The sequence below is a fragment of the Melozone crissalis genome, unplaced genomic scaffold (assembly GCF_028551555.1).
Source record: "Melozone crissalis strain CALT ecotype California unplaced genomic scaffold, PUWL_Pcris_2 ptg000027l_1, whole genome shotgun sequence".
Lineage (NCBI taxonomy): Eukaryota > Metazoa > Chordata > Aves > Passeriformes > Passerellidae > Melozone > Melozone crissalis.
In genome coordinates, this window is record NW_026535805.1 from 82,462,929 (window position 1) to 82,587,074 (window position 124,146).

A 124,146-nucleotide genomic window follows, 5' to 3' on the forward strand; every position below is an offset into this window, starting at 1 on the left:
GCTGCATGTAAAAAGATAAATTAACAGAAAAAAAAAAGTTCTCTTATTCCTTAGTCAACCAAATCTGTCAAGCAAAAGATAGTTTCATTTATTTTTTTGGCTGGGTAGTATTTTTGTATATTATAAATTGTTAACAGTTAGTTATGATTATAAAATAATTACTAAAATATGAGATCTATTTTATGGCATCAGTCCAAAATAATTTGCTACAGCACATAAGCTAGTATATGAAATTTGCTGAAGCCAGGGTTTCACTCCAGCTACAAAATCACAAGACTAGAATACAAAACAGACCATTCAAATCCAAAGACATTTAAGAACATTACCTACCTGTATTTAGAGAATGAGACCAGCAACACTCAGAACAGGAGGAAGTGTTTACAAAGTACACACAATCCTATTCTTTGGTCAATCTGTAATAACAAAAATAGTTTATTTTTGGGGCATTTCATCCAATCTTCAAGATCTCTCAGAGAGGAGTACAATGATAAAACATGGGGCTGACTTTGGCTTTCACAACACTGAAATCAATCAAGTACCTGTATGCAGTCCAGAGGGATGATAAATTGTGTTTGTCACACCTAAAACCAATTTTCTGGGAAGAAAAAAAAATCTAACAATTTAGAGGAGCCTAGATGCCCTATATTTATTCTTTCCCTGAAAGCCAGAAGTGAAGACAGAACACATCTGTCCTATATATATATATATATATATATGTGTGTGTGTGTGTGTGTATATATATACACATATATAAACATCTTTTTAAATAGAGCCTTTCTTTTTAGAGCTAGACTTCTTACTACAGCTGAAGCTTGTGCTTAAGGCAGAAGCTATTTGAAATGTTTGAAACAGCACTCTGGGCTCCATGTAGTGGCCTGGGCTATACTTCATAAAATGAAGTTATATTAATCTCAGCACTCATCAGGAACCATGAAAGAGGTTAAAATGCCTTGTATTTTTTATTAAAAATAATATAACGAAAAATCCTTTCTATTATATCTGTTTAATTTACTACCTCCTTCTACATATATATTCTAGTTACAAGACATGTTTGTTTTCTTTATTGGTAAATATTAGGACAATATGAGATTTTAGATTAGAAAATATGTGCTGTTGTGAGCTCTTAGTTACAGAATTACTTGTTTCCACTAGATCTCCTGGATACATCACTGATCTATATAACCCTAATAAATATTCGAGCAGGTCAATCTCTAACACAGTTGCTGACCAGGCAGATGATGTTTCAGGAGCTAAGAAAACACAGGAGAGTAATTTTCTCTGCAGCCTGTCCAGCCTCCTTTGGCTATCCCCAGGCAGAATTACCAGGTACACAGGAGTGTTTCTGCAGGTTGGATATGAGAGGTGATCTTGGCTCTGAGCCCAAGGTGTGCAGTGAGGCTCATTAGCTGCACTGCAACAGTGACCAGACACATCCCTGGAGCACTGGGACTGGAAACACAGCCTGCAGTCCAGGATGGAAATAAGCCACATACAAAAAAGGCAAAAGAAGAAGAAATATGAGAGACAGAAGAACATCCGTGTTCAGAAATACCAAACACAGTAAGACTCTTCTGTTTACAAAAACCAGGACAGCTAGAACCTGCTATTTTGAGAAGGCGAAAATTACATTTAATATAATACAAAATCATGCATCATGGTAATACAAGAATGCCAAGACTATTAGTGTAAGTAACTTCAAAAAACTGCTTTAAAATTAATGGACTACCCAGAAAAGGATCACTGCCCACTTGTTTCCTTCCTCTCCTAAGCATCCAATGAGTTGCAGCTGCCAGGAATGAGATATGGGCTAGAAAGTTCTAGGACTCACTCAGCTTCATCAGGTAGCAAAAATTCATTTCAATTCAAATGCTGAGGGAGTACAAAGCAGCAGCAATAGCAAGGAAAATTTAAGATTTGCCCATCAGAATAAACAATATACAGAATAGGCAATAAAATATATCAAGCCTGTTATTGCCATTCTATGCTATGAGAATTAGAGCTGGGAATGAGACATGGCAAGTAGCTCCAGTAATCATCACCTGAGTTACAGAGCTACTTTCTAACCAAAGGTCTTTAAAAACAGAAGGTATCATGACTAGTTTGTGTGCACAATATTTACTTATTTTTATTTTGACTGAAACAAGCAAAGAAACCCAGCTTTTAGATGCCCTTGTAAACACTCATAGATGCAACTGAGTGCACCAAACCCCAATATATTAAAATAATCTTTACAAATAATTATGAGCTGACACCTAAGAGCTAACATGGCTGAAATGACAAATTGTCATCTCATGATGTGGATTAGCCTAGTGTCACTCAAAGCCAATGTATTTTAACCCATATCAAATTAGAATTGCCAGCTACTGTGGACTTTTCTTTCCTTGAACAAGGTACAGGTGAAAGGCCTGCCAAGAGAAACCCACATTTCTTTTGGAGCAATCTACAAACCACCTGCATGTGCCACTAATGCTGGACATGGGAGCAGAGCTGCTGCATGTCAAAATGCTTCTGTGGAGGAAGCACTGCTTTGGAAAACAAACCAGGCTAACAAAAATGTGTTTTATAAGCTGAAAAAAATATTACAAAGCTGAAGGAAAGAGACTTGGACATCAGAAACAAGATATGGACCGCTCTGTCTCCAGAAGTCCCAGGCAAAGAAACAAATAAAGCTTTCAGAACACTGAGAACAGCATGATTAAAGACCTTGTCAGACACAAAAGCATCATCTCATAGACATACATGAGAAACAGGCACATTGCTGTGCCCTTTGTTGTCATTGCAATGCCACATCAATAATCCAGAATCAGGAGTCAGAAAGTGAAAGCTCGTGTTGATACAAGAACTTCTGCATTTTCAAAGATCCTGCAAAAGTTTGTGGACAGCAAGAGAACACAGAGTAAGAGAGGAACAAACTTCATCTCAGAGTTATTTTGTATATTCTTTGTATTCATTGATTTAAAATGCTTCCTCAGTACCCAATTGCTCTTACTGGATAGGCAAATGGTCAGCAAAGACTATGGATGTAATTAACATCTATTTTAACAACCCAACTCAAACCTTCAACAATACATAAATGTAAAAATATCACTGGTCACAGTCCTTGCCACTTTATATTTTAATCATCTGCCTCTCATATTTGTTACATTCACTCATTACCTCATCTCATAATTTAAACTGTAAACTGGGGACAAAAAATATTCTGTCTTCAATATTCTTGTGCAATGATACCACAATGAGACCCCGCCACAATAGCACCTTTGGAAATTAATACATGTAACAATATTGTTATATCCCTCCAACCTTTTCTTTATCATTTTGAAGTTTTTTGCTTTATTTTTTTATGGTTTTTTTGCTTTATTTCTTTAGGAGCAGCAATGGAAGCTGCTGTCTGGTTTGCACCTCTTTGCATTTTGCACAATGTGCCCCTTACAGCACACATCTCCCATGGGAAAAGTGTGATGTAGGAGTAGCAGGGTAAATGAATTTAACAGGGTTTGTCCTTCAGGGGAGGATGCCTTGGTCTTGTCACACTCCATGTTTTTGTGGTGCTCTAAGGTCACAAGACAGCAAGAAAAGCCTTCTTTACACCGGGAAGTTAAGATTTTTACCAGTCACTTACAAACATCCCACTGAGACTAGTTCAGGAGTATATCTTTAATTATTAGAGTTCAGTCTTCCACCTGGCAGAACAAACATGCAAAGTAACCCATGGCTTTAATAATTTACCCTCTGCAACCACAACTTGGTCATACAGCTAACTCATGCTGTAGATTCTGCTCAGTGAAGCACCACAAATTATCCACACAGGCAAAAAAAAAAAAAAAAAACAAAAAAACAGACTTTCAGGGAGTAGATTTAGGTTAAGCAACATTCAAGGATTTGCATGCAAGACTCACCACAGTGAAACATGAAGACATTAACACCATGATACATTAGATACACCAAATGTATTTATTTATTTAGGGCACAGAAAGAGCCAACTCTTTGTTCCCAAAACAGTCATTCAGCAACTGTTAAAAATTAAGACTCTTCTAAAGTAACCAGGAATAGAATGTGTTGGTGTTGTTTGTTTGGTTTTAATTGAAATATTTAGACATTTGGATTTTAAAGGAATGCCAGCAACCTTCAACTTACTGGTTGAAATAAGTCCAAACCAAATTGCTTATCTCCTTATGCAGCTACAAACTGAGCATTCAACTCGTGAACGAATTCTCACATGAATTCAGCATGTGAGATCTGAGTTTTCTAAGCAGTTGGTCAATGCACACAGTACAGCCCACCTGCCTGTCAGACCCAAATTCCTGTCCTCACATGAAAACAGTCATGAAGAACAGTTCAGTCTGATAGTAGCAATCTCAGCCCCGTTGAGACATAAGTTAATACCAATTGCAGAATAAACCTTGCTCAGGAAAGGGGTCTATAATGCCAATTTGACAGCTGTTAAAAGTGGTTCTTATTAAAGCTTGAAGTGCCCTTATTTAGACAATTCTTCCAGATTTATGGACAGCATCAGCTCCTAGGAATTAAATGTTCACTATAGTTTTGATGATTAAGAAGAGGAAGAATAACACTGTAATTCAATGTTATTCAGAAAGTAGAATAGCACTACTTTCTGTTCTAAGATTTTGTTGTTTTAAGCTACAGAAAGCTCCTCAGGGGATTATTTTTTTTTTTTAGAGAAAATTATTGTAGTCACTCTCATTGAAGAAGACTCAGGCAGGTTTAGGTCTACCAACATGAGTAAAAAAACTAACTTATTAGGAACAAACATCTGGCAATAAGCTCCACTGAATTAAAAAAACTTCTGTAACAGACTGTAATTAAGAAATGTAGCAAATTTTTTCAGTTTAAATGTATTAAAAACTTTTTTTAACAATTATTTCTTGTTAAGATTACCACAAAATACTGAATCACTACAGCTGAAGTGTGCAAGTGAAATTTTTGAAACAGCATTAAATTCTATTTAGGAAAAAAACATTTCTAGAGTTTGCTACTTGGTGAAAAATAAGATCAACATCCCAAGAGAAACTGAATCTAAACTGTGAACTGAGAATGCTGGTGGCTGACATTACTGCAGAGAACTGGGTTTAGTGCTCTAAATCTGCACAGTAGACAATTTAATAAATACTGAACTTATAAAGTTGTGAAATAATCATGTGCTAAGAACACTTCTTGCAAAAATATGACAAGTCTGTTACAGTACAGCTGTTGTTATTCAGACATAAAACCCATTTAGAGAAAGCACTTTAGCAGAACCAGTTCTACAGCTGGGTGGCATACACAGAGATGGGATTTTTCCCTCCCAGATAAGCATTTAAGCACCTTAAGTAAGTGTCACACAGGCAAACTGGCTTAAATAAGTTCCAGCTACCTACAGGAGACAAGTGGCTCTCCTCTGCCATCTAATATGATACATGCTGGGAGCACACACTGCAGTTAAAAAGAGTGAATATCCCATCAAACTTGCTTGACAGCCAATTTAGATATTCCAGCTTGATGGCAGTGCTTCAGATAATTTTGGCCTTCAGGTTGGAAGCAGTTCAGCAGGCTGAATATTCTACTATTTTCATTTCTGATAAGGATAGCGAGGTTGGTTTGGTTTTCTCTCACAACTTAAGTCCCATTTACATATGCTACAAAACAATTCAGAAACCAAAAGAAAAGCTTTGCCTTTAGAACAGGTATAAATATGTCATAAGGCTTCCTCAGTGTGATTACACCCCCCTGTTTAGAAGAAAATTTACTTAATTTACTTATCATTTCTTTTGATGGAAACTTTAGAAGGTCAAAGGGAGTAGTTTATTTCATTTGGCCTATGAAGGTCTTCAAAATTTCCAATGTGTAGGGACTTTTTTCCTAGGTGATGCATTAAAAAATTAAATGAAGTCAGATTCTTTAATCCAAAACTACAAAATCCAGAGAACTCAAGGTAAGGCCTCACATAGCTCATAAGAGGGAACTTAAGGCAAAACATAGAGGCAAGAGACAGGAAATCTATAAATATCAGTGATGAATTCAAAAAGGACATTCCAATGTAGTTTTTCCACTGCATAACAAATTTGAAATTTTTACAAAACAAAATTATAATGATCTTTAAATGAATGGTAAAAAGGGAGAAATATACTTTTTAAGGCTCATTTCTAAACACACCAAGTAGAAATAACCTGGGAAAGCACTTCTTTCACATATGCTTGCACTCACCAGATTACTGTGACTGCACTACCAACATATTTGACTATTGTAACTCTGATTACACATCCTACAACTGACAAGTATATTTAAATAATTGCTTTTATTTTTCTTATTTGTATGTTGATTCAGATATTTGTACTTGTTATTCTTGATGTACTAAAGTATTGATGAAACTGAGAAGAAGACCATAGGTAAATACCTAAATTCAAGTGAAAAAAATTGTATTTCTATTAATGCCAGGTCCTGGAAAAGGAAGTTTTCCAACCACTCCTTAGGATATCATAATAGAGAGAAAAATTGGATCACTGTAGATAAAACCACTCTTTAACAGCACCTTCAGATTTAACCAAGAGACAATGTAAGAAAACTTTCACCTCCTTCCTGAGCCACAGTTGACAAGGATTCTCCTTTTCTCCCATTCAAAGTCATACTGTAACTGCAATTATTCCTGGTTTTCACCTACAGCATGTTAAGAACTTCACATATTTTTAATTATGCTCCAATACCAAAGATCAGCTCAGAATCAAAGTCATTCAGCAGGTTCCCTGATATTTTTCTACAGCCAACAATTTCTCTGAAAACTGTAGCTGGCCAAACCACCAACAATTCCAAGACCCGAACATTGAGTGGGTGAATGTCACATCTCTGACTCTTCCATCTCTCTTAGATTGCCTCTATATCCCACCCAAAAGCACTACAGAAGCTGCCTGAGGCAGGGACACTTTCAGCTTATAAGATTAAATTTGTATTAAGCATAAAAATAAATCCACATGTCACAGACTTTAATGCCAAAAGGGCCAGCCAGGCCATCCACTTTGAACAGAGCAACAGAGACCATGACATTTCATCCAGGGCATCCACTTGACTGGTTCACTTTGAGCAAAGACACTTCTGATCTAAATTATTTTTACTGAAGTTCACTTTATGAGGCTGGCCATTGATCATGGCAGAGATTTTCTGTTTGCATAACATCTCCCATGATACAGCTCTGATCCTGAGTAGAATGCAATATTCTTCTGAAAAAATAAACATTGCGCCATATCATCTTCCACTATACTGATTTCTTTTTCATTACCCCATTTTCACAAACCATTTTAATTAAAGCTTATGATTATATGACAAAACATCCTCAACTTGGCTGAAAACTTTCAGCTAGAAACATAGCTTCTCATGATGCTTCCACTGTGGTTGTAATTTTTATTCTAAGAGAAATTGAGAGTTCATACATCTTCCTTGTTTTTGCAGCCTAAACACCAAGTCCTGCTCTCCCCCAGCTGATACACACTGATACCACCTTCAAGTCTCCAGCCATTGATCTACTTTTCATCCACCCTAACCCTCTTCTAAAGTCTTGCAGTGCTTCCTCTGTTAACAAGTTAGTATTTAGGTATCTATTTCACAGCTGTAATTCATTCTTGACATTATCCCAACCATTTTTATACTTGTTTTTCAATTTACCTATATAAACATTTCAGGTTCCTTGTGGGATTGAATTATACCCATTGATCATAACCTTTGTCCAATTCAAACACCATAAATCCTTCAGCATTTGAGGGATTTAGACAAGTCTCAGCAAATAAGTGTGTTAAGGGGTGAAAGTCTTTATTTTTCTTTCTGTCAACTACATACCACAGGTAGAAGTGTCAATGTTGAGATAATACCATTACCAAGAGTAGCTCATGAGTACAAGCAGAAAAAAAGTGATTCTTCTGTGGGTTTTTAAAGGACTCCAAATAGATATATATTTTAGAATATGCTATATATGCTTTGAAAAAATAAATAACAACTGAAGTATCATGATGTGAAATACACCCAAAATAACCACTTAAATATGGAGACCGTGAATACACACTTCCATCTATAATTCATTGGATTTTCCCGATATGTACTTGGGGAAAACAAGGAAAGCATCTCTAATTGCTTGCCATCAGTAAGCTTACCTGAAAGCTCACACAGACCACAGACTCCTGGAAAGGGATGAGGGGAAGGGGTGAGAATGAAAGTAAAAAAAAAAAAAGAAAAAATGAAAAAAAAATGAAAAAAAAAAAAACCACAACACACCTCACAGGTTGAGATAAGAACTGTTTAATAACTGAAACAAAAACTTAAAATATTATTATAATAATAGTAATGGACATAGAGGAATAAAACCCAAGAGGAAGAAGTGATATATAACACAACTGCTCACCACACACCGACTGGGAATTTGTGACTCCCCTCAGTTTACACACTGACCATGACATCCTGCAGTATGGAATATCCCTTTGGCCAGTTTGGGTCAGCTGTCCTAACTGCGCTTCCTCCCAGCTCCTTGTGCAGCTGCTCCCTGGCAGAGCACAGAACACTGAAAAGTCCTTGATACAGAGTACACCCTGCTCAGCAACATCTAAAACATCGGTGTGTCATCAACCTTATTCTGAGTCCAAAACACAGCACAGTAACAGCTACAGGAAGAAAACTGACTCTATTCCAGCCAAAACCAGGATAAATTACATGGATTTAGGACTGTCTGAAATGTTCACCATTTTCAAGGCAATCTCTCAAGTCACCTCAGTTTGCTGTGCGTTGGCTCACGCTGCCAATCAGGCTGCATGCATGCAAACTGGGTCCCTTCTGGAAGTTCACACAAAAGGCACATTCTGCACATTCCTGCACCTGCTACTGACCACTCCAGCCACAGTGTAAGACAAAAACTAGCACAAAGTAAACCTCCCAAAACATGCAGAGAAGGAACACAGCGTGCTCAGCATCCGGTGCGCGGCCGTATGGATCAGCTCCGGCGCTGGGTGCTGTGACAGCGGTGGCAGCTCCTGTCATTGCCCTTGCCAGGGCAGCACTCCTCACCTCAGCACAGCACTTAAAGCCTCGCTCAGTCTGGGAGCTCCTCAGCCTTCCTTCTGCTGAACACCCAACAGTGACATCCTCTTCATCATTAGATCCTGAACGGCTTTGAGATGTTTCATTGTCTTGGATGCTTGCACTTCACAAGCTGGGGGCCAGCATTCCTTCTGAAATACTCAACTCCAAACTGAACTGGGGTACATTTGAGATCAGAGGTTGGATGGAAAGAAAACTACTTCCTACATCAGCATGACTGCTGCACAGAAACATATGCTAATAAGCTCTTAGCTTCTCCATAATGAGTAAGTTGCTAGAGTATCTTTTTTTTATTACTTTCTTACATACAGGTGTCTAAAGTCTGATTATGTTCTCTTCCAACTATCAAAACCAGCTCTCTAAATTTAGTGCCAAGGTACAAATTAGGAAGCTGATTTCCCTCAGCTTCTCATATAGAAGAGCCAGACAGACTCCTCCAGAGAGTAATTTTGATCATAAGAACACCTACTTAATTACCATCCCAGTATAGCTAAAAAGAAACACAAAAAACTTTTGGTTTGCAATTCTTTTTATTACGATGATACACAGAAAAGAAATCACAAAAGGGGATGAAAATAGTTGAAATTTTTGAAGAATATAAAAAAAAGGTAAATCAGACAAAAATTACCTAATAATTGTGAAGAAAGTCTCATTTCCCATCCTTAAACACACCCTATGAAACAGCTTCCTAAAGCAGTAAGAATAAATACTGGATGCAATTACAGCTTCAATATATATCTTCCATTTTTTCAGCCTTCTCAAAGCACTAAATGCTTCTGTCTTCCAGGTGGTGAAGTGCATATTCCTCAGTACAGGGACAAATCCAGCTAGAGAAGGGAAATAATAAAAGAAAGCAAAAATAACCCAAATAACACAGCTGCTTAGTCTTCAGTGAAGTATGCTTCCAGTCCTTCCAGTTCAGTATCAGCTTTTTCATTTGAAGAGGCAGGAGTGGAATTTGAATTTATGCTTTCCTGACTATTATTTTTTTGTTGAAAGTTTCCCGAGTTATTGAATTCCTTCTTTGGTTCTCTACCACCATTTAACAGCTTCTGACTCTCTGTGAAGTACTGATTAGGATGATTCAAAGAAAACCCAATGTCATCAATCTGCACATAAAAGAAAAGGAACACCAAGTTATTACACTTACTTCTAAAAATCCTCATCTTCATATTAAAGAACAGATTAATTAACAATTTAATAAGTTCCAATTTTGTTGAAGAAAAAGGCATTGGTTTGTAAATAATGCTTCAGTAAATGTTAGCATAACACAAATATATTTTCATCAGAAATTTTCTTCCTTCATTGCAGAAATAAAATAACTTTGGCATATTCAAACATTATTTCACACTGTCTTTACTATAGTAAAAAATAACACCACAAAGCATCTAAAAACACACAAGTAAAATGGCATCTCTTTAGAGATGTAGGACCATTGAAGCTACACCTTAAAATGGACTTTCATCATCCAAAAGAGGGAGTGGGAGAGGCTCAAAGTGCCAATGAAAGTGAAAAACATTGCTAGAAGTTGCAGCAATTGCATAGTATAAATCCAGATCTTAAGTATAAGAGTGAAACTGCAAATGGAAAAGAGGACCTTCATGTCTTTCCCTGGTTTCCCAAGAAGGCACAAATGCAATATTTACAAGGGAGTGAGCTAACACAGAAGCCCCAGAGATCAAACTTGTCCTTGCTCCATCATTTCCACCATGAGCACCTGACTCTAGATGCACAACCAGTACCACAGAACACAGAATTTAGTCTTCAGTGCTAAAAATACAGAAAACTAGCAGCAGATATGTATTACTACTTTTTACTTCAGGCAGATGCATTCTTTCAACTCTGGAATTATTTGAAAAATGAACATTCCATTAATGCTCTTCAAATATTTCAAATCAAGAAAGCTTTCAGCTTTAATAGGAAGCTATTTTATGTAATGACCAAGAAGCAGAGCTATAACTTTTGTATTTCTTTTGGGAAGCTCAGAAGTTGGAAATGCTTACTTTAAAAGGTGCTTTCACCTCCTATTCAAGGCAACCTGCACCTTTCATCTGCCTGTCAGTTCATGTGAATTGTAGGAACATTTTTAAAAAAACACTGCTCTTAAAATACCTTGGAAGACTTACCAAACATGGGGTACAACACACCATGGAACACTCAGAGTCATATACCTGTTAATTTCTGCTCCCACTGCATTCCTTTTTTCCCAGAAGGGAGTGGCCAATTCAGGCATAATAAGCAACTCTGCACACACACTGAGTCTCCTGAGGACATACTGTGGCTAATTTAATATGCCAAACCCCACCAATTTAAATTTCAGCTGCTTGTGAATAATCATAAAGCAGAGGATCAGTGTGTGCTCTAAATGGAACCCTGATTAAATGCATTACCACTGCCTAGCTTAGCTCCATTAGAAAATGGTGACATGGATAACAAAATCTTATTCAGACATGAATTAGAACTGTAGTCAGTGACCTTGCTTGAAAAATCTTAAAAGTAACAGTCCTAGCACTCTAATTTGGTATTCAAAGGCATAATGAAAAAAAAAAAAAACCCAAAAAACCTAACCCAAAGTCATCACTGAATTTGATTTTAGTTTTATCTAATGGATGAGTTTCATCCAGCCAGCTTTCATCCATGCTCCAATTTTCATTAGATGGGAACTAAATTACTTCTTTACATGAAAAAAGCTTAAAAAGAAGTGATATAGTGAAAAACTGGCTTTCCCTTTAGAAGTTCTTAATGAGCTCTGGTTGTTTTAACCTTAAAATCTCAGTTCTCATCAGACCAATTTAAGAGTTATTTTGTAACTCTTAATTTTATTCTAAACTCTTCTCTCCCCCACAGTCTGGAATAAGCTGTAGAAGCAGCTCATTGTATGAATGGAGCCTACAACCATGTCTTCAGAGGTGATTGATGGTATTTGTGAGTTTTAATTTGTGTGTTTTTAAAAGTTATCTATGGGTTGTTAGTTAAAATTGTTGATTTGATGATTCCATGTACCATTTTTCCATTTTCAAACTTGAATGCTACTTAAATAAAACTCTATCAGATGAAGTGTAGACAACTCTTAATTATAAGAGTTTCAAACCATCAAGTTTTTCTGAGAGCTTTAAAAGAGAAGGGGGAAGATTTTTTCATTATCTTCATTTGTGATATAGTGATATAGAAAGAAGTCTGTTCTCTGTAATTTTCAATAGGGTTCAGTAAGCATTTCTTTGAATAAAAATATTCTACTCTGCCTGGAAATTCACAAGAAATTTGAATACAGAAATGGAAGTATTTTTTTACATTAGACTGCCCATACAACTTCATGCAAGTTTTACAATGTTTTTAAGTAATATAGATCAAAGCATATTAATTTTAAAAGCCTCATCATTAACTTAGTTTGTAAGTTAGCTGAGACTTACTACAAGAAATAGAGAAAGCAGATTTCTCTAACAGCTTTGCCAATTCACACTGGTAAATCTATCTGGAATCCACCATAGCCAAAGTAAAATGTATGTTCTGTGCAGCCAAAACTTTAAGCTTTTAACATGCAAAAGTTTTAAAACTTTAAGCTTTTAACCAAGCAAAAAGACCTGGCACTTCAGACACAACTGTGTAATCCATCTAAGTAGGTGATACTAACACAAGACTTTGGATTCAGCACATTTTACACATACTGGCTTCTCATACAAACTCCAGTTTAATATTCCTGCTATAGCAAATACTGTTTTGAAAATCCTGAAAGAATCATTTTGAAACTGTAACATCTTTGGGTTTGAACCAAGAACTTTTAAAATTACAGCTGATATTAGAGAAAAACCACGTGGAGCAACGATGGTGCTACAGCTTTCCTTTTGCACCCTTACTGAAGAGTTAACAAATTGCCTTTGTGTGTTAAGATACATGGAGGCTCCTGCTAGGTCCATGCACTGGGCCATACAAATGATGTTTGCTTTTGTCCTGTGGTTGTGAAAAAGTGCAACCAAAGCTCAGGAGAGGTGTAGCACTGAAGTTAACAAGCCCAGGTTACACAGAATATCCAGAGCAGCAGCTTTTTGTTAGCCCATGCTGCTCGAACACAGCACTGAAGTGCAAGGACACAACCCCCATCACCACCCCCCAAAAATCTATCTCAGCATTCTCACTCTAGTCCAGCTGCCTGTGTTAGCACAGCCTTGGTGCCAAGCACTAGACTATTGAAGCTGACCCTGTGAACTTAGAGAAATAAAATCTTTAACAAGTCTCCATTACAAAGTCATTCGTAGTTAATCTTACCCACATACACCTTAACTTTTAAGAATTGCAGACAACACCAAAAGCTCTTCCCAACACATATCCAACACTTTCTTGGTAAAATTTTTACATAATTTAAATTAAAATTCTCCATGTGAGAAAGTGCATTACTTCCATGAAAATTTTACTTAAGATTGTTCCCCTGCTCAAAGAAACAATCAAAGTTATGCCACTTGATTCTTGTGAACTTTCCTTCAATGAAAAACTCTGCTAGTGATATACAGAAAAGGAAAGGCTTGATTGCAAGTAAAGGTCACCAGCTTCAGAGACATATCTTTTACCTCCCCATTGGAAAAAAAAAATAATAAAGCATAGAGTTGCAGAATAGAAAAATCAGTCCAAGCAGGCCGGTAACAAGTGAAGCAGCTAAATTCTGTAAAAAAATGCCATCATAAGCATGTGCCATTCAAACTACAGTGTGTGTGTGTGTGTGTGTGTGTGTGTGTATTTTGCTTTCTCTTACTGAAATGATATCAAGGGCAAAGCAGAAAGATGATTGTGAGTGCAAGCAGCAAAGACAGATATTTATATTACCACAAAATTGATAAAAATAATGCTTTTCTGGAATTTCCTACAGAAGAATGGAAAGACAGCTTTCCTAAAATGCATAGTACTGATTTATCTTTTGATGAATGCTGACCTTGGGGTCCACAGTCATCTTGAGAAATTATTATTTATACTGACATGAGCTTACACAGAGCAAGTGTTACCTAAATTTAAAACTGTACATTATTTTGAATTTCCTTCCAGATTAGTAGACTTTTTCTCACATTTTCCAAGACCATAAGACAAAGTGTTCCTCTCAAAATACAGCTGCCAAATCAACAGTGGACACAGGCTCAGGCTACACCTTTGCTATACATTCATACATATGACATCTGGAGATATGTGAAGACAAACAGTTCCACTTAAATCAATTGTGAAAATCAGTTAAGAACAAAAAAATCAGTGGTAAAAGCCTCTGGGTGGGTCATCCAATCCTCATCCATATCCTTAGTAAGGCTGTCCCATAGTCTGCTGTTTGAAAGGGATGCTTCCATTTTTGGTTTGAGAACAGAACAAAGCTGTAAGAAGAGCTGTGCTTCACTGTGGTTTTTTGATGACAAGGAATCTTGAACCAGTGAAAACACTGGTTCTTTGAATCAAGAAATCACACAGGAGATGGAGTGTGACCATTATTATCTTAAAATTTTTGGAGAAAATTTTAAGATAACTTTGCTTGCAATTAAGCAAATGGGAAAGCTCTGAGAATGCCCATCTTGATTTAAAAAGATAATCACACATGACTACAAATGTGAAAAAACACCAAATAAAAATTAACAAAAGGTACCATGAAAATGCTGGGAGATTTAATTAAGAGGTTTTAGATACTTTCCCTTTATTTTTTTTAAGGTTTTTACGTGTTTTATCTAAACACATCAAGCTTGCTCAATGTATGAAAACCTACAAATTTGATTAAAAGCAGGATCTTGAAAAAGCTAAATGGCTCAAAATAGATAAGATTCAATCATACTGACTTTTTCAGAAAGACAGCATAGTATTTTACAACATCTTGTAATATTGAGGGTATTAATAACATCAATATGTAAATGCAGAAAATTACAAAGGAATATTTGAAATTACTGAAAGGATAACTAACAAGGCAAAACAGCTAATGATGCATGGGCAAACTTAAAACAGCCTCTGGGCTTCATTCATGATTTCCAAGGCCTTCCTCAAGACTAGGTGGGTGAACAAAGAGGAGTAGCTACTCACATCATGGGTCAGCTCGAAGTACTTCTGGCAGGCCAGCTGGTAATGCATGCCCTTCACCAGCTCCAGCACCTGCACGGGAGAGACACGAGACACTCACAAGCAGCACACGTAAAACTTACTGGTACCTGCAACAACAGGGAGCTCCAGGACAGCCCTGTACAACAACCCATGGACATCTGCAGCACACCACACCTGAGAATCCTACAAATAACTGACAGCATTTTAAAAATGCCCTGGCTACGTTAAAAACAAGATAAAACCACAGGAAGGTATGCCCGACCCTTAAAATGCAATTTCAACACTCTTAACTTCAAGAATAAGTTGAATCTATATTTTGGTAATATCATTGTGACAGTTATTGTCAAACTATCATATTGCAACATCTCTTCTATAATTGCAGACATAAATCTAGCAATTCAAGTGGTTGAAGCATGAAGCAATCAAGGACATGATTTGTATTTTTATTTTTCCCATTACCAGTTCATGCAGATGCACAGCAAAACACTACTGTGCTCCCATCAAGAAAATTTAATGCAAATCCTTTAGACAAGTATCTCTGAGAGGGGAATGCTTTTACCTTCAATCAGATTTGTCCTTTTAGAAATGAAGCTATTTCTAGTCAAGCTCAGCAGAATATGTGAGTGAATAGGCTGTTTTGAACACGCATTAGGAAAATCATGCCATCTTTTGTAAATACAATTTGCTTTCCAATTCTACTTCAGGTAATCTCTTCTGTGCTGCATGAAGTCCCATTCTTATCACCAGAATGCAATGCTGGTTGAAATATTTTAAAGTTTCATTACCTCCTCCCTCCTTTATATAATCAAAATGTATGCTCTCTCTGCTTATCAAACAGAGAAAATTGCTGGAATTAAGAGATAGCCTCAGTGGAAGGAAAAAGAGTTTTCAAGAAATGTTAATTTCAAGCCATTTCCCAAGGTTGACCTTTGTGTCAAACACAGCAATATACAGCTTAAATCCCTGCTGTACTCATTATTGGATGGTGCCTTGTATTTATTGACAGATATATAAATAAATTACATTTGCTGAATGGATAAAAACAGCAACACACTGCCAGGAAAGTACTTAGCCCCATTATTTCTCTGTAATAGCCCAACTGATTACATTTCTAGCCCTCTTGCCACCTCCTGCTAAACCTTCTGTAAAACACAAAGGCCAAGGCCAGCTAGGCAATGAAGTCTGAAATCTGCCACTATCTGTGTACATAAATATATTTCCATTTTTCTCCTCTCTCCTTGAAATTGACAGAAAAAATTAGTAGTTAAGGATTGAAAAAACTCATCTATTCTTAACATCTCAATTTCCTATTGTCCTACATTTGCTTGTTTGCTCTTTACAATATAATCCATGCCATACAAAAGAGCCATCTCTATTTTAAAGAAAATGTTAACCATGTTATATGTATATACTTTCTTAAAAAGTGTTTTTCACATAACATGAAATGATTATCAGAAGACCTATTTGTCTGTTGGTTAGATAAAAGAAACATTCATTATATTCTGTAGCATTCAGACCTGTCTAACCTGAATTTCCCAGTTGAAATAAGTCAACTAATTCAATCTAGTTCATAAATATTCACAATTTCCCCCAAATTCCTCTTATTTAATCAAGATTACATGTAATAAAATGATATCAATAAAAATTTTTCTAAATTTAGGTGAAAACATTTTAAATCTCAGAACCCTAATTGAGCAAACAAACTCAGGTACGCACTAATTCTTAGTGTAAACCCTAAAAGAGATAAAAAAGTTAGTATATATATCTAAGTTTCAACTGTATACATCATGGAGGACCAGGTTCCACTTTGCACATATGAAAGGGAGGGGGAATAAGGGGCACATTTAACATATTTGAAGAAGAATAGCTTTAGTAGATTAACTTGCTTTATCAGGGAAGAAGTTGCTAAGAGGAAACAAAAAAGGTTAAACCCTGCAACAGAATGAAGCCCAGCTAGAAAGGAGTCTTCTGTATGAGAAAAACTATTAAAATAAAAAAGATTTACCATCCCTAATAAATATTATCTTTTCTGCTACATTTCTGTCCATAATGAAAGCAAGCTTGCAGCTGTTTTTGCCTAGTATTTCCCAGAAACAGACCTGCTCTCAAAGCTTCATTCACAGCAGCAATCTTTTGCCTCCACATACATTAAGCCATTTACACTGCATTGCTTTATTTTGTAAGCAAAGGTACACACTCAAGGACTTTTCCTGTTAGTCCTTATGTGCCTTTTTCTTCACTGCCATCTGCAACTTGCTTTTCTGATGTTGCACTTCTGACTGCTAATGAGGCTGAGATGATGTTTGGCAGATGTATGCAGCCACCTGCTTTTACAGATCCTCAGCACTCAAAGCGAAGATGTTGCAGAGCAGGACAGTTGGGGCTCTGTAATTATCCACTGTTATTTTCAACTTACTCAAAGTGAGTTTGGGTTGGGGTTTTTTTTACATTGCAGAATTAACTTATCATGAAAATCTATCTACCATAGACTCAGTTGTGTGTGATTAATTTCTAACTTGTCCTGGAAACTTTCTTTAGCTGCAAGGAAAAATATTTTTACAGACAGCAATATCCTAAAACTTCTACAATATTAGATCAACAAGGAAAGTGTTATGTTTTCTTCCACCGTGGTGGTCTTGTGGTGGGTTTTTTTGCAGGTTTGGCAGTTCTTCTCTTTGATGTTTTGATGGGATTTTTTCATTCATAGAAACATACAGCTGTATCAGAGGCCTAGGCACAGACAGGTTTATTTAATTCCATCTCTGTGAAGAATCTCCAACCCACCAAAACCCTAAATCTGTTGAAAAATATTACACAAAATTCAGTGAGTGACTTTATCAAAACCTTTAATTTAACCCTGTTATGGGGGGAGGAAAAAGATTTTTAAATTAAGAGAAAAATTCTACTAGAAAGAACAAGCCTTCTTCTGAAGTTATCTGCTGTTCACCGACGTAAGTATTTTTCCCTAAAATGCTTTTACTCCTAGTAGAAAAGCAAAAAGAACTAGTCTAGACTCTCTGTTTCTCCTGTTTGTAGAACCAGAAATTTTTACTACTTTTTGCTTTTGCTATTGTTATTGACATGATTTGGGAAGAAGGTCATTTCTGCAAGAAAACTTTCTGAAACAAATAATAGATATTTCGAAATAACTAATTCAAAGCCTATCATTTCTATCTCTCTATATGTAAGATGTGCAGGCAACAAATTACAGTGCATTTAGTACAGCATCAGAACAGATGCATTAATCACAGAATTATAAAATGGTTTGAGTTGGAAGGAACATTAAAGATCATCTAGTTCAGACCCACCTGCCATGGATGGAGACACCTTTCCCTAGACCAGATTGCTCAATGTCCCATCCAACCTGGCCTTGAACACTTCCTGGGATGGGACATCCACAAATTCTCTGGACAACCTGTCCCAGTGACTCATCATCCTCACAGCAAAGAATTTCTTCCTTTTATCTAATCTAAACCTCCCTTTCTTTCAGTCTGAAGTCCTTCCTCCTTGTCCTGTCACTACATGCACTTGTTCAATGTCTCATATGTAAAAACATATCTGAACATATTTTTAATCTTTATATTCTTCAAATTGATTAGCTGTTATCAAACCTGATTTCATTAGGATTTTACCTAATTAGCAGTATAGCAGAGACAGAAATGAAAAATTATACACTATAAATTCAAATGCCATGAACTTACACATCCACATATCAGATGCTCAGCCAATGCTTCTTCTCCAAGAAGCATTAAAAAAAAAAGCTACTATCACAAATATAGACTAACCTAAGGAAAATGTGAAAATACAAGTTAAATAATTCAGTTCTTGGAATAAACATCAGGATTAGTTCTCTGCTTCAAGCACTTAGATAACTAGACAAGACCTGTAAGTCATCTGCTGCATTACTTTGAGATGATTTCTTCAGCAGATACAATCCTAGACAAAATACAGCCTCAGAAAATCTAGACTGGAACAACAGGTCAGATCCAAATACTTCATAGTGAGGAGGCTCACATATTCAAATGCTTTGATCCCTTTTTTCATTACTGACAGCACTACAAAATGAATGCAATGAAAGCAGTCTAATGCTCAGACTGACTACTGAAGTCATGTGAGGTCTGGCAGTATTTGCTCTTTACCATCACCACATCATCTTTCCCTTTTCACACCCAGTCTTGTCAAAAAGCCCTTTAGGATGGGGTTTGTTCCTACCATGCAGCAATCAAATGCTTTATCTGAATTGGAAAAACTCAGACACTCTTATGAACCTTAAAGGAAAGGGTGCATGGCAAGAGTATGGACAGCCCCAGAAACAGAAGGCTGAGAACACCCTAGAAAACTGAGCACCCTGGGTAAAACCATAACCATTAGGGCTAGACACTAACCCCCACTGTGGCTCACATCATAACAGCCATGAGGAACAAGCTTCAAAGACAAGGAAGGGCCTTGTTTGTGGGTTTGGAGGGCAGACATGAAGCACTCTAACCAAAAGATGAAAATCACATCGGGAGACCAATTCCCCAGTGCATAGCTAAATTCAAAATAGATGTTTGAAAAATTATGCTCATTCCTTGTTCTGTTCCAGAGTTCTGGGAATGACGCATAAGAGGTCCTGAGCCCCAAAAACCCATACTTTTTATTGAAATACACAGCTGAAAGGTCAAGCTCCAAACCATTAATTAAAAATAGGTATCTACCAGTTTGTAAGGGAGCTCTCATTGGACCTGGAGTTAACAGGCAGCCTGAGAGTCAGAGGGTATGGTTTGAGTGAATGCCAGTCTAGCTACATGAGACCATTGAAAGATTGGTAAACCATCCACTCCTAATGTCTATTCACAGAGCTAAAGGAAAAAAGCATTTCTGATACTCAGTAACCATCATCAACATCAGAGAAGACTCCTAAAAGCTCCATCTGGACTGAAGGATCCTGACCTGTTCTTAGTCACACAAACATTACTGGACCATGAAAACAGAGCAAAAAGGAGAGGCAGCAATAATGACAACTTGGAGACTGATGGTAACTATTTTTCTTCCTCTTCTCCTACTGGATATCCCAAAGACTGTCTGATGTAAAAGATTAATTTCTCAGAAGCCAGGCACAGCCAACATTTTTTATTTTACATTATTTTTTCTTATTTTCATTAGGTTTTGCATGGAAGGTGTATAATTTTTGGGTTTTTTTTTTATTTAACACTAGGAGTGGACACTGAAGAGCCCTTTACCCTAATTGCACTTAAACACCACAAAAGTCATGAACAGGACAATATCCTTTCTGGGCAGAGAAGATGTTGATGGAGACAGTTTTTCTTAGTCACCTTTGATAAAAAAATATAAGACTGCTAGTGAATTCAAATTCTACTTTACAAGAAAAAACCAAACAAAAAACCCTAAACACATACACACACAAAAATAAAATCACAATTCACATTAAATAAGGAACTACATTAAATATGAAGATACTGTCTTACTGTGCAAATTCACTGAAGAAATAACCTCTACTAAATCTGACCCATAAATACAGCAAGGCATCTAAGCCAGTAAATCCTCACCAATCTTTCCAATGATTAGCAGGATAAAAAATCCTAGACCAGCATCAATTCTTTATTTTTATATATATATATATATGGAAAAAAGCCAAAGGAAATTATCTCTAGGCCCAGTCAGATATATAGATGCTTATTGATATGAACCAGAAGAAAACATGGAAAAAAGAGAAAAAGGTAAAAATGCTCCTACAAAAAATACGAGTATTTCAGGAATTTGTCAAGAATTACTATAGTGAACAATAAACTCTTTAAAACTATTCTCTTTTAATTTGTATCTTAATTAGTCCTTCCAAGGGAGACTGCTTCACATTCTTTTCCATCTGGTACAACAGTCTGTTGATGTCTGACAAACAATGGTGACATTCCACATGAACTAAACACAACAACTTTAAGCAAGTTTTTCCTAAGGATCTAAAGCAGGTTCCAGCCAGTAAATACACAGAACTGTTTGGTCTCAGCTTAAATCTCACCAGTACCTCTTCTTTCAATGAAAATGATGACACCCTCTTACTGCCTTAAGATCTTGCTAGAGAATGCAGTGGGAGACACAGTTCTTCAGGACACATCTCAAAGTTCCAATTCCTACATTTTATTCTATCTACAAGATAGATTTTTCAATTGAAGTTTACATTTTTTAAAAGCTGATAAAAACTTCTGCTTAATTTCATTAGGGGTTTTATATGCTTTTGTTGTTCAGAGGAAGTCAGCACAACTGATAATGAGGAATGTATGGATTTTAGAAGTTTATTATAGAAAAGAATTACATTTGTGTACTGGCTACATAGTAGTCATCCACAAGTCACTGCAAGAATAAAAATAAATTCTCTAAAACACTGCCATAATTATTTAAACTTCTCTTCTAATCACAGTGCAGTAAAACAAAGTATAAAAAATTCTGGATTGTATCCACTATTGGAATAAACCTCCTCATAATATTAAACAATATAAGGTAGTGACAATAATCATCACATCAGTGGGAGCATTGCAGCCAGAAAGTTAAAATTCGGGTATAAAACCTTTATAAGAAGAAATATTTCACAATACACAGTGACAAATTGCATATGGCATTCCTACACAAATAGAAAGTAAAATTGAATAGCAGAGCCTTATTAATGAAAGTGTCACATGCCTTACCTGAGCTATTCCACTGGGAGGGATCTTGTATGACTGCAGCTTTTGCTTCAGCAGCTCGGGATCGCTGTGGCGGAATGGGCACCCTGACAGTAAAAAATAAGCAAGCTCACAAACAAGGCTGTTTACTCAGGAGTTAGTGCAGTAAGGCACTCAAGAGACCAGCTAAGCTGTTCCTAATTGTCTAACAGCTTATTAATAGGAAAGTTAATTACCCGTGTGTACAATTGCCTTTTTTTTTCTTTAAATAATTACTTTACTGCAGAGTTATCAGGGCACCACAGGCTCAAGAGTCACATAAAATATCCCACCATAAAGAGGCCACAATTCTTAATTCACTGACAGGAAAAGAGTTTAAATTAGTTCCTTACTAACAGTGGCAGTGTTGGTACATTTAATAGCTGTGGAAAAAAACCAAGAAAATAAAAGTAATGAGGGTCAACTGGTCTTTAAAAGCATAGTCCATTGTAAAAATATCACCTTATAAGTAACTTAGAAAGTTCCACCACCTGAGTGGAGGAAAAAACTCTGAGAGTGAGTTTTGAAACACAACTGAATGACACACTCAGTTTTAGCATAACAGCAGTGAAGCAAGTGTAGGTTTCCCATGTCTAGTCATACAGTTGTATGAGTTCTTAAAATACCCTAGCACACTTCAGACTTCCTGTATGATTGAACTCATGTCTCAGAACACCTCCAATTGGTAATTTCTTAAAGTATCTGCACATTTAAAGTCTCCTTGAGCTGCATGACACAATGTAGGTAAAAACAGCAGTTATCAAGTCTGATCTGAAGAGAATAGTTCAAGACCACTATGGTCTGGAAATTCAATACACAATTTAAAAGACTACAGGGGGGAGTAACTTCTCTAGCCAAGAGATTCTGTTGTTTGTAAATGCTTGGGGTTTTTCCCCTTAAGGAACTCACCATGATAATCCCCTTGACTTGGTGGATTGGACATGATAATCTTCATGCAGCTGTATGGGGTATAATCAGTTCTCTTTCCTTCCTTCCCATAGTTGTGGCGAATGCTGTAAGCATATCCTTTGTCAAACTGAATAAAAACAGAAGAATAAATTCTTATATATTGGGTCAGGAATTCTACCTTCTCTGCAAATAGAAATATTGAATAACAAAATAATTTTTCCAAACATACTCAAACTGAGGAAAATAAAAACCTAGTTGCTTGCTGCTAGCTTTGAGTTTCACATTACACGAACACACATTTGTACATAAATGTGCTTTACAGACACAACTCAAGAGAAGTATGTAACTTCATTGATTTAAGGTCTTTTCAGCTGATTCTGTAATGGCTTTAAAGACAAGATGATATAAGGATCAAAGTTTTGGACCCCACAGTATTAGTAAATGGAGACAACATGGTAATTTGAAATATTTCACAAATGTCCATCAATTGACTGCCTGATCAGGAAAAAAAAACAAAGAGAAATTCAGATTTCTTTACTCAGGTTTATGTTCTTGTTCTCCCAAAGTATAATGCTGCACCTAGACTTTGCTTCAGCATTGAAGTTCAATTTTTCAGATTCTAAAATGAAGTATACTTTGCTTGTATAAAAAAGATTTTCTCTTAAGTCTACCAATAGACTACCAACTCCTCCAAAAAAAATGAAATCTTCTAAAGTATACAGATGTAATCAAACATTTATCTTTACAGCTGAGCACAAAGTTATCAGTGTATCATTTTAGATAAGTCCTTTGGAAGCCATTCAATTACATGAGCTCATGTCATTTTTTACGTGGTAAGAGGTGACATAAAATCTGTAGAGGAATTAGATTACTTAATATACAGATTCCATTAAATTGCATTAGCTACTGTAAGGCATCAAGGAACATTTGTTCAAATAACATACTTCAAGTTCTAAAAACCACAAATATGATAAAATAATGAAGCATCATATTTAGAATTACACCTTTTCAGTATCTCTTTGCCTTAAAAAAGAACCATGACAATACATAAAAGGAACAACTCTGCTTTTGCTCAAGTCAAAATTATAGCATTAAACTCAAATTCCCCATCTAAATATAGACAATACCTATAAGAATTTAAGTTTTCTTCTCAAAAAACATTTTAAATTAATTTTTTTACTCTAACTCTGGTATTTTATTGATAGAAGACAATGTAATATACTGAGAAAAATCATTCAAACATACCACTGCTAACACTACTACTGCAAGGATATTCTCATTTCTACTGATAAAAGTAGTACCCTATTTGGCATGTGGATGTCCAAAGAGTATACTTCAGAATATTCATATACCTATGAAATCTCTTGACTGGTCTAAAGATGACAAAAACAAAATAGAAACATAAATGTATTTTTTTCATATAAAACACTTCAATGATTTTGAAAATATAGCTACTTAAAACTCTATAACATAATATGCAAATATACATGATAAATGTGTATAAAATATACACAAACTTTGAGAATAAAATCCTAAATTGCACCTGACTCAAAGAGTAAAAAAGAAATTTCTCCATCAAGATGCTGCTCATAATCAAGTCAATACAAGAAGACTAAAATTCAGCACTCATCCCTAGTAAGGCTTAAGACATCCAAAGCTCTGAACAAATATTGACTAATTAATCTATACTGTGCATTTGACAAAGTGACTTTACTTCAAAAGACTTTTTAAAAAGCAGGAAGGGGAAGAAAAGAGAGAAAATAGCATTTTGTTTTCCAGCATAGCCACAGGCAGGATCAAGCAGGTGGGAATACTCCTTCCTATCTAGTGAACCTTTTTGCTCAGGAGATAAAAGAACTGGATGGTTTAACAGCAAATGAACATCACTTTTTCTAGCAACAGAGTCGGGCTCACCAACTCATCACTACAAAGATTCCCTGGGTGTGGGCTCTCACTTGGAAGGGTCAGGGAACAATTCCCCATCCTTCACAGGACACCAGCAGCTGCTGGCCAAGTCCTGCTGCTGCTCCTCTTGGAGCTGCAAATGCGCTGGTTACTACTGAAAAGCAGCAAAGATCAGACACAAAGATGTCTGCATTTTAATTTCCAATCTCTGCATGAACCTGTTAAACTGAAGATGGAATCTGTGATCCTGCAGCCACCTGTTCTTCTACCCAGAAGCTCTGGAATATTTCCTCCTTTACAAAAGATGAATTAATGCACATTTCATCTTCTTAACAAAGGATATTTGAGCAAGCAATTAAGTTAGACTAATTTTTTTTCCCCAAGGGTAGAGCAAATCATGAATGCTTCAGGATGTACTGCTTAGTTTCCTAGAAAATTAACACCCCTCTTTAACAGCTCTGTACACTAAAATCTCGAGCTGTACTTTTCACATCACTTGCCTTAATGCCCATTGAAATTACTTTTACTACCTAACTTATTACTTTATGCTGAGAAGCAGCTCTAGCAGTAAATAGAAACAACAGCTACATAACAACACAACACAGCCTTGGGACAGGTTGGATATTTTCTTGCTGCTTTCTTGTAATCCTGTTTGTTTCTCTCTTTTTGCAGTGGCAGATGGCAGAGAACAACACAGCTCCGTGGTGCAAGTTGGCACATGTGCAGTAACACACATCACTGAGAGCTCTCTCATCCCTGTGACTCAGCTCTTCTTATCTTTGATCAAGGAAGAAGGATTTTAGCAGGGCCAGTATCTGACAGGCTGTGTAGTCATTCTCAGAGGGAAGAAGCCATGAACTGGGACATTTCATTACAGAAAACCATCCTGCAGAACAGCCTTCTTGTACACTGGGGAATGAACTCCATGGTCAGCCTCATTCTTTCCTAATACCATTACTCTAGGATGTGCATAAAGGAAAAAAAAAAAAAACAAAAAAACAAAACAAAACATAACGAGCAACCTGTTTTGCTAGAAAAAGTACCAAGGTAAAATTAGACATGTTTGAAATCTGCAGAAACAAGAAGGCAGAGGGATCTGTTCCTTCCTGTTTATTCTAATGCTCCAAATTGAAGTGGTTCAATTAAAGTTCTTTGAACAAAATAAATTATAGACAGCACATATCACGCAGGTAGATGCTTGCAGGATCATTCTAATTGCTTAGATTTAAACTATTTTAGAGATATAGCTTAAAAATCCACAAAACTACTATTACCATCCATTCTAACTGCAATCTATTAAAAGGGCATTATGGCAACAACCTGTAAAAGGTCAGACTCAAATTAAGTGATTTGAAAAATCACCAAAAATTTTTGGTGATTTTTGTAAGAACTTTTGAGGGTATTATGAATCCTGATATGAACTTGCTCAAGAGTAATGATGCTGCAGGAGCAAGTACATTTTCCTTGTACTGTGCTTGACAGTTTCCACAAAACAAAAAAATTATTCACAGAAAAGCTGGGTATCATCTATACATTCCACCAAAGTTGTTCTAAATATCAATAGAAATTGCCAAAGTTACTATGAAACAGTAATACTGAAGCAGCATCATGACACTATTGAGATGACCTACCACTGGTCACACTTGACAGCAACGATTCTCTCCAATTTTTTAACTGTATGGCACACATCAGGACTATCTCACTTACTTTGCCTCTATTCAGCTCCCTGAGCTTTCTAAAATCTGCAGCATTTATAATTTATGTGTGAGGTGAACGAGCCCATTCACCATGGCTTTGGCAAGGGAGAAAGAGATCAAGAAATGTATCTTGTTTAAGCAATGAACTGATTCACACTGAGGCCAAAAAGTTGAGACAAAGGCAGCCCTACCAAAAATTGTGACTTGGATCTTGGAATGTGCAAGTCTAGGCATTAGCAGCAGTGTGAATTTTTGTTTTAAAAAAAACCTGCAAGTCAACTCTCCAAGCTTTAACTTGATCACTAAAGACAGTTTTTTAGGGACCTCTCTTTCCTTTAGGCATGTCTGTAGGATGCAGGTGATGTCACTTCAGACCAGACAAGTGGGAATTTCTGAGGTTTCATGCACCAGTGTCTGCTGTAATGAACTGACATGTCCATTGTATGATACTGAATGTGCTGATGGTGATACTGGGTACCCTGGTGACACTGAGGCTTCCTTAGACAACTCCTCCCTATGAGAAACAAAACTCTGGGTAATGATAAGTGGGACAAAAACAATGGTCCAAAGCCAGAACCAAAGAGGCTTAGGAGACAGATCACTTGGTATAGGTAAGTGTACTGTAGCAAGGAACTTATCTTCTGCTTTTATGTGGTGCATTCACATGAGTATCTGGGTAATACAGATTAATTTGTCTAATAAATGTTAGTTAAGACACACGTACTGTACTAGATAGCCTTCACTAGAAGATATAAAAAGTTATAAATTATAGTAGAAATAAAAAGGGACAGATATAAATACAGACATCTAAAAGCTATAAATCTGCAACTGGTATAGCCTAATACAAGATTCCCATGTTCCAGATAGGAAGTTCCAGATAGGAAAAGATCCAGATAGGAAAAGCTTTTTTCAACAAGTTCTGATCACATAAACACATACAAGATCTTTAGCTATGGAATGAGGATGGACCATTTGGCAGGTGTATGCTCGCCCTTGAAGGAAAGTTTTCAAGAGACAGAGCAGGAAAGCATGGATCATGTGTGCCCCATAATTATCAGTTTAATATAACAGAACATACACTTTCAAAGCTACAAGAAATGACATTCCCCAGCCACTCCAGACACTGAACAATGGGCATCATGTCAGCACTGACAGCGACCTTCCTTATACCACTTGCCATATTTGCAGATTAGTATCTGTACATATAACTAGGAGCCCCATTAAATTTGTTATCAAATCTGATATTCAGCATTCATATTAGGATGGAAAATAATTTGCTAAAAGGTCTTGCAAGCCCTGTATGCTCAGGTTCACACTTCCACAAAACTTTCATATTTCAGTTAAAACTATTTTTATATATTTTTGTAAGAATTTATGCATCTATTCCTTTCAGGGAAAGGAATAGATGCATAATTTATTTATTTAAAGTCTATTACCTAAGCAAAATGGTGCACTAACTTTGTCTAGCTTCTTGACTGACCACCTGATTAGTTCCAAGTCTGCAAAATTCAAAGAAGTAATGGCTTAACATCTTTTTTTTTTTTTTTTTCAAAAAGTCATTGGGTAATTTCCTGTCTAAAATTGTTGAGCCTGTGCAGATAACAGCTTCTGATTCATAAATTTATCACACACAGTCATGTATCTGCTGAAATAATTGGTTCTCTTTTTCATTCATTTCCTAGGCAGTCACTCAAATCATTACTGTTGACACTGCTTAGTTGGCATATCTTTATCCAAGCAACTTTTTTTAAGCTCATTCTTAAAATAACCTCAACTTGAGATTATCTTTTTGCAAGCACAGTTGTATTTAGGAGCACAAATAAATACTTTTCTATCTGCCAACAACAAAAATTTGTCCTTAATTACCACCCTGTAGCCCAATTTCTACCTCAAAGGTACAAATCAGAGGCATCACCTAAAACCGAGCTGGAAAACGATTACATTGTGTAGCAGTCAGCACAGACCAATTCACAGCAGTATAAAAAACCTTTTCCCCTCCAGTTCCAGGGTTACCAAACTACATGAGGAAACAACCACTTAGTGCTGGAGAAGGTTTCATCTACTGTAAGAAAATCAGAAATTTTTTATATTAGTCAAACACCTTGTATACTAACTACCCAGATGAGCGTAACGTGTGGGGCTGATGAACTAAAATCTGACACTGTAGAATTTTAATTTCAGCAGTCTAAGCTTGCCTTCATATAATTTTGCTAAATACACAATTTATTTACACAATTTTTTCACACATTTACATGCACCAAGACTTGGAAAAGGAAAAGTAAAACATAAACCACAGCAGGCTGTCTTCTGCCTCCAGACACTGCATCAAATTACCAGCACAGCACATTTTAAAGCCTCCTCTATAACAATTTAATTTTTCTTAGGCACATACTTGGTCACCTACAAAAGATTTTATTAGCTACTACAAAACATTGCAATATTTCTTTCTGTATCTAAATTATTCTGATGGTTTCAGTTGGGATAAAGTTAATTTTCTTTCCAGTAGCTGGTACAGTGCTATGTTTTGGATTTAGTATGAGAATGATGATGTTAACAGATTGATTAGGGCTTACTGTGGGTCAAGGACTTCTCAGTTTCCCATGCTGTGCCAGTGAGGAGGTGCACCAGAACTAAAGTTAGCAAAGGGATATTCCAGACCACAGAAATCATGCTCAGTACATAAACTGCTCTAAGCTGTGTTGGTGCTGTTGGTCACTGCTTAGGGACTGGGGGGGCATTGCTCAGCGCATTTACTATGGATCACTTGTGGCTTGTTGGGGGGGTGGGGACAGAGGGAGGGGGTCCTCTCTATATTTTTATTAACTAAGCAAGTTCAACAGAAGTAGAATAGTAACTAACTGCACCTGAAGAAATAAGATTCCACTCCGAGCATCTAAATCCAGACATCTCTCATTATCATCAACGGTGACCAATGTAATCAGAGGAGTCTGGGGAGCAATTCCATTTGCTCTGGAGGCTCATTAAATAAATCATTCTCTAGACACTATTGACTGTATAGGCTAGATTTCTATTGGTCATAATGACAGTTTATAACCCAAGTGTAAAGAGAATGTATACCAAGGAGAAGAGAAATTTAGTTTGTCTGTATCAAAACTGAGAGAAATCCATACTTACATGTATACCGCAGCACTGTGTGTTACAGATTTACAGAGAACAGGGATGAAGACTGGCCAGGGACCCAAAGTCCAAAACTAATTTCCTGCTGCTAATGCAAGCCCTATCAATTCCCTAAACAAGAATGCTCTCATATGATGTTCTACAATTTTATTTGAATTTTACTCTAAGCCTCAGACTTTCAAACATGGCAGCATCACTCAAAGAGACTCAGTGACTGAAAAATGAAAAACATCCTTTCAACCAAAGTGACACAGTTATCAAAATTTGATACAACTGTGACAAAAACCCCTGGCTTTTACCGAGACATGGTTTAACCTTTTGGATCAGGGACAGAACAAAAGGATATTAAGCCCCAATCACATGTTTCAAGATGTCAGCAAATTCTCAGTATAAGTGCAAATTAAAAAAAAAAAAAATTTACTTATTTTCTAGATTAATTGATCATTGGGGAAAAAAATCAAATAATTCTTAAAATAAAATTACAAAGAGACTGAGTAATGAATAAATTTCCTCAGGCTGATAAGTATGTTCCTTATGTCTACTCTAGAAACACATACACTTAGCTTTTCTGAGGCAGTCATAAAAGAATGACAAAAGCAAGGCAATGAAACACAAAACAGCACATGGATAGCTGATGTTTATTAACCCTCTTTAACACAGAGTAAACCAGATATTGGTGCTCTCCCAGCAGCATAGTTTGGCTCAAGATCACTAGCATTCTCTCTCTAAAAACTCTGCTGTAAAACCAGATTTTTTTATTCATTAACAGGGCAATAAAAGACAAAAATCACATGTTAAGATAATGATCAAACAGAAGTGCAGAAAACCAGGTATCAGCACTTGCTGTCATAATAAAGAGAACTGCTTACATACAAAGAGCATTTTATATTTTATCTATGCAAAGTGCACTATAATCAAGACATATTTCAACTGTAGACTGCAATTACAACAAGAGCCTTTCTGCTCCCAACAAAAGAACGCTTGTTTCAAAAAACCACAAGACTATTTTCCTATCCTTTTAGGTTTTTTCTGACTAAAAGATTACTTGACTGCAGAGAAAATGGGAACAGAAGAATAAAGAAGCTCCACTACAGACTGCTCTGAACTGTTTCAGAAGTAACACACATCTCTCTTTCAGTGCCTGCTGTAAACTTCTAAAAACAGGGAAATAACTGTGGTAACAAAGTACAAAAAGAAGCCCAACTATTGCAATTGATTTTTTTAAAGTTTGTTAGAATTCACTAGTATTGCCCCAGTTCTCATGATCCAAATTGAAATCCATTAAGTACGTGAAAAAAAACCAAAATAAATTGGAATTTAAACAGCAAAACTTGCCATAAAGACCACGTTTCCATTCCTACATGTATAGCAGGTGACCAAAAGAAAAACAGGGAAACAGAAAACAAATGAACAAACAAAAAAAACCAAAACCACAAAAACTCCACAAAAAACCCCATATTTAAGGACATTTTGTTTTTCTTCTTTGTAAGTGGACTTAAGAGGGAATGCAAGGAGATGTAAAAGCCTAGCCTATATAATTCAGTTTCACAACTAAATAGCATTATACATTTCATACAAAATTAGAATCCAACCCTTTTTCAAGAAGTAGTAACACCTCTAACATTGAAATACTTGAGCCCTATCATCATTTCCCTTTCCTAAATCTTAATATATTAAATTTCCAAAACATAAATTGCACACAGAACAAATAATGTATGAAGAGCTGTTCTGTCTTTATTCATGAGATCCAACAGATTTCAAAAGACATGAGGCAGAATTTTAAATCAATTCTGAAAGCAAAAGTACATTTTTATTTACATCGTGCCTATTGTGATATATCAGCAGAGTGCACATTTGATACAATATGCTGCTTTTCTGGATGACTGAATATGAAACACAGCCATGATTTATTGGCTGCGTATAGACTGAATATGACAGCTTTATGATGTTACAGCAATTACATGGACATGATCAAAAAAAGTATTCAGAATCCTGGGTTTTGTTTTTGTAAACAGTTTATATAATTCCAGGATATCTGAATTTTTGATAGAATTATTTTAAAGCATTGCTTCAAATAAGAGTATCAAGACTAAAAAAATTTCTATCAAAACTTTTCTGTTCAAAAAGCACAGGAACAAAACTGGAAGACATCTGCTGTGTCATTCAGTTTGTCCTGGAAGGTAGCAAAAAGATGTGGATGAAAAGATTTGCATCTCAAAAACCACTAACCCCTGTGTCAGAACTTGGGGTAAATAGCTAAAGAGCTCAAATACATTACCAGCGGTGTGCGCAGCAATGTGCAGCAGGCATTTTTCAGCAGCTGGTTAGAGCTGTACGGTTAAGAAGATATTCAAAAGAGGCTGTTGAAAGCTCTACATTTAGTGACACTCAGATACTTCTAAACTTAGAAATTTATCAGTCACATAGCCAAATCCATCCATTACTTTTCTTAAAATGTCATGGAATGACTTTCTTGCTGCTGCTGCAAGGGCCAATAAAACTGAAAGCTCTTCTGACAAGTACAGTCCATCTACACTGATGATGAAGTGCAAGGACTGACAAGTGATTCAAAACTAAAAAAGGAATCTTAGAAAATTAAAGGTCTGGCTTCACCATTCATTTTTCTACATGCAGTTCTAACAAGACACTACATCAAGCAATATCTACAGCAATGTGTGTTGCTGAGAATAAAACAAGTCATAAGAGAGCAGATTCTGATCTAAATTAGGTTTAGTACAGGAAAGATAATTATTGCTTTCACTCTCTTCACTGCAAGAACCTTATCACCAACTAGCTCATACAGTAGATGATTATATGCAGATTTCAGCGTCTAATATGTAACAACAAAAAGTGATCCTCTTTCTTTTTATGGTAGCTAGCACATCACTAAAACTATGCCAGTACTGTTAATGTCCTGGAAGGCAGATTATAGTCAGAGCTCTCCTCTACCCCTAAGACATGCCACAAGCTGAAAGATTGCCCAAAATCTTCCCTTTTAACATAATTCAGAAGATGAAACCTGAAAATCATACATTTTTAACAGGTTAAAAAAATACTGAACAAATTAAAGCACATTAAAGTGCATCATCATTGCCAAATGTCAGCACAACTTCAACATTACAACAAAGACTGCAGAGTTCCAGTTTCAACTAGAATAATTGGGAAAACTGAAAAGGGGATTGAGTTTGAAGTGAAAGAGTACACATTTTTAGTATCATTTACTACTGTGTTTACTCAAATATTTATGTGCACACTATAGCCTTCATGTATATTACAGTCTAACACTCTTCAATGAGGCACTTTTCTAGTGTCTCATCTTCAGTTGGGATTCATTGGAATACCACCAATGAAACAAAAATATGGTGAAAAATAATGGGTCTATACCAGATCCATTTCATTTAAGAAATACTGCTTTAAGACTTTTAATCTATTATGCAAAATCTAGTGGTTTTTTAATTAGAAGTTTCTGTAACAAAAATACTTTCTTATGAAAAACAGTTACAAAATATTCCTAAACCTCGATAGCTGTAAGACACTGATATGCTGGTTTTTGGCTTAAAAAAGGGAAGTTTCAGAGGAAAATACACAGAGATATGATTGAGTCTAATCTGCATCTACATTAGCTACAGGGCATAATTAAAACATAATTATGTCCCAAAGACATTTCCTCCTTAGCATCCTTAACTTCACTGATAAACCTGAAAGCACCCTGGGTTTAAGAGGTCAGGCAATGCCGTTTAAAATAAATTCTTACAAGGAAAAGGTAAAAAAGGTTTTGCTTTGTTTTTATTCCTTCTAGTGCTCAGAACTTCCAGTGTGTCAGTCAAAACACAAATTATATGCAAACTGAAAGAAAACAGTATCAAGTGAAGTTACAGATTATTCCCCTGCCAAAAGGAACTGGTGCAGCATCTACCCTTGGAAGGGGTATGCATGTGTATTTATGTATTTATGTTTACATAAAGTTGTAAGTTAACAGTACCTTTACAGTGTTGATTACATATATCCTATGTACATATATATTACCTTTCTGCATATGGGCAGAAATGGTGAAAAAAATTACTTCCATCTTAATTTCCTGAAAAAATTGGAATATGTACTCTTACATTCACATCTAATTTTTCATCATCTGACTTCTTATGTGTCAACTGAAATACTGATGTGCTCTCATTTGTTTAATTTGGAATCAAAAGTAAAACAAACTATAAGAGAAAGCCACATAAGTCTGTATTTTTTCGCTTAGTAAAGAAGTTAGAGCAGCAATACCTACAAACATATTTGTGAGAACTGTGAACAATATAGATGATACTGGTAAATCTCTTTGCACAAAGTCAGATTTTTTTATCCACCAGGAAAGCAGAAATGGTTATCAATTGCTTTGCAGAACTTGTATATTAATCACATCAGGCAGCAACATCCACAAATGCAACATGGCATGTTATTTTAATGACAGCAATTCCATACCATTATTTATATCTAAGTCCTAATAAAAGTCATTATCTGATGCAAACAACTTTAAACAATTTTGATTTCATCTCACGATGCTTAATTAAACAGGAAAAAAGCAGCTATCTCTAGCTCTGATTAGATGAGCTAATTTTCTGCAGTCTTTCCAGAATCACTGTGCGCACAAGACTAAACACAAGTAACACTGACAACCCTATCAGGGACTTCCTCTAGGCACAGTTATATCTTTACAGGCATTGCTAATCATCTCTGCTTCTGATACTGCAAGGCAGGAATCTTGTCCCAGTTCCTTCCTATGATCCGGCAGAATTTAACAGGACTCTGCAAGAAATTATTGAAGTATGCTCACAAAAACATGGAATCATTTATGTTAGAAAAGATCATCAAGATTGAGTCCAACCATAAATTTAACACTGTCAAATCCAACACTAAGCCATGTCCCTAGGCACTCTCCTCCTTGGAATGCAATCAAAAGCAACCCCTGTGAGCCTGCTTTCTCAGTCCTCTCACTTCCAGAACCCATTACAGATCTCCTTCCTGCTGCTGTAGTCAATAGGCACACACAACAAATTGACAAAATCAAACCATGCAGACCACTGTGGCAGTAATCCACCAACAGGACTGCAACGAGCTTTCAAAATTCTGAAGCACTCCACAAGAAAGGGAAACAGAATGCCAGCAAGCATAAGCAAATGTGCCCAGGACACACAGGACATGAAGGAAACACAGGACAAACTCCCACCTATAAAACACTTTAGATAATAACACATGACAGCAAGAATCTTGCACAGACTTAACATACATACTGTGACAGCTATAAAGCCAAAACCAACCCAATTTTAATGGCAATTGAAGCTTATTTTCATTCAGCTAAGGAAGGATATTATGATTTTATGATTCTATGATTGTAAACTCAGTGGCCAGATGACAGAGGATTTTCAAGAAAATCCTACTTGTCAGGCTCAGCCCCAACTATTCATGTGGAGCCAAATGGTGAAGAACAATAGCTGCCCACAAAATAAGTCCTCAGGATTTTCAGTTATTTTAGTCTTACTCCTCACTGCTAATTAGCAAATTACCATAGCCAGAGGAAAATAAAACAAAATCTTTTTCCAAATACAACCAACAAGAATACTACTAATTCAGTTTGACTTAAATGTAACACCAGTAATCCATGCATTTATAGCTTGAAGTCATGCTTTTAATTCTCATGCCTGGTTGTATGAATTTTTACTATAAAACAAATTCACTCAAAACACCTCTTCTGCACATTGCTTATTAAAATACAAAAGGGACTCCAGCCTATTCTCTTCAGCCAGGATCAAGGCAGCTCATCAAACTCAGCAGCCATCTGTCTTCATGTGAATATCACCTACAAAAACAGTTATGTCCCATTTGAACAACACACCTCTTCTCCTCCAGGTTGCAATTTGTATGCAAAAAAACCCACTCAGGAATTATATGAAAGGAGTAGATCTCCTGGTGTTTGACTCACTGATATTAAGCTGATTTCTGGAAATCAACATGAATAATTTTTTAACATATTAAGCTGATTTCTGGAAACCAACATGAATCATTTTTTAACTTGGTGTTCAGTGTGTCACTGTCTCAGAGGCTGTTCAATTCCTAACAAACATCTCAAAATATAACTCAATATCTTGGTCGAATCACTTTGCAGTTATGCATAAATATTCTGATTTCATAGACTTGGCTTTCTTTTCTTTATCTAGCTCTTTTCTTTAGCCTTTGGGGTTAAAATTCAAACTAAATATTAATTTTTAGTTCAAGCCTACATGCCTAGTATGCAAGCTTTGGATGATCTACTTATTGTCTTGAGACCCCTAACAACTGCACATTACTGTATTTTTCTTTGAACTTGCATTGAAAGAAAAGATTTATTGTAAACTAAACAGTATGTTTGGGAAAAAAAATGAGTCATGCAAATGAAAAATGCATTTTCATGTTTCTTCTGACAATTAAATCACTTAAAGCCTGTTATTAAAGAAATTTCAAGAGCTAACTTTGTAGAATACAAAATGCATTTTGAAATATACTGTTTGAAACATACAGTGATACTACATAAGCATTGCCATTCAATATATAATAATGTTATGAATGGAATGCAATTTTGCGAAAACATAATAAAAATTATTCACTCAAAATCTTTAAAATTCATTTGTTCTATTTCACTACAACTAGAGTAGGAAATCGTAAATTCCAAATTTACAAAGACAAATACAGAAGTGGTTCTACTGAAGCCAATTTTTACAGTTACTGGTGGAAGGAAAAATACTTTGTGATTTTATGGTAAGTTCAACACAAAACCACAATTTAGTAAATAATGTGAATATCTAGGTCCCTGATAACCAATGAAAGCAACAACACCACTTTTTACTATACTAATACTTGTTACCATGACATAGTCCTTCACTGCAGAATTCAGGAAATAAGATCTTACTGCCAATACATGCTGCACTTTTATTACAGTTTTGTTTTAGATGTCCTAGAAGAGAAAACAAAACCTTCTTCAAGTTCTATTTCAGTCTTTATACATCTCAGAAGTATTCAAGCCTAGCCACCTATTTACACTACAGTACTACTGATGCACATTTTTTTAATATGAGATTTTAATCCATATAGAGGCATTTCAATTTTACCTTTATCTCTTAAATATTAAATATTGTGGTTTGCTGTCCAAAATGTCATTCTAGCCTGCAGATTTCTACAGTTCAAACAATTAAAGAATAAAAATAGCAGATAACATTCAATTAGAGAATTATAATTAAAAATATGAGATAATAAAGATCCTTTTCTGATTTACGAATCTAAACTTTCCAAAAATAGTAGCCAGCAATACCCAATATAAAGGGGGTGAGTAAGAAAAAGAAAATCTAAGAGCAAAACAACGCAGAAATCTCTAAGAATTGAGAGATGAAAATATCAAACCCAAATGTAACCAACTGACTCATAGAGAAAACATTCCTGAGGATTTGAGCAGGTGAAGGTTGTTTTAAAGAACCATCCAAGCATTATAAATTGCACTGGGGATAGTTGCACGTGCTTAAAAGCACTGACCTGAAGATTGCCAAGTGCCTACTTCTACTTCCATTTAAATACAAAGGGCTTTTTAAATAATTGTATAGACTTACACACATTAGAGCAAGAACACTTCTAATTTACATCTATACATTATATTTGTTTATTCCATACTATCTTGTCTCCCTCTAGTGGCTGACTCCCACAAACACGGGCTTCTACCCGGATTCAGCCCTGCTGCAGAATCTCAGGGTAATTCAGGCTGGACAGGACCTCACGAGGTCCAGGCTCCCTCTCAAGGAATTTCTGGTTGGCCTTCATCACCAGCCCTCTGCACTCAAGGTAAAAACTCACTCTTGAATTTAGACTCAAGAACCTCCTAAGAGCATTTGGAAAAGAAATCATAGAGCCAGGAAAATAAAGTCACTGGAACTATCACTTGGGACATATCATCATCCCAAAGTTTCACTGTTTTTTAACAGAGTAGGAGACATATGTCTTTGTGTATTGATGCAGTATATGGCTGTCACATTATCTGTCCTCAGCTTCATACATGACCACCAAGTGTGGAAGAAACATGTAAAATATATCAATGATCAACTCAAGTTCAAAAGCTTCACTGCGAAGGGCTTGCTTTTTTACCAAAAACAGACCCTGAGCAAGGCTGAATTTGAGTGAACTCTCCTCTTTCTTCTTCCAGCAAAACATCTGTCATGAGGACCTTCACTGGCAAGAAGGGATGAGGAGGCTTACCTCAGACAACTAGAAAACAACCTGCTCCTTGCCATTTGCAATCAACTGCAATAGAAAACAACATAATAGAAACAACATAATAACTTACTGTAATAGAAACTACAGTAAGTTAATCTGGAAGAATGAGTCAGGATGAATAAGAGGCTTTGCCAGCCTGAGTGCCACCACATCTCTAAAGGGTCCTACAACACAGGGGCTAAAGAGCCATAAGAAGTCACAAAAGACAAGGAAAGTGTTCTATCACAAGGATAATTTTGTAAATATAGTAATACTTCAGTTTTGCAGATTTATTGAATAAATAAACCCCCCCACTCTTGCACAATTTTAAGTTGTGCTTCAGTAGCTTATGCAACAATAATTAAAACTAGTGCAATGTCAAACTGCAGCACCAAAGGAATTACTTTTCAACACAGGAGTGTATAACCAGCAACTGTTACTTCTGCACAAAGAGGTAAAAAATCAGAGTACTAGAAAAGGGCATTTTGTACCACCATACACCAATAACTGCTGAGAAAAAAAGAACATGTATCACAAGTATAAGTAGCAGTGGGAAGCAAAAAGTGAGAAGCTGCCTTAAAGCCTTCCATCTGTATAAAAATCTCAGATCCAGGCTGTTAACTAAAGAAGTAACTGAATAACACCTTAAAGAAACTGATTCTGCATTCCTTCTTTCCTTTGTTTGAAATACTGCATTATCTTTCAACTCCTCCTTTTCACATTCACAGGTTAATAATACAAAAATATCTGAAAACAGAAACAAACTCCACTACAATGATATCTGTTAGAGGACTTATTTTCAACTATGAAAGCATTTTTACATCTGCACTCTAATTATTTAATTTGTCTTGTCATCTTACTACCTTTGTGCATTTTTATATCACACTGGAGTTACATCCCCCCACCATTTTTGGTGGTCTTTTTTTGGACAAGGTTGGGAGTTACTTTTTAAGCAAGAATAGTGAAAGAATCTATGAGAATCAATATTTTTAGAGTAAGATTTCAATTTATAGAAAAAAACCCCAGTCTTAAAATAACATTGAAGTTATGAAGCCAACTGGCACAACCATTCATTCAGAAGTAACGCATCTACTCCTATCTGGCAGTTAATCCTTTCATCTGAAAAACAACAATTTACCATTTAGGCACTCTTAACCTAGCAATTTGCAGAGTAATTTTAATTACAGTGCCTAAATTAGAAAATGTTTTATTTTGCATTCTGCTTTTATCCCTGTTGTGAACATGCCAATACATGACCATTCCCTCCCCCACTCCACCAACAGAGCATCTCCACCTTCCTTCTTTGCAGGTGTTACTTGATTTTTCCCTAATGACTACATGATTTCACACTTCATTCATACTTCATGTATTCCTCTCTAAAGGTAAAATATAATTTCTTACAGGCTTTTCTACAGTGTTTTTATCAATGAGGCCTGAAGTATACCTGCACCAGTTATTCAGAGCACAGGAGGAGTTCTTTTTGGTGCAAATTGTCCATATGCCTATGCTCAGCCTGGAGACCATGCTTAGCCAGTTCACTGCTAATGTGCTCATGGTAACTTCCTTCCTGCTGAAGACTGAAGGTGTGTGCCAAGAATTCATAGGACTGAAAATTGCCATAGATGTTGCAGCTATTAAAGACAAAAATGAACAAACAATTTTGAAATCATAACCATTTCCAGCAAATTGAACACTCCCTCTCTACAATATGAGAGTCAATAGGTAATACAACATTAACCTTAATCTTTACAAAGTATCATGCATATGTCTTCACAATGCTCCAGTAAAATGAAACAGTGTAATTAATTATCTCCACTCTACAAGAAAGGAACAATGGCACGAATGCCAGAAAATAAAAATGTCAAAAGAAGAAAATAGCAATAAGAATTGCATTAATCTTCCTTTTTTCAGGACATTAAACACTGTATGACACTACTGTGAAAAATCACAGGCCACCAACCTCCGTTAGAGACATGAAAAATTAGTTTTCTCTTTTATTCAAGATTGAAGCTGGTTATCTAGAACTTGAAAAGGACCAAAATTATATGGATGTAGCAGCTTGCTTGTGAAAAATGTAGTAAGCAAACTCCTTGTTTGATTCACAATGTGCTTTCTAACTCTTGAAGCTAAACACAGGATCATAAAACTTCATTTATTTCTAGGGCCTATCAACAGAGATGCTATAATAGAAAGTCATAACTCTGTGATTGAAAACAGGATCCAAGGTACATACAGGTCTTCATACATGTGCATGTACATATTTGACCAAAGCACAAGTAGGTGGAATCAGATGTGTTCTCCCAATATTTTTTGAAAATAGAAATAACTAATGTGATAATGTTTTATCATTTCTAATAATTTGTTTTAATTCTTTCAGTTCTTTTAGACACAGGATATGTCAATTGAAAATTCTGCATTTTCCTGAATTCAGGAAGTGTGGGTTGATCCTGGCTGGATGTCAGGTGCCCACTCCCCTCCTCATGTGGACAGGGGAGACAAAATACAACGAAGGACTCAAGCACACATTGGGATCATTCATTGGTTACTGTTATAGGCAAAACAGACTTCACTTGGGAAAAGTAATTTATTACCAATCAAATCAGAAGAGGGAAATGAGAAATAAAAACAAATCTTGCAACACCTTCCCCTCATCCAGCTTTGACTTCACTCCTGATTTTTCTCCCTCTTCCCACAGGTGGTGCAGGCTGACAGGAAATGGGAGGTCACCACACATTTCTGCCACTCCTTCCTTCTCAGGGGAGGATCTTTACACTCTTCCTCTGCTCCAGAGTGGGGTCCCTCCCACAGGAAACAATGAACTTCTCCAACGTTGAATCTTCCCACATGCTGCAGTTTTTACAAACTGCTCCAGCACATCCTTTCCATGGTGTGCAGTCCTTCAGGAGCAGCCTGCTCCAGTGTGAGTCCCTGTGGGGTCCCAAATCCTGCCAGCAAACCTGCTCCACAGTGGGCTCCTCTCTCCAAGGGGCCACAGGTCCTGCCAGGAGCCTGCTCCAGCATGGGCTTCCTACTGGGCTACAGCCTGCTCCAGGCATCCCTCTGCTCTGGCATGGGGTCCTCCATGGGCTGCAGGTGGATCTCTTTTCCACCTTGGCCCTCCATGGGCTGCAGGGGCACAGCTGCCTCACCAGGGGCTGCACCAGGGGCTGCAGGGGAATCTCAGCTCTGGCACCTGGAGCACCTCCTCCTCCTCCTTCTGTTGCACTGCCCTTGGTGTCTGCAGAGCTGTTCCTCTCTCATATTCCCACTCTCCTCTCACTGGGTGAAGCTGTTATTGTGAGGGGATTTTTACCCCCTTTTCTCAAATAAGTTATCCCAGAGGTACTACCCACCACTGCTGATGGGCTCAGCCCTGGCCACAGGGCTCCCCTCCCTCTTGGAGCCAGTTGGCTTTAGCCCTGTTGGACAATAGGGGAAGCTTCTGGCAACTTCTCACATAACCTAACCCTGCAGCCCCATACACTACCAAAACCTGCACATAAACCCAACACAACTAGTAATTAATTAGCATTCCACTGCAAGATTTACTGCCAGTCTTCTGAGATGTTCTTGAGACTTTTGTAAAAAAATGCTTTCTGAAGTCTTTTTTAACAAACTACCTATCTCCTTTTGAATCAAGTTATATTTGAGGAACTGGATAAACAGAGGTTTAAATACTCATTCAAATCATACCTTTAAATCCCTTTCTCCTTTCCACAAAATTTACAGAAAAGTTGATATATCATCTGTATCTTGAAAGAGGCATATGTACCACAATTCATTTTAGCCCATCTTATTTTTTCCCCCTGTATCTTCTATAAATAGCAATGGCCCAGACAACCTAAGGTAAGGAAAGATTGTCTGCAAAGCCCTCCAAAAATACTTCACGGTACTCTGGAAAGCTGAGATCTCACAATATTAAATACTAAGTACACTCCACACAATACAGATGAAGTCTGAAACTCTGCTCTTACACATACCACAGGGCAGGCAGAGAAGGATGAGGGAGGAAGCCTGCTTCATAGTACCTAGTATGTTCAAGATAAGGAGCAGTCCACAATCCTCCAAAAATTAGACACTACAGCTTCCTCACCCACAATACTCCCAAAAATGTTGGCAAGAGTGAGGCCAATGACTAGTATGTCAGTAATACCTCCCATTGCACTGAATAGTATTTTCTCACTATTTCCTTGAACACATTCTTCTGTCTTCTGTCCCCAGTTTCTTCTTTCATTCTTCAACTGTAAATTTCCTAAGGCAAGACTACTTCACACAGAGCTGTCCAACTAATATATTTTTTTAATAAACAACAAAAAAGTTTAACCTTGTCTTTCAGACAGTACTGGGTTTGGTCTCTGATCTGCTTGGTGAATTTATTTACTCACATAGTACCTGTATTTCATAAAGGACACTGGTTTCCTAGTAATTTACTGGAAAGGTTTTTCTAGTCCACACTTATAAAAGCCTCTTTATGGTTTGCCTTTTTTCCCCATAGTTCAGGTCAATACCCAACAAAATGACTAAAACTATAAGCAGAGACCAAAAAAACCCTCCCACCTTTAAAAAGGTGTACCTTTTGCCCAATTTTCCACTTCAAAAAGCATCTATTCAACCTACACATGAACTACATCCCCATATTTACATTTTGTTTAACTACCTTATCAGCATCCACTTTTCCTCTGATAAATTCTTTCTTCCAGAACTCCAGGGCCTGCTCCAGCGTGAGGCCGATGCCCTTGAGGAAGAGCCCGTACTGCATGCGGCCGCCGTGGCGCAGGTGGTGGCTCTCACGGAGGGCTCTGTGCAGCTGCCGCATGCACAGGGGGAACGACTTCACAGAGAGCTGACGGGAAAAGAATTTCTGTTTAAGGCACACTGATCATTTAATCCACAGCTTATGTGTGTACTGCGATTAATTAGCTCCATTTGAAAATGCCAATGGCTGGAAGAAAAGATAGGCCTGTACAGAGAGCCTTGGGACTGAATTCTTAACACAAGTGAGTCCATAGACTATCCAATTTAACAACCATCTCAAGAACAAAATCCAGAGGACAGAGTAATACAGCTGGTACTATCAGACTGTCTCCAGCTACAAAGTTACACAGGTCTAATTGCTGTCAGGAAAAATATACCCACATTTGCATTACAGTATTTCTTGACTCTGGTTTTTTTTTTTTTTGCATCTGGAATGGCCAAATGACCTTTTACAGAGTTTTGGGGGTGGGGAAGGGGAGGGGATTTTAATTCACTGCCAGAGAAACACTATCATGGTTTAAGATGGATGCTAAAAACACACAGTTCCTAAAATTCAGATGAAGGAGCTGTAATATGTTTTGAATGGACTCTGTACAATTTATCCATGGTGTTTTACATCCCATGTTTTACTTCCATTTTATTTACTTCCTTGTTTTCAAAACCCTGCCTGTAAGTCAAAAATCAAAAACCAGCATTGGAAAGACTAATACTGCAACACAGTAATCATAAACTTCATGGTTTGCAAGATTGTTAAATAAGAAAATTTTGTTGTATTCTGCTTATAATTATGTTAAGTATTTGTAAAAGTACACAAAATTGAACAGCAAATTAAGCATTTCACTGCAACTGCACCCTGAGTCTGAATCCTGATTAGATGCATTTTCAGCTAATTCTGCTCCATCTTGAACTTCAACACAATTTCCTTCAACAGTTACAAAGCAAACACGAATAAAAATAAGATAAAGGCTTTATATTTAGTTTGTACATAGAGTACTTGAACTTAAAAAGTTACACATCAACATCGTATATGACTCCAGAAACACAACTTACAGCATCAATTTGCTCTAGAGAAATTTTTCCAGTGTTCTTTTGGATGCTGTAATCTGGGCCAACATAGGAATGGCTGAAAAAGAAAGCAAACGGTATGGCATCACTTAAAGCAGTTCCAAAATATTTTTAAGTTTAAAAATTCTGAAAGAAAAAATTCATCAATTATAGGCTGCAAATATTTCGTATCAGGCAAAAACTAGAAACCCGGTAATTAGGACTCATAAAGCATGAGTCATAAAATGATGTCATAAAGCATTAGAGCAAACATAGCAAAGAAACCCTCTTGGCCTTCATCTGAAAGGAGAGGTGAGGGATCATATAGGGTTTAGAGCAGAGAGACCCCTGAAGATCATCTAGTCCGACCCCTGCTCAAAATGATGTTTGCTCAGGACCTCATAAAGCTTGCAGGTTGCTTAGGATCTCATAAAGCTGGGTTTTGAGCATATCCAAGGACAGAGAGTCATAACTTTCTGAGCAACCTGTTCCAATGTTCAACCACTCTGTCAAAAAAAAAGTGCTTTCTTATGTGTAGGCAGAATTTCCTGTGTATCAGTCTCTGCCCATTGCTTCCTGGCCTATCACTGGATACCACTGAGAAAACTCTCTCTTTTTTTTTACTCCTCCTTATCAGACACCTATTTACATGCACTGATGAAATGCACACACACACTTGCTGAAATTTATCTCCTCCAGGCTGAACCACCTCAGTTTTCTCAGTCTCTTCTTGTACGTACTGGGGAGCCCAGGATTGGTCACAGCCCTGCAGATGTGGTCTCACCAGGGCTGAGTAGTGGAAGGATCATCTCCCCTGAGCTGCTGCAAGTGCCCTTGCTAGTGCCATGCAAGAGGGCTGCCAGCTGCCTTTGCTTCACAGGTGCTCTGGTGGCTCACAGCTTGCTGCCCAGCAGGACCCAAGGGCCTCCTCTGCACCCACAGCCATTCAGCCCTCAGCGTACACTGGCACATGGAGTAATCGTCCCCAGCTGCCAGCCTTGCTCTTTCCCTTTGCTGAACTTCACAGGGCTCCTGGCAGCCCATTTCTCCCTTCTGCCCAAGTCCATCTCAAAGGCAGAGCACCCATCTGGTGCAAACCATTCTCCACAGTTTTATATCATGTGAGTCTTGCTGAGTGCACACTCAATTCCATCACCCAAGGCAACAAAGCAGAGGCTAAGAAGACAGGACCCTAGGTACTCCACTATTACGGTACTTAATAGATTTTTTTTTTAATCACACAAAAGGGATAAATAATTTAAACTATTTAAACCATGTGTGTCTATTATTACTAATTTTACTATAGAAGCATCTAAATTCTCTGTGGTCACCTGTCTGTTCACTGCCAGAGGTCGCTTTTCAAGTTGCAACATCTGATATATTTTGTTAATTTTAAAGGAACTTTCAAAGGGGCAACTTGGAAGCATTTGTATCATTTTTTTGGCTGGTGACAAAATAAACTGGAAACAGTCACTCCTTTTTCAAAAAAGGAAAATGGAAGTGATTTACCAGCTGTACAACATACATACCCAAGGTACCATAACAATGTACAAAAATACCAGTTGGCATAAATGTGGGGTATAGCATCCCTGTTGAAGTACCTTCTTTTGGAACCTTTCCTTTTTCCATATTAAAAAAAAAAAAAAAAAAAAATAAGCACAGACAGAACTGAGGGTGATACTGAAGGACTGTTCCACTTACACAGAACAGAGCATACATCAAAAGAAATTTTCAATTTCTCAGTAATTACTCCTAGAGAGCACAGTTTATAAAAACCTAACTTAATTGTTCTTGATCTTCAAATTAAGAAAGGAATACCACTGAGGCATATTTTTACAACCCCAGTAACATGTAGGGTACTAAAATCATGGAAGGTTATTGGCATTCAGAAGTACCCCCAGCTATGTAACAGTAACAATAACACTGCAATCTTTGTTTTCATTCATTGCTCTTGAACAAAGTTCAATCATATGTAAATAAGCAGAGATATGAAAGCTATTTTTCCTGCTCTGATTTACACTAAAAACAACAAAACATAAAACTCTTCCTATATAATAAAAATTATGAGACTTTAAAAAATCAAAATAAAATGTCAGGGTTTGGGAACAGATAGCTCAAGCAGCAGAGCACTGTAGAAAATAAGGAGCAGGATCCAGCAAACCAGATCTGCATCCCAATTCCCCATGAAATGATGCCATGATGGAGCCTCAACACTTCCATTTCTAATTCATCCAACATAATTTCAATGATCTTAATGCCAAGATGTGTGTGTTCAGAAACTGCTTTCATTGTTGACATCCCATATTTAAGTAAATTTCTATTCTTAGAGACATTAAAAATTATACAAAAAGAAACACCTCATCTAACCAGATTTTCATTGAACACGAGCTAGATTAAATCATCTCCAGAGGTTCACTTCAAGCTAAATCATTCCATGATTCTAAACCAGCTCCCTCTAATTGTATGGACCTTGTCCTCCTGCATATGACCACAGCAAGAAAAGTCTCCCATATAAAGTGGTGAAAATAAATCATATATATATATATAGACAGATATAAGAAAGAGATCAGAGTCTTCTACTTACCTTCTTCTCCAAATAAAGTAGAAAGCTTATGTACATATATATACACACAGATATAAATATATATACACACACACACACAACTAAGAGGGAGGAGAACGATTTACTCTAATGGTTCAACTTTCAGCAATCTACATAAGTCCATTAAAATAACAAATTAGTACTCCATTCATCAGTGACAGCAAAATCTTCCCAAAAGAGCAGGGAGCATAGAATATTAGCAACAAGGAAGGCCCATGCTCTGAGCACTGTAATTTGGAATCTGTTTTTGTTTATAAAGGAGCTTAACAACTTTTCACTTGCCATAAAAAAAAAAAAAAATCAACCTTTATAAAAGCTACAACTATTTTTTGTTACTTAAAAGCAACATTACTTCTATAAACTATTTTCCATGTAATTTATAAAGCTTTTGTTAAGTTGAAGAATTACTTTGGGGTTTTTTTTCAAAGGCAATCACACAGATGAGGTCTGTAAAAAACCTGTACCTAAGGCATTCTACCAAAACAATTACTTTAATCTGTATGAAGGAATGTAGTCATGCTTTCTCTTCACACTACCTGAGATGATTAAGCAGAGGTTGAAGTCTTTCATCGGACTGTATGGAAGGTAGTGATCGTGCTGTCAGCTGGAAGAAAAAATTAGTACAATTAATAAAATATTAGCTTAAAAAATCTGATAGCACGATGCAGGAATTATGTTGGAAGTCACACTGCATTGTTACAACTTTATACAATATTGGGTAAGTCGTAATTTTTCCTATTAAAAATAACTAAGCATAGCCTTCCAGAATCTGAAGCTAGCAGAACAAGTTAACAAACAGTGAAAAATCATTTGTCTAAAATTAAAATGCTATTAGAATTAAATAGCAAGACATTACTGGAAGCGGTATATGTTTTTCCAAACATATTTGAACTAAAATTGATGTTGTGCCTAGACAGACTTTTACCAATGTAAATATAAATCATGAAGTGATATTATATATCATTTACATTTGTATAAAAGCAATTTTACATAGAATTTAGCACTATGTGACTTTATATAAACATGCCTCTGTGTACACTGTTTTCTTTTAAACGGGCATAACACGTTATACAATTTGATTGTTCTAAAACATTTCTTTTTCTTCTAACTCATATGACTAATTTAAAAAATTCAACTTTTTATGCAAAAATAAACCCAGCAATCTGTATGTCACACTAGTATAGAATATTAGTTGACTGGTGCATTAACTAAAATAACTGGAAAAATGCATGTATTAGATTTGCTTAGTATCTGTACATAAGGTGGCTACCTTCACCTATAAAAGTTACAAACATAGCTCTTTGGATAATTCTGACATACATCTCATTCAAAATACTGAACATAAACAAGCATTTCAGGATTCTGTGGCTGCCATGATTCTTAGGCTGTATTTTGAAAACTACCTTTGAACAAAGTAGAAATTTCAAGATATTTCACACTGTGTAAATAAACATGAAGGTCTTAAGTATTTTACAGGTAACTCAAAAATAGCATGCAGTATTAATTAACTAAATTATTATGCATACTAATTAGAAATATCTAACTCCTGAAAAACCAACCATTTGTAACACCCATTTCACAACTTTTGCTGCTGGCAGAAGTCAGACTGGGATCAAATTTGAAACATGCACCCCAAGCTCACAGCACCATCCACTAATAAATGAGAGGGGGTTGGAAGCAGCCAAGGGGAGGCTGAAGCCACTGAACTCAGGGACAGCAGGGAAGGAGGAAGGGGCCATTCCTGCTGCTGGGGGAGCCCTGGACTGCAGCAGTCACTGTCACATCACGGCTCTTCTCAGCCCCAGCTGTGCCAGATGTACTCATCCGACCTGGCTGCTGTAGGAAACATTAACCTGGCACTCTCAGCAACCCATTCACCCTCCTCTTAAAGGAGGCAGATGTCTTGGCAATTACAGCATGATCCACATTCCTTTGTTTTATGGAGCTAGATTGAGATGCATATGATACACTAAAACTTCAGTAAACTCTGAATTTATTCAGAAGTGTCTTTTAATTAAGAAAAAAAACAACAACTCATTTTCCTACTATGCAGTATTAAAGGTCAATATAAGTATTCTTTATTCACATCTCTTGTAAAGTAACTCTCTAACTTTGTTTTAAACACAATCAGAAATTATTTCTGAAAAGAAATTGGAAGCTTTCTAAACACCAACCAAAGTTATCAGAACAAAGGCAGAACTGACTGAAATACAATGTTTCTTTCTCCATTATTAACTTAAGAGATACAGAAAACAGTATTTGTGTGCACACTCACAGAACCACAAGGCTGGAAGAGACCTTCAAGAACACAGAGTCCAACCCATGCCCTAACACCTCAACTAAACCATGGCACCAAGGGCCACATCCAGTCTTTTTTTAAACACATCCAGGGATGGTGACTCCATCACCTTGCTGGGAGGACAGTTCCAGTACTTTATCACTCTTTGCATGAAAAACTTTTTCCTAATATCCAACCTATATTTCTCTTGAAAATTTTCCACACAAACACATAGGTATAATTTTAAATAGGACAAGCATACTGTATTTTCTTCTATGCAGTACTTGAAATATTGCATTTCATCAGAAAAAAAGCACGCATTTATGACAGGATGTTTATGAAAGTCTGACTGGACAATGATGTAAGCAGCAAAAAAAAGTAAGATTCAAAACCTGAAAAAGTACCAACATTATTATACAAATTGTATATACAATAAACTACATTTCTGTGTAAGCACTATCAATTAACAAAAACACTGGTTTAAAACTAATTTAGGAGACTTGCAGTAATTGAAGCAGAACCAAGACCTAGTGATCTTTAACCAAGATTTTTCTTGAGATTTCAATGAAAGAATATGGAAGAGGTCGCCTATGCTTGGCAGTTACAGAATCTGCCTTTAAAGGGCAAAAACAATCCCTTGAAGTCAAAGGAGAATCCACATGGTCAATATTTTTCTGAATCTGCAAATCTTAGGAGCAAAATGACTCCTTATTTTCCTCTATTATGGTGCCTGGACAAGGTAATGTTTTCTACAGACCATCCTATTTTCACATTATCAGTGAAAATAAGATCTAACACTTTGCAAATCTTAGAACAAACACTTAGTCCAGTTATTTCAAATGTTTAATTTCAGGCAGATGTGGGATCCTCATGATGCTGCTTTTTTTCTATCTACCACTAAGGACAGCTTTCCTTAAACATAGCTGAGGAGACCTCATCAAAATATTTGAACAACTTTAATTGAAAGAGAACATTTTCCTTCAACTTGCCTGGATTATAAAAAAAAAAAATATATATATTTTCAAGTATAAAGTTTCTTCTTATAACCATATCTTTTTATTAACAGAGCCACACTGTAAATAAAAGCAGCTTTGACAAAAGTCATGGAAAATAATTGCTGGTGTTTTAAACCGCTAAGAATTTTATGAGCTTTTTCAATAGCAGTTTTCTAGAAGATGATCCCTATTACACATTCCAAACTGAGATTTTGAAGACTTTTTCCAATGACTCTGAAATGAAATTTAGACAAATTCCTGCAAGCACGGCCTTGCTTCTACCTCTATATGATACTCAACATAAAGATAGTCATACCAGAGGAAGAAAAGCAAAAACATGACATTTGACATTTTAGATACATGAAAGACATGAAAATCATGTCAAGTAAAGAGCATAGCTCCATACTGTGATCATGTTGAAGCAGTTTAATTTATAGAGACTATAAAACACTGCTGCCTTAACACAATTCAAGTCCCAAAGCCTGGATGATCAGAGAAGGGGGCAGAGTGAGCTGCAGACAGACACCTCAGAGCTAAGCTGAGCTGGTGACCTCCTAACCTCACATTCAGCAATAAGACTGAGGGGTAGTTTTTCCAAAGTTGCCATTGCTCAAGACCTGGCTGGGCATCAGTCTGTGGCTGGCAAGCATTGCTTGTGGGGTGTTTTGGTTTCCTTTTTCATTTAATGAACTGTTTTTACCTCGATCCAGTCATGTCACTGGTCACAAGACTGAAGAGATCAGCGTCTGCCCCTCCACTTGTCCTTATGAGGATGCTGAAGACTGCAGTGAGGTCTTGCTCAGTCTCCTCCAGGCTGAACAGATCAAGAGACCTCAGCTGCTCCTCACACAGCTTCCCCTCAAGGCCCTTTGCCATCCTTGTGGCCTCCTTTGGACTCTAACAGCTTGATGTGTTTCTAGAGGTGTTTCTTGTATTGTGGCACCCAAAACTGCCCCCAGCACTGGAGGTGAGGCCGCCCCAGCCCAGAGCAGAGAGGGACAATCCCCTCCCTTGCCCGGCTGCCAATGCTGGGTCTGATGTCCCCAGGACAGGGTTGGCTGTTCTGGCTGCCAGGGCACTGCTGGCTCAGATCTGACCTTCCATCACCCAGGACCTCCAAGTCCCATTCCACAGAGCTGCTCTCCAGCCTCTCATCCCCAGCCTATGCAACAACCAGGGTTGCCCCATCCCAGGTGCAGAACCTGGCCCTTTCCCTTGTTAAATTTCATGGTTGGTGATCACCCAACCCTCTAATTTGTCAAGGTCTGTCTGCAGGGCCTGTGCCCAACTTACTGCCTGACCTATGTGTGCCCAACAAAGGCACTATGGGCTATTTGTTCCCATTAAATGCATCACCCAGCTGAGTATGGGCCTGCACAGTAGCAAAGTGAAACAGGAAAAGAAAGTAGAAGCTTCTTTCCATAAAAATGGAAACTAAGACATGAGTAAAATATGACATCACAGTACTACCTGGCAGCAGTAACTCATCTAAAGGAATGGTACACAATTAGAAGTTCTCTTTAGTGGAATGAAATAAAATTACTTTTGCTCTAATAATCCAGCACTACATTACCTATTCAGGTCCTCCTCTTGAACTTTTTGAAACAGAGACTGCCTTTAGCGATAGCTATTTAACATTAACAGGCACTAACTACACTTGTTCCAACTAACTCATCAGTACTAGACAAACTTTATTCAAAGATCTGTTTGGCCAGCATTTTAAGATGTTTTCTAAATATAACCAATCTAACAGAATATCAAATTTTATGTAACCAAACAATTTATAGGATTTTCTTACTGAGTATACTGTAGCCATGCCATATCTGAAAGTCAGAATTACAGATCCCAGTTCTCCCCCTTCACTGGGAGTAACTGAGAAACAAAAGAAGACAGTAAGATGCTTTCTGTGAAAGTTTTTCCTTAATTACAAATTTTGTCCTTAACCCTAGTTTATCTAGATTAGCTATCCTTCTGAAGTATACATTTGATCAAAAGAAAAAACAATCTTCAGGAGATGCTACAAATGCCTAGGGAAGCTTTCCTCTCCTCATTCCCATTTTAAGATATGGAACAGGTTAAAAATAATGCTGTAGAAGCACTTTAGTTCTACTCACTTAAAGACTGTGTCATAACATTCACTATATTGTTATAAATATACTACACACATCTCAGAGTACTCTTTACATATTTATGGGATCAACAAAGAATCACAAGAATTTTGGGCTGGAAGGGGCCTTAAAGCTCATCTAGCTCCAAACTCCCTGTCATGGGCAGTGACAGCTTTCACCAGATAGAGCCCCATCCAACCTGGTCTTGAACATGAATTCTGCAAATATCCAGCAAGATTATAATAAATAACTGGCCTTAAAGTATCAGTTCCACTTACACAGAGTCCATCAGTCCATATATAAGGCCATGCCTTTCACAAAAATGGAAACTCTAATATACAATGACATTTGATACATAAATCATTCATGTAAAATCTCTTTCCCACTGCAATCTGCCTTCAGCAGCAATGTAGTTTTCATGTACATTTTATTCTAGAATTCAGCCTAAATAGTCCGGAAGTAATAGTCGCAAAAGACTTAATCATTTCTCTCTGATTAGAAGCATTGTTGATGAACAGAAACTCTAAAATTTTAAAACAAAATCTGAATTTTAGTTGTCTATTCTCTAAAATGCAGTATTAAAGGATATGAATTCTCCAGTAAGGTATTTTAATGCACCAGGCACCAAAATACTTGCTTTTGATTAAATTTCAGACTGAATGTCTAGAAAGGTTTTGTACTTCTGAGAAAACCTTAATATTACTTTGGTTTGCCTTTATTTATTTTTTTAAAAGACATTTCAGAATTATATTACCTGGTTTGTATGATTTTGCAGTAAAAGTCATGAGATGCAGATATTGCCAGAACCCAAGAATTCAAGTTAATTATGCTCCAGAGAAACACCTTCAACATCCAACTAAGGGGCAGGCTGTCTCATACCAACAGAAACTGATTGATTTTGAAACATCAACTATGGTGCTAATGTTGTTAGAAAATGTCACAATGCAAATGCTATGCAGCTGGGGAACCTGGAATGAGAGAGCAGTGCTTGCATGCCAGTAAGCTGCTGTACCTAGACAGTTGACATTTTAACACTGATCAATTTTCTTTTGAAAAAAGTTGGGGTTTAACCTTTCACAGCATCTTACAAATCTCAAGCACTGTACAAAATTAATAAGTAATTTTTGGCAAGGCTTCTTCAGCTATTAAAAGTTATTTCAGCAGCACTTACACTGAAATATGCTCAATAAAAACTACACCAAACAATTCATGTTATATCTATTCCACAACACACAACCTATATAACAGCAAAAAACATTCTTCAAAACTAACAAAACTATGCAAAAATGCTTTCAACATTATGAAACTTTTCTTTTTAATTGGCCAATATAATTTAATACATAAAGCATTTAAATTATTTTCATCTAGTACCACCAACTTTATGAAAGGAAGGAAATAAAATGGACTAGCATTACTTGGCTTCTAGTACAAATGTAACAATTCTGACGTTTCTAAAGAACAGGAAAAAATTTCCCTCTTGAATCCCTAGTGGATGATATGAGTCTCAATATAAGGCTGAAATTGGTTTGGTGGGTTTGCTTTTGTTTTGTTATTTGATTACATAAAACTCCCCACCAACTCCTCACACACACACCCCCCTGTTCACAGTAACACAAGCTAGCCAAAAGAAAATAACACACAACACTAAGTAGCCTTCTATGCTTGAGGAAAGCAAAACAAAGACAGTAACTAACTTTTTTAAAAAACAAACAAACAAAAGAATTGAAATTATATTATTAGCACTCTCATTTTCTTTTTGGACTCTAAAAGGCAGGGCACAGTTGTTATCAATGTTGCTTAGATGCTGTATCTAAACATTTAAAACCTATATACAAGTATATAAAATATAAATTATGTTGTAAAATATACATTCTAAATTATAAATATTATATATGTCTTCTTTTCATTTTGCCAGTTAATTCAAGCTGTCAAATGAAAAATTTTCCATAAGAGAAGAAACAAATTAAGAGTTGTGAATAATGTCCTTGCTAGCATGTCCTGGATATTCACCTAATGCTTTAAGAACTCTGAAGAAACTGAAGTCCACTAATTTCAGCTCAGCATTTGTCAAATGCACTCAGAATAATAATTAATGTTTTCCTGAGGCACTTGCTTCTGAAAGTAATTGATTTCTTTTTCCCATTTGCAAATGTCTAGGCTTTCATATTTACACTGAGGTATAAATAACACCTGGATTAGAGTCTCATATTTAGTCTTTAAAGCAAAATTTTTCAATCATTAAACCTTGTTTAATTGCCAAATTAGCTGTTGCTGGGTTTTGCAGCATTATTACTTCTGCATATAACCATTTCACTTGCATTTGAGGGTGACAGCATGCAAATGAACTCATCTCTTGTACTTTTTTGCATACTAAAATAAAGCTGAAGTTGACAGTTATGAAGATGCTCATTAGATATTTTCCCCCCAAAATAAGTTATTGATTCCACCTTTCTTACAATAGTGCATAGTGTGTTTCAGGCTTTAATTATATGTAGATTGAAGAAGACATTTAAGAAGCTACCTTGTCAGCAAACTCCAAATCTTCTGTTAAATAATGCTGCTTCCCATTGTTGTGAACATTCTTCAGTGATTTTATCAACTGTTTCACCACTGACTCGGCCTTTACAGAGAGCTTTCTCAACTTTTAATTTAGTCCTGAGTCCTTTTTTAGCATCAACTTCCAGATACCTAGTTATTTTCAAACCAAATAAACAGTGTCCTGGAACACTCGCCTTCACAGCAAGCATGGAAAATGAGATTGTTTCTTTTATTATTTCATTTTATTTCACCATGAACTTCTGATTCATGCAAACAGTTCTTCATCTCTTCATTACTGTTTACTATTCTTTGGCTGCCTGCAGATTTTTTTGTTTCTTCTTCTGGCATAATTTATGAACAGTTTGTTGCTTTCCCAGTCCTTCTCCCAGATTCACAGACTAAATGGTGATACCAATACTCTAAAGTAACCTGGAATGTATTCCTCAGCTCAACTATACAATGATGCTTTAATTAACTTGCATCCATGGAGCATTACTGATATGGGAGAAGGTAACTCAGCCAGCAGTGATTTCCCCAGGGTCTTAATGTTATGATTTTCAAGTTTCACACATACACCCTGCCCCTTGCACTTCATTCGTGAGAAGGAAATTAAGAAAGCCAAAATCATCATAAAATCTCTTCTTGGTAGAAGCTACTAGCCAATATCACATAAGAAGCAATTGGTTAGAACATATGAAAGATTGTTATTTAAAGACCCTCAAAGTCACTGTCACAAACCATGGCAGGTGTTTCCCATCACCTGATGTTTCTCATCAGTCCAGCACTGTGCTCCAAAACTGCCTTAAGAACAACCATGCTAGAAAAAGCTCTCTGGTGCTGAAGACTGTACTGTCAAAAAGAGAAGAAACAACTCTCTACATACCCATCCAAAATACTTGATTAAAAGCTCATTTTCCATAGTCATCATTACTACTACAGGGCTTTATCAATGTAGGCCTTGATAAAAACATTCAGTTAAAAATTCTTATGTGTTTTATCTTTACAAACCCCATCACTAAAGCCCCGTGCACTACAGGAAATAAATGTCTGCTACTACATAAAAATCAGATACTATAAATCAGTTTTATTACAGAGCTTCAGAAGAGATATTTAGATTTTATTAGCAATAGGATTTTACTACTGGGAATCAATTATGTGTCCAAGTTCTTGGCTCCCCTCTAACAGAGAGATGGACATAGCAGAGAAAGACCAGCACAGGGCCACACAGATGGAGGGACTGGAGCACCTGCTGTGAGGAAAGGCTGGGAGAGCTGGAACTGTTCAGCATGGAGGAAAGAAGGCTCTGGAGGAATCCACCAATGCATAAAAATACCTGAATGGAGGGTGCAAAAGAGCCAGGCTTTTCCCATGGGTTACCAGTGACAGGACCAGATGAAATGTGGACAACAAACTGAAACACAGGAGATCCCATCTGAACACCACAAAAGGCTGTCTGTATTATGTATTGTGCATTTGGTTTTCACCAGCTGGGATTCACAATGTGGCTGAGGTTTGAATGCACCTCTGAAGAGCATCTGGTCCCAGCCCTCAGACTGAGCAGGGCATCTACAGCTGTTTGACCTGGACTGCCCAGGCAGGGATTGATTATCTCCAAGGATGGGGACTCTGCAATCTCCCCGGGTAACCTGCTGAAAATCAAATACATAATACAGCCATAATACAGTACCAAGTATTTCCGAACTCCTAAGCCTTCCTGTTTTGCACATAAGAGCTTCCATTCTCTAAGCAGCCTCCAAAGTCCACATTTTCATCTGCATGGTAGAGAAATTTTAAAAATTACTCATGATTTTCCTAAAAAATTCTAACAAGATTGTCAAGTCTTTTTTCAGGAGGATGAAATGAAGGGATTTTTTTTTGAAACAAGACCATTTTACTCTTAGATTTCCTTAAAGGAAAAATTATTAACAAAAGATCTTAAAAATCACTTGTTCTTTAAGACCAGGAGTACTTCCTGAAGTTGACTCTTATCAAGGCTGTGCTCTTAATTCAGTCCTTAAACAATAAGATAGAGACACTAAAATCTAGGGAAAAAGGATACTATTGTAAAACATTTTTCTGTGTTTAATGAGCTTCTCAAATCTCCAAAATATTTACTTTTTTCCCTTGAAAAATTTACAAATACAATTTCAAATAAGTTTAAATAATCGTTAGGAATTCCATACCTGATCTTTAGAAACAAACAACATAGAGAAGATTTTATTACAACAGCCTGCATGACACCAATCTCTTACTTTCAAAACTCAGAGGGCAGCATTTGAATTTCAACTGCTTCATTCTCTCAATATGTAGTACTGCTTGAAAATTAATTGTTGCTTAAACTTGGGAAACTATCCATCCTTTAAAAGTAAAAAGGTATTTGGAACACTTTTGCTCATTTGTGCATATTTTAAAATATTGATTATCTGTTATTAAGAAGCAAAATCAAATCTTGCCAGCCTTTAACAGTTTTAAGCCCCAGTTTCCCATATGTTCAAGTACCAGTGATTACATTCTTATCTTCAGTGAGTAGAGCTAAAAACATGACAGGCACTCAAATTTCAAATGGCTAAAACCCAGCATTAATCTGAGCCTACTTATCATCATTTTCCAACATTTTACTTCATCTCAACTCTCAATTGCCAGTAACAACTCCTCAGACATGAGTAAGAGTTAATGTTTAAGTCTTTTCTTTCAAAAACAGAAAAAGACACTTCTATCAAGGAAAACTACTAGCAACTCCAATGATATGCAATGCTCTAATTTTTTTAAATGGTTATTTGCATTTACAATTATTACAAATGTTCTGAATAAACAAATACACTCTGACACAAGAACACTTCCCCCAGAAGTAAATTCCACGAAGCAGAAAACCAAGCCTTCAAAACAGCTACTTATTTATAAAAAGAAATATTGCTGCCTTAGAACTTTACTATGGAAGTGGGACCTGCGTTTGACCCTCATGAAGGCCTGTGGCTCAGTGCCTTTCAGAGCAGAAGGGCACACAGAAAGCTGCTGAAGTGAAGCTGAAGCTGATGGCTTCAAGCCCCAGGGATGTTCTCCTTCCCAGCCGCTGACCCCAGCCAGGCTGACCATGTACTCCTCATACACACACACTGTGCAGGCACTGCTGGCCACCTCAACAACTCCACACACACAAAAACAGGCACCAAAGACTGTGGAGTCCAGCAACCAAAAGGATTGAAAGACATAAGTTGTTTGAAGCCAGATGAACGTGCAAAGGAAAACCAACCCAAACATACTGCAAGTGCATGTCAGAAGGTAAGGTAAGCTACTTTACAGTAATGCCTTCAAATACAGGAAGTAACAAAAAAGAGTTTTCATGAAGAATGTACTCTCCAAACATTACTCTTTGAACATAGCCGGTATCCATTTTCTGAAGCAAGAACATATTGTTAAGCAAAACCTGTTACCAAATATCCTTTGTATTCTTGTATCACTCTAACATTCTTCAGACCACAGTCTGTGATCCGTTGGGAGCCATGAAAATATACAATGGTGTTGGCCAAGTGTCTGGCAACAGACTGCAGAAGTTTGGTTTCTCCTGAGTCACACCAGTTCAGCACCCCCAGGGCGGAGAAATAGAGGATGTAATTACTACTGGCAGAGGATCAGAGGCTGTAATCAGTAGTTCAAGTATTTATATTAGCCAAGGAACCCTTGCTGCTAGCATCAAATCTGTTTCACCATGGCTGCTGAGTAATTATAAAGCCCTAAAGGATCTCTAAGCTGCTCACAATTATTTGCAACACGCTCCTGTAACAGAAAATAACCCATGTAGAGACAGCATACATAAAATAGATAAAAAGCTACTTTCTACATAGTTCAGCAAAGCCATTGTTAAATATAGCATAAAACAAGTAAGGTCTATACACAATTAAAAGTTAGAAGTTACGAGATCCAATTACATATCATACCAGTCATGTTCTGGGTAGTTACCAACATAGCTACAGCAAATAAAAATTAAAACATCACTTACCAATGAGAGTCAGCTTACTGTTTTTTTCCAGATTGGTTTGGCATAACCCTTGGACACCAAAATGGCTCCAAAGCTCTCACTAAACTGGGATCAGGCGAAGTGAGTGACACTTTTTTATATAGACCCATTAGCTATTTTCTTATTTCTAGAAACAGTGCTCACAAGTCCTGAGCATACTTCCTACAGCACTCACCATATTGCATCATGACCATAAAAACACAGATTCCAAACCTGTGCACTTCTTTAATTTTGCTTTTTACAACACTTTCTCTAATGGCTACTGAAAATTATGTGAAAGCCCACTGTCCATTTTGCATAAGAAAATTAGCTTCTTTTCATACAACTTGTGACTTTACCATGACTAAGCCTGTACAGAATACTCAAGCAAGAGGAAAATTATCTGGGACAATAAGGTTATGAAGGTTGGGAAAGTCATATTGTTTTCATCTATGTGCAAGAGATAATGGAAGAGGTTAGGAAAAAGCAGAAAACAACTCTCACAAAATGCCAGAGCAATCACACTCACTCCTCAGCCTATACAGAATATTGTTTTAGAAAGCAAAGTTAAATGAGAAATTATCTAAAATATTATCTCTTTTCTTTAAGGTCAATTCACTAAGTGAAAATAGAAGAACACATGCAACAAAACACTCCTAATTTCCTTTATTCAAACCTTCTGTTCCTAATGCCTTCAAGAAGTGACAGAAACAACTGTGTATTGTCCAAGTGTGCTTGGAAGTGTCACTCAGAAGACAGGAATTTGATTACCTTTGTCCAGCTCTACTTCTTTGGATGATACCAGTCAGATGACTGGTGTAAGCTTGCCCAAAGAACAACATCTACCTCATTCTAATGGTTTAGGTCAGGGTGGGACAAGAAGAAGAAGAATGGATGAACTCGTAAGAGCTTTGCATTCTTACACTTGGACCAAAATGCAAACCAGTGACAGCACTACAGGTAACATCAGCAGATGGGCTTTAGACATAGACAAGATCAAAAAGACATCATCACCAGGGAGGCCACTGACAGCTTATGCCAAGTGCCTAAATTAGAATGCAACAAATAAATAAAAAATAATAACCCTGAACAGCAAGCAGGAGGTGACTCACCCATGAACACTGAGCACTGCAAAAGGCTGAGCCCAAGAAGGAATCACTATGCACAGAAGCCAAGGCACCAGCCAAGACCTGACCTTGCTGGGAGTGCCCTGCTCAGAGTCCATGGGACCAGTCACAGTTTGACAAGAGGAGATTTCTTTGATGTAACTCTCTTTTCTTCAGAGAATGTGAGAGCTGCTCATAGAACCATTTGGTGGGTAGACCTTGGCTAAGCACCAAACTCCCACCCAGCCATTCACACACTTCCCCTGCTCAACAGAAAGGTGGAAGAAAATACATCTACAAGTCCATGGATTACTTATCAATTTCCATTATGGGCAAAACAGACTCAACCTGGGGAAATACTCATGCATTGAGATCTATAAAAATAGATTTGGGTGGTGGGAAACAATGACCAAAATCCAAAACGCAACCTTGCTGTCAACCTCCTCTTCTTACCAAGCTCAGTTTCACTCCTGCATTCCCAATTTCATTACCCAGCCCTACCAAGTGGTATAGGGTGAAAAGAAAATGAAGAGAGTAAATCAAAACCAGAGTGCAGTGTTTTAAGAGACTGCAATGTTCTTACCTGTATGCTCTAAAAGACATACTAAGTTGTCATGCAGATTTTCCAATTCTATTTTTTTTTGTTTTAATTAGCCAATAATTTATCTTTTACTCTATTTTTCAATGATATAATCTATACATGAACAAAAAGTACAGAAAATTTACTACCAGTGAAGCAGTATTAAAGATGACTGGCCCTTCTGTAATACCTGGCAAGAAGCTGTTTTCTGCCAAGAAAGGCCAAATACCTCTTATGTTCAGAAAGAGCCACTTCAGCTCCGTCTCTGACATCTCCTGCCACTTCAGTTGTTCTTCACTGAATGTTACATCTATAAAGTACTCCAGATGAAGAAGGCAATGAGTATATGAACTATATCATTTTGTATGCCTGAGACAGTCTGAAACTTAGACAAAGATCACAATTTTCACCAAACTAGGCCCCTTTATCTACAGCAAAGTGATGTTGTGTGGGAGCATTTGCCTTGCTCTTGAGCTGACCATTGCTAAAGCACTTTTCAACAGTGTGAAGCTACCATGGCCAGATCAGTATTTTTCAAGAATATTACCACTATGGAAATACAACTGGATAGCAAGATGTGCCAACCTTGCACCAAACAAGCATCAAAGAGACCAAAAGAGATCAGACATCAAAAGCAACATGCAAGGGAAGTCACAGAATTCCATCAGGGCTTCTGGGTAGAAACGGGTGATAGAACACAAGTTATACAAGGCTGAACAGTCAAGTCTAGATGCCACAAAATTTAAAATAAAAACCAAGAAAATCTCCATAAAACATTGTTGCTTAATTCAAATACTACATTTCAAATTCTATAAACATCAAGTATTTTTTGAATCAAAACACAGCAAAGATGTTTAAAATAGCATGCTTAATTTTCGCATATCACCAAATAATCAGAAACAAGATTCTGTCAAGATTATGTGTCTTTCATAAAAATGCAACTATATTTTTCATACAGTCCTAATGGTTAACCAAGTACACTTAAACACACCCACCAGAAAACCAACCAAACAAAAACCCCTCCACTCAAAAAAAGAAAAAAAGAGCTTTACATAACAGTCTATTATGCACAAAAAAACCCCAGGAATCCCTATCAAAACCCCATAAACTTTAGGTTCACAGAATGAACTAGGTTGGAATGGTTGTTTGAAATAGTCTGTTTGGATTTAATCTTCCTTATGTGTTCCTAAGAATTTTTAATGACTTAGTTGATATAACAAAGACTGAGTAAATCCTCACCTTTTCTGAGAAAAATACTCAGGACCAATGGGTAACATGAAAAGGTAAAACAAGCCAACAAAAACATAAACCCTTCTCACAATTCACTTTGGTTCATTAATGAGGCAAATCTTGCTTAAGGAATGACACTTCCAGAACTTCAATATTGAAACACTAAGTGAATATGTCTTCTCCATAATGACTGTCTGACCACAGCAGTTACACATATCTTCTATTTTAATTAACAGTGTACTAAATTCAGTGACAAAACTTATAGGTCTGTTTTATTTTCCTAAAATTACATTATTACATATTGTTTTGATTCAAGTTTAAAATAATAAAACACAAGAATAAAAATATTATATTTGTGTATATGTATATATATATGCATATATATTAAAAACTCTGTTTGTTAGTCATTACAAGCATTTAAGTTCACTGCAAGATACATCAACAAATAGCAATTAAATTTTTTTGTAAGAAAAATATAATTTACTAGGACTAGGTTGAGAAACTTAGAATACCTGTTTTAACTCATAATGTAGCTTTAAGGTTGGTTTAGAATCACTTCATATGCCAAAGATCTTTTACTTCATCTTGCAGATAAACAAAATCTTTTTGAAAAGAAAAGCAAGTAAGTAAGTAAGTATACCTGGCACTGCTCTTTATTACCGATCTGCAGTTTCATGGGTCCATGGTCAGCAAGAGGCATGAAATAAATCTTTACAAGTGCTCAAAGTATATTCAGCTGTGTTTTTTTAAACAGATGCCCGTTTCTAAATACTTGTGGGGTCTACTAATTTAATGCTGCATAACCAGATCATAAGAGTTGATTAAACTATATTTTAAATTCAACACAATACACAAGTGTACACAGCACTGCTACTCTGACTGAAACTTCACAAACAAGGCTTCAAATGGCAAGTCCAGGAAAACACAGAAAACAATTTTTATTGTGAAGGCATCACTAACAGGGTTAGGATTTATAAAGTCAGATCTCTACTACTCTGGAAGTACTATGCCTCTTATTAGTTTTATCTTTCTCTATTTTGAGAAAGACACTGCAAACTGCAGGAGGAAATGTTGTTACAGGAGGAAAACAGCAAAACTGAGCTATATAGGAATCACTGCTTACAGACAAATTATGTCAGAAAATGTGTCAAATATTTCTCAAAGCTACTTTATTGCTTTATCTTGCTGCAAGAGCAGACAACTGCAGAAGCATTCCAAACTGATATATTTTTTTACTCAAGCCTCTATTTCTTCATTGGTTTACCAGCTAGAACATAGACAGTAACAGGGTTTCAGCTTGTTCCTGATGTGTGAGACAACCTAAATTTATTCTGCCATATAAATCAAGTAGACATGAGCTGAAGTAGAAGCAAATTCAAACCATGTTTGTGCTATATTAAAGTTCACATGCAGAAAAGCTGTATTATGTAGAATGATTTTCAGAATGTACATGCCTCCACATGTGCTGAACACAAAGAGCTTTTACCAGAAATACCACCACAAGTGCTAAGGATACAATCATCATGTTAGCATGGTACTATGTTGTTACTTTCATCTACTTCTCAGTCATAGCTTGGCATAACACAGATATGCTGTGCAAGGTAATAGAGCCACATGTCACTAATTCTGTTACCTCTGCAGTAAGCTTCACAGTTACCACCTAGCATTACCATTTTGTAAGGCTGTGGCTCTACAAAGAATAAGTAACATGGTTTATTTACTTTTATTGCAGCCTATAGTAGAATTGTGGGTTGTTTTTTTTAAGCTTGCTGAAGAATTGGATTTGTTGCCAGGCAGGGAACACAAACTCAACATAAGCTAGATTTGACATTGAAGAGAATTCAACGAGAATACAAGTCTGGGAGAAATAAGATTGTAAGATGCTACATCCTCTCCTTGAAAAGTTTTAGACATAAGCTTAAGATATTAGCTAAAACCTGGAATATTTCTTTTCTACAAGGAATCAGACACACAATTTCATAGCTGACAAGAACAAAAATCTGTGACTGAACCCCTGTGCCACTGTGGCTCCAGAGTACCAGGAACAGGCTGTGCTCTTCTTACAATATTGAATGCAGGACAATGCTCTAAATATCCAGCTGGTAAAATGCCATCTATGGAGATCCAATACACAATATTTGCAAGAAAAGATCAAACACAGAGATCTTAAACTAGAATACTAGTCATATTAAGGTTAGATGTGATGAATATAACCATCACATTGAGGTGAAAAACAATGCTCTGAACAGAGGATGACTTTTACAGCCAGCTGTCCTCTGATGATTATACATCTGCAGTATTTCAGGTTATAGAAGACTTGAGGGAAAATGCTCAAGCAATGACCTCAGAAAGCTGAAAAGACAGGCAAACAGAAGCAGTTTTTGAAACAAATGAGTAGCCAGTTAAGTAGTAACAGTTTTCTGCTTTTTTGGTAAATCCAGATAGCATTATTTTTCAGGATCAACACTAGTTGGTAAAAAAAATATGCAGAGAGAAAGAACCACTCATCTTTTAAAAATGACAAAAAGCTTTTAACATAGATTATTTTAAAAGGAACATATGTCTATTTAGTAAAAAAACTGTGACTTCAGGAAGATAATTAACTAAAACAAAAGAAAATAAGAACAAGGGAAAGAAAATAAGAACAAGAATTTGACCATAGAAATCAATGGTAAGCAGTCTCAACAATCATAAACAAGAAAAATATAATTGCTCATTTATGGCCAGATATTTGGTTTAGCTGATGCTAAGTCTTATGAAATGAAGTCCAATGACTGCAAGATTAACCTGTATAGTCCTAACATCACGGACAAAACGAAATATTACCTAGGACACTGCAAACTTTGAATGCCCCAGATGTGAGAGATGGAGCCACAGGTGACGAATGCTCCGAGGCCCGGGGAGCGCCGCCCCAGCGCGCCCTCTGCCGGCCGTGCCCGGCACCTGCAGCCAAGCCGAGCCCCGCGGCGCTTCCCTGTCCTGCGGGCAGAACGCGGGCAGAACGCGGGGAGAACGCGGGGAGAACGCGGGGAGAACGCGGGGAGAACGCGGGCAGAACGCGGAGCCCCCCGCGGGGAGAACGCCCGGGCAGGCTCTGCCGCAGCCACAGCAGGCTCAGAGCAGGCTGCTCCCAGACCGCAGCGCATCCATCACCCGTGTGCTGACCAGAACTAAAGCTGCCGCCGAGGCTTATAAAGAGTCAGCTCACAAAACATGCAAGTGAGGAAGCCACTCCAAACTCCACACTCGGTGGGTAAAATGTCCAATTGGAACACATGATCTAAGTTGTGGAACTACAGCAGCCTGGAGACAAAATTCATACAAAGAATTTAATTTTTAGTATTTTGCCTGAGCTTACTTTTCTGAAAGTTTCCTTAAATTCCAGCCCAACACAGAAAACAGTACATTCACAGAGCTCACTTTAACAAGCTGAATAAAGACTTCAGAAGGCAAAATAATCTAACTTGAAAACGGACAGAATTATCCAAAAGTATTTTGAAATTCCCATGTTCTGCCTTTTGAATCCTGCAAATACAGGAAACTTTTGTGTCCAATTATGCAGTCACTGAAATTTAATTGCTATAGCATTTCCATGTAATGTTTAAAGTGCATAGTTTAATTATGTTTGCTAAGTGACAGGACATAGTAAACAAAAAAAAGGAGTATGCATATTGACTTTCCAAATTTCCAAAAGTGAACAGAAATCAATTAGAGCTTAAGTATTTTAGCTTCTAAGAGTAATGCCACAAATTAGAGACATGCAAGTTGAAAGCAATTCTAACCTTCACATTTTTCACTCATCTTTATGATAAATTTCCAGACATTTACACCTTATAAAGATTATTTAAGGGAGCAAAGAACTACCAAGCAGTCAAAAAGGATTCAGTAAGTGATCTACCAAGAAATGTCCTCTAATGCCAAGTCTGTGAAACCTGACAGGATGTACCTGGGGGTTCTGAGAGCTGAAGTTATGAACCCACTCTCCACCTTTGCTGGAAGGCTTCCCTCATCAGGAGAGGCTTCCAATGACTTAAGGGCAAGTCCTTCATCCACCTTCTGATGGAGCAGTGCAGATGAGTGGGGAACAACAGGCCAGGCAGACTCACTCGAGACCCTGGGAAAGTCACAGAGCTTAGAATTCTTGAAATGCACTCAAAATGAATTTGTTTCTAACCAGCATGGCTGCCTTCTGTCACAAAAACAAGCACATCTGTGAGTAAGGAACAGCAGATCTCATTTGCCTTGGCTTTGACAAGACTTTTGATAATGGATTCCTGCATTTAAGCTGCAACTTTATAGTCCAGGTTAAATTAGATGGCTGAAAAGCTGTTGGAAGGTTGGAGTGATGATAACCAGCTCACTGTAAAATGCAATCAGCTAAGGATTCTACTTACAGCAAACCTGAGTAAGCCAAGCCTGGACTGTTCTGCACTGCATGTGTTGCCTGGGCTTGTGTTGTGCCAACCATATTCCTTGGCTGCAGGAGAAATTCAGGTGACTAATTGTGATTGAAATTCACCAAGCACAACTGAGAAGTCCCCTACACAGGATGATGGCAAACTCACTGGAGAACAGCTCTTCCAGAAAAGAGCTGAACATCTGATAAGCAGTAGGTTCAACTTTGGCAGTAAAGACAGGTAGAAAACACAGAGGGTAGAATTTTACAAAACTTGCCCCGGTTTATCAACATCTTGTACTGCAAGCCCCCAAACTAGACATAATATTCTAGATGTGGTCTATTAAGTGTAACGTAAAGGGGGAATCAGCTCTCTCTACCCACCTGCCACACTTCTGTCAATACAGCCCAAGGCACTGCTGACCTTCTCTGCTGCCTTTTGCTGGCATACACTGAAACTGTCTGCTTAATATGAGCTACACTCAACCCTAACTACAACACTTGCACTAAAAGTTTAAGCCACATCATAACATAATCCCACTGTGGTTGCTTTTGCTATGCTATTTAAGAGGCTGAAGGAACACACATCAGTGACCAGTGAAAATCTTGGTGACACTGACATAGATTGCAATAGCGCTACCCAACATTCAGAAAAAAACACATAAGGAAAAGAGTTGAAGAACTAATCCTGAGCTCAGAGTAATCACTTGTCAGATGAGAGCATGTTACGATTTGCTATACAGAGTATTATGTTCCTGAGGTGAGCCACATCTTAGAAATAAAAAAAAAAACCAACACACAAAACCAAGAGCTGCTTATTTCCCAGAGACATTCTCTATGGCTTCTAGACACTGTCACAAAGGCAAAGGATGTTATGAAAGAAAATAGAATGTATTTCTTTTTTCAAATATCTCATATCTTCTCCTGCTTGTAACAGCATTCATGCCTGGGGCAAGGTTGCCCAGCTGAAGAAGGGCTCACAATGAGCCTCACACAGCCTCTGCACAGATTTGCCAGCAGTGCTGGCAGAGCACTCTGCACCGAGCAGGACAGGAGCTTTCATGCTCCACTACTCCACATCTACTGCTGAACCCCTCAGCAGCGGAGCACAGGTTTATGCTCACACCCTCTATGATGTATTCTCCCTTGCACCAACTGAATTCAAGTATCCCACATCTGTGCCTGAAAAAATCCAACTCTCTTAAGAGCCGAGCACCAAGTTGTGGACTTCATTTCATAAGAATTACCCATTGTCTTGGAGCCATTATAAATTCCCAAAGCCACAGACCTAAACATGGTGCTGGTTTGAAGAACATGTAGCTTGAGGAATTTTTTATTATTGCCTCTCTAATTATTAGTTCAATCATCTCTGCTCTTATTGCAGGCTCTAACAGCAATTACCCTATAACATAAAAAACATACATAGATTAATAGACGTGTCTAATAGTTTTCCACTAGAAAGGGCACTAATGACAAAAACCAGGGATTATTCCCCAGCCCAAATTTTGGCAAAAGCACATCATCAGATGAACCACTACACTCACCTCTTCATTCCTCCTGAAATAACTTAAAATCAAAAGCCCAATTGGATTTGCTTAAAACTGGTTAGTCTAAAACTGGCTAGCTGTACTACGAGTGATGAAAGCACTGACAGGGAAGAAAGAAAGGGTAACTGTGGGCATCAAGATGCCTGCTCTCCAAAGCCTTTTGCATCCTAGACAGTAACATCAGAGATCATACCAAATTTAAAAGCAGATTCACCCCACGATATTTTTCAGTAGCAACAATCTACAGAAAGAATTTCAGTGAAGTTGAGAATTGTGTTTCAAAAGAAATAGTGTAATTTGCATTTGAAATCACACATTAAAGTGTCTAACACAGCAAAATGTAATGTTTGTGACAAATAAGAGACTGATTTTATATTTAAATATATGCTAAATTAATTCATAGCTTTTATTTTTTTCTATTACATTTCTTTTATTTACTTGCTCAGGCAATATGAGCTATCATCAACTTTTATTTAAAAACAAGTATTTGCTTTCTGTCAACAAGGGGTGTCACATGCCTAGCATTCTACAATACTGCCTGGGAGACTCAACTCCTCCAAAAATTACTTTAAAAGCCTGTCATCTTGAGTAAGAAGTGATTAATAGTTTTATTCATTTACTCTGACAACTGGTGGCATTCTTCTCACTTTGAAAAAAAGTAATTCTACATTTTCACCATCCCCAAAGAAGATTCTCCTGATTCACGCTTCAGTTTTAAAGAGAGAAGGTGGAGGGCAGTGTGTTGGGATTTCCACATTTTGAAATTTTATTTTTACTGTCAATAAATCAAAAGGATGGAGTAAAAAGAAACATAAATAATGTTTGGGATTAAGAAATCTGGTAAGAGAACAACCTTCACCTCACTTTGCCATCAGAGCTACAAAAAAACAGGGAAAATGCATTGGTTTTTCTGTTACTTAAAGCTCTAAGCAGTACATCCAAATTTAATCCTTTTTTTTAATGTGTATATACATAACAAAGGCTGCAGTCATTAATAAACCAAGTCATTTTGCTTAACTTGCAACAGATGGTAATAAAAAGACCTTTGCTTTCTGATATTTGTTCATGAATACAGATTATTTAAATTAAACATACTAGTATTTACATGAAAAGGAATTTGTTTACATAAATACAGAAAAAAAATTCCAGCCAAAAAGATCTTTCACAAGCTACATGTAAATTGGAACTGAGTATCTTCATTGGACTGGTTTTCCCTGATACTTCACCTTATTTTCTGCATTTCTACAATCAGACACTGGACAGCTAATTCAGCGTCCCTCAAAAATCTACAGAGCACATGCAAGATTTTACAAATTTTCACAAATAGAACTGGAGACTTTTAAATACATCATCACCTTCCAAAATCCAATCTATATTATAGTACTTTGCTGTCTCCTCCCTCAGACAGATATCATCAGACCATTGAGATGACAGAAAACATTTATGTTTGTTGACACTACCAAATGAACATAACTCATGTAGGATCTATGGAATAATCCAAAGGGAAATCCACTCAAAAGAAGCCCCAAATCAATGATTACCCTACTTTAAACATCCCCTGCAGTCCAAACACGCGGGGATACAGCAGGACACCCCTGAGGCAGGTGAGTCCATGGCCACTGGAGGCAAAGTGATGATCCAGGAGGAGCCTGGCAGCAGAGCACGGGCAGTGCAGAGGCTCCTGGTGCTTTCCTGGGGACAAGGCATTATCCAGGCAGGGACCTGCTGCTTTTCAGGCCAGAGTGCAAAATGAAGCCTCAGCTGGGAAGGGAGGGGGGCAGGATTCCAATGCTACTAGAGCCAAGTTTAACAACTCTAGCTCATGTTTGCAGCCTAAATAAATCATGTTTCAGGAATATTTTCTGTGGTAAAAATTCTGTTCAAATATACAGCCTCTGAAACATTCCTTACTTTCCCACTATTAGGAAAAAGTTATTCTGAAAAATAATCTTCATTTATAAAATGTATAAAAAAGTCCACTTCCTCTATAGCACAGGTATGTAAATTAGCAATTAACTGAAGAAGCAATTCATTAACAGATAAAATATCCTTTGGGAAACTGCAGTAAAATGGAAAGTCATACAATGAGGCCACCCAGAAATCAGCTGCAATAACAATGACAGTGACAAGCATTTCTAAAAATACTCACTTCATCTATATTTAATGTCTGAAAATAAATATTCAGTAAGTTCAAAAAGCATATTGCTACTTTTTTCTTAAAAGAGTTCAAAACACTTGTGTAATCAGTAAAATTAAACTAATTTTTAAAATTAGTTTACAGTAGAATTTCTTTTAAACACATCTTGGCAAAGGCATTGCTGACATAAAACTTGTGCATACTTTATTCTGACACTCTGCTTTAAGGAGTGCTCCAACCTCTAAAAAGATTCTCTAAATTAATCTGCCAAGACCTGAGATGACTACCAGGTGCTCAATTTATTTCAAGTCTGATTTTGATCTACTGACAGTCATTTCCAATTTTTCCTTCTGACTGAAAAAATGATTTAAAATTTAGCCCTTCCCCAAAGGTCAGCCAACCTTTATCATTAGTAGGAATGGCAATGAACATGTAAATGTCACATGTGCAATGTACATGGACATCATGTGTATTAGGACAGCCTAACACTTTACTAAGGAGAACAGCCATTCTCCATATTTTATTGCAAAATATGTGAAAAAAAAATCATGTAATTGGAGAGGTAGTCATCACAATTTTTAGTGATTCAACCCATTTCTTTTTGCCTGCTCCATAAACTTGCTAAGCCAAACCACAGTGGATGAAAATAACTCCAGATAGATACTGCTACAGTTATCACATAGCCAATGGCTGTTGGTCACAGGCCACACCAAGAAAATAATCAGGAAAAATGCAAATTTGTAGCACAGTGCCAACCTGAGATACAGACTTTTGTTTACTCATCAACTGCATATGCCATTGCAGTTCCTTCTCACTGAGTAAAGTGCATCATTCACAAATTACTGTTACCAGCATATTAATAAATGACATTTAACAGTGCCACATTCACTGATGAGTTTTCAGGTTATCATACTACCACGCAACATAGAAATAAAACTGCACTTGCAACTAATATATTCAATTCCAAATTTTTTCTGGAATTTTGGAAAGAACTTAGTTAGGCAAGCCTTCCACATGCTTCAAATACTGCAAATCTTGTTTTGTTAGCTTGACTATCATGAAATATCAATGTGGATTTGAAGATTGAAGCATTTTCATACACATCAAACCAGACAGGACTATGTAGAGACCGCAGCAATTGTTTATGCTGCAAATTTTGTACATCACAAACTCTTATACTCTGTATGAAAGATGCAAGAAGACAAAAGAAGAAATAGAGAGAAAAAATACTCCTAACATTATTTATAATTACTTTATGATAGCAATCTATGTGGTCTCTAGAAGCAACACATGTACTTCAATAAGTAGAGGAGATAAAACATTGAAGGATGCATTTCAAAAAATAGCAATGGGACAACAGCCAAAAAAAAAGCCACAAAAGAAAGTCCAGTAACGAGTCCACATACAAGCTTCAGTCTTCTCTTGACACACACTCACTCTCTAAATAATATCCCTGAAGATCACTTCTCTCACTCCAAATATCACCATTTTATTCAGCTGACCTGTGCCTTAGACAATGACCTTGTAATACTCAAACCAAGGGCAGCTGCTTCTCTGCAAAATTCTCACTGCAAACTTTGCCTGAAAGTCACTGTAATCACATTTTACCTTACACTGCCTAAGTTATTACCTTACTAACCTTGTATGTGCATATTATAAAAATCATCCATTTATGTTACAGTGAATTACTTTAAGTTAACAGTGGGAACACAACACCTGAAATGAATTTCAAGTGACAAGACCATCATCAATCATACTTTCTCAACATTAATGCCACTACATAAAGCCTTCTGCTCCACTGTTTAAAAATATAGGTGTTTCAGGAAGAAAATGTTTCACAGATGGTTCTATGTACACTGATACTTCTCTGAATTAGGAGGTTTTTTGTAACTATAGCATAAGTCAACCAAAATAGAATATTAAAATGACTAATATTTCATTTTAAAAGACAAATCATTACAAATATTAGTAATGCAACTTATTTGATTCTCATCTCTAACTGTTTAAAAGATTACATGCCAAATCAAGAACAGAATCAGGAAAAAATGTACAAAATTAGAAAACACCAGTGAGGTCTTCCTTTTGCAGCAAGTCCTCAAAACCCAGCAATTTTATTTGTAAACATTTTTTCAGATTACAAAAGATAGTAATTCAAAGTAAAAAAGTGCTGGTATTAAATTAATAAGAACTCTATCAGGATTGTATGTATTAATAGTGGAATCAATTTCTTATGGCGCCAATTAGTGCTATTTCTAGGTTCTATTTTAATTTGCAAATAGTAAGATGTTATATGATGTTCTGACAAAGAGTATTCACAAAAGCAACTTTTCTGCAGTAATTTAGAGACCAGCCAAGTTATTACTGCAATTGCTAGGCAAAAAAAGGGCAGTATTTAAAAACAAGTATGATAAATCTATGGCTCAGTTATGCACAGATAATTACAAGTCTTTGTAAAATAAACTCTTCAACACACCATAAAAGTACTCACACAGCAGGAATATTTACACATTCTCAAGCATCAACTTACAGCTTTAAAATATGTTGTTCAAAAACCACTAAAACTTTAGGACAAAGCATTTTCTGAATTAAGGTAAAATGACAAAGATTCGATCAATTTGATTCAAACACCACTGGGAGGCATCCCAGTCAGAGTCGGGTTTTTCAGTACCTAGGATCCTCACATTTTGAATTTATCAGGGAGCTGTTCCAGAGAAAGAGCCCAGGAAACACAAAAGCTAACATGGCTATGTGAGCTGGAACTGGAGTGTTGAGCCTACTTCCCTCCAGTATCCAACCCCAGCAGAACTACAAACATCACCACAAAATACCTGAACAGCCCCAGATAACTCACCCCAACCTAAGGGCCAAATTCCCACACAGATAAAGACAGGGAGATTGATAAACAATTACCACTGCAAGTGAAACACTGAATGTGAGGGAAATAAATGTAATTTACTGTCAATTAGACTCAGGTAGAGAGGAGCAGAGACAAACAAGGCCTTTGCTTCCCTCTCTCCTCAGCTGCACTGTGCCCCTTCACCCCACACCTCCCCCAGGGCAGCAGGGGCAGCTGTGACAGGTCCAGAACAGCTCCTCTCCACAGCCCCTGCCTGCTCAGGATCCCCCTGCTCTCGCATGGCTTCCTCCCATGGGATGCAGCCCTTCAGGAAAACAAAAAAGGTTAAAAGCATGGGTTCTCCCCAGGCTGTGGCTCCTTCAGGACTCTCCACCTGCTTCTGTGTGGGTTCCTTCTCCCATCCTTTGTCCGTGTGTCGGCTGCTTCTTCCATCCTCTCCCCCTTTTGTCTCACTTCAGATTTCTCTGGAGCAATCCTCTTTTATGCAGTACTGAGTCCAATACAACTCTGATATAGGTCTGTGATTAGTGTCTGAGCCATGACACTAAGCTGAATCTTCTGATTTTTTTTAAATCAAAATTTAAAACTACTTTCCTCAAATATGAGATGCATAATTCTGTATGTTAGTGTAAACGCAGTGAAACCCTCATGAATAAAACATTAAGCAAACTTCTATGAATTTAAATTGTGTTACATTATAAAACAATCGTTGAGCTAACATTACAGCTCACATGTTACAGAAAATGTTTCTACAGTTTAATCATCATTAATGGCACAAGGAAATTATTTACTATCAAATGGGTCAGAGAATACATAAAGAAGGCCTTTGCAGTATTGATTTCACACATAAAATTAACATCTTCAGATGTACTTGGAACTGCCAAGAAGGCTTGACTAATATCAACTCCTCTTATTATAAAGCCTCAAGAAATAGCCACAGTTGGGATGTCAAACTTGTTTTTAAATGATGAAAGAGAACATCTGAATGCTTCATGGGCTTGACTAGTAAGTGATTAAAGTGTAACTGACTGAACTGAATTTCTGCCAGTGTCAACATAAAACTTTTTTAAAAAGTCAGTGCTATGAATTATTTACTGTTCTTTCAAAGCTCAGTGTCAACACATCAATTCCCTCTCATTCTATTCCTCCCTTACAACCCCAACTAGAATCACTCCAGTATGCAGGATGGTGACATACATCTGCAATGTAGTGAGCAATGTAACAAGGCTAGGCAAGCACCCAAATTATTCAATCCTTTGGAGACCTAAGAAGAACATCTTTAGCACAAGCACATTCCCATAAGGTGTACAATTGCAGAACACCTTGGAAAAGGCACAGCAGGGCATCATAATATCATTCCTGCATAGGCATAACTCCTTCCCAAAAACCTGTGCATGTGACTACTTAGAGTAGCGCCAAATCAGCTCCACGAAGCAAAACATGGATCAAGTACCAATAATCAATAATACTGCACAAACAACCCATACTGGAAAACTATGGTGCTTTAACATTGAAAAAGTGTGCCATAAATGAGAGATGTAAGAAACCACATGCTTGAAAAACCATCTCCCCAATACCTGTAACCAGGGTATTCTGTCCATTAGAAGTATACAGCAGACTGTCAAAACTAGAAGTTTTGCCCAAAGTCACAGAATCACAGAATCAATTACACTACAAAAGACCTGTGAGATGATCAAGTCTAACCCATGACCAAACACCACCCCATCAAACAGACCATGGCACCAAGTGCCATGTTCAGTCTTTCCTCAAACACCTCCAGGGACAGTGACTCCACAACCTCCCTGGGTAGCCCATTTCAATATCTAATCACCCCCTCAGTGAAGAAATTCTTCCTGCTATCCAACCTGAACCTCCCCTGGTGCAGCTTGAGGCTATGTCTTTTTGTCCTGTCACAATCACCTGGAAACAGAGGTCAACCTTGCTACAACCTCCTTTCAGGCAGTTGAAGAGAACAATAAGGTTTCCCCTGAGCTTCCATTTCTTCAGGTTAAGCAATCCCAGCTCCTTCAGCCATTCCTCATGTGACTTGTGCTGCAGACTCTTCCCCAGCTCTGTTGCCCTTCTCTGGACACACCTCAATGTCTGTTCTTGAATTGAGGGGCCCAGAACTGGGCACAGGACTCGAGGTGTGACCTCACCAGTGCTGAGTACAGGGGGACAATCACTGCCCTGGGCCTGCTGGCCACACTATTGCTGACACAAACCAGGATGCCCAAGGCCTTCATGGCCACCTGGGCACACACTGGATCATGTTCAGCTGGCTGTAAAGCAGCACCTTCAGGGCCTGTCTGCAGGGCAGCTTTCCAGCCACTCTGTCCCCAGCCTGTGGCACTGCCTGGGGGTGTTGTGAGCCAAGTGTAGGATCCAGCACTTGGCTTTGTTGAATCCCATACCACTCACCTCCACCCATCTATCCAGCCTGCCCAGATCTGCAGAGCCTTCCTACATTCCAGCAGATCACACTGCAACTCAACTTGATGCCATTCATGAATTTACTGATAGCATACTCAAGTCCCTCATCTAGATCATCAGTAAAGATGTTAAACAGGACTGGGCCCAATACTGAGCCCTGGGGAACACCACTAGTGAGCAGACACCAATTGGATGTGGCTCCATTCACCACCACAGCTGGGACCCAGGCATCCAGGCAATTTTTAAGCCAGTGACAACAAAATAGCTAACAAAAGATACAATTTTTTAATATAATTTTACAAACCCCTTCTTTAGAAATAGCATGTGCCTAATTCAGATTATCACACCATTACAGTCTTAAGTTCTCAAATTCTAATACAAGGACTGTCCACGAGAAAATGCTGAGAACAAAGTGTGAACACCTAGATGCTGCAAAACCACTAAAATAACTCCCAAAAGAACAAACAAGTAATGCTTACCAAAGTGGCAATGTTATCAGATATATTCATTAAGAGACAAATTAAACAACAAAACAGGTGATGATGTTCAAGGCTTTATTACTTCTTAATTAACTCTGGCCATGATGCACAACTTCTGTGCAAAGTCATGAAGACCTCTGTATCACCAGAGTGCCTGAAATGAAACACATTTCCCTGGGCTGGTTCCTCTTTTGAAGTGGACACCAAAAAGCACCCATGTCCTAAAAAGCACAGCTAAACCAGCTGTACTTTTTAGTACTGTTTGATCTAGGCAGAACTTGGGCCTAGATCAAACAGTATGTCAACAACTACTTTTCACAAACAATACTTGAATTGTGCTACTGTGTCATAACTTCTGCCTCTTCAGTCGAGATATGGCTGAGGAAAATTGTTAAGAGTATTCTCTGGACTTATATATACACAATCCTTTCTTTAAAAGTGTATTCTTACAGTTTCACTAAAATGTAAATTATTTTTATAGCTTTGTTCCAGTGAAAACTACACTAAGCATCCAGCTACCAAGTATCCCACTTCAATTAAGCCTCTGAGGTAACAGAGTTAACATTAGACTGACCTCAGTAAAACATGCTGGAACTTCAGCCTTCATTTCCAAAGACTCAATAATATCCCTAGCATCTCTCAGCCATGCACTTTCCTGGCTAAAATTAGCTGAAACAACTTACTAAATACAGTTTCTAAATTAGTAATCAAAACCCCCCAAGTCCAATTTGGAGCTATGGAATAGGACAGAAATCTCTAATCTTTTATCCCTTACCTAGAAAACATGGTGAACTTTAATAACCAAAGCTGATATATTAAAAGACTAATGTGAACCAAGAACAATGTGAAGCACCACAATAACTTCTAATACAGCAATTCTGTAGAAGATCATTTTCCTAGGTCATGAGTGTTCAAATTTCTAAACCACGACTGCTAAGTATCACATAAAGAAGTACTTCTTTCCTATAATGAAGTTATTGCCTTTAAGGAAGCAATCTGGGTGAAATGAATAATAGGTAAGATAGTGTGTGTGTTCTCAGATTTCTCCTCAAATTAAGTCAGGGCCTACTCATTGCAGTTCTTACTGGTTTTCACACTTCTCAGCTATTCACACAACACACAAATTTCAGACGTTCACAAAGCTTCTCAAAAGTATTTTGAATAGATGCAGATAATGTGCATATTTAGCTACATTTCTGTGGAATACTTCCTTTCTTTTTAAATCCCACACAAGTGTTATCAGCTTTCAGCAAAAACATTATGCATCAACTCAAATACAGGCATCTCTAGTTGCAGTTCTGTTAAAGAGTTCTAATGAAAATGTTCACATACGACTATCACAATTTTCACTGTACATTAAATAATTCCACAAACTCCAGTTATATTCAAAATTTATAAGACTGCAATATGCTAATTTTCTAATTTGGTAAAGGAATGCATTTTTGCTTCCCACTGTTTACTAAATGTTTGTGGTCAACCTTGGCATTAATGTAACATAACAATACAAGGCTTTGAAAACATTTTTGAAAAGCAATCCAATCTGTCTTCATGTTATTCAATGCTTCATTTTCTATGACTAAAATTTTGTGTATTAGACATGATCATCCCCTTTTAAACCCTGTGGAGAGTCTCAGAGATATTGTAGAACAAGAAATTCCTGAACTGATCACTAAATTACTAACAGAAGGACATTCACATACAGTGTTTACCACAGACGTCCTAACTAGATATAACTCAAATGTTCATGCAACAAAAACTTTACCTTTGCTTGACATATTCTGGCTTATCCTCATTTGAGTTCATAGAAAATTCAGTGTTAAAAGGGACCCACAAGGACCTCCAAGCCCAACCCTTAGGTGTGTGACCTGTACAGAGACTGAACTCATGACCCTGGCATTATTAGCACCGTGCTCCAACCAAGTGAGCTAATCTCAGTCCTTACCAACAGATCATAGAGTCAAAATCCACAACTATTTCACTTGTTCCAAAAAAAGCTGTTGGAAAATGTTTTGGGAGAAAAGATAGATACTAGCAGAAAAAAACCAGTTGTGTGCACACAGCTAACATGCTGAATGAAAGGGCACGTTACTATCTCTGTGCAAAACAATTGCACAAATTTCTTTACAATGCACATTATATGCTAAATACCATTTGAAATTAATGACACAGCTCACAACAAATGTTTTTTAGTGCTAACAGTACTTGTAGTAAGGTTTCCATTCTCCAGATGGAAGCATATACATTTTAAACCCAAAAAGGCTACTGTCCAGGAGTGTCACCAAATAATACAAGAGTTGTGAAATTCAGACTTCATGTGACTTACCGCCAGTGCTTTGGATAATTTTGTTCTATAGTTATTCAAAACAATCACATCAATCTCCTTAAATGGCACAAAGGCAAAGCCATCTTTAATAAACACTCTTCTGGCTCTAAATAAATCCACAGCATCTGCAAGTCCAACCTGAGAAGAAGAAAAACCCACGTTGTGGAATAGCAAAACAACACAGCAACAATGTTTACAGCCCTAGGATTCAAGATGGGCCACTAAAGCTTTAAGTCATTTTTTCAATGTCATTTAAGTCATTTTAACAAAGACATTTTAACAGTGTCTCCAGGCAAAACTCAAAAGTCTGTGAAATTAAATCTTAACTTAGGAATAGCTAATCATTATTTTGGTGGGAAAATATTGCTTGCTTACAGAAAGTCATGCAATTAGGCAAAATAAGGTACTTCAAAGTTTGTGTCTACAAGTATTGATCCAATTATGTAGCTTTGCATCACTTACTGATTTGATATTTGAAAACGGATTTCTGTTTCTAACATCTGGAAATATTTGATTCATGTCAACTACATACAAAAGGTTTTGCAAGCCCATCTGGAACCCAACCAGCTTCACTCCAAAGAATCAGTGGGCCACAGTACAAATTTTTTCCTCTCCCATTGCTCTCTTGCAAAATGAATTTCTGACTAATACAATCAGACCAAACCTAATTTCAGCAACGGATATTTGACAATGTCTTCATTCTGAGCAATCTGACAGCCAGGTAAATTAAGCCATTTGTCTGGGAACATTAAAACTTAAGATCATTTTTGTGGCAAAAGTAAGAGATGACAGAAGAGGACAGAAGACATTATTAGTAGTTTGAAGCTTCCTTCATTTTCCTAGTCCCTCCCTCCACCCTTATGCTCACATGAAGCAGAGGAACTCTCATTAGTCTTTTAGATACTTGGATTTACTGTGGCTATTAGGTAAACTTAAAATTAGTATCTTTGCATTTAACTGAGAGAAAATGAATGCAGATCTGTGGGACTCAGCAATTTTTTACTTACCTTATAGAACATTTGTTCTTTTACTTTAGACAGAGTGAAGCCAGGAGTTGACGCAATCAGCTCATTAGCCAATTGATTTTTCAGGTCTTCACCAATCTAAAATTAAGAATTTGTTTTAAAACTGTTAAAATACTTTAGGAAAAAGGCTTCTTTATGTTATTAGCATTATCTAAAATATTACTTAACTTGCAATATTATCAGTTTAGTTGAAAAGAGAAAAAGAGCTACATATTCAGTAAGTGATCACTAATAATTAATTAAGCAGAAACCAGCAAAACATTAGTGGTCAATAATGTTAAGCAACCTTACCTCCAAAGTAGAAGGGCAGATTTTAAACTATAATAATTTTAGGCATTGACAAGAACTGTAAAGTACACTTTTTAGAAGTCAACTTCTCTAAAATAAAACTTGTGACAATCTTTGCTCGTCTCTGGACATGCATTAAAACAAAGCACAATGAATAAATGGGAGTTAGTAAGGGCTTCATCAGATTTTAACAGAAAGAAAAATTTCAGCTTATTTTTAAATACAGATTTAACAAAACTATATCTAATCCTATATTCAGGAACTTAACTTTCCTTTTTCTAAGGAGTGAGAAGAATGGTATCTTTATTGTCCTTTAAGTGTTAGTGCTTTTGCAGTTCTTGAAATGAGTAAAGCAGCAATGCTTTAATTTAACAACTTGAAGTACTTGAAAATCACAATGTTACATTTCCTAATAAAAATACTTAAATAGTGCATATACATAAATACACATCATAGAATCACAGAATATGCTGAGTTGGAAGGGACCCATCAGGATCATGAAGTTCACCTCCTGGCCCTGCACAGGACACCCCAAGAGTCACCCCATGTACCCAAGAGCATTCTCCAAACACTCCCTGAACTCTGTCAGGCTGTGCTGTGACCACTGCCCTGGGGAGCTGTCCCAGTGCCCAGCCACCCTCTGGGTGAAGAACCTTTGTGTTTTATCCAACATAAACCTCCTAAACAGCTTCAGGCCATTCCCTTGGGTCCTGTCACTGGTCACCACAGAGAAGAGATCACGGTCTGCCCCTCCTCTTCCCCTCAGGAGGAAGCTGCAGATCCCAATGAGGTCTCCCCTCAGCCTCCTCCAGGCTGTGGAGGAACAGACCAAGTGACCTCAGCCACTCCTCATACAGCTTTACCTCCAGACCTTTCACCATCCTTGTGGCCCTCCTTCAGACACTCCCTAATAACTTTTTATCTTTCTTATATTGTAGCACCCAAACCCATACACATTTGCATAACACGCTTTTGATGAAGAATAATGGGAGTAGTCCCTGAGTGCAAGCATTTTAAATGTTAAGGAAGGCAGAATACCTTCTCAAAATGCAGACAGACAGAAGTGTCACCAAAGCATCACACACTGTGTGACACTGCTCTCCACAAGCTGGATATGTGCTCCAACACCTACAGAGAGTTGATACAAGGCTGCAGTCAGGGCAGTTTTTAGAGACTGGTCAGGAACCAAGCCCAGGCCACCACATGCAATACATGTGCAGACTCCAAATGTAAGATAAAGTCCACGATGTCTTTCTTCTCCATGGGAGGGGATGTGCTTAAGCAGTTTTATTCTCTGAATGGAGCAGAAAAATTTGTTGGCCAACACTGATAACATGGTTAAATGGGCATTTCAACAAAACTTTTTTCCTTCTCAGTTGAATAACCCAAAAAAAAAAAAAAAAAAAAAAAAAAAACAAAACCCACTTCTCTTGGAAGCCACAGGAAGGACCATTTAATTTCAAACTTGGACAAGTAGCTTAGTGAAAAACAGTGATTTGATATATGCATATGAAATAGCCAAGGCAGCAATGTTGAGAAGGCTTATGGTTACCCTGTCTGCATCTTGATGCAATCTGCAGTACTCTCCCAGGAAAACCAGCTTTAAAAAATAACAAAAGATGCCAGCAAGGCAGAAGAATGTAGCTGAAGAGAAAGGAAATACACAACAGCATTATATTCCTGCATGTAAAAATGTAAAGCTCAGCAGCCTGTAAAGAAAGCATTATTCTTTAATGAAGTAGCTGTATCAAAACAATTACATGTGCTTCTGTAAATGAAACGAGAAAATACTTTCCACAAAATACTCTCATTAACAATCTTATTCTTGTTAGACTTTGAAAAATTCCTGCTTTTCATGACACATTGAAACTATATACAAATTTCACACAGTGGTACCAAAACTCCATTATTCCTTCCAGATGATCTATTTCTTGTCTAAGTATAAATCTAAGTGACTGCATCAGCCTGCAGCCTGTTTTTCACCTACCAGAAACCTAAGTTTTCATTTCAATTCCAAAATAATGGCTTCCATTTTTAAATGTAACAGTTTTGTGCATTCTTATTAGAAATCCCTTAGGAGAGCCTGTCCACCATGTCATTCCAAACCCTCACTGACCATGTACATACACTGACCAAATAAAAACAGTATAACATGTTGTACATCAACAGTGGTTACAATTCCACTATTTCTTCTAGGATATCTTACAAAAAATAACTCCATCAAACAAACTACACCAAGGACAAAGCAGAGTTTTTTTCCAGAGAGCTATTAAAGGAGTTCAGAAACTGTTTTACAGACAGGCCAGTAATATTGAGGGGAGAATAAGAAGAGGGAAAGGCAAGGATTCCTTCTTTATTTGTTCTTCCAAAAAAAATCAGCTTAATTTCATCAACAAAACCGCTATTTTCTAGTATTACATTTTATTTCAAAGGGGATTTATTGCAAACTTCACAAGCTGTCTACATCCTTCTTTATCAGTAATTTGACCATATAAGTTTTGTACAGATGTAGTGACAATCTACAGTGACAATCATTTTAGATTTTCTTGCATGTCACTAGCAAATAATTTAACATTGTTGGGGTAAAAGTGATCCTGGTGAACCCTCACAGAAAACAGGTTAATTGGCCGTGACTAAATATTTAGATAAGACTGTGGACAGTGTAACCAAAAATACAGCTTTATCCGAAATTTTGGTTTTTAAACTAACACAAATATTGTTGCAAAGTTCTATTTATTATATACATAAATGATACACATAAAGCTGTTAAATAATTTACTTCGTAAAGGCTCAAGTATCTTATAGGTCAGGCAAACATTCAGCAGCCCCACAACCACCCTGCTCCTTGCCTTTTCACCAAATTCACACTGCCTTCATGCTTTCAGCTAATAGAGAGAAAGAGGAAGAAGAAACAAGGATAGACCTAGCCCCTACCTAAAGCTGGAAAATTACTCCAGAATGCATTCAAAAATAAGACTGACTTCCCTAAAGACTGAAACATGAAAAATAACCTTCCATTTGCATTAACGATTTCACCATTTTCACATCGGATTGACTGAGGCGCAGTGCAAAGCAATACACTACCTATGGTCTAAAATCAGACTCAAGCTTTGAGTGCAGCCTGTATTGCTGCATCCAGAGCATCATGAAACATGTATCCCAATTTTTCTTGGTTCAGAGAAGCCAGAAAAGCTTCTTTTTTACTGTTGCTTTTGGGGTTTTTAATTATTTAAATAAGAGTACTACAGTTTGTATATTTAATAATTTCATCCTAAAACAGCACCTGCAAATGCACATTCCAGTAATCATCAAAAAATTAGATATCATTAAATACAGCTTTTAGGATTCTAATCAAGATTAGAAAGATAAACAAGCTGCTTAACTTCTGACAGAACTTGGTGATCTTCACCAGATAAAACACTGTTGCTCAAAATATTAAAAAATAAAATAGAGTCCTTCTGAGGGTCTCACCAGGTCATCATCTGACCTTCCACAAGGAACTGATTAAACTCGCCTCACAGAAAAGAATTCACTAGTTTTGCCTTGTTCATCTGTAGCCAGTTTAGTAAACTGCTTATCACTGTGTCAGACTCTGCTTTGCACAAGCAAAGAGCACCAAGAAAAGGATCTTCCCTTTTAAGTGACATGGGTCAGGTATCATAGCTTGAAACAGTTCAACAATTCATTGCAAATTCCTGCGACTTAGGAAAAATAAAGACAGAAAAAGAGAGGAAGGAAAAGAAGCAAGTACCCAGGACAAGTTCCATTATTTCTAGTTTTCTTGCTTTCTACATGCAGTTTATTCATTGACTTTTAATCACAGAACTGTCCTGGAAACACAAAGACACATAAATTTAGATTAAAATATGAATAATTTAATATGCAGGGCTTGGGTAAACAAACACAGTGAGGTAGTCCAAAAACTTCAAAATAAATTTGATATCACTACTCTGTTTTAATGAACAGATAAAGATGCTTGCACACATTATACTGCGATATATGTGCAACACTTAGTTTTACTAAGTCTCCCAGTAAGGAACAAGAACTCCATGCACAAATTCCTTTCCCTTTCCAAGACTCAGCTTCAGGTATTTATGTGCACATGCCACCAGTGTCCTTAGAAAGTGAAGTTCCTAAAATTTGCTTTTAGTTACAAAGTACCTGATACTCAAGTGGCACAACACTCTTCCCAAAAACAAGTGTTGTTAATCTGTACTTTGCTGAATTGCAACTCTAGGCATGAAGCAGAAAAAATAAAAATTTCCTAATCAATCTTCTCCATTGTCACACATTACACTACAAACTAAGTTAGCACTAGAATACCAAATTATGAACTTAGATATCATTAAATTTGAGAATATAAAGTGTAATCAGCCAGTTAATGAATTGCATGATTAGCAAAAGACAGTATTCCCACCTCTCCTACCAATTAAAAAATGAAGAACCTTAAAGAAAACATTCCAGAGGCCTGTAAATCTGTCATTCACAAACCTGATTTTCAATTTCATTTTGGCCAATCACAAATTAAGAAGAAAATTTTATCTTCCAAAACACTAAAACTTTGTATCTTAGCTAAAGTTCAGCTTGCTGGCATACCTAAAAATATAAAGGGCAGTACTTGGAATTGTCTATTCTCATCCATCAACTGAAACATTGTTTGGGCTTGTCTCACTATGCAGCTCATTGATGGTTACCACAATGACAGAGAAACTCAGTGATACAGGTTGTCTCCTACATTCCTGACAAACATTTCCCAATATCCATTTAAAGGAAAGCTGAATAAAAGAATTACTACAGAATTACCTAGAAACACTACCACATACAAGCCAGAGTCACACATGGCTGTAGAGCTAACAGAAGACTCTTCTGATAAAAACATCAACAAGTTTTCTTTCATTTAAAAACCCGGATAGTAACATCAGATGCAATTTTAAAGCAACTTGTTAACAAATGTTTCTCTAGATTCAATCACAGGATTAGCCAGGAAGAGTGTTTCCAAGTTGGCAGACCATTTTCTGAAGCCTATCCCAAGCAGCAGCTAGTAAATTCTACTTGCAGAGTAATTACATCCTGCACAAACCATCCTATCAGCTTTTATGCTGCTGTATTAAGGAACAATATAAACATCTCCAAAGCTACTGCATTCACTGCTATGTAAAAAATAAATTCATTTTTCAAACATTATGAACTTCCACCACTACAAAATAACTTAACAGTTTGATTATTCAAAAAAAATTTTCTTCTTGTACAACAGATGGGTATCATTTTTAAAAAATACAGTACTGATTTCCCAGTTTTGTCTTTTCTCATTCCCCAAAACAATCTCTAAAATATTTATAGAAAAAAAGAGAAGACACTTGATGACACCTTTCTCCTAGTCTATACTAAGTTTCTTCCAAGAATCCAAAATTACCAACTGCTAAGAACTAAAAATCTGTAAGGATGTAAGGATGAGGTTAGGATTTACTTTTTTTTCACCTTTTCCAAGCCTTTAGATAAATGGCAGTCAAGTATGACCTGCTCAGTTACTGAGTGCTAGAGCACATAATCCCACAAGTAGCGTGGTTCCCCTTTCTACTTCTCCTACCTTTAAGCTCAAGAGCCTGGTGTACAAGATCCTATTTTCCACTACATTTTTGGCACAGCTGCCATTTCAATTTTACTTCAGAAATCCAGAGTTACAGCAGAACTTCTACCTCAGGATTCAGACTGTATTCCAAATGTTGTCTAGCTGCTTTCAGCTAGATTAAGAGGAAGAATGTTTTTTTCATCCTATCTTTACTGCAGCCTTTTCTGCAACTTTGAATTAAAAGCACATAACTTTTTCAAAGCAGTTAGAGATGTACTTCATCCAGAAAGAGCATATATAGTATCTAGGGCAGAAGGATTCAGCCTTACAGTGGACTGTAAAGTTCCTATTTAACTCAAATGATGAATTACACAAAGCTATTTAGTGAGAATCATAATGCCCCAGTGCTCTAAAGGGGGCCCAAGTAACTGCACATTTTGTGGTGCAGTTTGACTTTACTTCCACAAGTCAATTTTAAGCAATAAGGAAGACCTTCTAAGGGTCCATTTAGATTACTGCAGATAATCAGCATCTGCTTCTAATCAAACTGAGATGATTAACAAATTAAAATTTTAATTAGCATTTTGCATCATTTACAAACTGTTGTTCATTAAGTTTATGAAGGTGAAAAAGGACATCCCCAGTAGCTATATATTCTTTAATCACATCTATTACTCAATTCTACAATTTCATAGAGTATCACCAACATCATATGTGCAAATAAACACATGCAACTAGAATTACTGCAGCAAAATGCACCAGTTTTCTCCATAACTAATAATAAAGTAATGCTTACAGCTCAAGGATCCATTAGAGAAGAGTAAAGGCACCATACATCCTGCCAGTGCACCAAAAAAAAATTTTTTTTAAATCAAGCTTGATTTTAAAAGTCTGTGAGAGAGTATTGCCACTTATTTTAAGCTTAAATATTTTAATCAAACCTCATCCCATCTACCCATCACTCAAAATGTTAGCTCACTATAATACCCAGGCTGCTTGGCAATCAACCCAATTACTTTTAGATGAGAATAACTCACTATGTTTGTTAAAGCACTAATAGTATATGTCTCACTGTCTTATTTACCAAATTCTAGCACTTAAAATCCACCCTACTCCTAAGCCTTTCCACATACAATTTTGTTTCTGTTATGACTCTAAGCATGAAGTTAAATGACAGAATACATACTTTTGGCAGTAAGGCACATTTCCCACTTAGGCATGCATCCCTTATGACTTTTGCTGTCAACTCCAAGATAAGCATCACTGGTTTTCAAGCAAAGGGACAAACACAAGATTTAAGCAGCGGAAAAGCAAGATACAATTCAGAACTATTTCCTTAGCAAATGTAAACCATAGCCTGCTTGCATAGTTATTGTCTTATCTTGGCATAAGTTTCCCCACAGCAGTACAGACTCCAGACAGTTTCTACGTTTCCCTTCCTGTTTGGGAAAGGAAGAAATATTATTTGATGCCCCTGAAATGAAAAGCCATAAACCCTATCAGAAGAACATCCTGAATTAAACACCTGTTCCAAAATGAATATAGCCACCTTTAATGGTTAGACATGATACTGAGTATTCTCTCAAATGTATCTGTCCTTAATAGGGACACAAAGTAGTCCCCATTCTCATTATTCCACATCTGACTTTGGGATATTCTGTACCAAATAAAGGCAGTCATAAAACATTTCCTCAAGAAGCTGAACTACAAATATTTATACAACTGCCCTACTACCAAGATAAATATTTTTGAAGAAAGCCTAATAGTGATATCAGAAAGTCTCTCACAGGACTACTCTGATCATAAAAATGGAAATTAAAGAAGTTTAATTTCTACTGCTTAAAGCAGCTAAAAGAGCACTTCAACTGCATCAAAGAGCTACTGTAGAAAAAAATTCCATCGCTAATGCATTTTGCTCTTTCCATTTCATTTTGCAGTTCTTATTCCTTCCTCTCAAATGCCTGCAGATGCACCTTTAGCTCCCCCAGCTGACTATTCCCATCTGCCATTCCTTCCCCATTACTGTAATCCAAAGCATTTCTTAAATTTAAAGCATCTAAAAATTAGGACATCTGATTCTGCAATAACTGGCTGTTACGCAAAAAATAAATAACTTCTAGTTTAGATGCCTTAAAACGTCACAATATATTTTAAATTTCAAGAGGCTATTCAGAAGTAAGAAAGTTCAATTCAAACATGAATTTTTTTCTGTTGTGTGGAGTGAAAACAGCAACGCAGATGTATCCAAGATGAAATATACTACACTTAGAAGTTTTTTTATTTTGCACAATGCAGAAAGATAATAGTGAACAGAAGCACTGCAGGAAATATAAATCCAATTATACAACATCCTTACACCACAGATTAAGACATGATAATGCCTATTAATTTTCATTTCTTCTGGAAACAACAAAGAGGTACTAACAGTCTGAAGATAAAGAAACCTGAACATTCAATGACACAAAAAATAAATTCAAAATTAAATTTTGCATTCTACTCCACTCCATATTCCAGTATGTAAGTTAAATTCCTGGAAAGGTGTAGCAACAAATCAAAGCATCCAATAACACTTAGGAAAAAACATGAGACAAGCAGCAACGCACCTGTGTCAAAAAATTCCAACTGTGTTAAGCTGATTTCACAGCCTTTATCACAGTGCACAGACCTCAGGGGCATTAAAAAAAGCAGGTGTCATATTGTGTCAACACCCTTGAAGTCACCAGAACACACTTTCACATGCACATGACCAAACAGTTCCAGTGCATCTGCTACACCTGGGTTCAAAACCCATTGGAAAAGACACGTGTAGAAGAATTTAACTCAAAAGAGAAAAAGGATGTCTTAAGCCAAGTTCCACAACCTAAGTAAAATTTAATACTTCAACTTCCTAACCTGTACATTAAACAGGAGCAGATCACATACCAAAATGCCATGAGGCTGGGGGCACTGCAAGAGCTCTAAAGAATGGGATCAGAAAAGAAAAACCTAAATCTAAAATTGAAGGCTGTAAAAATGGCAAAGGACACTCACAGAAATGACAAAACATCACACAAAGAAAGGCTTAAAGAAGAAACAAGAAAGAACAATGATAGATAGAAGGCAAATAAGAAGAGAAGGAAAAAAAACTAGCAGGAAAAAAAGCCCTACCCTTCTCAACTAGTGGACAGAACAAGAAGAAATATGTTAGGTTTGACATGATTTTAAAAAAGTTAAAAGGAAACTAAAGCAGCAGAATGATGACCACCACTGTGAGACCTGAATATACAGACACAGGGAACTTTGCAAGCAAAGCTGTGACATTTTCATGGACACGGCAAACGGAACTACTGTCATTTTCAAAATGCTGTTGAAAGTGTTGAAGGGAAAAAAAAAAACAAACCTAACAACCCCCCAACACAGCCCTTTGAAAGTAACCACTGAAGATTTTGTCCACCTGAACAGAAGAGACCCTAAGGCCCCAAGAGAGAAAGTGTGACTGCTGAACCCGAACAGGTTTTGTGGCAAGTTTTCACAAGAACCAAGTGGAATGGACCCAAAAGTTCATTAGATGCTCCATATCAGCACAAGATGTATCACAAACCTACACCTGTGGATGCTAAAAGGACAAATCCTCCATTTGATGTCTAAGAAGAAGTGGCAGGTCTTGGAGACTTAAAATTATGTGAGGCAAAGCAGACAAAAGGCTGAAACTCTGAGGGCTTCAAAGGAGATATTTATTACCATGTCAAAATCAGCTTTGTAGTAGAAGGCCAAGTATCAGTTACCTGTAAAACTATTTATTTTATATAATTCCTTCATATCCTGAACAACTTACTTGGAAATTAAAATATTTTCTTCAATGACTATATTATTTTAAATATTCACAAATTTCCCTTTAAATATCTTTAAATCTGTTAGTGCCTTTTACTGCCAGAAACTGTCAGGCCTCATTGATGTAATTACTCATTTTTAGTAAGATTTTAATACTTTAATCTCCTAAATTGATGTAAATCTCAACTGCACACCTGTGTTTGCATATTCTCTTTGATGTGTTCTGTCACCTGAAATGTCAGCATTTACTTCTCTTGAGTCCTGCTTAAGGATTTCTGATGCTCCCTGCGTGACTAACTTTGCACACAGAGTATTTAATATGCCTTGAGTGCTGAAAATTACATGCCATACATAAAAAACTTCTGTATTACCTGGACAATGAGAGTACTGTCCCTTAAACACCTTTTTCTTTCCTTTTTTTTTATTATTTAAAGCATAGAACAGACTGAAACACCTTCAGAACCATTCCATTATTCTCCTTTTACTGTGATAGAAAACCAATCAACGTATCAGGGGAAAATACTCTTAAAGCGCAGATTTACTCTTGCTTTCCTTTTACCCTCATCCTTTCTCGACATTTTATTCAATACCATGCACTCTACCTCTTGCTCATGCTGGCATACATTGGTAGGTATAAACAATAATATTTCAGAGTACTGTAAAATTCTGAGCACCCAAGCAATGTTCCACTAGGCTGGGCAGCACCAGTCCAGGCATCTTCCACACTTGCCAGAGAACAGGCTGGCCAAAGCTGTTCCTACAAGTGATTAAAATGCAATCTACATGTTACTAGCTCAAAAAAGCATCTCAACTACAAACTCAAATCAAGCTTCATTTTTTTCCCCAAGAAATCCAGGTCCCAGAAGCCTTTTACAGAATACTACAGATGGACTAACTTAATCCAGTGCCAGCTTTGTAAAAACTTTCCAAGGAAGAACTTACATAACCTTCAAATTTCCATGATTTATATTAAATGTAGAGAGGCTTATTTTCAAATATTGTAAAAATTTTGAAATGTAATAATCCTATGCATGTTCACACATATTCACCATACTGAAGTCATCATGTTTAGCTTGTTTATCACAAAGTTTACAGCCTTCCTTTTTCAAGTGAAGGGCATCTTTATAATCAGGTAAAACTCCCCAGAGCAGGCATTTACTATAACTGTAATAAACACTGTGGCATATATTTTGCTCCATCAGCAATACAAATGTCAGCCACTAGACAAAAGAAATCCTATTAAAAAATTAAAACATTAGTTTTCCTTACATTCCATTTCTATTTTTAATTACAGAAAGCTCTTGCTCTTTGATTAAAAATCTCCTTAACCATGAGATGAGAACTACTATCATGTCAAACTCTTTACAGCTAACTATCACATAAAAAAAGCTTTGGAAATCTGTTTTGTTTTTTTCTTCTAGGAGTTAACAATTTCACTCTTTCCAAAATTTGCTAAATAAGATCTTTTTGTTAAGTATTCAAAGACCCTAAATAGGGAAAGATCCTAACAACTTGATAAGTATTATCCATAAGTGGGATTGAAGATTTCTCAAGTCTATAAAGCAATAATTCTCAATCCAAAATGCAAAAAATCTCAGAAACTAGTCTGCAAAACATATATGCAAGTATCACTTTCTCATGCATGTAAGCAAATATGAAAAGGTGAGAGGTGGCAGTTATTGAATTCTCAATTTTAGGTTCACTTGGTTGGTGCTGTAAAAGACGACAATGGTGGCAAAAGTGTACAAGACAATCCATTTATTCTTCCTCCCCATAAAAGAGTTGACTCTTTTAATAAATACTGAGAATCACTTCTTACAGTGGTTCTTAGAATTGTTAACATTGCTATGCCAGACTACACTAAGGTCAAGCTTTAGCAGCTGTGACCTTTCTCAGATTACAGTTCTGAAACCAGAACCAGTATCTAGAAAATGCAAGGCACCTCTCTTCTGGTTAAAGAAATTTAACTACAAGTTTCTTAGTACAAATGAAAGATAGAAATAAAATTTCTATCCATTTACCCATACAGAAAATGGATTGTATCATCAGAACTTATTTCCTTTTTCTGAAGACCACCTTTTTTTCTAACAGGTAGAGCACAAAGTTTGATTTCTGTCTTGTTTTATGCATAATAAGGCATGAAAACATTCTAACTAACTTCTAACAGGGAAGCACGAGCAGATTAGTTCATCCTAATTTCCTTTTCAAAGGAAGTGTCTCCTTTTACAAATAGAACATTGAGAAAAATAATACTGCTTTTAGAGTGGCCTTACTTTTGTAGTGGCCTCTACATAGCTCCATAGCATTTAGACCTGCTTCAAATACATATGGAACTCACTAGTACTAATCAAATGTTTTATACATGATAGTGCAAAGAATGATTAGTTTTGCCTAAATTTCCATGAGAATTGGTAGCAGAGGGTGAAAGCAGAAGTAGGGAAGTAGATTTTCAATGAAATGATGCTTTTTTTGCCTCTACAGGAGTAAGGAAATAACACCTTCCTAATCATTTTGACATATTGAAGGCACATTCAGTAGCACGGAATCAAGCCATACTCCCAGCTATTTCCAGCAACCTGCAAACATTTATTTATTCTTACAAGCCCAAATGCCAAAACTGTGACAGGAGAATATGAGGCTGGGGAATAAGGAAAAAAAATACAGCTCCACAAAGACACCTTTCACTGAAAGGCCCGTTGAAGCAGAGAATGGCATTTCTAGTAGTCTCTCAAAGACGCAGGAAAGCCTCTGTTACTCTTTACACTCCACAAATCCTATTTTACCAACATGCACTGGCACCAGATATTTCAGTCCAGAAACACATCAGCCACATATCTCAGAATATTTAAGTCATTCTAATAAGCAGTATTTTAAGAGAAAGGCTTTCTCAGTGGAGTGATGACTGCACGATAATTTTTATTCACTCAAGTTTACAAGGAGAGCTACAGGCAAAGCTGGAGTTTCCCAACAAAACAGTTCATAGTTGAAGTGCAAAATACTATTAAAATCATTAATGAAGACACTGCAATAGACATTTTCCTTTAATCAACTCAGATAAACAAAACAGCATATAACAGCAGGAACTCTTTTGTAATATCCCTAAAATACCAACAACAGTTGTTTGTCTAAACAGATTTTGCATTTTCAAAGTTTTTCATCAAAAGAAATAGAATGAGTTTAAGTCAAAAGGGAAGAAGTTTTGAATCCAAGGTATAATGATAAAACAACGGTGGAAAGAGAGCATTCACAGAATTTTGGACCACTTATATTCTGCATTCTCCATAGCATGTACTTAATGGGCAAAAATCAAACTGTCTATTAAAAGAAAATAGGATAATTCACATGTATATGCATGCATAAAGTCTAAGTTACAATAAAACTTATATAATTGTACATAATTTCTTTTAAAATTATAATTAATAAATAATCCTTATATAAATAAAAATAATCCTTAACCACAATTTGTAACAACTGTATTTAACACCAGCCTCTAATTTTGTGTAATTTAAGCTAACTCATGGTCTTGGTTATACATCTATAGCTCCAGTAACTCCGTAATATGCACAAACAAGAAGAGTCCAAATGGTTTTCAGCATGCACAAACATTGCATGTCCCCATGGTGCCAGTAACACAGAAAACTACATTTTTGAGCAATCCATACAGGATTTTCATACTTGGATTATTAAAATTTAACTACATCCTCAACAGCTATCATAAGCATTCATTGAATGCCCTTGTTTTTCTGCTCCACATAGTTTTCCAGAAGTCAGTGTTCACAAAAGAAACAATGCACAAAGTCCCCAGGTCACTGTAGTTTGCTGTGGTTTCTACAGCAAGAAGCCACATCTTAATAGTCAGAAGATTGTAAAGGTTCTAGAGCAAAGTTCATAAATAAAAACATATTTTGACCACAATTAATTTTCAACCGAAGTCAATAATGTAATGAGAACAGACTGCACATTCAATTCAAGTAAGAATCAAATGCAGTCACTGCTTTTCTTATTACTGAAACATTTAGGGTGAATTATCACACAATTCACCAAGAAAACAAGGTATTATTAACATCAGTGTTATTTGGTCCAGATAAGGCAGATAAGACCTTATCTGAAGAACACAAACTAGGGACCTGATAAGATGGATCCTAGAGTCCTGAGAGACTTGGATGATGTAGCTGTCAAGCCACTCCCTGTGATATCTGATAAGTCATGGCAGTCAAAAGTCCCAGGTGAAGGGAAAAAGGCAAACATTGTACCCATCTATAAAAACCTTAAAGAAAACCCTGTGAACTACCAACCAGTCAGCCTCACCTCTGTGCCTGGAAAGATCATGGAACAGATCCTTCTAGAAGCTGCGCTAAGGCACATGGGTAACAGGAGTGATTTGGGACAGCCAGCATGGCTTCACCAAGGGCAAGTCCTGCCTGACCAAACGAGTGTCCTTCTATGATGGAGTGACTACATCAGCAGACAGGAAAGGGGCTACAGATGACATTTATCTACATTTCTGTAAAGCTTTGACACACTCCCCCACAACACTCACCTCTCCACACTGGAGAGAAATGGATGCAATGGGAGAACCACTCAATGGATATGGAATTGGCTGGATGTCTACATTCAAAGGGTAGCAGTCAATGGTCAAGTAAAACCTAGGAAGTTTCTACATGAGAAAGAACTTAATGCTGAGGGCTGCAGACCACTGGAACAGGCTGCCCAGAATGGTTGTGGACTCTCCCTCTCTGGAGACATTCAAAACTCCCCTGGTTCCTGTGTAACCTGCTCTAGGTGACTCTGCCTTGGCAGGGTGATTGGACTGGATGACCTCCAGAGGTCCCTTCCAACCCTAACAGTCCTGTGATCCTGCCCCTCTGCTCCACTCTGCTGAGACCCCACCTGCAGGGCTGCATCCTTCTCTGGGGTCCTGAGCACAGGAAGGACATGGATTTGTTGGAATGAGTCCGGGGAGGGACACAAAGATGACAGAGAGATAGAACACCTCTTATGTTAGGAAAGGCTGGGAGAATTGGAATTGTTCAGCCTGGAAAACAGAAGGCTTTAGGGTAACCTAATTGTGGCCTCCAGTACTTGAAGGAAGCCTAAAAGAATGAGAGGGGCTTTTCACAAGGGCCATGTGGTCACAGGACAAGGGGGAATGGATTCAAACTGAAGGAGAGTAGGTTTAGATTAGAAGTAAGTTTAGAGGAGGAAAAAATTCTTGACTGTGTGGGCAGTGATCTCCTAGAATAGGCTGCCCAGAGGAGCCACGGATGTCCCATTGCTGGAAGTGTTCAAGACAAGGCTGGATGGGACTCTGAGCAAACTGGTCTACTGGCAAGTGTCCCTGCCCACAGAAGGGAGTTAGATTACATTTAAGGGTCCCTTCCAACCCAAACCATTCCATGACCTGTGATCTAATCCACCCAAAATTTTGATTCAAAAATACTCAACAGCTTTAGTAAACCTTGTTAACTTACCCGTGTAATCACACATTTTTTCAGCTGTGTTTGTAGACTGAAGCAGACTGAGCTTCTCTTGTTGTAGCACAAAATTACATCACTTAATCCTCACACACACTATTCCCCAAGTTTGGAAGTTCTGTGTGGTTAGGATTTTTAAAACTATAACTGCACTTTCTATTTTTAAAATGTGATTGCTAAAACTATCTTAAGGAGAATTTTAAAAAACAACAGATGTGCAACATAAATACAGAAAGTAACACACTTACAGCTTCAAATGATAAGTTCACATGTTCCAGAAATTTCTGCATTAAATTTTCAGTTAGTTCATTGAAGCGATATCGGAAGAGATCCATTTCTTGTTGAAGAAACCAACGCCTGAGATCCTCACTGCAAAAAAAAATTTTAAAAATTCTGAATACACTTTTTTTTTTCTTGAAAACTAGACCACAAACCTAGTGAACACAACAGAAATGCTGACTTTGGCATGTGACTCACACACACTGAGAAGCTTGGAAGTAAAAGCAGGAAACCTTCAGTAACACACACTCAATCAGAAGAGACTTGAGGAGAGACAACACTTTTTACTTGTTTTGGATAAAAAGAATTGTAGGTAACATTCTCCCTTGGTAAAGGACAGTTTTTTTCTACAACATGGCATAACACTTCATTGTACAATTAACATCACAATTAATGTGATGAGGCAAATATATTTTGAAGGCTACTTCTTTTAATTCTCATTTTTGCTGTATCTCCAGCTGAAGAAATATGCATACATCTCAGTAAATGACAAGAGTGCACTCTATTCTAGGCAACAAACAGCCTGGAAACAGGCAAAAGGAAAATATACGGCAATGGAGTTGGGTGAGGAACACAAATATAGCTTTTAACTCTGGACAGAAGAGAAAAAGGGATTTAGCAAGTGCAGGTGAACAAGTAGAAGAACAAACAGGAACACAGGGACAGGAGTCAGAAGACAAAATAAAGCAACACTGAAGCCATTCCAAGTACTGTAAGTGCTCGTGGAACTCTTCACATCCTAGTGCTCAGATTCCCAGGCATCAGCACGTTACTCAAGGCTACAGCAAGAAGGTACCAGTAAAAAAAGCCACCTGACATGTGCAAGCACAGAATGCAGATGATGCTGTATCTCACCACCACAGGGCACTCTCAAACTGTCCTCTGAGAGCTACCCTGTGGGCCACTGCCCTTGGAAGTCACAGAGCACAGAAATACTGCAGTCTTATATATGTTCTCTTTACAATATTTAAGCATCTTTTCCCATAGGGAATATGCAAATCACAACAGAGATTTTTGTGGTTTTGTGGACAAAACCTCTGCTTGAAATATGGCTTGAAGAAAAGTAATTATTACATAGAACAGCCAAACAGAAAGGCTGTTAAGGTGCTTTGTAAAATGTAATCCTGTGGACAGTCTCAGTGCTTGGGATGTAACAATAATCAGTGCAACTTGAAATGGAAGTTAATGCTTTAATGACTGATCCGTTGCAGTTCTTCTGTGGCCATCCTGGACTGCAGTTAAATCCTGGGATATGACAATTCTTTCCATTTTCCTTGATTTACAGCACATTTGTTTTCCTATGGGGGGAATCAAACAAAACAACAACACCACACATACACACACATAAAAAACAAACAAACTACAAACATGATCATATGCAATTTCTTTGGAGGCCAGCCAGTCTGTTGTTCCTTTCCTTCAGAAAAGCAGATCAAACGCTGTAATCCCACCTATCCACTTAAGTTACATAACAAGAAAAAATTGTTTTATCTTTTATACACACACCTACGTGGACTCTTCCTACAGCTGACAAAATAGCTGGCAAGCTGACCTCACACTACTGTATATGTCCAGCAAATACTTTTAAACTGACTTTCCTAGGATCATCATCATTAGGGCATTATGCATCACTTCTAAAGCCAAACCATATTTTATACTCATTCACATGAAAAAAATTGTAAACTCTTCTCTCAAATTCATACTAAAGAATAATACTTATTATCAAAACCCCACACTTAACTGAAAAGCAATGTCAGTGTCATTAGCTTCAGCAGCAGCTTGGTTAGTTAAGGGAGTAGCAGGTCATTGAAGTATAGACGTTAGGAATATCTCCTCCTTTTTTGCCACTTAAATTTCTAGTGTGCAGATTACTTAGCAGTTTAAACCAGTTCATAGTTTCCCAACTTTAAAAATAATATAAGAAAACAGTCTCTTTCATACAGGGAAAAGCACTTGTGGGGCTGGGGTTGGAATAGAAATACCCTTTGCCCGAAGGAGGGGTAGGAAAAATCAGCATAATTGGTAGGAAGCATGAACATAGAAGAACTTTAGGGAAGGTATGCAAATGCTGGTAAATCTGGAATTTAAGACTAGTAGCTCCCATTCCACAGTCAATACAAGAGCTCCAACAACTTAACAGTGATTTATGAAAACTCTGGGCATGGCCAGATCACTGCTTTACTAGGCAATCAACACCAATACATTACTCAGAGTTGAAGTTTTAAAGACTAGACAGCAAGGAGAACATGGGTACAGATAACACACAAAAGGAAATGCTACTCAACATAAAGAGGGAGCTATTTTAGCAGAGAAGTCTAATTTATCATTTAGAAAAAAAATGTCAGGGAGCAGTGAACAGGCCTTGCTAAGTCTAAAATAGAATTTATGTCCTTGTTATGAGACACAGACACAAACAAAAAAAAAAAACTTTAAAAAGGCACAAAAGCATGTTTGAAAGTTTCCTGGATAAAAGAGTTTTGCTGTCAGAGCCGAGGTAAAATTTATTTCTTCCATTTTAAGAAAGTGAAAATTATGCTCCTGTGACTTTCAAGGTTCTTCATAGCTGATTTGCTGAAGTAACAAGAGCTGCAGTAGAGAAAAGCAAAAATGCACATTCCCATCCACATGCAAATAAAATTACCTTTACATCTGCATCTGCCATGAAAGCAAATTAAACAAGACCATTCTATTTCCTGGTCTTGACAGATGTAAGTGACATTAGAAGAGGTGTGAAAGAAGGGTCTGATGAGACTGTAAATACTCTGTCACATTGAAATGAGCTTTAAAGTCTTGGATTTCAGAAAGCAGAAGAAGCAAAGTCAAGAGATGATGACTACCTTACAAATTTAACTGAACGGTGGAGCTGATTACTTCAGATCATGTGAAAACCAAAATCAAAATAATCCAATTTACAAGTGAGGACTAATAGAGACTAGAAAAGAAAAATCGATATAAACTTTTACCCCTGGATGGCACTATTGGCCCACTGAGAAAGCACTATCACAGAAAAATGTAAGCACACGTACACACAGCTGCCTCAGGAACTGAATTCAAACTAGTTTGCAGTTATGTCTATTTAAGTGCACTTTTTCAATCACTCCTACTTTCTTCTTCAACAACTTTCTTCTTCAACTTTCTTCCATTAACCTAATGATTTGTGCCAAGCTTATTTTTCTGACCTAGTATGATAAAAACTTGAAGGACAGTATATTCTATTTGCCTCCCAATTTTATCTTTTGGGAACTTGCCAGTTGTAGATGATAGAAATACCCCCACAGTAGCTGCTTTTCAGGAGAGAATAGAGAACCCTGGGCTACAGGCTCACCTCACAGTTCTTAGAATGCTATTTTCCATGTTATGAGTAAGCACTAAATCCAACTTTTCAAAGTACAAGTAGAAAGCCAAAAGGCTGACCAAAAGCTGCTTTATCAAAATGCAGCAAGTACATAAAAATGGGAATACAAAATGGCAACTGCAAGTTGTCTAAACAGTGTCCCAGAGCTCTGTTCAAAACCCCTCCTCTAAAGATGTCTTTCCCCCCAGATTACAAAGCCAGGCTCTTTCCTGCTGATTCTGCGGCCCAGAATAGCTTGTATTCACTTCTGCACAGCATTCACCTTCATCAAGCTGCCCATTTCTCCCCTGCCTACAGTCTAATCTTTAAGATTCTTCCCTGAAACCCAGGGTTTGAACAGAATCTGCAATTTATTTACTAAGGAAAAACTTCAATCAAATTCTCACCTTCCACAAGAGCAGAATTTTCATCAACTACCAAGACCCTTAAAGCATCTCACCTCCCACAAAAAAAAAGTAATGGTCTAAATAATAACAAAATGTTCAAAGTAAAGTTTTGGCTTTGTAATTAAGCCAAATTGATTATTCAAAATGCCGCTAATACAAACCACTATGTTCTCAGGGGCCTTTTAGACCCCAGACTACTTGAGGATACTACCTTTCAGGGGGTATTGGTAAACTTACAATACATGTAAAGAAAGATATTCTCAAAATCAGCAGGACTAGTATGATTAAGGGAGTTTATAAAAGTATAACAAACAGGGGGGCATTAGAAAGAAGGCAATATTACACTTATTATTCACAATCACAAATTATACACATAGAATACAAAAGTATTTCAGCTGCAATTCTGTTATTCAGTCTGCTCCCTTCTTTCAGGATTTTGAGTTACACTATCAGAGATACTGCAGTGAAGGTTGATATTCATATCCCCACCCACAACCTGCATTGACAAACTGCCTTCAGCACAGCCCAGATGCCTTTTGAAAGGACAACACGATGGGACGTGAATGATCTGGAAGATTTCAGGGTGCTCAAAAGTCACCCAGGTTCTGTCATGGTGAGGTTTCATCCATCTGGAGGCAGGCTTTTGAGACCTTTGCTACTTCCCACTCTGATCAGGTGTTCTGCAGCCGGAAGCCAAAGGCATTTCAAAGAAAAGCCCTGTCCATTCCAGCTCCATATCCCTGCTTGGACAGTATTCCAAGCTATCCCTCCTACTCAGCTTTCCTGCCTGTTTTTACTTATAAATATGTATCCATAGCAGCACTTCAGTCATGTCAGCTATCACAGCTTCATAATATGCACTCTATCACAGTCTTAACTTAAATGAACTGTACTGCAGCCTTAAGTGCAATTGAATTAACAATTCAACACACTTCATATCTGCCAGTTTTAATTCTAAAAAGACCACAGCGATAAGAAGTAAAGAGTTCACACAAATATATAACAAAACTACTTGCAGACATGAAGCACTGGCAACCTCTAATTTCATCCAAAAACTACAGGGGAAACAAAAGAATGTGCTTTACAAAATTGATATTTTGCATGAAATTTCACATAATGCGAAACCAGCCACAGCAATGACTATGGACAAGAAACAGAGGCAGTGAGGCAGTAGATGAAACCTCAAACTCAGATGATATTTTTAGTCAGTCAGAAACAGTGCTCTCTATACAGTAATAGTAGTAGCAGTATAGTAAAGCCTATTTAAATAGTCAGGTCTTTAGTCAGTTATCAACAGTTAGTATATAGAGAAATTAAACTGCTATCAATCACTGCAAATGCACGACAAACAGTTAATAATGTGCATTCATTTAGAAAAAAGCTATCAAGAGACTCAAACCAATGTGTTTAAAAGCCAAAAGTTTGTAAATTTATTAGTTAGCACAAAATCCAGATCTTAATTGATTACACATATCCTTTCTCATCACAGCTGACAAAAGATTCATAGCAAAAAATCCTCTTTGAGCCTCTCTCTTTAGTAGTCATGTAACTCTACAGCATCTGCAATGTCTATAATAAAGCACTGCAGTATCTGTATACATTTAAAATTAATAACAAGAGTACAGCATAATCCACAAAGTACTTACGACTGGCAGTAGGCAAGGCGGAGTATGAAATGGGAGATGTGATCTTTTCTTCTTGCCTCATAATCATCCTCAGCCAAAGCCTGTAGAACATATGCTTATTATTTCTGAGAAATAATCTCTCCCAAATTAAAAAATTCACAATCAATTTACTGCTGTTTTCAACAGTGTATTAATAGTCATCTTTTAGACAATAAATGCCAACTCATTGAGGAAGGTGGTTACCCTAAAGGAAGAAAAACTTCAAAGAAAACCCTTCAAAGAAAACCTACACCTCTGACAAAATGACAGAACAGCATTTCATCACCTCTACTTTTATTTGTTGTTCTTGAATGATACAAAGAAAATAAAGTGCAAGAGAATTCTGTGTCTTGATCTTTACTTACTTTGTAGGGAAACTTCAGTTTCCGGAGCTCAGCCTCCAACTTAGTTTTGTATGCATCAGAACTTCTTACATAGCTCACACCGAGATTTTCAACTACTTTAAGCACTGGGCAAAAAAATAAAATGTCCATGTTAGAGACAACATGCTGAAATCAAACTAAATGTATGACAGCTTGGGAAAGGCACAAACTGCGGTAAGGCCACAGGGATCACTTTTAGTGCCATGAGGAGCACAAGGGTGAGAAATAGGGAGGATAAAGTGTGGCCCGTGAGTCCTGAACAGCTGGCCCAATTCTGGGATCCATACTGCCAACAAGGAAAGGGAGACAGCTAACTCTGATGGACCAGTCTCAGAACACCGGTTTCAATCCTAATGGAAATCTGAATAACCACTTTTCAGGACTTCGGGGGAACCCCTTGCTGCCAGCGACAATGACCTGAAATGCAACACTGAGACACCAAATATGTCACAACATCTACAGAATGTGAAACGCGCTCATAAAGCCTCCCGTGTAAACCAGAACTACACAGTCCCGAGAGCTACACTAAACGTTCATTGAGAAATCGGTCTCAGCTCTCCGAAGCGCCCAAAGCAGCGCGTGTGCCTTTAACGGGGGGGAGCGGGCGGCAGCAGGGGCAGCAAGCCCAGCTCCCGTTCGTGTCAGGCGAACAGAGCTCCCAGGCCTGCAGGAATACACACAGCCAGCCCGGGAAGGATTCAAAGCATCGAGGGAGGGAAGGGACGGGAGGAAGGAGAACGGAAAGGGGAGGAGGAGGGAGGGAGGGAGAGACACGCTACTCACGCCTCAGGCGGTCGATGGCAAAGCTCTCAAACTCCACCAGGGAGATGCTTTCCGTGGGGGGCTCCAGGTAAAACTGCAGGCTGTGAGGGTACTGCTCCCTCCGGTCTCCGGCCAGCCGCGCGTGCCTCTGCCTCGCTCGACTGGAGAACTCCATCTCCCTCGTCCCGGGGCTGCCTCCGCCCCCGTCCCCACCGCCCGAGCCCCGCTATCCCCGCTCCGCTCGACGCAACCCGCCGGGACCCGGACCTGAGCGCGCCCGGCCCCGCGCCCCGGCTTCCCGCGCTCCGCCGGCCCCGCCCACTTCCGTTCAGGGCCGCGCCTCCTGGGCGCCCATTGGCTGCTGAAGCGATGCCGGGGCGGTGCGGGCAGTGCCCACACCCGGCATGGCGGCCCGGGCACGGGCAGCGCCCACACCCGGCATGGCGGCCCCGGCACGGGCAGTGCCCACACCCGGCATGGCGGCTCGGGCCGGGGCGGTGCTGGCAGTGCCCACACGTGGCATGGCGGCCCCGGCACGAGCTGGGAGATCCTGGCAGGTGTCCACACCTGGCACGGCCGCTTCCGGCACTGGCACATTGTCCACTGTTCTACAGTTTTATAATTTTGTCACTTTTCCAAGAGAACTGCAGGATTTTCTGGTTTTTCCGCTCTGTTGGCAGTTTTGCCGCAGCTGAGGGTATGTTGCTTTATGCCCCTGCCACAAAATGCAATTTACCAATTTTTCCGTAGAAGTTGTTTAATGATCTTGCAGGAAGTTCCGAGCGTAAGAGCGGGAAATCAGAACTGGCACACAGTTTGTGCCAACAAAGTGAGGAAAATCAGTAGTTTAGGCTGCCAAGTCCCTAAGAGCAGCGAAAGGAGGATGGATCAGGACATGGACTAGTCCCGTGTTCGGGGGCCACTCCCGGGCGATCTGACAGAGCGCAGCTTTAGCAAACCCTGCCCTGGGAGATCTGACAGAGCGCGGCTTTAGCAAACCCTGCCCTGGGAGATCTGACAGAGCGCGGCTTTAGCAAACCCTGCCCTGGGAGATCTGACAGAGCGCGGCTTTAGCAAACACTGCCCTGGGAGATCTGACAGAGCGCGGCTTTAGCAAACCCTGCCCTGGGAGATCTGACAGAGCGCGGCTTTAGCAAACCCCGTCTCTGCACCAGCAGATCAAACGTGGTGCTGAGCTCGGCTGAGAGGGATAATCCACTCCACCTTCAAAGCAGGTGGCCACATCCACACTGCCTGTGCTCCTGCTGATTCTCTGGGCGTCTCCTCTTTGGTCTGGGCCAAACCACTGCAACGGCAGTATCGGAACGTTTTAGCAGGACAGAAAGTCAAGTTTCATTGTCCAAGATTCCTCTGTAATTTTCCAGGGCAAAATATACTATTGATATATTTTTATGTATTTATATTTTTGTAATATTTAATATTTAACCGGAAGCAAGTTCTTATCTATCTATCTATCTATAAACTTTAACCTGAAGCAACGTTTTCTCAAATAGCCACTGCTCATCTCACAGTTTCTTCCCTTCACCACCTAGCTGCAGCCTTAGTAGCTTAGGAGTGAAGAGTACATCTGCCAAAATCCTCCTAATTTTTGCAAGAAGATGGAGCTTTTGCCTTTGACCAGTGTGTTAATCCCCAAGAGATCTTACAGAGACTGGCAAGGCACCGTCCCGAGCAGGTCAAGGAGTTCCGTCAGTTCCCACCTCTGCTCGGAGTGCTGTACCCAGCCTGGCCCAGTGGGGGAGAAGTACGACAATGCTGAGGACCACAGCAGAAACCAGAGATGCTTTTAATTTTAATTTAATTTAATTTCTACTCATGGCTTAGGGTTTGGCTCATAAGCAGCACCACACCTTTGCAAACCATGGTTTGCAGTTTGCTGTCCATCGCTAATTCTACTGAGCCACGTGCCGCTGATTTTTGACAGGTCAGCAGCTATGTCTACATATGTTGTTTTATTCGGTTTATTTCGCTTCTGGGGATTTTTTTCCTTTCTTGCTGAATACTAATCCCCAAATTGCCTGCAAGTAGGTGAAGATCTACCTTATTTATTTAGTTTTTTTAAATTTTAGTTAACTGGTGGCACTAACAACATTGCAAAAAGATTACTCCAGCGGAAATTAAGAATCAAAATTAACATCTATATTACTATACTTAATTACTATTTTACTACACTTAAATAAAACTTACAACTCAAGACCTTAAAGCCTTTCACACAAAAATAATTTTCTTGGGAAAAGAAAATAGACAAGGGAAAATTTTTCACCTTGGGGCAAACTCCAACCCCCACCTCCCATTTCAAACTTTCTTACTGATGCATCTATTGAAACCTACAGATGGTAATATTTTGCACTATGTTTTGGTTACATTTTTCTAAATGTATTTTCATGACTCCCACAGTAACATTACTACTGGGGGCTGAATTTGAAGTAGTTTTTAAGGGAATTACTGATCTTGTAATGACCCACCTCACAAATGTTCCACAACAACATCCATATGCTCAGCTGTCAAGCTGCCCCCATCATGCCATGCAAACACAGTCCAAATCAGCATACCCCAAACTGTTCTGCTGCTTAATTAATGCACTGTTGGGAGGACAGGGTTAAAAGTGGAAGAATGGCAATGAGGAGGAGGATGAGGATGGTCGATTCACTCAAGCGACCTTGCAGCTGGGAATGTCAAAGCCTGGAGAATAAGTGAGGGGAGGCCTGTATATTATGTCTACTGTTTATACTCTTTTTTGAGAAGCTTTTCTGTGCAGAGATCATATGAGTTGAGAGACTTGGAGGCACTCTCACGGACATGCTTAAGCTCCCTGGTTTTGGGAGAGAGAAGGTCAAAGCTCAGAGATCACAAAAAAAGCCCAGAGGAGATCACAGCATGTTGGTAAACTACACATGCAGGACCCTTGATAAATTGGTGCAAACAGCTGACCTGCCTTTCACTCAGATGGACTGAGCCTAACAGTGCCTGCTTGTGTGTCTCTGCCAGGGTGCTGCCTTGGGTTCTTCCAGTTAGCATGGTAATGCAATAAATTTACTCTTTGCATTTTAACTCTGTTTTTGTGCTTGTTCCAGCTGCCTGCCTGTGTCAAAACAGACACACAAACACGCAAACACACTCACACATACACACAAAATCCTTATTTGCATTAAATAGGTATCATTGCACAGTTGCTACACCCACTTTTGTTATATTAGCTAGCAGAGTGCCTAATGCTAATCTGCCAGACCCCAATTGTTCTCTATTTGTTTAACTACATCTGCTAATAAAAGGGTCAATATGGTGATGCTGATATGTAGTCTATCTTTCAAACCCCATTCATCCCTCATATCTGGGATGTTTGGATCTCTGTGCATGGCAGTGATCAGCACAAAAGGTTCCTTTCCTCCTTCCAGCTCTCATTCAGCTCATATTTTTAATTGACAATCTTACTGCATGCATCTTCAGCCTGACTGCATTCTCATGTAATTCTGTCTTCAAATATATTGTATTAATATCTTGGACTTTTGGTCTTTTCACCTCTTAAAATGTTCTTCTCAAAAGGTTTTTTAACTTTTTTTTGTTCAAAATATTTACTTACATATTTTCCCCTTGTCTAACTCTATTCCTTCACTGAGCTGACCTTTTCAGAAACCTTTTCTTGTAGTCTATTGGTGTAATTCCTAGCCCAATTCCTATTTCTTCTATTCTATTTTGCAATTCTCCTTGTTTTTTATTACTTTTTAAAATGTTTGATATCCAGGTTATACCAGGATTTTACTTCTGACTAAAATGTACAGATACCTCTATATTTACTATAAATACCAGGGTAAATATTCTGAGCTGGCCTTTAAATTTCTGCAGGCTCTGAAGTGAGTAAAGCATGGATCATGCAGGAAAGAGAGGTTCAAAGGGCTGCTTTAGCTGGAATATGGTCTCAATGTTAATTTATTCAACTGGGGAGTAACAATGGTCACATTCCCATGTGACACTCTAAATCTCTCTGGCTCCACATATGTGGGATTTCTGGGCTGTTCAGATGGTCTGGGGAAAAGCCCAAAGATGGCCTTGGGCCCCCGGGTTCGAAAGGACGAGAGGAAGCTTCAGATTTGTTCTTGGTCTTGGTGTTTATTAATTGCTTATCTAAAAGATTTTCTCTTGGCCTGACAGAGTTCTGCTCAGCAGTCAGCCATGGGCACACACTGAAAGCCCCTGGGGCGGTCACCTATCTTTATACCCGGAGTTACGTATACAATATTTATCATTTTTCTCCAATACCCTCTACCCTTATTAACCAGTGTTCCCCTAGTAAGGTCCAATCCCGGAGTGCCAACACCACCACAGAAGATGGAGGTCTAGAGGAAGAAGAAGAAGGAGAAGGGCACGCCCCAATTCCTCCATCTTACTTCTCTAGACCCCCCTGTACAGAAATCTTAAGCCCTGTGTCTCACACTCCAATTAACTTGTCCCTTCACCATTCACCCCAGTGAAATCCTCCCGTCCTCATACTGATGTCATCTCCCATGTGGGATCAAAGTCCAGCCACCAGACATCTCTGGCAGCATTCCAGGACTCCCGAGCCCCCCAGGGGGGGTCTTGTTCACCCTGCACCCCAGTTCTGAGAGACTGAGATCCCACATCTCCCCCTTCTGTTTGCACCAAAAGACCCTTTTTTGCTTTTATGTGAAAACCCCCCAAAGTCCTTAGTTTCTTTTCATTTCTCTTCTGGGTCGTTTTTCGCAGCCCGAGTCTCGACTTCTGTCTGAGTACTCGTCTCTCTGCTTCTTGGATCAGCATTCTCGTGTTCTCGCGTTCGGAATGGTTTCACGTGCCGCGCTGACACCCACTTCAGACCTCGATCTGTGGAGATACAAGCGAAACCCTTTCCCCAAATGATTAGTTTGAAAGGACCCTCTATTTAACCTGTTTCTGGGTTTCTGATCAAAACCAAAGGATTTTCCCTTAGCTTTGCCTGTGTGTTGTTTAGAAAATGTCTCACGATCGGTGGATCAGATGGATAATCCCTTTGTTGTGTTAACATTGTTTTCTTCGAGGTGCTTTTCTTTTTATATATTGTTGGAAAAAATTGCTGCATTGTTGCAGTCTCGCCACGAGATGGCGCTGTGGCTCCGCCGAGCCGACCCGGCATGTCGTGCACTTCTGCCCTCCTGCCACTAGGTGGCGCTGTCACCGGCCCCCCTGGCTCGGATGACGGTGCAATCTCGACTACCCTACTTCCTCTTCCGGCTCGGCGTCTCCCATGGAGGGAAGGAACTGAAACTCCGAGGCTCGAGACTAAAGGCACCAGATCTGGAGACGGTGTGGAGCCGCGGGACGTAGAATCCCTAACACGGCCCCTCCTCACCCGCGACGTCACAGGGGACCGGGCTCGGGCCCGCCCGCGTCTTACTCTCTGCGCGTGCGTGCTCTCTGAGCTACTTCCGGTGTCCCCCAAGGTGACGTCATCATCGTCTCCCCCCTGTTTCACCTCCGAGGTTCCCGCCCCTCGGTCTGTCCCAGAATCCGACCCCTCCTCCTCTGATGTTGTGTTCGCCTCCCCCGCCGGCACCCCGGCTCTACCCGCGATTCGAGCTGATCGTCGCACCGGCTCTGACGTCACACCCGCGCGCCTCCTGCGTCCCGCCGCGGCGGCCCTCCGGGGCTGCGCGTTTTCCCTCAGCCCGCCTTGCGCGCTCGCCGCCCCCGCGCTGGTATGTGAGTCTATCCCCCGGTTTTTGCGAGTTTCGCCCTCCGCGGGCGTGTCCTCATCCTCACCGGCGCTGCTCGCGCCCGCCGCCGCCGCCGCGTCGCCGCTTTCGCCGCGAGCAGGCCCCCCCCCCGATCCCTTATCTTCCTGCTCCCCCCCTTCTGCTCCTGACTCCTCCACACTCTCTGGAGTTTCAGGACGCCCTTGGGGTTTGTTGCATTTTTTGATCGGGGGTTTTAATATTTTTTCCTGCTCTCTTTTTTCGAGAGCCCTTTCCCCCTGGCCTTTCAAAGCCAGAGCAATTTTTTTCCCGGAGCTCTGCCGCTCCGCCCCCTCCTCTGAGGGTGCCGCAGCTTCTCGCTGCTTTTCCAGCCTTTTAGACTGCACTAAAATACCTTGTAACATGATTCTTGCCGGCGAGAGTAGCTTTAACGCTGTCTCATCTTTTTTTGTTGCTAAAATATATAAATGCCTATTAATCTCTTGCCAAAACCCGACTTCGAACAAAAGATATGTCTCTGCAAGTGGGTAATTGAGCCTTGCCCATAATAACAGCTGTTTTAATTCTTTCTTTGGGATCCCTTCTGTATATAATTCTGCTACACTTTGTAAGGTGGATAAGATTTCCCGTTGTTCTTGGGAGAGTGTTGCCCCCATAGTATTATTTTGGCCTTCTTACCGAATCTGTCGCCAGCGTGGTCTGGAGGCCCTTGTTCTCCGTCCAGCAGATTACGAGGGATGGATCAGAGGCGCCTTTCTGGTCCCAGTCCAGGCCGCTCTGCTACGAGCTGTCTTCAGCAGAAGCTGAGAGATGGGATTTCTCAGTGACTGCTGATTTTTGCAGCTTCTCCCGGCCGGTTTTTTCTTTTTCTTCTTTCTTTCTTCAGGCTTCCCTCCTCTGGAGTTATCAGTGCTGTTCTCTTGGCTCTTCAGCTCTTCAGGGCTTTCCCCCCCCCCGAAAGGTTTGGTGGGAGATAGCCCGCACAGCGGACGCCAGTTGTGGGATTTCTGGGCTGTTCAGATGGTCTGGGGAAAAGCCCAAAGATGGCCTTGGGCCCCCGGGTTCGAAAGGACGAGAGGAAGCTTCAGATTTGTTCTTGGTCTTGGTGTTTATTAATTGCTTATCTAAAAGATTTTCTCTTGGCCTGACAGAGTTCTGCTCAGCAGTCAGCCATGGGCACACACTGAAAGCCCCTGGGGCGGTCACCTATCTTTATACCCGGAGTTACGTATACAATATTTATCATTTTTCTCCAATACCCTCTACCCTTATTAACCAGTGTTCCCCTAGTAAGGTCCAATCCCGGAGTGCCAACACCACCACAGAAGATGGAGGTCTAGAGGAAGAAGAAGAAGGAGAAGGGCACGCCCCAATTCCTCCATCTTACTTCTCTAGACCCCCCTGTACAGAAATCTTAAGCCCTGTGTCTCACACTCCAATTAACTTGTCCCTTCACCATTCACCCCAGTGAAATCCTCCCGTCCTCATACTGATGTCATCTCCCATGTGGGATCAAAGTCCAGCCACCAGACATCTCTGGCAGCATTCCAGGACTCCCGAGCCCCCCAGGGGGGGTCTTGTTCACCCTGCACCCCAGTTCTGAGAGACTGAGATCCCACACACATACAGGGCTTACTTACAGGGCTTACAAATCCTAGATTTATTCCCCAAATCTCCTCTCCAAGACTCTAGTGCAGAGGCAGAGAAAATCTAGATATAACCCTAGGCAGTAAAAGCAGCCTTGGGCTAAGGCTGGTTCCAAGGAAAAATTATAGAACTTCAAATGGCCTTCCATTCCAGTCATTTTGGCAAGGAAAACAACATCTTGCAAAAGAGAAAAGAAAGGCTTACAAACACTCTGGAAAGGAGATATGATCAAATGAAATGCAATTTAAAAAACCAAAAAAAACCCAGAAAATTGGGAGATTTCGTGACTACAAGAAGGTGGGAGAAAATGAGGTGCAGTGCAGAGGACCAAAACATGCCAAAATTACCCTGACAGATGTTGTACAGTCAGGGAAAAAATCAAGGAGGAAGACACAACTTTGAAGGGAAGATAGAAGGGACATTGCATGGATACTTAAAAAAAAAAAAAAAAGAAAAAAAATCAAAAATCAATCTTTCCCAAACTGAAATCCATCAAAATGCATGGCATACCATCAAGTGCAGGGACATGGACAAAAGCCTGCAAAAATGATCAATTAATTTCCCAGAAAGAGAGAAGGTGGTCTTAAAAACACTCTGGAAACAAGATATGATCAAATGAAGTACAATCCAAGGAAAATTAAAAAGGAATATGGGGAGATGTAGTGACTACAAGAAATTGGTCTGCAAGCAAATGAGGTGCAGTGCAAAGGACAAAAACATGAAAAAAATAACCTGACAGATGTTGCCAAAGCAGGGGAAAAAATAAAGCAGGAAGACAAAACTTTACGGAGAAGGTATGAGGGACATGGCATGGATACTTACAAGAAAAAAAAAGAAAAAATCTTGGACAAACTGAAAGTCATCAAAAGACATGGCTTGTCATCCAGTGCAGGGACACAGACCAAAGCTTGCCCAATAATCTCCATTGAATACACAAGATTTTCCTTCCCTCGTGGAAAGAAAATAAAATTTACTTTCAAGAAGGGAAACGAAATCTAGCGAAATACAGAAGGAAGACATACACCTAAGGTTGTGTTTAGACTCACAACACAGAGCCCAGAGCTCCAGCCATGCAGCAGCCGTGAAAGGCATCCCAAGGGGATTGCAAAAGTGCCACAACATGGCTGCATCCTCAGGTTTTTTCTGGGGAAAACGCTAACCCCAGGCTGATTTACCTGCCTAGGGTTCAGATTAAGTTTATGATTAGTTTAGGATTACAGTTATGCCTAGGGTTACTGTCTCAGAAACCACAAAGCCCTGAGCTGGAAGCAAACTGGAGCTGCAAAAGGCATCCCAAGGGAAGCACAGAAGTGCCACAACATGGCTGCCTCCACAGCTTTTTCCTAGGGACCATCCCTAACCCTAGCCTGATGTACCAGCCTAGGGTAAGGGTTACATTAGGGTAAGAACTAGGGTAAGGGTTTTTCAAATAAGGAAGCTCTGAGCTCCCGGCCCACTGGAGCAGCAAAAGGCATCCCAAGGGGAGAGCAAAAGTGCCACAACACAACTGCCTCCACGGCTTTTTCCTTGAGACCAGTCTTAGCCCAAGGCTGCTTTTACTGCATAGGGTTAGGGTTACACCTAGGTTTAGGGTCTCAGAAACCACAGACCTCAGAGTGTGACAGTCTTCCCTGGGGTTTTCGAATCAGGGAAGAGACGAGAATGTTGACTCCATATTTCAGAAGGCTCAATTTATTATTTTATGATATTCGTTGCATTAAAACTATACTAAAAGAATAGAAGAAAAAGTTCTCATCAGAAGGCTAGTCTAACAATAGAAATGAATGAATACAAAGGCAGCTGTCCCAGACTCTCTGTCCAAGCCACCCGTGCTGTGATTGGCCATTAATTACAAACAAGCACGAGACCAATCACAGATGCACCTGTTGCATTCCACAGCAGCAGATAATCATAGTTTACATTTGTTCCTGAGGCCTCTCAGCTTCTCAGGAGGAAGAAATCCTAAGGAAAGGATTTTCATAAAAAGATGTCTGCAACACTCAGATCAGTATCAATTGGGTGAATATGTACAAATCACAAACAGGACGGGACTGCTAGGGACATGCTTTGAACTGTTTTAGTTTTCAGCATCCATCTCATTACATTGTTATGACAACGGGAAGATGCCATTTTACTTTTTTTTTCTTAGAGAGTACAAGAAAGTGGTCTGGGAGAAAATGAGGTGCGTTGCAAAGGACCAAAGCCTGCAAAAACTAACCTCACTGATGTTGCCAAAGCAGGGGAAAATATCAAGGCAGAAGACATATCTTTGAGGGGAAGATATGAGGGACATGGCATGGATACTTACAAAAACCAAACAAACAAAAAACCAAACCAAAACAAAAAAACACTACTTCCCCTAAGGGAAGGCCATAAAAAGGCATGGGATGCCATCAAGTGCAGGGACATGAACCAAAGCTTGCCAAAGTTGATCCATTAAAATCCTGGGAAAAGAAAAGAAGGAGTTACAAACACTCTGGAATGGAGATCCCAGCAAAGGAAATGCAATTGAAAAAAAAAAAACCAAAAAAGGAGGAAGACACAGCTTTGAGGGAAGGATGTGAAGGACATGGCATGGATACTTCAAAAAAAAAAAGAAAATGACAACTCAAAAATCAATTTTTACAGAGTGAAAGCCATCAAAAGGCATGGCATGCCATCACATGCAGGGTGCCAGACATGCCAACAGAGTGCCAGATACTGAAAATAAAGGTGTGCAGTATCAGGCTTGTAACATGTTAGGTGAGCTGTGCTACAGAAGAAGTCAGCTGTTTTATTTTTCAACATTTTCCACATAATTTCACCACGGTTTCTTCTTTCCCCCTTTCTAGCCAGGTCAATGCCAATTATATGAATCCACGCGTGTACCACTAATGCCATCATGTGTGGTGGCCATTGAAAAGAGTCACTGAAGTGAGTGAGCACAAGGCACATCACCAGGAGGACTGAGGCACAAAAAAAGTCTATCAGAAAAGTTTCAGCAGCTCACTGAGGTGGAATAGATGGAAGAGGCAGTACTTACATGGTTTTATTTTCAGATAAAATAGAAAAGAATAGATGTACACTTTGTTGCAAGCACATTATCAGATGGCAGACTTTAAAAAGTATTAGATGGACTATAGAAGAGGAAAGCCTTGTCAAAAACACAAACATAATTAATACAGTCCTTGCTATGACCATTTTGGTTTCTCACATCACTGATTTCTGCACATATTTATTCTTCCACACATTTATCCTCTTTAGCCTCTCACAGCCAGTGCATTCCCTAGTTCAACCTCTTGCTCTCATTTCATGGCACCTCCAAGCCAGAGTAGGCAGAAGTGAACAAGCTGCAGCAGCAGGACAGCACGACCCTGAGCAGCTGCCTGTCCCCAGGATTTGTGTCCCCATCAGAACTGCCCCACTTCTGCCACCAGTGCCATTTGCTTGTGTCCCACCTGGGGACTGACCTCAGGGATGAGGCAGGATGGGGGTAGGCCTTACACCCAACACTGCAAAGACAGATTAAATCCTGGAACGGCAGTCAGGGGAACAGAATCACCTGCAATTTTTCTTTCCATTAAAGCACAGAGACATGGAGGTTAAGGAAAAGAAAGAAGAAAATCCTGCTGTCATTCACTCTATTTTTTCATGTGTTTTTCCATCTGGAATACCAGCTTGGCATTCTTTCTTTGCCAGAGCCTCAAACACTGCAATAGGCAGCTGCATTAGGAAGCTACACCTCTCCCCAAGAGTAGGTCTCTGCCTCTTGGAGCACAACACAGGCAGTGGGACTGGCAGGGACAGGGTGACAGTCAGGTAGGCAGTGGCTGAGGCAGAGGTGCTGAGTGCTGGAGGCAGCAGCCCAACACCAGGCAGTGGCAGTGCAGGCAGGGGCAGTGCAGGCAGGCTCCCACCTGCTGGCCACGAGCAGTTCCACAGCCGCTTGTCCGAGCTGCCCGGTGCCACCCTGTTATCATATAGAGTGCAAGAGTTCTATTGTCATTACATTGCAAGGGTTCCATACTGCTAGAGTTTCACACCTCCTTGGTGTTTCTTGTAGGCATCTCCTCTACACACTGACACATCCTTGTCCTCACAGCAAATGGGACCTCACAGGAGTAACCACACTGTGAAGCCCTGGGGCCAGGGTGGGTCAGCGGGGAGGTCTGTGTCTTGCAGTTTAGTGTATCAGGGGAGTTTATCCCAGCATGAAAGAGACTATAAACAGATGTGTATTTGTATCTGGAAGGAAATTATATCTTCCTGATAGCCTCTGAGGCTGGGGAAAAGGATGCTTACTGCCCAGGGTGGGCAAAGTGTGAAATAAGATCCAGATTGCCACAGCCCACACTCGCTCCAATGTGTGGGTAACTGGAGGCTTCAGGAGAGTAGCTAGGGGGTTCCCATGGGTGGTAAAACTCACCCAAAGATGCAAAAAAACCCCCAAAATGAAATACATCTATCCCTCCTTCCTCACTCCCTCTTCAAAAGGCATCATTCTCTAGCTGTGGAAAGCTGCCTAGCATTAATGGCTTTGGTTTAAATGGCAGATTTTCTTTCCTCCATTGAACTCTCAGGCACCAGAAAATGGGCTCTGATTTCTTAGGCTAAATCCTTCCTACTCCCTCTCTGGCAACTGTGAATTTGTTATCAGAGGTTTGATACTAATAGTATTTGAATGGTTTATGTTTAAAGGAAAATAATGTCATTATTTCAGAGAGAAATCTAGAGCTAATAGAAGGGGGATAGTGGTTTGAGATGTTCTGGGCAAGGACCCAAAAAGCAGACTATTAGCATGGGTAGTAGCAAGTTTATGGTTTTGCAGCACAGCATGCTGATGTCAGTCCAGAAACAGTCCAGGAAGATCAGGAATCTTCTCCAGAAATTCAGTCTGTGGTATGTAGGAGAACAATGGATGATGTTTGTGCTGAACATATAAAGCATAACATGTATGGGAACATATCATGCCTTTTCCATGATTGTCATTAGTGGCCAGTGTAGGGTGTCCTATGCTACCACCCAGAGCTGAGCTCTGAGAATGCTGTTTCTCCAACATAAAAAAAAAATAAAAAAGAAAAACAATCTTCCCTCTACAATAAAATATTTCTTTTCATTGAAAGCTTTTCAAACCTTTTCCTTCTGTTAAATTTCTTCATTTCTCCAGCTTCTGAGCAAAGGCTGGGCAAAGAAACTAAATAAAAGCCAAAAAATATAGAGCAGACATATCTAAAGCAGCATGTTTCAAGACAGAATATGTTGGTGAACTTTTCTTTAAGACTCCTTTCTTTTAAAATTGCAAAACTCAAGATTATGTTGAGATTTCTAAAAAAGGTTGTCTGGGGTTTTCTTGTGTTTTTCTAGTGCTGGAGGTTGTTATTAATCTGTACATGCTTTTTGTACATGGTTTCTGTAGCTCCTTATGAGAGCTTATCTCTCCATTTGACATTAAAGACATTGTCCGGTGTGCCAGAGCCAGAAGAGCAATTAACTGTCTTCAGACTGGCATCCCTTTAACAGTAACCTCTTTCAGAGCCCAGACAAAGTACTAGAAAACATTCAGCATTTTTGAGAAATGATTAAGATGATCTAATGGGGCTGTTTCAACTCTGATGTCAATAATTTGATGTTTTCATCTCGTTGCTCACTTTGTATTGGTGTCACAAATTTTCTCTTGGTTATAAATGTGGCCTGTAATTTCCATTATAGCGTATGCAGAGTTGTCCATGAGTAAAACACAGTTGGATTTTGCTTTGTGCTGAGAAGCATAAAGTTGCTCAGGGACTTAACTGGTAAAAAAGTCTCAGAGAGGGGCAGTTGACCACTTTATCTGCTCACATTAGTACCCAACCCACATTGCTTGCATGGCAGCCTGCTGGGAAGCTTCCTTTGCACACCCAGGTACTGTCAGCTGAGAGGCCTTTTGTTGTTAGGGGCTTCTGGCCATGTATTCCCTGGGCAGCAGCCCCGTGGGGCTTTTCTCCACCCCTCTCATGGGCCACAGTGTGTAGTTTAGGCTGCAGAGCAGTTTTGGGGTGCTGCTGTCTGGGCTGTTGTGTTGGAAGTACAGTTGTGGTGCCCTGTCCTCCCATCCTCAGGAGCTGGGGAGGTAGCCTCAGGGGCACCATCATCCTCCCACACATGAGAACAGGGCTCTTCCTTAACACCAGTGTACATAAATGGCAAAGTCTTTAAGGAGCCTTTTAAGTAGAAATCTGCAGCGTTCAGCCTCACTCGTGTAGCTCGCTCTGGCCACGCTGCTCAGCTGCAAATTCAATCACCTGCTGCGCCTCTTTTGAAGTCTCTGCCTATGACAGTATCTCTGCCACCAGCCTTTCTCCCTGTTTGAAGTCCTTTGCCTGCACAGAGCTTACTTTGTTCTCGCACTTCTTACAGATTTAATCTGCTTTCTGCAGCTTGGCATCACTGCAGAAACACAGGGTGAAACAGAAAAGAGATGAAAGAAAGCTCCAGGATCTGAGAGATCCCATTTTACCTGCTGAGCATCCCTGCTGCTCAGGAGATATGGGTCTCCTTTGCCTTCTCCTGTTCATGTGTCACAAACTGTGGAGCTTCTCCTGTTTTATGCACATTTATTTTGTGTAAGTCAGTGTTCCATAAAAGATAAGATGCTGAAGTAAATTCTTGCTTTAAGACATTATTTTAAAATGCCTTGGATCACCAGTAAATTAGTAGGAAGATTCTTATCAGATAATGAATAAAACTAGATGTAGTAGAAAAACAGACCTCACAATTACAAATTACCTTCCTGCATATGAAGCAGCTTTATTGTATCCATGCCCTGAGGTCACAGGGTAAACAACAGTGATTTTGCTTTTTAATTACTGACACTATTTATTGGTTTTCCAGGGGATTTAGCTTTTCAGTGAGTTTAACTTTTGGTCCCAGGACTTTGGCAGAGTATCTCAGACCCTCTGCTGGGGTGGGTGCAAGCACCTCTGCAAGTTCTCTCTGTGAGGGTGACACTGGCACAGCCTGGAGAGAAGGTGACACCTGTGGCGTAGCCCAGGAGCCAGCAGCTAAGGCATCATCTCAGGGAATGCCTCAAGGGAGGGAGAGGAAAAGCCATGAGTCAGGGGAATGCCTTGCAAGTGGAATAAAGGTCCCGGGAGCCTCCTGATGGCTGCGAGGGGGAAAGTTTCTGTGTGTGCATCCACCGTGGCATCGGCTGCCTGGATCTGGGCAGCTGCTCTGTCCCCTGCCAAAACCCCTGCTGCTTAAGCTGCCTTTGACCTCCTGCTTTTCACAGCCCATCTCACAGCCCGGCTCAGCTGCAGTCCTGCTCCTTGCACCTCTCTCCTTTGACACAGACACCCCAAACCCCCGTGGCTGAGGTCAGGGGGTCGGCACCATCCCTCCAGCTGTGAGAGCCTTGGTGTGTCCCTACACATCTTCTGCATCCCTGGGGCACAAGGTCCACACAGAGCCCTTCTCCTGCCTCACACCGCCTCCTCTGCCACATCTGCACCACCAGGCCATGGTGTAACATATTGTACTCTTTAGGAAACAAGCTCAGCGCTCCTGGAATTAGAATCTGAGTGATGCTGTCTGAATCATAACCTTTAAAAAATAGCGGGGTTTGGGGTTTTTGTCTGTTTTTCCCACAGAGAAACAAAGCTGGATTTAAAGGTCTGCTGTGGGTGGATGATTGCAACCCTTGATCCCCAGCCAGAAGCATTACATTACATAAAGAGTTTTTTCCTTCATTAAGAATTAATCTGTGCTAACCAACTGTCAGCTGCTGGTAAAGACCCTTTATTAACATGCTGCCCTTTCTGGACTAGGGGCATTTAACTGACTTATTACATTAGATGTAATATGAAAATGCACTTACCCATATCCCAGGCATTCACATGGCCCAGCTTTCCTCCTGTCTGCCCACGCCTGTGCTGGTGCGGGAGCCAGGGCAGCCAGGCAGGGCAGGGCAGAGCCTCAGCCATCCTCCTGCCTCCTGCTGCCTGGCTGCAGGGTGAAACCTCAGCCCACCAGCAGTCCAGCTGATGAAAGAGACCTGTCTGTAAAAGGTCCTGCTTTGGATTATACTTGGGAGCATTATTTGCCTCCATGTCAGGAATCAAAGTTTGCAGCAATGCTGTAGGCATGGAAAAGCCCTTCTATGCATTTATGGAATGCATGAGTTCATTGATGGTCAGGTCATTGGTTTATTCTGCCTGGTGGGAGTTTTTTAGATGTGCAAAATGAGTCCCTTCTGGGCTACCAGGTAATCTTGACAGGTGTTATGGACAAGCTGGGACTGCTGTTTGTGAAAGAGTCACCGTCTCTCTGCAGTATAATTAAACATTTAATGAAATAGGTGAAAAACATATACACAAAAAAAAAAAAAAAGACCCAACCAAGCCAAAAGAAAACCAACGAAGAAAAAAAATCAAATTCCAATCTTAAATCATACCATTTCTGGAGAAGGAAATGGTGGATGCAAGCAGGGCTTGTGTAATTTGATAGCATTAGGACAAGGGGAAACAGTTTAAACAGAGAGATGGTACGTTTAGATTAGACATTAGGAAGAAATTCTTTACTGTGAGGGTGGTGAGGCACTGGAGCAGGTTGCCCAGAGAAATTGTGGATGCCCCAACTCTGTAGATGTTCAAGGCCAGGTTGGATGGGGCTTTGAGTGACCTGATCTAGTGGAAGGTGTCCCTGCTCATGGCAAGGGAGTTGGAACAAGATGGTCTTTGAGGTCCTTTCCAACCCAAACCATTCTGTGATTGAAGTAAGGCTGTTGTGAGATTTTCCTGTAAAAAAACTGAGGAACTCTGAGGAGGATCTCAGACGAAGTTGAGGCCACTTAGTCCAGGGAAGTGAAGAGCAGGAGAAACATGAGATGTATCCGCACAAATTTAGGTACATAAACTGTGGATAAACTTTACTTCATACCCACAGAGCTTAACAGACCCAGCAAGGGGGATTCAGCTGGGTTACCGGTGAAAACTTCCTAATTTTAAGGTTGGTACCCCTGGTAGGAGCTCCCTGGGGAGGCTGTGGTATTGCAGGTTTTTAAGAGCAGTCTGCATGTGCCCCTGCCAGAAATGGTTTAAATGGTCAATGATGCCTTCAGGCACAGGAACCTCGGCTGCCTGGTCCCTCCCAGCCCTGTTTGGCCTGAGTGTTGTGGCAGCATGTGGCAAGGCAGCCTTGTCCTGGTGGTGGGGACATGCCCCAGGACCATCAGTCCTTGGCCAAAAAGGTGTCAGCGCTGGAGCTGTGCTGAGCCTCTCTGTGCTGTGCCTGAGACTTGGCTGAGCCCTGGTACCAAGTGTGTGTGCTCCACCCAAGCACTGGGAACCCAGCTCAGCAGCCTCACCCTCCTTGTTCTTCCTGATCATTGACAAACATTTTTCAGCCTCTTTCTCTCTTCAACTTGTTTCTGGGTGACTCCTGATCTCCTGTCACAGCCTTATGGGGAGCAGAAGCAAGGATCAGGGTAGACACCAGGAGACAATTGTAGGGGTGCCTGTTTGGCAGCAAGTGCACGTGAAGCCTTTGACTCCATGAGCTGCTCTACTGACAGCAGAAGGTGAGGAGGCTGCAGTGGGAGATGGATGAGGTGCTTGAGGTGTTGAGAGGCTTCCAGGTTCAGGGAGGCAGCTGGGAAGTGATATTGGGGCAGTTTAACACCACAGTGTCTGGATAGGCAGCTGAGCCCAGAGGCTCATGAGATACTAACATTGAGGCATTCTGCTCCATACAGGCTGAGCCAAGGCCCAGAGACTGGAGTCCAAGTCCAAGTCCATGCCTTGGGCTGGCCATGAAGTTTTGGGGCAGCCTCCGTTCTGGAAATGGATGTGCCTGGAAGCAACTGTGAGCATTTTATAGTTTAGGTGGCAGCTTAGCAGCATGGGATAGAGTGACTGAGGAATGAAACTCTGGGTCTAAGGTTCATCCTGGGTGGCTGCTCCCATGCTGGGTGCACTGATGGATGGTCCTCCTGTGGGCTGCCTCCTGGACCTACACCCACCATCTGGCCAGGCCATGACTCCTCTCATCATTGTGTGTTGTGCATCCACACAGCCTTGATTGAGACCTGAAGTGAAAGTAAGAGTAGGACTTCTTTCTGAGGCTGCCTCCTCCTCTGTGAAATCAGAAATTTTTAATTAAAATTTAAATTTTTAATTTTTATTATTTTTACAAGGCTGTTTTACCTCTTCCCAATTAAATTGCTTCAACTAATTGGATTCACATGGTAAGAAAACCTTACAGAGTTTGTATTTGTGAATCAGCCTCAATGGTCCCATCCCTTGGCAGAGCACCAGCACAAAGGTTTTGCACTGGAGCTGTTAGTCACTTATTTTGTCTTTTGTCACCAGCTGAGACGTGGGAAGAATACTGACGCTCTGTAATATTTACGTCAGCTGCCACAGAACTGAGGAGGAGAAAGCATTAACATTACAGCTGTGATTAAAGAAAAGCTGGAGAACCAAGGAGCAGCTGATGGCTTGGCAAAATACTCTTTGACACAGCCACAAAAATACTTTCATTTGTGAGGGAGGACTTTTTTCCTCTTCTTGCCTCTTTCCCTACTTTTTCTTCTTTTTGAAAGGAAGCCATGTTCTGCTAAGCACACCTGCATCTGCAGGAGGGCGAGTAAGAGGAGGGGAGAGCCCTTCCATGGGAGACTGAGCATGGGGAGGGGGAAGCTGATGGACAGCATTGTTCCTGGGCAGCATCACTGCTGGGTCACCACCAGCTCCAGGCATTCCAGTACGGGTTAATGAGATACAGAACCACACACACAGAGTTCCTGCCCCAGCCTTACTCTGTGTGAGCAGTGGTGAAGGTTCATGGCAGCTCAGGAAGTGCCATTTCCATTTAGCAGCTCAGCTCAAAATTGAATTGCATCTTCTCTGTCATTTAGGGCACACAGTGCCCAAGAGCCTGGGACAGATCATTGGACACCAAGTAATCAGCAGGGCCTCCCATTTCAATCCTTTCATTTGATTTCTGTTCATACACCAGCCCTTCTCCAAAACAAAGGAACTCTTCAAAGCAAGAGCTCCTCCTCATCTTCCTCTCCTAGGTCACCTCTGATGAAAGGAAGGTCTGATGCAGCAGGAATCTGACAGGAAGAAACAGACACCACCTTTTCACACTGAGCACCAACCTCCCTCATGGATGGAACACACAGAGAGAGCCCCACCTCAGTCTCAGCATAAGAGAAACTTCTTTCAGGGTGCCACTCTGGGAGCACCTCAGAGACCTTTGGGGCAAGGGGACACTGACCCCATAAAGAAAGTATCTCACTGAGGCACAGAACTTGGACCAAGCCCTGAGGAAACGTCCTTTGTCACCTTCCCCAGGGTGGCAGCTGGCATCCATGGTGCCATCATGGATGGGGGCTGTGGTTAGGGTGATGACCCCCTCGGTGTTCAGTGCCTCCAGGTCTGGCCAAGCAGGAGTTTCCTTTTCTTTGCTCTTCAGAGAGTCTTACAAAGTCCCCCCCAGCCCCACCCCTGAGCACCCTGCAATATGTGTTAAATGTCAAGGCCTCTCTCTGGTGCAAATGATAGGATCTTTCTCCTGTGCAGCTCCTTGGAGAGCATCTTGTGCCCCTGCCCAACAGGTGAATAACTCTGCCTTTCCTCTTTTGTGAAACAGCAGCTCTCCTGAAACTCTAGATGCAAAATGAGCAGTATTTTTACTTGGAAGAGCAGTATTTTTACTTGGAGGCTGCTGCAATTACAATCTGTGCAGAGCACTGAAAGTCTCCTCCCATCTGTATCAATAAAAATGTGGTCATTATGCACCTTAATAAGAAAGGTTTAAAATTTCATGGTTGAAATTAATTTGGACCCTATTAAAAATCCAGATAAAATAGAAAGAGCCAGGAGGCTAGAGAGTTTTACAGCTCTAATGTTCTGTCCCGTTTCTCAAAATATATTTGTTCAAGTAATTCAAACTGTCATTACAATTAACTTGTCCTTTCATTTCCTGCTCTGAATTCCCTCTAAGCTAAACACACAATTTTCTTCTATAAATCTGCATGACAAGTAGAGCAGTAAAATCTTTCCTTCTTTTTTTCCACATCATTTATATGCATTTTGCATGGGTTCAGTTGCCAGGCATTTCTCCTAAGCTGATTTCTATGGTTGCAAGTGCACATATACACACTCAGGGACCCCTAAAACATTTGTGGAAGAAGTCCAGTTTGGACAACTGGCCAAAAGGATTGTTCAGCGTTTTCTCAAAGGCAGGAAATATTAAAAATCAGGTGTCAAATTATCTTTTAAGGGCTTTGCTGCTTGCTCTGGGGGAGTGGGCAGTGCAGGACTGTCCTGATCCTTGGCTGCCTTACAAAGGGAGGGCTGGGGCACACATTCCATGCCATGCAGTCCCCATCTCTTCAGTGCTGCAGGGGCACACCTGGGAGCTGGGCATGTCTCTCTGTCTGGTGTGCAGGGGACTTTGCCTGGGGCTCCTGTGTGAAACCCTGACCAAGGACCAGCTGCTGGCACACCTGGCCAGAACTGAGCCCAAACCTCCGGCCAGAATGGCTGCACCGCCTGCACTGCCCCACCTCTCATGGCTGCCCTGAGGCTGCTGGGGATCCCACCCCTTCTGGCAGAGGATAACCTCTTTGTGCCCAAATCAAGGAGTGCCACATGTGATGTGTGATTCCCAGGCACTTGGGAAAGTTGGTTGCCCTCACCCTTGCCTCCACAGCAGGCCCTGCTCCCCTGGTGGTTGCTCCTGTCCTTCCACAAGAGCGGCACCTTCTCCGTGCTTGTGCGCAATTTCCCTTCTCTCTCATTTGAAATGATGATTCCTCTGACCAGGAAAGTAATGACCCTGATACATTATTTCAAATGTCATTTGTGCAAAGTAATTAATCAGCTTAATGTGAGACCAGATTACATTTTAATTTTAATAGTGCTAAATTCTTGCTGTTTTTAAAATGAATTTTCCTGCTCTTTTACATTTCAGCAGGGCAGTATCTCGCTTAGTTAAGCTGTACCTTGCTGTAATCTCTCCACTGTGGAAATATGACAGATAATAACCATTATTCAGTGGTTCAGGCATCAGCCTCACCCATGCACATTTATTTTAGTTCCATAACTCTGCCTTAGGGATAATAGCTGAGATCTGGCAACTGGGACCTCGGAGCAGTTTTATCTTCCATTGGGAAGTGTGGAGACAATGTTTTCAAAGGCACAAAGCAGGAACTAAATGACAAGTTCTCATTTGTAGTCAGATGGCGATTAAGATACATACCTGCCACTTGCTCTTTTGAAAATGTGCCATTAACTGTAAAGCAATTATTAAACTTTCTTCAGTTGTGGTTTGCGGTTTTCACAAAAGGTCTTCATAGTTTATAACTGTGATTAACAGCTCCATTTCTCAAAGAGCTTTGCATACTTCAAAGTACTTGCATCCTTCCACTACAGTTCTTCCACCTTTTGAAATGGCTTTTTACTTGAAATCAATTACAAATGAGGTGTTTATTCAAATCCTTTGCCCCTGGGTATCAGCTTATAGGTAACAGATTTCCAGACAGAATTAAAATCACATTTTAAAGTTCACACCATGAAATTGACTCTTTTCCACCCTTTCCATCTGTTATTTTATTACCAGGTTCGATTACAGCAATCAGCACAGTGGATTGTAGCCACTGTACAAGTTTAGCATCCACATTGCTTGTATCCTTCTCAATACCTCCTTTTTCAGAAAAATAATGTAAGAGAACCCATGTTTTTGCCAATACCTCATCTCTTGGTCCGTGACTGACAATAAGAGCCTTTTTTCCATTCAACATAGTAAGTTTTCTGGGCATAATAAAGGATAATTTACATACAATATGTTACAATTTCACATATGGACACTATTGAACATAGGTGCACATCCCAATGTCTTCCTTGGTTATACATTATGCTTGCACACACATTATACCTATGTGCATATATCTATATAGTTACTTTTTCTCAAAGACATTGTTTGGTTAGAAGTAAAATTACAAAGGAGCCAACCTAGAATGAGCAGAGCCGACATTTTCTCTCTTTGCAATTGGACCAAGTCGTCCAGAGAAGGCATTTTCACCAGTGGCCTCGATTTGCCCAAATCTCCTGTGCACTTGTGAAAATCCTCTCCTTCAGTGGGTTCATTGTCCATCTGCTCAGTGCTTCAGAGAACTGGGTTGTATCTATCAAAGAGCATTCAAGCCCAGCTTCAGGCACTCTCTCAAAACACTGGTTTTGGGATCTGGCAACTGGAAGTTAGACAATGCTCATGGAGTCCATGTAATCCAGGGCAAATCAAAGGTGAAATACATTGTCAATACCACACTTCAAATACCTGTTCTAACTTCATGCCTAGCCACTCTCCTCTGAATAAATAGAAAAATACAATTCATAATGCTGACTGAGTGAGAAGACTTGGCTTTATTTGCATCTATACTTTTCATTTGCTTTTTCAATTAACAATGAGCTTAAGTAATGCCTAAGACAGAGGAGGGATTTTTTTTTTTTTTTTGCTTTAGTGGAAAAACACCCTCTTGATGGTTTTACAGGCTGACAAAAGCAGACATCAATTTTCATCAGTTATGTACACATGCAAATAAAATAACAGTAAGGTATCCTCTCCAAAAGATGCCTATTAGATATTAAAACTACTGGGAATGCTAGTACAAAGATGATAGGACCTAAAGGAAACTTTGCCATCACGTAACTTCTAAGGGAACAGGAGGTGTAAAAAAAGAAATGGCAAAGTAAAGCACTAGGGCTTCCTGGGTTTTGTATGCCAGGAGTCATTATTCATTGACAGCCCTCACTTTTGGGCTGTTTGTCTACACTTATCCCTGGTTTAATATCATTGGAATGCAGGGGAGCTGTAACAGCATCATAAGGCAGGAGAGACACCTGCTTTCTTCCAGCTGGGCTGGTTCAGAGCATGCATTTGAAGAACTCACTGGTAACTAACACAAAACTGCATTCCCACTGGGTGGCCTGCTCAGAAATCATAGGCATGCCCCACACACGTGCTATCTAAGCCTGCTGAGCCCCTTATGAGGTAGGCACATCCTAGTGCTCCTCACTTCCCAGATGGAGGAGCTGAGGCACTGTGAGGTTAAATGGCATGTGCTGTGGGTAATGCCCAAAGACTGGCAAAACAGGGGCACAGGAACCAAGCTTCTCACTCCCTCAACTCTCTGGTGGCTTCATGCTGTAGTTGGGCTGCCTTTCCCTTTGCTGCAGCTGTCCTGCTGCCAGCTGGGACATTGGTTCCTGTTTTACACTCAAAAGTGCTAATGCTGAAGAATGTACTAATGCTTTAACCTAATGCTGAAGTTATGCCCAGGGTTTAACCTCTCAAAAGATGAGTGGTCTATTTCTTTAATATTTTTTGTGTCTTTCTGGTAGAGACCTCCATCTGTCGATGTGAGGCGTATCCAGGTTTCAGCTCCATGAGCAATGAGTGGTGAATGCACTCTCCTGGTGGCTCAGGAGACAAGGGGCAGGCTCAGCAATCCTGCCCCTCAGACACTGTCCTTCCTCTTCTTGCCAGCAACTTCAGGGCTGTGGTTTCTTACTTTTATGACCAGACAGAACTCCATTCATGTATGTTATTAACATGGCTGATTAAAGGGGAGCATAGTTGTTAATTTTAGCTTCTCTCATCAATTTTGTTTCCTCTAAATCAGTGCTATCATCAGCTTGACTTAGGCAGTAATATTTGAGGCACAAGAGAAAACCTGGGTATGGCTGACAGCCAAGAGTTGACATTTCTCTGCTACTTTCTGCATCCCCTGAGATTTAGGATGTAAGAATTCCTGCTATGTAAGCAGAAAATTTCATGTGTTGACAAATGATTATGGTTACAGCAGTATTTTTGTTTGCTTTTTCTTTATTCTAACCTCAGTCGTGGCTCTTCACATGTCAAGCTCTGCCCCCACTGCTCAGCTTCAGCTTGGTAAACAAGTGTTTTGATGTACATAATCTCCACGACAGCCAAAAAGTCATGGTGTTTTCTTAAGGAGCACACAAACCTAAGCATTGCTGTTGTGTTGCTATCATGTTTCTACATTTGGGTTTTGCTGTCAGTGTTGTTAGCAAAGGAAAAGGAGATATCATAGGATAGGAAAAAAACTGCCAAGCACATAAGCGTGTTACAATGCTGTGCAGCAGCTTCAAAGGACTTACATCAACCTTAGACCCACAGTGTTATCCCTGGCCATTTAATCTCTGACATGCCTCTGTTTCTGCAGAGAGGTTCTGGCAGACATGCATCCCTTTTGATCCCAAATGCCTGAACAGAAGGGCATTGTGTGGACTGGGAGAGGCACATTGGGATGTACAGTTTGTCTGTGGGCTGCACTTTGTAATCTAGAAAAAAAACCCTGACTCAAACATCCCACCTGTGCTCTGTAACCAGCCCAGCTGATCCTGGCCAGCCAGCTGATGAAGGTACTGATGAAGGTCCTTTCCAGACAGAAAGCAGAATCTGTACCCTTAAAAGAGGTGTTCACAGAACAATGGAGAAAATTTATGTTTATATGCCAAAGAAAAAACAAAGTAATTTTCTCAAAAGTAAAGGAAAGTACTCAGTCTCCTTACAGGAGAAGCACTGTCCAGACCTCCCCACACAAGTTGCATTTATTTAATTCCTTACAGCTCACATGAGCATTGTCTTTGGTTGTCCATTGCACAGCAGGCACCACCAGTGTGG

At 38.9% G+C, this 124,146-nt stretch overlaps 1 protein-coding gene across 1 annotated transcript; it reads right to left on the reverse strand.

Moving 5' to 3' along the window:
- Window positions 1-9,657: 9,657 nt before the first annotated feature.
- On the reverse strand, window positions 9,658-100,430 carry PRIM2 (DNA primase subunit 2). The gene is made up of 14 exons (XM_054280191.1): window positions 100,385-100,430; window positions 100,139-100,296; window positions 99,338-99,441; window positions 98,955-99,034; window positions 93,537-93,657; window positions 78,130-78,225; window positions 77,123-77,260; window positions 46,658-46,725; window positions 43,526-43,598; window positions 42,378-42,563; window positions 22,728-22,854; window positions 21,804-21,886; window positions 15,106-15,174; window positions 9,658-10,178 (listed from the first exon to the last, which is right to left on the reverse strand). The coding sequence occupies exons 2-14, from the start codon at window positions 100,290-100,292 to the stop codon at window positions 9,951-9,953; spliced, it is 1,527 nt and encodes a 508-aa protein (XP_054136166.1). The 5' UTR covers window positions 100,293-100,296; window positions 100,385-100,430; the 3' UTR covers window positions 9,658-9,950.
- Window positions 100,431-124,146: the final 23,716 nt, after the last annotated feature.

Coding starts and splice junctions, on each gene's coding strand:
- PRIM2 (XM_054280191.1), bottom strand. CDS start 100,292: ATGGAGTTCTCCAGTCGAGCGAGGCAGAGGCACGCGCGGCTGGCCGGA. Junction 42,564..43,525: donor CTCTAGAGCAAATTGATGCT/GTAAGTTGTGTT, acceptor TTTTCCCGTCAG/CTCTCTGTGAAGTCGTTCCC. Junction 21,887..22,727: donor AAGTCAAGGGGATTATCATG/GTGAGTTCCTTA, acceptor TTTTACTGTCAG/GGTGCCCATTCCGCCACAGC.